The sequence below is a fragment of the Necator americanus genome, chromosome V, assembly GCF_031761385.1.
Source record: "Necator americanus strain Aroian chromosome V, whole genome shotgun sequence".
Classification (NCBI taxonomy): Eukaryota; Metazoa; Nematoda; class Chromadorea; order Rhabditida; family Ancylostomatidae; genus Necator; species Necator americanus.
In genome coordinates, this window is record NC_087375.1 from 8573213 (window position 1) to 8715278 (window position 142066).

The following is a 142066-nucleotide window of genomic DNA, read 5'->3' on the forward strand; positions in this document are numbered from 1 at the left end:
TGGTGTAGTCACATTTTCAAATTCATCCATAGTCAAACTTGTCATAAAAGAGACGTCGTACAAAGATTTGCAAAATTTGCTCGGTTACGAACACTCAAATAATAGTGTGACGGGAAAAGATAGAATTATAGAAGTAATTCCTCGTCGATATACCATTAATCTTACACTTGAATAAGTATTTTTCTGCTTGGTTACACATCATTAGATGGTTAAAAACGAACGCAGAAAAGAAAAGCGGATTTGAAGACGTAAGATACAGAAATTGGATAGCACTAAAAATGTGATCATTAGGTAAAATACAAGGTTATAACCGAAGTACAAACGACCTTGAGTATTGGTGGTCGCGAGGAGAAACGTAAGATTTTCGATTTCATTCAAAAAAGTCAATTATAGACGAAGAGTCGAAACGACGTCAAAAGGAATAGATTTTGTCTCGAAGTTGATCACGAAGTTTTCTTAATGAGGATCGCTAGAATAATGACGTTAGAGATGAGAAGAAATGCTGGAGAGATAAGTGTAGTGCGAGCCGGAGACGGCAATTTCACCGTCGTCTATCAGGTTTGGTGCGGTGGTCGGGCGGAATGTGCGCGCAGCAAACGGAAACTCGCATGGATTTCCACGCACAACGCTGACCCGCCTCCGCACGCCTCCGTACGCCTACGTCTACTGCACAACCCGACGTAGATCGTTCATTACAGAGATCTAATTAGAAAGTGTTGAGCTGTTTTCTTCAGATCTGCTTGTGAAGCGAGCGAACAGTCCAAAGTGACAGTCTTACAGTACGTTCCAGAACTGTCAGATGTCTGCTTGAAAAATGTTGCAGAACCTTTGAAGGCCATTCCTACACACCGATGCTGTTCTACCATAGCATGATTCGACGATTTTTCTGAAACTGACGGAACAAAACCCTGAGGCGTGACAAATGCTTTTGATAGCATTATATAGTCCCGAAGAATGCACCGGTGCTGACTACAGTATCTCGATTTTACCCGGCGGTAAAGAACCGAAAGGAAAACTCTGGAAATTTCAGGATATAAATGTGTGCTCTTTAAAAAATATATAAAAAGGGTTCTGAAATTGCGGATGATGAATGTATGCCTTCGTAACCGAACAAAATAGTGATGCTGACAACAAAGGCGTTCTCCTGCGGTTTCATTGACAAAGATGCCATTTCACTCTCAACAAGGACACATTTCCCAGTTGGTTTGGAACTGCCACAATTTCTTGGATAACAGAACCTCACATAAGTTTTTGGATAGTTTTTAAAATATTGCTATCGTTTAACTTTCTATTCGTATCAGTATCAGGCCCGACGTCTTAAAAACATATGGGATCTCCGTAAATTTGCTAAGTATCGTGAGCTCGTATTAAATATTATGTAAGCGTCTGCAAACGTTAAAATCCTGCCGAGGATGTGGTCACGTGAGGAATCTAGAACTGTTTATCAAGTCTCCTTTTTCACTCTGGATATTTTATTTGTTCGAACAAAAAGTGTGCAGATAATGCAGCCAGCGGCTCATTAAATATGTGGGAGCAAGTAATCAAAATATTTATTTATTTATTTTATCTATTCCTTATGACAAACCTATTTATTTACGTCATTGTCGTCATTTGTTTTTTCATTGTAGGATTGTGGGTGAATTGAATGAGGCCTTAGTACTAGATGTACAAATAAAAGTTCTGCAACGATTACAGTAGCGATAACATAGCAACAAAGAAAAGGTTCCGCTATTTTCTCTATCTAAATCACCGCTCGACAACTTTTTTTTTGCTGCTTTACGGTAGCTAACAAAAAGTTGTTTTCAAAAAAAAAAGTTGCTAGTAATTGCAGAGATCCTGATCTGATATCCTTTAGCTAAAACTCCAGGAACATCGTTCAGACACGATAAAGTGTAAATTTGTTCGACACAGAACTATGGAACAGATCTGCTTTCTCTTCGATAGATTCATTTACGGAAACATCGTCTGAAATGGTGATTTTCATCCTGGATAGTTTCCACTGAAAATAAATTGGGTTGAAATTTTTTGAAAATGTTCTAACTCAGACAAAATGTGTCTCTTTTCTTCCTTTTTTCTCGGTGCGCCCTCGGTGTATATAAAAATAAATAAATAAATAACTCCAAAATATGGCTTCAAATGTAGAAGTGGATAATTTTTCGTGTTTTTTTTTTTTGACAGTTGCAAATTGCAACACAAATAGCGACTTATATACTGTTCTCGGATTGGTTCAAATATCATTTAAGGTAAAACAACAATGTTGTCCGGTAGGAAAAGAAATATGACATCGAACATTTACAAGGAAAGAAGGAATTCACATAAATCAAATAGAAAATATATTCGGAAATGCTGAATCGTCTTCTTTTTTTTCTAAATTGTTGCGCACGATTCTCCATTTGTTCTCAATTTGAACGTTGCTGTCAATTTCATTATTTGTCTGATTTCTTCGACAATTGTTAGGACACTTCGTTCAAGGACAAAATAATTTCAATTTCTGGTTTAACACCTAATGTACATACCAACAAAATAAGCCTTTTCATGGCCTTATCTTAAAGTAGAAGGGAAAATTGTTTAGATTTATTATTTACAAAACGAATGAACAGAAGAATAAGAGCAGAGAAATGATTGGAATGAATAATCGAAAAAGTGAAAAGTGTGGTGATTGATGAAGCTAGCTGGTCGGTTTGGAGAAAATCGTATATCCTTACGTATGGCACGAGTGTTTGAACACGAAAACATAGACGCAGCAGCATCCTTGAAACCCGTTCTGACTTTCGCTAGACAGTCGTGTTGTATGAGAGTAAAAAGATATCAGTGCCATAAATGTTGTTTGAAAATCGATGTCTAATGTCGACGATAGAAGATTCTAGGGGGATCGTTACAAATTTTTCGCCTGCGATCTTCACTTTTGCTTCTCGGATGCAAAATATATGTTCGTCTTGAAAAACTGTATATTAAAAACAAAAATTTCCCTTTAGACATCAAACGACTTGTTTGGATTTTTGAATGGCGTATGTAGAATAAAAATCGCATTTTTTCTGGTGATAAAAAAGAGTAGAGTGAAAAAAGCACATTTTTTACGAATGTATAGAAATAATCGACTACTTCTTTAAAAATAAGGAAAATTCGGTAATTTTAATAATAACAGTAGCAGAAGACATGAACTTCTTCCAGTTTTATATATGTGTCGACTTTAAGGCAGCATACAACGAATCTGAGGTGGTGCGGATTTCAGGTGGAGTATCCGTATACGGGGTCTTGGATTATGCATACGGGAGTTTCGCTCATCTCTCCCTGAATCACTGCAAACAGCCGTCTCCAGAATGCTGTTTTTTTTTACGACGCCTTCTATTGCAACGCTCCACCCCTTGCGCCGCCTCCGCCCTGCGATTCGTCGAAGATCAATTCGCACTGCTCCGATAGGCAGTAAGGGATCCTACGCGTACAAGGGTGGCGCGCTGCAATAGAAGACATCGTACAAAACGGCATTCTGGAAGCGATGCAGGGAGAGATGAGCGGAACCATCCCGGTCTCCATAATCTACGACCCCGTATACGTATACTCCACCTGAAATCCGCACCACCCCAGATCCGTAGTATGCTGCCTTTAAGAATGGAAATATTAAAGCACTTATTATTCATTCATGAATGTCCACGTGTGAAATGTAATCACACTAAAATAAGGCCATTTAGTGGCTAGAAAGCTATTGAGCCATGACAACCCATGTAGAAACAAAATTTACTATTAAAAAAAGAACAATTAATGAACAACTCATTGACCTTGTCATCATATATATGAATAACAGTATGATAATAAAATAAAGTAAACAAATAGTAATAATACATAGAAGAGTAAAAACGACATGAAGCATGGTGCAGTCACGTAAGCTGCTGCGCTCGAAGCGACGCGTTGGAGCGTAGCGATTAGGATCGAGTGAAGGCCCTTGTTACCAGCGTTTATTGCTGCAGTTCGCGATGGTCCCAACTTGATTTCAACCCCCTCCCCCAACCGCTTGCGTAACTGCACCTGGCATCAATTCGTTTTGATCCGAGTACAGTAGGTTATTCTTCGATTTTACCAGTGGAATTTCTGGCATGTGAATCGTCTTTGTTTTGAATATGTCTCACATCTCTGTGCAATATTTGTGATTACACGTATGACTTGCAATTTTCGCCATTTATTTGCTATTTGTTCAGCGATTGACTTCTTCACAAGAAGAGTGACAGTTTCTTAAGAATGCAAAGCTTCTGAAACCGTCGATTGCAAAAGTATAGACATACTTCTAATCGGTAGAAAGAAAATGTGAGTGTTTTTCGTTGTTCTTCTATCGCAAACGTTAGAATTCATTGTGTCTTAAGTAATTATGTTTATTATTTATCAGTTATGGGCTAATTATCCGTTAACCTGCTTTCATTATTTGAAAATTCCCTAGTCATGAAGGTGTAGACAAGTTCTGAGGGCTGGATTTTCTTAGAAAAAAAGGTTGGGAAGTAGAAATATGAGGCACAATAGATTGTCCTCTGGTCCTTTGGTGTCAGTTACGTCTCTTTCTTTGTAAAAATTAGGAGCGGTACGGTACATAGAATGGAAAAACGTAGCCACTTCCTTCGATTTGTGCTACGCTGGTATACCTACCTGTTCGTATCGCACGTTATTTGTTAGTTTTTTTTTATCAAGAAAAAAATTCTGCGGCTTTAAATCTATTCTATCGTTTTTAACCACAAGTTCCGGTCAACTGTCTTCAGCCATCACTTGAGAGAAGAAACTGCTGTTCCTGATTGATTTTCCTTGCATCGAGCCTTTCTTTATTCACATTCCATCACCGCTGCTACGATTAAATGTACAACATCAAAAGAATAGCTTCGAAATCCACATTAAAATAAAAATAAAAATTGAATAATAATTCCAATGCAATAAATACCTGGTGTAAGAATGGAACTTCATATATGGGAGCTCGAAGAATTGTGAATAACTCTAACAGAGAAGACGTTAGTTGTGGTATAAAGCTGTGGTAAATCCATATCCACGAATTCATTCCTGTGACTGAAATTTGCGCAGTGTGATACACCTTTTTCCTTCATTATTTGAAGTATTGAATTGCAAAACGTACTTCCACCATTTCAGAAACATCATCAGCACTCCAACATTGTCTTTGAAATTTTTCTGGATATAAAGTATACAAGTACGGGTGTGGTGCAGTCGGTTAGAGGTACGCTGTAGCCACACGGTCGACGGTTCGAAACCGTCCTAGTGCTCACTATGCCTTTCATCCATCCGGGACCGATGAAACTGTACCAAACCTGTCTGGGAGGATAAAACCACTGATTTGATCATCGGCTGGCCCCCGCAGTTCCAGAACCTCAACGATTTCGAACTACAGTAAAAGGTGTTGGCGCATCCCAAGTGGATTGATACGTCAGTGACTTTATCCTTTGTCCTTTTAAAGTATACAGCCTTTAATCATGAGGCATCGGTGCCGCATTTCCTTACTCCTCCTACCTGCTCCGCCTGCTAAGGCGCTTAGGCGAAGCAGCACTGTTCTATATGTCTGGGAATTACGGTAGGTATCCTTATACAGGCCAAAAGAATGACTTCACACTTAGACTTACAGGATCCTATATTGCGCCAGTTTATAGAAATGGTACAGTTGTTATTGAATGCTCGATGAATGCTTACGTGAGAAGAGCTGCAAGTTACAAATTGCGTAAACTAACCGAAACCTAACCTCACCCTCACCTAACCGAACCTCGAACTTGCTCACGTCAACGTTCTTATAGGGATAAATGATAAAAGCGTCTGATGTCGTTAAATTCTTTAGGGAGACGCCAATCCACACTGATTTGCGAGGTCCAACAAATACGTCAAATCAGCGATCGTCCCAGATGAATTTAATACCAATTTCTCGACCCTGTAGGCATGAAAAACCTGATTTATCCTGTGCGGTTTTGAACCATCCGCTGTGCATTTGGAACGGAGCCTACTACCGTCACGCTATGCTCGCCCAATTTTATGGATGGAGTGAAAAATTGTGTTAGCTCATTTTTAATATAGTTATGGTCGTAATACGGATAACATTCTGAGGCAAATTATCTTTTCTCCAAGTTTGGTTTAACATTTTGAGTAAAAAAATCTTGAGTTCTGACGATGTCTATGGTGCTACAGTAATGGAGAATGATGGTTTTTGAAAAAAAAAACAACAAAAGCAAAAAATATTTTGAGTACAAAACCTACAGTAAGGGTTTTGGTACCTCGATAGTGAATTTTCAAAAACTTTTTGAAAAAAAAACAACAAAAATAAAACACATTTTGGATACAAAACCTACAGTAGAGGTTTTGTTAGCTCGATAGCGAATTTTCAAAAACCATCATTCTCCATTACTGTAGCATCATAGACATCGTCAGAAACAAAGTATCCTGCTGTATAGTAGCGAGCATATACTGTCACGTGTGTGTGTGTGTGTGTGTGTGTGTGTGTGTGTGTGTGTGTGTGTGTGTGTGTGTATGTGTGTGTGTGTGTGTTTTGAAACGAAATTCAATAAAACAGTAAAGCGAATCATCTCGAAGAGATAAAAATTCTTGGAACTTCTGAAGTGAAGTTAGAAAAAAAAAACTGCTCTGTTAGCATCATCTAGAAATCTTGATGTTATTAAAATCTAACTTGAAAGTTCAATTCTCTGGTTGCTAGACAGATCGCGGTGGTTTTTTTTTCAACAATTATTGAAAGCCTTTGAATTCTTATCAGTTCATGTGATACCATTACGTTGGCGCATCCCAAAGGGATTGATCCAGACCAAACACTTTATGCATTGGTCCTACAATGTGCCAGTTTATAGAAATGTGCAATTAAAAAGAATTTCTGAGAATTTGAGGAACGAATGAGATTACATTTTGCTCTTGAATTTCTTCTTTCACTTTATTTTACTTTATTTTCTACCTACCCTACTTCATTAGGTTACCTTTTGAGGATTTTCTCGAAAGCTCTCATAACGTTTCTTTTCCTTGCATTTTTTTCACGAGAATTTTTGATGATACAACATGTCCTAGTCAAGTTTATGCCATTTTTCTTCGATTAAGATGGTGAAATATATTGCATGTTTTAATTTGTTTGCACTGAATTTCATTCATATTCATAGTTACGGTATATGACGTTGTTCATCAATGTTTCGATTCCGCTGCGATGCTCTGAAATATGTGAAATCACAGTAACTTTGTAACCAGTTTAATATTTAGTATGGTTATGCAAAAATGAAAAAAAAAAACTTGGACGAAAAATGAATTACCCGCTCTTCTCTATTGTAATACGTCTTTCCTGTTCTAACCACTTTTTTCTTGTCTCATCGTTCCCAAGTTTTGTCATAGCAACATCACGAAAGTCAGGCAGCACTATAATTTTCATTGCACTGCGATTTGTAGGCAAATCAGGCATGTCGCTCCATTCTTTCCCATCGAATCTTGAATGGGAATTTCCACCTTTCTCGTTTATGATGAGGCGATTCTGCTCATCATAAAGAAATTTTCCGCTCACTTTTCAACTCCAGAAATTGTGGATGATACTGAGTATCCACCAGCGACCACAAGTTTATCATCAAAAAAGCAGGCCGAAAAGTTTGATCTGAAGATATAGAAGTTATGGAAAAGATTATAGGTGAAGTAAAGCCTACAGAGTATCTCAAGAATTACTGCAGTTAAAGGCATCACTCCACGAATCTGGAGTGGTACGGATTTCCGATGGAGTTTCCGATTCGTTTACGGGATCGTAGATTATTGAGAGGAGGGTGATTCCGTTCATTTCTTCCTAATTGCCGTAGAAAACGGCCCGGAAGATACGGCTTCGAGCGTTCCGGCGCACTATTTTCTACAATGAGTTCGATTGGAGCGAGCCAGCCTTGTGCATGAGCCGCATCTTCCCTGCCATTTTTTACTTCACTTTTTTTACTTTTTTTAAATTAGGAAAATGGCCGGAATCACCCCCTCTCCATAATCTACTATGCCGTATACGAATTCTCCACCTGAAACCCGTACCACCTCAGATTTGTGGAGGGATGCCCTTAATTTGTCAGTAATCAATAATTTGAAGAAAAAAAGAATGCAGAACTTCAATAAAACAGAGTGCTCCAAAAATATATTCATTATTGAGCAGCTGAAACGCTTATTTTTTTCGTTATTATGAAATTATAAAGAGTTCAAATAATAGTTGGAACTAAACCAAACCTAGAGAAAAGGTAATTTGTTTTAGAATGTTACTTATTCTGTGACCGTAAGTATATTAAAGATACGCCAATGAAATTCTTCACAGTAAGCACAAGAAGGGGTGGATGTGACGCATAGATTCCAGTGAAAACTTCCTAAAGCTAACCAAGCCCTCCATCCCTCCGGGGCTGATGAATTGGTATCGGACCTGTCTGGGAGGATAAAAGCACTGAATAGATACATCGGCTAACCGCTGCAAATCATTGTCTAGGCTAGAGCAACAGCAAACTTCAAACGATTTAGAATTGAAATGAACGTAGTGACGCATTCCATGCGAATGGACACTTTGTCCACTTTATCCCTATTCATAAGAAACTTTCTAAAAGGCTTCTACGAGGTACACAACAGAAGAAAGGTTGATTTTAACGTATTCTCAAATGAAAGGAATTTTGGTATTGGCGTCCTTTGGGGTAGAAGCAAATCAAGTGTCTGTAACACATTTTCAACTAGGTCATAGGGAATATTAAGCAAAAACAAGTTCTATAATCAACCACCGTATCAAGAAATCTCTGCTGATCTTAATCTACAGAGTTAGAGCAAGAAAGGAGCATCGTTACTAGTTGTTATTAGCTTCACAGCTCTAACATTCCGTGGTCAGGTGAATCACGGTTTTATGTTTATGTTTTATCCAACGTGAGCGTTGTGGTCTGCTTCTCTGCGATTTTTCTTGAGGAATCTGTGAAGTAAAAGGTGGATAGTTTTCTTAAATAATCGTTCGCCTCTAGTCTGCTAAAAATCCGAAAAACATCGCGGCCGTGCGGGCAAGCATGGGTGCCTGAGCCTTTATGTGATTTGTTCTTAAATTTGTGGTAGATACCAAGTTTACAGTCATTCAAAAATTATACATTTCTTAGAACACCCTCCAAAGACCAAACAAAACATTTTAAGAAATATTAAAGTATGAAACTAGAAATATTCATAGTTTGAACTTTTCTGAATTGTAAAAAATAGCGAGAACTAATGGTTGAGGACAACCTCTTCGATTTCATTGGTGGTTCATCTTCTGACCATGACAGGTGTCCTATCTTCCATGTGCATACACTTGTGAGTCGATCATCTCCATTAAATCCGCCCAGGACGATCATCGTGTGAGGGTCATACAACAACATGCAGTGACCTTTAATCAATACACTTTTTCGATTTTTAAACAATCTCTTTAAACACCAAAATCTCTACAAACCTGATCGAGGAGAAGGCAAATTTGCAACTTCAGTCCAACTATTTGTCGCTAACGAATACACCTCAACCGTTTGTAGCACCTTAAGCAATTAAATAATATTATTTGGGTAAAATAGTAGAGATTTTGGGCACTTTTAGAAAAATGATTTTTTTAATTGAAGTCTGAACCAAGAGAACAACGGAACTTGTGCTCAGTTTGCTTTTGTGTGAACAATTCATGTCTCTTCTGCTGTTTTCTAAAGAACTACATTTATTTCCGACTATATCTTTTGTATCTTTATCTAGTACTTTTAAGTTTTATATGTGAGCCATTTCAAAGTCATTATTCAGTTTAAATCCTTTACATTAAGAACATTAAGAACACGTGGAGGCTGAGGAAGTCTGAGGATGCTGTCAACAAGGGCTTTCCGACCCCTTCACGTGAGGAGAATCCGGCTCCTCCTTATCGCACCTATGCGTACGAGTGCAGTCGCCTGCGCAACAGGCTTGAGATCGGTTTGATAAGATTGAACGTACCTCATTACCATTAAATCCGCCGGAGACGTAAAGTTTTCCACCAGCACTTACTGCTGCAGCATCGGAACGCATTTGGTTCATATCTCTAAACTGCACACATTTACACGAAAATCTACCATGAGCTACACATAAAAACCATGTTTTTGACGCGACAGTGGACACTTATTTTTGTGCGGACGACTGCCTACAAGTTTAGTGATAACTGGTAACAAATTATCACAGAAGAACAAACACAATCATCACGCTCATCTCGGTATTGACTATTTAGAAGAGAGAATAAAGAAATCTTACGGTATCCTCTCCCATCTGTTTAACGCAGGATCATAACGTTCAACACATTTGAGACGGTCCTAAAAAGAATTACGCTGATAGTTCTGACATCTACACATCTCCACCATGTACTGCTCGGTATGATTAGAGAGAATTGCTGTGCTATTTTGAGCGAACGTTAAAGACAGAATACAACGAAATTGAGAGTGTTGGAATCTCTCCATGAACAGATATGGCCGGAGTATAGTTTCGGAGGATAAAAGGAGTGTGACGGTCCGTTATAGCCACCGGTCGATGGTTGAAGGCGCCCTAGTGCTCACCAAGCCTTACACATCCATCCGGGGCCGATAAAACTGTACCAGACCGGTCAGGGAAGATAAAACCACTGATATGATCATCGGCTGCCCCCCCAGTTCCAAAACCTCAACGATTTCGAACTACAGTAAAAGGCGTTGGCGCATCCCAAATGAATTGATACGCCAGTGACTTTATCCTTTATCCTTTATAGTCCAGCAGCATGAGTTTGATCACGCTTAATTTCTTTAATTATCCAGAAAAACGAACTTTGGAAACGATCTTGTTTCATCGAATACTCCTACGACGCTCCTCGTAACGCATCTTGCTTTCCAGCAAGAGGGAGAGACAGCGTCAGCAGCCCATCGATTGTCCGCTCGCTCGTAGACGTATCGCTTTCGGCTGCTTTCGCAAACGTTGGACGTCATTAGGTGTCTCGTGATCAGATTCGGGACGACAAGCTCGTCCACACTTTCCTACGCTCACACTTTCGTGATATGCTGCGAGTTTCTCTAGACTTGTAAATGATTGCAAACGTATAGCGTATGACGGCACCTGTGGTTGTTTTGGGATAAGGCACACCTTCCACCGTGCAGACGCGTATGGTAAATTGGTTACGAACACATACACGCACTTATGGGACAAACACTTGATCTATAGTTTCTGTGTGGATTTCCGATAATCGCGAATCCCGACAAATTTTTAGGGGACCACCGTAGAGCCCCTGTTTAGTTCTGACTCGAATCCTGTCAATCACAGCTTCATACTGTTATAGTCGGGTTTAAACGACATGAAGCTCTTGGGCGTAAGCGGCAACGAAGCGGCGCGGTGAAGCGTAACGGTCAGAATCGAAGGGGATCCTTTCTATCACCACCCATTGCTGCAGTTCGCTATGGTCCCACTTAGATCCTAACCGCTACCTCTACCGCACCGCCACAAACGCAGCCGCTTACGTAATTGCATCGAGCTTCATGTCATTTGACCCGTCTATACATTCGCATTCGTCCACGAGCTGTTAGAAACCGCAACTCTTTCCGTGAAGCTGGTAACGCAATACTGGTCCAACTTTTTTTTATAGGCAGTAGAGCCGTAGTCGAAGGTTAACAAACGTTCCAATTATGTAGTTCACTTGTAAAATAACAAACGGACTAGTCAAAAATAGGAGTAAATATTCAAAAGAGTACGACTACATCAATAAATATCTCAATACAATAGTATGACATTCCAACAAATCAATAAACGTCAAATGTTTTTCATACTGTGTGGAATATTTTTAAAAAGTACAAATCTTTGTACAAACATACATGACGTCTTCTGTGGCTCATAGAACGTACGTCAAAACCGCCGCAAACATAAATCATCCCATCCATCACACAGCAACTGTTACTGATGTACGTCCTACAACGATGGGATTATTTGAATGGTTGGAAAGGCTAAAAGATAGCGGAGACCGTGGTGGCCTGCTGTCTCCTTCCCTCATACATTCCTCGAAAGGTCTTCAGTATTTTTAAGAGTTTTTTTTTGTCGATTGGTTAAACTTCAAGGATTTCGTAATACTTGTTCTCTATTTTATTAGAAATCCGTAGAATATACCCTATAATACTTATGTTTGAAAGGAAGACCGCAACGCGTGCGCCGAAATAGGCTCTCCTTTCGACTTTGCCGGCTCCAATTCTGCGTACCTCCAGGCAACCATCATCATCAGCGACTACCGCAGGCCTAATCTCTTTAATTTCGTCTTGAAACTCAAATTTTTTTCCAATTTTCCTAAACCTTCAATTTTCAATTTTTTTCAATTTTCCTAAATCGGTCATTACTGAGAGGAAAAATCCTTTTTTTGCTGGCAGCGCTCTCCCAGAGAATGATTCTGTAATCGCTACTGAGACACCTTGTGCCTCCTTAAGAGCAGTAAAAATTTCCTGAGATCAAATTTCTTCATGTTACAGTGGGACGGTAGATCCCGGAAAACAATCCAGCTTTTAGGATTTAATTCTTTTAAAGTGTACAGATTATCCTAATCACCTCGAACACGTTACCTCGTCTCAAACATCGGCGCCACTTCCGTCCATTCACCTCGCATATTCATCTTCATCACTGTGCTGTAGTGATTTTCGCCGTCAGTGCCACCGATCACGTATAATTCCTGGAAAGAAAAATTAATTAAACTCTTTCCTTACTTCTTTCTCAGTCAAAAACTTTTTTTAGAATGAGTGATAAATCCTGAATCTTTCTGAATTTGAATAATAAAGTGTACTTAGTGTATAAAATGTACTTTCATAATTTAAGAATGTGTCAATGATTTGTTGATCAAATAAAAATAAGCGAAAAATCATTGTTGCTGTGCACATCGCTCTCCAAAGAAAGTCTAGTGTTTTTTTCATTAAATTTTCGAAATTTGTAACAATGGCTACTCCACCCCTAAGGTTCTCGAAGCTCGTATTGCAAATTTTTAGCCGAACCACTTTAAACTTACGTCGTTAAGAACAACAGCTCCATGATAAGCGATAGGATGAATAAGGCTCAAATCGCAAAGTGGTTTCCATTCCCGTCTCATCTGAAACACCTTTTGATTCCGGAAACAGCAGAAAACACAACAATCACAATGACTCGTCGCACTAACCTGGTCGTAAATGTCAATACGAGAATGCGTACGACCACCATACCACCCGCCGAACATTACCAGCTAAGATTAGGAGTTAAGCATTTCTGCTGTGCTAAGGAATCTTAGGGTTTCTTACCTGATCGCGTGGTGGCCGAACTGGTTTTGTAGACAGAAGATGGAGACGACTCTCGGCTGTGAGTTCATTGAGTTTCTACAATTTTCGTTCATAGAATCTTGATAACATTTTTTAATATTTTGTAGAAACTAAACTAGCTTAAAGGCATCACCCCATGAATCTGCGGTGGTACGGATTTCGGATGGAGTACTCGTATGTACGGGACTTCGTAGATTACGGAGAAGGGGTGATTCCGTCCATTTCTTCCTAATTGCCGTAAAAAATGGCCCGGAAGATGCGTGCACAAAGCTGGCGCGCTCCAGTCGGACTCGCTGTAGAAAATAGCGCGCCGGATTGCTCGAAGCCGCATCGTCCAGGCCGTTTTTAGGAAGAAATGGACGGAATCACCCACCTCTCCATAATCTACGATCCCGTATACGAACACTCCACCTGTAATCCGTACCACCTCAAATTCGAGGGGTGATGCCTTTAACTACACTATAAAATAATAATAACAATATTGTAAGATTAAATAGACTCTAAAGGGCATGAAGGGCTTAGATCTGGAGTGGATTTGAATGCACTAGAGGCATGCCCGGTTTTTTTTAATTTCAAAACCGGAAGCAACATCTTCATATCCAATACTTTCTCTAGCAGTGCAAGTTATGTAAACCGCAAGTCCAACTTGAAAGTTTGTCGCATTTTTCTAAAAATGCTACGTCATCCCTACACGGAAACGCTTAGGCTCCATTAAAGTGCACGATCGAATGCACAAGATTTTCAAATGTTGTGTATAAAGTTGTTCACATCGAATAACTCCACTTCCGAATAGACAGTCTCCTGTGTTGGCAAAAGTACCCAAAATTCCTAACCTATTTTATCCTCTCTAGTGATAAGTGGAAGAAATCCTAGTAAGTAGTTACAGTAGTTACATCACTCAGATGTTCCCCTTTTTATAGTATCGTTATTATTTTCTTATTTGATCAATATCCTGAGTGGCTCTTCATTTCAGGTTCTGTAAGGTAATGGGTTCTTTTTTTGTGTGTTTCACGACATTGCTTGAGGGACAATATTTTGTCAGAAGAGTAAAATAAGCATTCTGACCTCAGCAGTTAATCCTGCAAGCCGTACCATAGCAAGTAGCTTCTCAAGATGTGTCTCACGTCCATCACATACATCTGAAATGAAACAAACTGGTGGCAATTTGTCGGGAAAGGCTCCCACTGTTTAGGATCCACAGCGGTTCTGTTCAGGAACGGCGGCGTAGATCACTTTTGAGAAATTTGATCGCGAGTATGAGGTCTATGGGAGTATGCTTGAGAACATCCCGTACACGACATACTCACGTCCTGTGACGAAGTTAGAGCACCTCTGGAAGCCTCGTTTCACGCTCCCACATTTTGCATTTGAAGGAAAAAAGTGGAAGTCTAGTACCATACGGTCAAAAAAAAAGATTCACAACTGGACACTCATCGAAACACGGCTAATGGATGGAAGCAACCTACTAAATACGTTAGAATTGGTTCCTACCATGGAAATGTATTCTGTCCAGGGTGGGGAAAGAGTATTGATTTTTTAAATGTTTTTGTGCGTTTTTTTATGGTGGAGAATTTTTTGTGTATATTTCTCTTTATGGTCCGAGCGTTGTATTATCACTAAATATTTTTGTGTTACAGTTAATAATGGCTGCTGCTAATCCAAAGCGCAGTTCAATATTTTGGACCTTCATCCTGCCGGAGTAAAGCCGAAAGAGAATACCAGAACACTTGCAGTTCCACTTACAGCAGTGTATCGACCGATGGAACTTTTCAAAACTACTTGAAACACAGTTGGTCGGGCTCGTTCTGGCCGTCGAGCTAGGAAACATTGAAAAGATCCGGAAACGGATTCAAAGGAACCCGCAGCGTTCTCTGCGGTGAGAAAGATGGCTAAAGAAATTGAAATTGCTAAACGATCAGTTCAAAATATTGTCCGTGAGAAGCCGAACATTAAGAGCTAAAAAATTTGCAAGTCCCTAAGGTCAATAACTAAAGGAAGCCAATAAAAAACTGGATGCAGTCTACCTGCGGCGCTCAGGGAATGCTTTCCCGCGCCATCTCGGCTACTGTATCAAAAGCATCAGTCCACGAATCTGGGGTAATACGGATTTCAGGTGGAGTATTAGTATTCGTATACGGGATGGGAGACTATGGAGAGGGGGAGTGGGGTGATTCCGTCCATTTCTTCCTAATTGCCGTAAAAAACGGCCCGGAAGATGGGGCGCCGCACAAGGCTGGCGCGCTCCAGTCGAACTCCTTGTAGAAAATAGTGCGCCAGAACGTCCGAAGCCGTATCTTCCGGCCCGTTTTTTGCGGCAATTAGGAAGAAACGTACGGAATCGCTTCCCTCTCCACGATCTACTATCCCGTATACGAATACTCCACCTGAAATCCGTACCACCTCAGATTCGTGGAATGATGTTTTCAAAGCAAGAGGAGACCGAATCGAAAATGAATGGTGGAACATCAAGTGTTACTTAGTTGTTAATCTTGCTCAATATTAATTATTCTAATAATTCAATCCATGGGGTTGTAGTAGAAATTGATTTTACTATCAATACTTTCTCCGCGCCCTGTAGATCTACAAGGAAAGGTGCAAGGATGCTCGGCACTCAGATCGCGAACACTTCACCTGCTGTTCGTTCCGCTACGTCAATGAGTTCTCTCTGAAAGTACATAGATCCCACCTATCCATGCTTCTACAATCTCTAAAACATCATCCTCAGAGCGTATATTTAATCGGTCATCATCCACAAACAGTTGTAGATATTCGAGCGGTAGCCTGGAAACGGTTTACTTGGATGCGGTATCTTGTAGTAACAACTTTATTTTGATTCTACAGATTGTTAAATGCAATTAAATTATTTCAAATTACACAATACAATTAATTATACAGTTGAGATTTTCTCGTGCTTTGGCAGCTTATTCAGTTTTTCTAGAATGGATTTTACCTGTAAAACTGTAGACATATTGACTTTTCGTGTACACCTCTGCTTAGATTATACAGTATGAAACGCAAAGCCTAAATAAATGTTTTCGATGCGTATAATTACAAATTTCTGTTGAAATCGTACCCTTTCGGCCATTGCGTTCTTCAAGTTCTCAAGCTTTAACCATATACTCACACAATTACTTACAGATATGTGATCGAGCATGTGTCGTAAAATCTTCGCCTGAATATTTTTAGTTTATGTCTCCATTGGACCATCTAACAAAACGAGAAAAGAGTGAAACTGTTTGTTTTCTTTTCTGATTTTTTTTAAACGAAACTCGTGTAATATTCTGAAATTTGCCTTGGACTAAAATTAAAGGCATCACCCCACGAATCTGACGTGGTATGGATTTTCATTGAACTATACCTATATCGGGTCGTAGATTATGTATACAAGGATGGTTCCGCTCATCTTTCCCGGCATCACTGTAAACAGACGGCATCGGAATGCGGTTTCCGACGACTTCCTCTACTGCAACGCGCCACCTTGCGCCCGCCCCCACTTGCGATTCGTCGAATGAAATGAATTGCCCATCGGCGCGTTCGAATGGATTTTCGACGAATCCCAGGCAGGGGCGGGGCGCTACGGTGGCGCGTTGCAGTAGAGGACGTCGTCGGGAAACGCATTACGAAGCCGTCTGTTTACAGTGATGCAGGGAGAGATGAGCGGAACCATCCTTGTATACCTAATCTACGACCCGATATAGGTACAGTTCAACAAAAATCCATACCACGTCAAATTCGTGGGGTGATGCCTTCAAGCTTCAAACCCGGATATCCCAAGCTAGCGCATGGTAAGGTGAGAAGAGACGCAGCAATGGTAAACAGGTAGTTGCAGGGCCTCCAAGACAATTGCGGTCCCGCACTGGTGGCGACCGAACTAAGCGTTCCGGGACGGAGGCTTCGCTAGCCATCCACCACGGCGAAGTCACTGTGCCACAGTGACTTGCATTGGATATAGACGGAGTTGATGCCGCTGCTCTCCTCCAAGTCAAGGAGTGAATAGTGCTACCACTGGAACGAAAACTACCTTAAGCAGCCCTTAGGACGAGCTGTGGGGTGCCGCAGGTGGGGGATTAATATTACAGTGAACCACAATTATCCACACAAAATTGGTTATTGCGGAGTAGTGACAGCCAGGATTTTAGTAGGATTTTACTAGTAGTCTTTCCTAGTTTAGTGCGCTATTCACTCGGCAACAGCTTCAAGGATACGGGTGAGGAGGCAGCCGCAAGTGCACTTTCACTTCGCGATTTCTCAAAATCAGGGGCAGAACTCGGGCGCATATCAGAACGGGAGTTTGAAGGCTCTGTGATCGCGGTCTCATGAGGAGGACAGAGAAATCCCGAAACTAAAGGAAACCGCAAAGATTTTCCTTACAGTTCGGTTCGGAGATGCAAAATGTTCGAACGAGATTGGAAAGCAAGCGGGATTGTTGACGAGCAGATATTTCGGTCACAACTGGACGGTCACAACTTTGAAACGTTGACCTGGCTCTGTAAACAGTTATGCCTAACGTTATAAAACAACCGGATTTGTTCATAGAACGTTTAACCACAACTTCTTTGACTTATACAGTGTAGTACACAGTCAAAGGATCCAGTCGACAAACTCTCATATCATCTAGAGGAAAAACAAATTGGAAGGAGCACATTCATTCGCTGTTGCCCGCACTCTCAAAACAAAGGATTAAAAGATATGCAGGCTCTTATTTAACTGTTTGTTTGTTCTGTTGTTGTTTTGTTTACTGCGGTGATCTAACACCACCTGGTTTAGACTGTGCCTCTCCGTCTTCGGTAATTTCAGAGCGGCGTTCCGCAACAGAACTATGAAAATGCTATAAAGAACCGGCGATACGTCCCGGGAAATGTGAGCTTTCCACAGGAAAAAGCGAAAGGGAGCTGAAGAAAATTAAGAGAATAGTTTTAAAGAGAGGACCTGGGAAATCTGTGAAGAAGAAAAGGTCACAAGAAAGTAAATCTAAAGCGGAGATGTAGATCCATTGCTTTCAGGGCAGAATGTGTTGCTGACCTAGCTATCGTAAGAAGGCTTCAGCACTCTGGCGCTTCCTAATCCGAAAAAAGCTACTTTTTGAAAAAGAAGAAAGTATTAATGCGCATAAATGTTGCTGAATAACCCCAGAACACCTCTTGTTCTTATAAAATGATGCAGAAACTGTGTGCGTCGACGATGCGCCAAACTTTCACTTATTCGCTCTTCCCGAAGTGATAATATTCTTGTTGTTAATCTCAAGTAATTTATACTATACTGACACGCTCAAGCAGCGTACCTTCAAACGCGCAAGATCTTCGTCATCCTTTATATCTTCGAGTGCTAGCTCTAGAGCAAGCCATTTGAAATCAGACAGTGGCTTATTTGGATTAACAAGTAGATTAACCTGAAAGGTAATCGAAATAACTACCTTGAAGTATTTATGGACATTCGAAACAAAGCACTAGAACGCACTAATTCTTTCGAATACGGTAGAAGAAGACACATTTTCAAGTCATGATACTTTTTCGATATCGCTTTTCCTTCCAGAAATGGGCAAATACGTTGTAGTTGTGAGTAATACCACGGTATTCTGGAATAAGATTCGTGATTCTGCATCAAAAATCAAATCAAACATAGGTTTACTGTTTGGATTGCACCATTATTTCTAGAGTTATAGTCGGGTCAACACGACATGAAGCACAGTGCATTTGCGTACGCGCTTGAAACGAAGAAGGCTCAAGCAAAGTAGGGAGAGCCACGCCGTCGTGTAAATGCCTAGGTGGCTCGCGGCCGGTGCTAGTGGCATGGTCCACATATATTATCTCACCCAACTAAGTAGAGTCCGCATGGTTTCCCACCTTCAAGAATAGAGAAATTAATAAATATGCAATGTAGCAGTGCTGCAGCATGGGGTGACTGCCGAAAGACAGGCGGCCCGAGGTCAGGGTCAGGATACCCCTGGGTAGCATAGGCGGAATGGGGGAGCGGGTTCGCTGACCACCGGAGAGAACCCCTCTAACCGAGACCGAACCCCGAGTCGCAACAACCAAAGTTGGATTAAAGGCATCATCCCACGAATCTGAGGTGGTACGGATTTCAGGTGGAGTATTAGTATACAGGATAGTAGATTATGGAGAGGGAGTGAATCCGTCCATTTTTTCCTAATTGCCGTAAAAAAAACTGCCCGGAAGATGCGGCGCGTGCACAAGGCTGGCGCGCTCCAATCGAACTCGCTGTAGAAAATAGCGCGCCGGAACGCCCGAAGCCGTATTTTCCGGGCCGTTTTTAACGGTAATTAGGAAGAAATGGAGGGAGTCACCCGTTTCTCCATAATGTACGATCCCGTATACGATTACTCCACCTGAAATCCGTACCACCTCAGATTCGTGGGATGATGCCTTTAAAATCAAGACAACTTCCATTCGTGAAACAGGAGATTTCATAGTATTTTTACCGTGTACGCGTGCTGCATTTTCACTACCGTGTAACTACTTCACAATGGCTATTTAGTTCCCGTACTTACTGAGTGTTGACTACACACTAGATTCTGATCCATTGACTGATTTTGATTTTAGACTCAAAACAAGCCAAATTTCCTGATTGATTTGCTTGAACTGTAGTCAGAATTGGTATTGAGTGTTCTTTATTCACTAACAGCTAACGATTTAGCGTTATCGCAATCGTCAGTGTCCGAAGAACCAAAGACATCAGTGAATTACTCCTCTCAGTCCCTCATTACCCTACAGAAAGCATTCAAACGATTGGAAAACTCAAAGCGCAACACATCAATTTTCGAAGCGATTGGATTCATATTCGTTCGAAACACTGAATATTCAAAAATAGCCAAAAGTCGGTAGAGTTATCTGAAATCCCGACCATTCCAAAAAAAAACGAAAATTTTTCGAATCCGATGTAAAACTTGCTGCGGACTGAGGAGGGAGGACGGCATCAAAGTTAATTTTTAGCTTTCATAGCATTTTTAGCGCCTCTCGCTCTAAATAGAAGCTCGTTCTTTTGACAGCTTTGCTAGGCGCCGCAATCCCCATATCGCTTGATATGTACATCTTGTCAAAGTAAACTGAACTTGGTGACGTGAGTTATTGTGAGGTACACCTTATCTTCAGATGAAAAACTTACATTTCGCCTTCCTTTGTCTCTAGTGTTAGGTCGCAGTAAGGTTCGGCAGACATCTTGCAACATCCGACAGTATTCAAAGGAGCAACGCTATGAATGAACCTTAGTCTATATATTAATCTGCTTGTAAGCAGCGACATAAACAGTAAACAGCACAACTTATCTTTATCCATTATTTTATTGTTATTTCATTCAATTGTGTTCAGTAATGGAGGTTGGGTGTAGCGCAGTACGGTAGAAGGTTCCGTGACTCCGGACGATTATTGGTTTGAAACTGCTCTAGGGCCAGTTAAGCCCCTCATCCCCCTGGATCATTAAAGTGATACCAGAGTTGACAGAAATTGAAGAGTTAAACAATCAACTCAATGGCATCCAGAGTGAAAAATCTATCCGACGAGACAACTCCTCCAGAAAATCTGTTTTTTTTTTGTTTTCTCAAGGTTAGGGTGAAACTTTATCTGCCTGACCTAACGTTTTGGGAATCTCGTCTTCATCGAGAGGATAAAAAAAAACACTTATTTGATACGAGCCTAGCTGGCCTCTACGAGTCATTGTATAGGACGTAAACGCGTTCGCAAACCTCAAACGATTGGGAATTGAAGCTGTAGGGGATTCATTAACTTATCCTGTATGAATTTTATACGGCGCTTACTGCGAGCAGTAAGTGGAAAATCCCGGTAAATTGTGTTTCGTGTTTCTGGTTAGATTATTTCAACTATCGGGTGGAATTCGGGACGTACTTTACAGAGATGGGAACACAAACATGAAACACCCCTCACAAATCCAAGAGTCAAACAATCAACTCAATGGCATCCAGAGCGCAAAATCTATCCGACAAGACAATCTTTTCAGAAAATCTGTTTTTTTTTTTGTTTTCTAAAGGTTATAGTAAAACTTTATCTGACCGGACCTAACGCTTTGGGAATCTCGTCTTTATCGAAGGATTGAAAAGGGCATGAGATTTTTTATAATTGTCATACATGTCTAGCCACAGATCAGGTTTCATCAAAACCTCGTTAGCAAATGAAGAAAACATAAATCCAGTACATGATGCCCTACGTTTGAGGACAAAGAGGACTTTGTTGGACTCATTACACCTATAGGGTTTGAATAGGATCAAAGGCCAAAACTGTCCACACTTTGCGAATTCCGGCGGACACTGAATGACCAAAAGGGTCTTAATCCTGGTAATTGAACAGGTTTACTACATCCACTGTTTCTGTGTACGACATGAGCGTAATAAGAAAAAAAATACAGTGTATAATAACATGGGAAAGAACATTCAACAGGAGGAAGCAAGATTCAAGTGCTTGAGATTTGATGTGGGAAGCGAGAAAGCAGAAACATACCGAGGTAATGATTGGTTTTTAATTTTGTTTAAATGACGGGATATGAGTACTTTCTAGTAACCATATATATAACCCCTCCGCTTCTTCGCGCCTAGCACCCATTGCTGCGGTTTTCGACGGTCCGAACTCGGTTCCAACTGCTGCCTCCACCGCGCCGTTTCAAGCGCATACGCAAATGCACCGCATCTACACTCCTGATTCATGTCGTTTTCACACGGCTATACTCTTAGGACAACCTATAGGAAGCTCTTTTGTGACTTGGTATTTAAGTGCTTGATAAGCACAATTGCATTCTCATGTAACTATCAGCTTTTTAAAAACAGTGTTACCAGCCCACCACCTATTAGTGTATTTCAGATTTCTATGGGAAGCAGTTGGGTGGATTCCGTCCATTTCTTCCTAATTGCCGTAGAAAACGGCCCGGAAGATCGCTCGAACGCTGGCGCACTCCTATCAAACTTCTTTGGAACATAACGCTCGAAGCTGTATCTTCCGGGCCGTTTTTTACGGCTATTAGGAAGAAATGGACGGAATCCCACCCCTCTCCGTAATCTACTATCCCATATACGAACTCTTCATCTGAAATCCGCACCACCTCAGATTCGTGGTATGCTGCCTTTAATGAATGAACGCATATAAAGTGCATTTATAACTTGTACGAGTGTAGAGAGTTCCTGCTACTGGAACGAGTCCGACGAGTTCGAGTTCTCTCGCCAACAGTACTCTTGACATTATAGCGGACCCGGTCCTACTCATCTGTATTTACACGTTCCACTGAAATAATGGAACAGTTACCCACACAAACAGGGACATGTTCGTAAACCGCTAATGATTCTGAATTCAAGTGAGCGCGTTGGTGGGTCCCAAGCGGATTGATTAACGCACGCACAAACACTCATTATTTTCTATTTTTTACTGGCAGTGTACTTAAATGTCCACCTTTGAACGACACAACAACATATGTGAACTGTGAGCAATATATCTTAGAGCCACAAAGCACAAAGACTTCCTCTTTCCATAACAAGGAACCTGACTTGGTACATACCACCTTCTGCTGCCTTTCGACAGACATAAATGAGGAATAGTTCCTTTGCTTAGAAATACGTTTATGCAAGCAATAAATATGAATGAAAAATGCAAATGTATCTCAATTTCAGTCGGAAAGAAGTCTTAAAGTAATTTCTGTAGTCGCCCTGTCGATGGGAGATTAGGGAAGCTTCCAAAACCAAAGAAAGATCCAAAGATGTCTTGACGCAATCTTCCTCCACACACCGCACTTTTCGGCATTTGACTAAGTTCCACTCATAATTTCTTGAGCATTTATGTCGATTTTCAGAGACGCTATTATCATGGATTAATTTTTGTCAAACAAATAGACAAATCAACAAATACTAATATGTTTACGCTTGAGTGATTGGCTAATGTCCATGAATATGGCAGCGAAGAAATGTAGCGTCACTGACACTACGAATTTCTGCGGTAACGATAAAACGAGGATGGAGTGGTTTCGGATTGGAATAGAGTGTGGCCACTTAACTACATTTTTTAGTGTAGGAAACTAGCAAAAGTCAAAGAAATCCGTGTTTTCAAAGAATGACTTCCTGCAGATTACAGGTCAAGAAAGTTAATCCGTACCCCAGCTCCCAAATCTGTTGATAAACGTTCAAAGCCACATGACAAGTCACCTCATTGGGATGCGAATAACACACTACCCTCTAGCTTAACAGCATCCAAGTGCTAGCAATGGAGTTGCATTGTCATTGGTCTTCATCGTTCCAGTGAATGGATGCGAATCGCGGCACTGATCGTGAAATTCGCTGTCTTTTAAGAAGTCTAAAAAATCCATCTCTTTCCTTTTCTCGTTTATAAAAGTTTTGGTGAGCACGATTCCGGAATGGTCATTATGAATATATGAAGTAGGGGAGAACTTTGGTGAAATAGACATATTTTTAATTAAACTAACTAAAGGAACTCCAGTAAAGATTAACTCTATGCTTGATTTGTTAGATAAGAACCTTCTCGGTCGAGATGAACAATCAAACTTGACATGAGGAATTATACATGTGAGAGAATCGTGACTTCTAATATACCTTCTTAAAAATAAAGAGATCAAGCTTTACAGCACATCTACGAAGGATTCAATGAATAGGCCCATCGGTCTTCTCATAGGGCCTATTTTTGCGTAACCAGCCATTTCCCGCCACCGAAATCTTCACTTTTCCTATGACGATGTGGTTTGCGCATAGTCATACTGTGTATTGCCACACATTTGTCATAGCTACCAATGACCACTTGTAAAGCACACAAAAACTCATCAGCATATATTTATCTGAATAAATTTCCTATTATATTTTATACATTTATCACAGTTTTCAGTGATCACGTTCGTTTGTAGTATAACATATACGCCTCGGATGTCTGAAAAATGAAATACATGATAATAGAAGCATAGGTGAAAACTGTTCTAGTAAAGTAATCTTGTTTGTGGCACAACTAAAACTAACGACCACGACTGTAGTCTCCGTTCTCAGAAAAAAAAAAAACACACACACACAAACCACGTACTGAAATGAAAGAAATACGGATGACCCACATTAATTCCATTAGCTGATGAAGAAGACACGCTCTCGTCATCAAATCTTAACCATTCTCCTGTTGTTCCATGGCAGACCAACGCCGTATAATGACCACTATTCAATCGACCGCAGTGATTCTACAGAGAAAAAAAACAGCAGCATTAAACAGAGACCGACCAGCGTTAAACAGTTGTGAGATCTTACCGTTACAGCATATAACCGATAGGGTTCTGGATTTTCTGGTGAATTTTGATGGAGGTACTCAGAAAGGTCAAGCCGACCAGGATCGAAATCAACGGGCATAGTGTTTTTTGCATAGTCACCATTTTCCATTGAAAATCTTTTTAAATGTACGACCTAAAGTTTGTTATGGTAGATGAATGTTCCTAAACGGGATATGGATAAAAATATAATCCCAAACCACGACAGGTGGGAGTGACCAGAGCTTTGTAAGGCGAGATGCACGTTTCGGAGCACGACACCGTGGGCAGTTCCATCGGCAGTCACCGTCCAAAGTCTGCAAATAACTATTTACGTCTGCGAACTTCCCTTTATCGAAATTGTTCGCACTGCGCACGCTGCAATGCTATATCGCAGCGGAATGACGTTGCTATAGCTTCAAAAACGCCCTTTTACATTCTCTCTCTATCAGAGGTTTTAAATGTTTAGATTTTAAATGAAAACATTCTTTTCATTCTCTCTCTTCCTGGCATCTCTCCTAAGATAACGCTCTTCTCTAAACAAATACTTTTTTTCTTTTGTTCCTCGTTTGCATCTCTCCCTACTTACAGTTTTGCGCGCCGTCACACTCGGGTGTTCGTCATCGTTCGTACATTTTCTCAACATTTCTTTCATTCGCTCGCAGAATGCAAACACGCCAAGACAAATTTCCGCGGTTATATACGTATATACTGCAATTAAAGGAAGAATACCATGTCTAATTCAAATGCACACACCGTTTGAGAGAAATGACTGCTGAGGCATTGCTGTAGACTTGTGCGGCTTGCATGAACTGGTAATTCGACCGTAATCAAACTGCATTCTTCAAACGTTGCCGATTGTTCCCCACATGCAGAGCATGACAGCTCAGAAACTGTTTGCAACTGGAACGACACATTTTTCATTTCCTACTAAATAGAAGCGTACCGTGAAGAAGTGCTGCGAATCATTTTCTAATGCATGATAGCGTGTGAAACCCGTTAGACCCGTTCCAAATAGGAAAAAGAGCAGCGAAACTCACTCATGATCATAAGCCCACTTTCTTTTTTTTTTAGTAAGAAAGAATTGAGTTTGGACGCAACATTGTGACAATGTACTTCAACTACAACTTCGGCTTATCGAACTTAAGGTGTTAAGGTACCTACGTACCTACTTTTTCAAGATGATAGCGAATGTTTCTTCCAAAATATCCAGAATATTCAAATCTTACATTAAAAATCTTGTTGATGGGTGAGTAGGAAAATTGACGACTCTTCTTTTCGTAATCCTTCGCGTCATTCAAAATGTGAGAACCACCTTTGTAATTCTGCTCGAATGACACCCTTTTGGTCACCTAAGAAGATACTTTGAGATCGATTGAAAGCTATTTTATTCTCTGCTAATCCTACCTGATTGGTATCTTCGTGAAGAGCGTCGAGAAGAAATAATTGGAATTCGGATGCATCATGTTGATGACCATCTGCAAGGCAGGCGTTCACCTGACTCGCAAATAAACGCTGAAATATTGTTAATGCATTCTGTAGCAGAAGTCGTTCAATAGTAACAAACTGAATTTACTAGAAATCTCTGCGGTTTTATAGCAGTATACTGCCCACTCCAGATCACATCCATCATAGCACTAAACACGGCCGAAATAACACCACCGGTACCCATTTTATTATGCCTTAAAAACATGAGTATATATTGACTTACGGTAGGTCAACATAACTAGAACGAAGAATATTGCGAGGGATAATCCCTCTTCTCTCAGTAAAAATGAAACGAAATGAAAATGAGAAAAACGATTTTCGTAATAAGATCACTGCAAACTCACGGATTAACACGAGACATGAAGTTTTCTTTAGAAAAAATAGACAGCATAAGCGGAGTATGGAACAAAGCCTAAATAATTACGAATAACACCTTTAAAAACCGGAAAAATCATACGTAAATAGCGAGTCCACGCATGCAAACTTCTACAGAAACACTAGATTTCAATTCCAAATGTCTGTAAAGTGCACACCTGTAAAGTCGCATTCATGAAACAGGTGTTACCCATGTTATAAAGACCAGTATAACCAGGACGCTGAAAAGTGAATAAACCAGCTACCTAGAATTACTTAGAATCTTAAAAGGATCTTTGCACGAATAGTTTTAAAAGTGCTCACTGGGTTTCCACGTCGGCTTGAGCTACCCTCAGTAGAATCACACATACTATTGTAGATATCTAACAACTGTTGCTCCTGGTCAATACTGTAAGCGAAACGACACCAATTCATTAGCTAACAATTTTGCACGAAACAGTTCAGAACAAATTTGAACTTTTTCGGCTAACGACTATCTCAAGAACAAACTACAGCTGAAGACAACCTTCGCAACAAGTGGCCACTACCGCAGGATGTCAAGATCGACGACAAAGTATCCCACATTACTGCTTGCGGAGGATTTTCCAAAAGGAAAAAAGATAAAAGATAAAGTGTCTGGCGATAATGAGACCGCGTTTACTTTAATTTAGAATCATTTGAGGTCTACGAACGCGTAACTTGCGAATAAAAACACTGACTCGACAGTAGCCCCCACAAGTCATTGTATAGGCCAGTTACACAGTTTCGTAAAACCTCAAACGATTCTGAATTGAAGTAAATGTGGGGGCGCATCCCCAGCGGGCTGATTAACGCTAGACACTGTATCCTTTATCCTTTAAAGACATCACCCTACAAATTTAAGGTGGTACGGATTTCAGGTGGAGTATTCGTATATGGGATCGTAGATTATGGAGAGAAGGGTGATTCCGACCATTTTTTCCTAAGTGCCGTAAAAAAACATTCCGGAAGATACGGCTTCGAGCGTTCCGGCGCACTATTTTCTACAACGATTTCGATTGGATCGCGCCAGAATCACTCCCTCCATAATGTACTATGCCGTATACGAATACTCCACCTGAAATCCGTATCACCTCAGATTCGTGGGGTGATGCCTTTAACTACCCTGTACAATAACTTGCGATAGCCGATGTATAAAGTCACCGTTTTTATCCTCCCAGACGAGTCTCGTACCAATTCATCGACCCCGGTTGATGAGAGGTTTGATTGGCACTAGGGCGGGATCGAACCTCCGATCGATCATGCTGCACCCATAGCGAAACCTCTTACCGACTATGCTACTCCGATTTTTGAACAATTCTGTTCACATATCTTTTTTCGCATTTTTCCAATATGCCAAGCTACATTTGCAAAATTGCAGATATACCATTGGTATGAAAACGTGTGCAATGAATAATCATTCTGAATAATCAAGAAACGTAAGAACTGTTATTAGGAACGCAAAATTACGACCAATTATTCTTTCGCAGCTCGCTAGAGACCGGGCGGATATTCCGTTTTCAGAAGTATGAGTTCACCTTTATCAACTCACTTTTGAAATGTTGCCGTTGACAATGGCAATGATATTGGTAATATTTAAAAAGGATTACGCACTCTCAAAAACGGTATAATTAACTGTGCAATCAAGCAACTAAAAACGTGGACAAAAACACGAAAATACGAAACGTGTCCTGTTGGTTCTTGGAAATTGTCATCTGAAGAATTGCAGTTACTTTTGGAGTCAACCCTCTGTCTCTGAAGACTGAGATGGATGTGTAGCGGTACTGGAAGAATGTTCAGAACATATGTCCATGCTTGCACCCTGTTGTAGTGACCCTAATCTCGTAGAGTGTTTTGAGGTGACAACTAATTCGTTTGCTTAGAATATTGCAAGGCTGTGGCTTCAGCAGTAACTTGCTTACTATCAACCTATTTGTTCTCTAATGTCGTACCTTATCAGGACGGGCTTAGTACTACGATCAGGAAGCGGAAGACGAGGATGTAGAGGAACAGCATTACTAAAACGTCTCAACAATAATAAACATGGAACCAACCTAAACGACATATTTCTTATAGAATAAAGAAAGTTGGTCAGCCGGGAGAAGTTGAAAAAGCACGCATACATGAACTGATTATCCTAGCGAATAAGTAGTAAAGTGAATCTCGAATGAATGATACCTTATCACTTCTCAATGGATAGTGCGATAATGATATGAGGTCATTTCTCACGTAACGTATTTAACATGTAAATCGAAAAACTCACCTCAACGCTGCAGGTGGAGGCTGAGCGAAGTTCGGTTTGTTGATGGGAGCAGACGTCACCTCATACGGCTGAAACACATTTCTTGTCATAACTGGTGAAAATATCATTGGCATTCAATGAAGAGCTAACGAACGTGATACTGACTAAATCAAGGATATCAAGTGGATAACATATAATAAGAGCTACCTGATGCGGTTTGTTTGATCGATCAACCATTGGCTGGCGTACCCCAGAAGGCGGAACGGGTCCAACTGTCACCGATGGATGGTAGCCTATGGAAAGTCTTGATAATTTCGTACGGTTCTTCATTATTGTGGGGCTACTTCAAGAACACACTAGCAAAGAGTTCTTACCGGATGCAACAGGTGGCCCTGTGGTACGATCAGAAGAAGTCGAACGAGAGGGCCGTGGTGGAATGACTGGTAATTGTGTCCCATGCGCAGAGACATCTACGAGAAGAAGATAAATAGAACTCACGAAGTTAGCTTACCAACAACCCAACACTAAGTGGTCAACACCAAAATCATTGAAATATGTCTGTAGTTATGGCTCACACATCTCAAACCCAAAATCTAAAAGAAGCTGTTTTACCTTTGACCTGTTTTCCTACAGCTACGGCTGGTTGTGCACCTAGTGAGCCAATAACGTTACTAGGAACTGAAGAATCTAAACAAGTTGACGGAAATTGGAATAATAAGGTAGAAATTCCAAAAAGCTAAGTAGATAAATCTTATATGTCTCTGCCAACCCTACCAGGTATATTTGTTAATGATTCCGATGGAGTTATTTCTTTTATGGATGATGTAGAAACGGCAGAGTCGTTAGCAGAGAAAGTCGTTTCCAGACGTTTGGATTCTAAAGAAATGATATTTTCTCGAAAGGGCTGTGAGTGACCAAACTGATCCGTAGAAAAAAGGCGAAAACGTATCAGTCATGACTTCATATGACTTAGTGGGATGAGGAATCGTCGCAAAAAATAGAGACAGGGACAAAGTAGTGTTAGAGTTAAATTCATACCATTCAAAACACCAGCGCTGTCTTCCCTTACATCAGGCTTTACCAAGCGAGTCGGAAACTCAAGAACACCGTTGGCAATAGGTCCACCATTCGGTTGCCGTAGAGGTACACGAGGAGGTTCTTGTGGGCGCGGTCCTTTAGATGATAGATCTGGATAGTCCAGCATCAGGCATGCTGTAAAAAGATGTTGCAGTTTCGAACTATAAGCGTGGACAACAGATACAAAAAAAAGAAGAAACTACTGTACCTTTCTTGTAGTTGCTAACCATATGATCAAGCTGGTCTCTTGGTTCATTTCGTTTCAATGTGCCATCACTTCTAGTATACATCGGATATTGATCACGCCAATTATCGAAACCACCATCCATAAATAGTGGTCTCGATTTTGGATGATGTTCATGGTTGTACTAAAACAAATCAAAAATTCACCTAAGGAAATACTAAGTATCCGAAGATGCTGACAAACCATCTCACCTCATACAAAGCTAATGACAACAGATTTGCTGGTGAACCTCTGAGTGGTTGGCCATTTTTTAGTTCGATGCCTGTATCGCTCATCAGGACCACAAGATCACATGATCCAATACGATGTAGAAGGGGACGCTGCCCGACTTCTAGTTGATTTCGTAAAGACGTGAATATCAATCTGAAAATCAACTTTCACTGAAATGATTTTTTTAATTATTTTAGCACAATGTCAACCGTATTACTATTCAGCCCACAGATCTTTCCACACATTCAAAAAAACGGAGCAAAATACAAAAATCTATTATAAATGGCGAATGTAAATGAAACGAACCCATGGACAATTAGCTCATGTGGCACTGTAACTACTGTTATGACGTGGTCATTTTTGTAGTTAATAACTTCTGATTTATCTTTGCGATAGTCCACAATAACAGCATTTTTCTTCGGTCGTGCCTGTTCTACCATACGAACTAGCTCTTTCGGGCTAATCAACACACTCGATGAAGGGCAGTTAGCTATAATATACGATTAAGCATATTCTAAATAGCAACGAAAACGCTATACTTGCTTTCCTATGAAGAGGTAGTTTATTAGCAAGCGCATACCGTCAGGGACATTCTCGCTGTTCACAGCGCTCGGAACCTTTGCTTCGGCAACGGACGCTTGCGAAATCCTAAGCATTTTTTCTTCGTACTTCTTGTTTAGGATTGCCTTTAAATTATCAGCTTCATCGAGCGACTCTTTGAAACGAAGACCAAAAATGGCTCCATGCTGAAAACAAGGACTTCAGCATAATCAGTTAATCTCAAGGACTTTACAATCAACTAACTTCTTAAGGAAATTATCGTATATATATATATATATATATATATATATATATATATATATATATATATATGATTAAAGTTGAATTTTGTGTTTTCAGGATCTATTCAATAACTAACACAAAAATTAAACTGATGGTAATGAGGGAGGCGCACGAGTGTGACAGATAAACAGTTAAAGTTAAAACTAAAATACCCAAGACCGGCGCCTGAGATAATCATAAATTCGTCAAATCACTCATTTTTTGTTATACTTAAACTTTTACTTTTGTGCTGTAGATTTTTCTAAACTTGTTAACAAAAAGCTGATCAAAAGGGACAACACAACGCTGACACAATTTCTTCGATGTCGAATGCGACATTTGCGTTTTTTTTTTTTTGATTCCCGCTGCACTACAAGAATGAACTAGCTTATTTGAACACGGCGCTTCATTCAGGTGAAATAAAACGCTAACTAACCGTCACTTCAACGCACCAAACGGCTCTTAGAAGCTCATGCAACCAATAAAAAAAACAAATTAAACGAACAGTAAGTTTGGTACACTTCTATGTGTCACATTAATACTATTCACTTAACTAGACGAAATAGCTCTCAGAAATGATTGGCAAAAGGTAAGAAAGTTAAATGTAATAAACACACATTATTTCGAAATACATGCTTTAAAAGAAACGACACAAAATATCTTAAAGAAACATTTAGTAATGTAGAGTAATGAACACTCTTCTTGGAAAAGAAATTGCAAGAAAAAAAGCACAGCCAACCAAATCTCTATGCTCACCTCTGACTTGAACTTCGCAAAGTCTTGTTGCTTGCAAATTAACTTTGATAATTGAGCACAACGATAATACAGCGTATACTGCTTCTCTATATCTCCCCTCGCAATACGCGCTTCCTGGATCATTTTCTCAATTGACGAAAACATTCTGGAAACGTTAACATCAATTCGCAACGTTGACCAAGCATAAATATTGTTTTTGTTGTTTTATTTAAGAAATTTCCAATGCATTGCGAAAGTGATGATAGATGATGGATGTATTGAGTTATAAGTGAATGGTAAACTCACTTTTCGGACGAATACGACTTCAATCTAAGAATCATTTCTCTTGGAAGCTCACTTGCCGCATTGAGACTTTCAAGCGAATCGTGTTTGAGCACAAATGAACTCGTCATCGTTCAGTTATTTACAGCAGATTCAGATACAGTTCACGACGTAGTCATTGGGCTAGTCTAAAGAATAAATAAACAAGTGCATGTATCGAAGGAAGAAAGCACAAAGGCGGAATTTATATCGCGATGAGAACGTGAACCATGCAAATCTATAATAGAGGAATTGAAGAAGGAATAAGAACAAACAGTCATTAATCCTGACAACTTCCACAAGCGATTTTGAAGCGCTGCCAAGAACCACAAACCAAGGGAGCTCGTAATCCGAAAAGCGCTGGACAGCTTTAGGCGTCATTAAATAGAACCCTCGGAGCAAACGCTCCAATCCACGCCTTTCTTCAAAAAAGAGTTCAACTTCATTTTCTTCCCGAAAAGAGTACTTTCTTTTCAAATTTCCACAGGGTTGCGATTCCGCTGATTTCTTCCTCGTTTTCACCTAAGGATGAATTGTATTCTCAAGCTTAGCGAAAATTGGATCTAGGTGCGGGGAAAGAATAGCAGCGATGCGAATTATCGGTTCTTGCGCATCGATTTATCGCTAGAAAAGCTGGTTGTATGACAGCTAGGATTAGTTTCTGCGTACAGTTTGCTTAAGCACTGAAAAAAAGGTGATAAGAAGGTTGAAAGCTACTGTGGATGAAGTTTAGTGTGGGGTTTAGATTTTCAGAGGCACAATATTCATTGTTGGTTTTGCTCAAAGATTCCAATTTTTTATGTCCCTATCATCGACCCCGTTGATAAATAAGGGGCGTGGTATAAAGTACCGTACGCTCTTATGGTTATTTTCGTTGTATAACGATTTGTACCGTCCAAGAGTGCGACAAACAACGCTCTACCCACTCATTACTTCGCTCTCATTATTCTCCGCCTACTGTACAATAAATATATTCCACTGAACCACCATGTCGGTCCATTCAGTCAGGGTGATAAAACCCCTAGGTCTCTAGTCACCCATTTATATAGTTCCAAGACAATCACAAGTGTTCCATGTCCGTAGTGTGAGATCTGCGACTACGTTGAGCATTCTTCACTTCTCTTTTTTGAACTGCCTAGGTGGTTGGAACGTTCATTTGAGGCCACCGTTCGGTTTTTGGATCTCCGCATTTGTTTAAAAGGTTACTTGTTTATTGTGGGAACTGTTACGTGTGACTTAACCAGCAATGACAACGACGGCAACCCAGACAGAGAAAACACGACCCATGGTCGTACTTTTCACAACGTTTCACTTTTTTAACAGCTCTTAAATGAGAGAAGAATAATTTCCAGTGCACTTCCTGTACACCATCAGAAGCTATGGAAATGCATAATTTTATCGCTAGGGAGAACATCAGCTCTGAATGCATAACAAACAACTCTCTTTCACAACTGAAAGCTGCTCTATTATTATTGCTAAACAGCAAGAAAAAACAACAACACAATCAACCAATCACAAACGACAAATGTCCTGTTAAAACCTTCAGTAAACGATACTTTTAGTTAGAATGCTCATATCTTCAGTTTGCCAAAGGAGAACAACAGGGATTCCAACGTTACGTCACTACCGCTTACTTTAACTTTACATCTATCTTCATTTGAAAAAGCATTCTCTTTAAAAGTAGATTGCATAAGAAGCTCAATAAAATTATGAAATTGTGATGACCATGGTCTTGAACGAGTCACGAATAAAAGGAACCAAAAATCGCTGCAGTAATGAAGCTCTGGAAGATGAAGAGGTCATTATGGGTAAACGCAGCAATATGAGAACGAAAACTCAACATTCATACACTAACTTAGATCGAATTGAGTAATATTGCCACAACTGTTTGTAGATAGAACATAGAACAACATATTCAAATAGAACAAATTTTTGTTGAGATGTAATACTTACTCATGTATTCTAAATGTATCGTGTATCACAAAACATTAGACACTGATAACGACTCCTAAACATTTTGTGCTTCATTTAAAGGCTGAATGTCGTTTTCTCGAGGAAGTGTGATTTTTTGCTCATTCGCACGCGCCTCCTTTTCTTTATCGATGCGAGCTCTGTTTTCTTTTTCGGCTTCTATTCGACGATAGACTGGTTTGAAAAGAATGACCAGCACCAGAACGAGAAGAGCTGCCAGCAATGAGAATACCTAAATATTTCACAGTTATTCATCAAGTATAAACTGAACTACAATTATAAATCACATGGATTCCATATGAGTTGTACAGATCTTCACTGACATTTTCTGTCAGAAATAAGGAATCGATTGCTGAGGCGCTACGTATTTATCAAAAAGAAAAAAAAAGCAAAAAACAAAAACAAACCATTACAGCCTGTGTGTTGTCCTTCGGCTGATTAAGTTTATCGGTTACATCGAGCGAGCAGACCTATACAATAATGACAAGAAATATTAATCCCGCATAAATAGGGAGCTAAGCACATGAGAAAAGTAATACATCTCAAGTAAATTTTCATTTAAAAATCAAGATAAGTAGAAATCAGTTAATGTAATTTAGGATCAATACCTGTAAGTCCATGCGCTCAGGTTGAAGCGGTCGACTGAACTGCTTCATAATGAAAACGTACAAGACACTTTGGACCTGAAATAGGGGAGTTTCATCCTTCAATGTTTTTTTCCCGCTTTTTCAGTTCTGATATACAGAATGACAGGTCTGAACTGCGAATTTTAATATTTTTTGTATTCTTTGGGCATACATATAGTAGAGTCAAAACGAAATGAAGCACAGCGCAGTTGCGTAAGGCTGCCTGCAGAGTTCAGAGCCGCGCTGACCTCCAAACCAGGTCTGAACTTTGCGGGCAGCCTAAGCAGCTGCGCTCGAAGCGGCCCCTTTCGTGCGAAGCAGTCATAATCGAGGGAGGACCCTTCCTAGCACCAGATATCGCTGCAGTTCGCGATGGTCCCACCTCGATTCCAACCGCTTGCTCTACCGCGCCCTTTCGAGTACTTCTGCATACGCAACCGTACCGTTCTTCATGTCATTTTGACCCTACTATAACTGGAGTTGTTGATAACTAACGAAATTGTGTAAATTGGGTGAAGTGGGCAAGAGATTTGGCGTAACTATGTAAACACATAAACAAATACAAATGAATGAACGTAGAACAACATATGATTGCATGACATACCGCAGCATCGCGGAGGTGACACATATATAACAACTATATGCGTATACATCAAGTGAATACCTAGTGCAAATTAAAATTTTTAAACCGCTCGGTTGCTGTACTGTAGATCTTACCTGTCCCGATAGCACAATGAGTCCAGTAGAAGTAGTTTCCGAGACAGGGAACGTGCATTCGGCAGATAGCTCTAAGCCAACAGGATAGGTAGCCAAACCAAATATTCCAAAAAGAACACATGTAACGGCGAGGAAAGGGGCGAAATTCGGGTGTAGTGTGAGCTAAGATGCTAAGCTGATTAGATAAACCAACGAAAGCATATCTGACAAGCAATCGAACAGAGGAACCTGCATAAAAATGAGACCAAAGACTACTGCTAGTCCCATAGCCACCTTCATTGTCTCTTCGTACATTTTCGTTCGATCAACAAACATGCCTACAGTACATTGAATTGAATTGAAACGATTTATTAAAGCGGTGATATAGCTAGTTAAATCTATAACAAGGAGAAAAAAACTAACCACTACCGGCCGCACCTACTATACCACCGATAATCATCAACGCAGCGCAGATGCCAACAAAGGAATTAGAATATCCAGAAGGGCATAGCAGTTCCTAAATAAATAATGGACGTAACACAATTGTATTCTTCACGAAATTACTTTCTTACTTGCATAATAGTGTATAAACAATTGAACATGCCAATTCCACCACCCATGACGAAGAACAGAATGAGGTACGGTTTGGACATCATACAAGCTTTCAACCCTGTAATTTTGGCCGGATCAACTTCGTTTAAACTAACGTTTAACCATATTCATACTTAATAATATATTTGAAGGAAGCGGTTTTGTATTGGAAGTAAAAGAAAAGAAAAAGTAAAGTAAGAGAAGTAAAAGAAGGGAAGTTACCAGGAAGGAAATCCATCTGAGGCTTACTCGCACTAAACGTCGGTGGTATCTTCGGCTCACTTCGTTTAACAGCGACCTTAAGTAATTATAATAAATAGCAAATAATAATTAAATAACTAAATGAGAAGAAGAAAAAACTAAAAACAATGTGTGCACGCAACGACTCGAAATAGTTTTCACTACTTTTTTTTCAAAAATTCCAATGAATAGATGAGAAAACAATGAAGAACTGCCTCAAGATCATAGGCGCGATAGGGAGGAGCCAGATCCTCCTCAGGTGAAGGAGCTCCAGCTCATGAGGTGCAGCTTAAATGGTGAGGATCCCTTCGCAATCTCCAAAAGTGAAGGGGGTCCCTTCGCCAACCGTACAAAAGTGAAAGGGATCAGAGCACCGGGTCCGACTATCGCATGTATGCTCGGGATGCAAGAATTCCATACCGTTGCTAGAATCATGGCTGCAGCCGAAGGTACAAAGGTGAAGATGTTCAGATACACGACGTGCTGCGGTGAGTGCACCATCTGAGGGCTAATGACATTGGCGAGCAGAACCCCCAGCGGATTTGACATCACACCAATAGTCGTTGCTAATCCACGCTGATTGTCAGGAAACCATGACCCGGCGACCTGAGTAGTATACATGATTTTGGTGAAATCAAAAAAAAGTTGCAATTTTTCGCTATTTGTGATTTGTAAGACAACAATATGCTTAATTTCCTATCTCTGAACGTGAACTTGTAATTGAGTAATAAGCACCAGTAGCGAGCAGTTAGTTATCGGTGCTTTTACGTACCTTAGTAGGAAGAAACATAATGAACGGATAAGCAACGGCAGCGATTGCCTGTCCTGTAATGCCGATAGGAAAGCGGTACTGCTGCGGTAGAAACGAACTGGATAACCGAATTAGTCCTCCAATACCGTTCGTCCATCCTTCAAATGAGTATGTCTCAAATTGATCGCGTAACTGGACGAAAGATGAGAAACAGAATGAAATAAAGGAAACAGATAGGAAATTGTGAGCAACTGCTAACCAGCTATCAATATGGCACTACGTAAACCAAATCGTCGTCCGGCCCACATAGCGAAAAATCCAACAGGTATAGTGCACATCATGTAAACCATTGAGAACCTGTAATATTCTCTATTTTTAGCATTCTGGCAATCCAGGCACAATTCCCCATTTACCGACACTAAACCAGAACACATGACGACTTTTCTTGATGACACATTGCTCGTGGGGTGAAGGAATTTTTCGTATTTATCGCGAAAATGAGATTCTTTCGCATCGCAACGACGCTGTTGCTCGGTTTGTGGGTTTTGTTTTTATTACGTGTAGAAATTGTCGCTGAAAACCTCATAAAACCCTGTCTGGGATAAGCGCGCAATTTGAGCTTCACATATGTCAGCGTAATCCGGATTCGTAATTAAATAAACTTTCACTAAAAGGAGGCTTGGTTCCATTGCTCAAGCAAAACACATGAAACCAAGGAAGAGTGAGAACGTGGATGAAAAAAATCGAAAGCAACCGGCTTGTTTCCAACTAAAAGGAGTTGATGGAACTTGAAGGAGAGTATTGGATGCTATTTGTATTCATGACGAGCACAAACACTCCTTCCATAAGAAGAAAATGTACGAGATAACTCCCATGCATGTGCTAAGTCCGTTCCTATGCGAATCGTATGAACTTGTGATCAGGATCTCAAACAATCTTCTTCTTCGTCTTTTAACCCGAATTTAACAGAAAATTCTTTGTGTACGTTAGAGGGCAGTAAATGTGGTAGTGAATGGTATGGCTGTAGAACACAAAAATACAAAAGTAGAAGGAAAAAGTATCAAAATTACACAGAAATAAATTGGAAAGTGAAAACAAAGAAACAACGAATAAAAAAGGAAAAACAAACCATGCAGCACTGTTCTCTCCGTAAAAACTATTGACATAGTTTGAAACAGGAGCGAAAGCAATCCATGAGATTGTGTTGGTGTTGTTCAACATAGCAACAACCGTTAAAATCACCCATCTTCGAGCGTACACCCTAAAAATTTTGATACACGATGATTAGTCTGAATGACGTAGGCCATGTGCATACTTCAACTGAATCGGCTCCGGTTCGTCATCCTCTATGTGACCATTTGACTCAACTTTCTAAACGAACGAATGAGTAAGCGCGAAACCCGAAAATAAAAGAATAAAATCAATTTTCTTACACACCTTAAATTCAGTCAGTTGTATGTCAAGTTTTTCCGGGCCTAAGTCATCGCCATGGGCGGTCATTTCACCCTAAACACGAGTGGCACTAAAAAAGATAGATGTATCGATTTGATCACATGAGAAATGAATGACTGTGGAGGGATGAGAAAAACGGCATGATGCCCTGAGTCAGTTATAAATAGACGCTGACAGCACGATGTTACGCTGAATCATGCTCATTAAAAAATTTGGCAGTTCCCCTTCCTATTTTACACCTTCGGCTTGGACTATTCTAAAATGCAGCGTCGTGCTAAATTTTGCTCTCAATTGAGAAAAAACTAAGTTCCCTTAAGCCCAAGAACATTGACATTCAAATCAAAATCAGTCGGACTTGATGTCCATGTCAAATCTAGTATAAAAATCTCATTTAAAAAAAAAACCCAAGCAGTTTCTGGATCATAACAAAAATGAATGGATTTTCAAGGTACAAAACTCAATGAAATATTTTTGACGGTTCTGATTTGAAATGCTATAATTATGACTATGAAGAAAGAAGGATAAAATAGAACAAAAACAAGAGAACAGATGCTATCAAAATAAGGAAACAAAGATATCCCAGGATCTATGAAAAAATAAGGGAAAAATGAGAACGAAACTAAATCCAGTAAACACACAAGTTTAAATCGTTCATAAAAACGTCGAATTTTGGCGAAGAAGCCTCACAGGAAAAAAAGAAGCAAAACAAAAAGTGCTGAAGTCATCCGCGAATCGTCAATATTCTCCCAAAAGAAGGCGGGTCTGAAATAACATTATCGCTCATCGATGCATGCTAACGCGGAAAATGCCAAAGCAGAGCTAAGCTGAGCTAGTTGTTCCTCTTCGTTACGAATACTGATAGAAAATTAAATAATATATATTGAATAGATTAATATTAAACAGAAAATTTGAAGAAGAGGAGTACTTAACAAGGCGTACATGCTAGGGAATCCTATTGGGACAAACAAACTATCTTCCTTTATTTCAACGTATTAGTACTTACTTATTTTGCTACTTCTTCATCACTTCTGCCATTTCGGATTTGGTTACAAAAAGCCACCAACAAACAACTAATTTACTGAAGAGCTATAGAACAAAAAAGAAGAGTTATTACGGTTTTTCACTCATATCCGATCCAAAATAAGAAAAGAGAAGAAACGGAACGCCTTGGAATGAAGTAGTAGGAATGATTTCGAGAGAAAAAGGGAGAAAAACAAGATAAGATTGTCAATAGGGCTCAAAAGTCCTTCCATATGTGATCATATCCTCCATAAAAGCTCAATTGTCGAATATGTTACATAACAGGCATTCTAAAAATAAAACAAAAACTTAGCAACCGCGTACAGGATAAAGTGAGAATAACATCCTAACAACAATTGGAAACTGTGAGTCATCCTTAGATCGACACAGAAAACGAAGAGATCTGAGAAGCGTGCGGATCATTAGTAATAGAGCGCGACAACTCGAGTCATATTCCTATGCATCCCGCCTTCCCATGAATATTTCAAAATGAGCAGCTCACAAGGATTACGGCTGTTTGATGTTGTTGTTTTCTTCTTGTGAAACACGCTCATTTCTCGACGTAAGATTAGCCTCTAAGGAAATACTTGATGACGTCGCTAGGAGAAGAAATCAGAAATCAAGATCACAATAAGAACAGCTACGGCCTATCTGGGAAATTACTGTCACATTCGTCGTTTTTAGGGAGACAATATGTACATCTTACGTCAATCACCGTAAGAAGACTTGGGGTTCGTCCGTCCTTTGTAATTCGGACGTTTCTCATTACATTTTCAAATATCGGGAAAAAAGGAGGTCTTTGGTTGTTAACTGATGAATGAAAGAGTTAGATGACTTTCATCGAACAATGTGCTTGAGCGAACAAGTTCCACTTCAATCCAGAATAGTTTGAGGTTTAATTGCAATTGATTCTAGTTTAATTACATTGCAATTTAATTACAATCTTTTAGTGACATTAAAATGACACACTAATCATACATTAAAATATAACAAAAGTATTGCTATTCATCCTATTTTTAATTGTTTAATTAATGATCAACATTAAATCACATTTCAAAATCACACACAAACATCAGTCGCACAGAAATTACAATTACAAATTCAGTCACAAATTTATAGATATCCTAGGATAAAGAAAGGGAAGAATTTTAAGAACTTTTCTAAGATTTTAGCATCTAGTCTGTGCACCTGATTTCCTTGATTTTTATGTACCACATCCACGTGTATTGATCCTTCTTCGCGCCTTAGTATGCTATAAATAGCTGACTATACATTGCTTCCTTACTTTTATTCGCTCCTCCTTACTGATGAGCCTTGGTAGTGAATTCTTCTTTCTAACCTATTCACTCTGAAGCCTCTATTCCTCATTCTGTTGGAGGGTTGAGGCGAAACGGAGATTCATAAAACCCCTACTCTGCTACTGTTACCTCATCTATTCCGGAATTCTATAATGACGAACTTTCATTATGATTCAATATCTGACCTGTATAATCAGTTGCGGGGCCAGCACATGCATTAGGACAGTGTCTCTAACCATCCAGACAACTGTGATACTAATTTATCGACCTTGCGTGGATGAAAGGCTTAGTTTGCTTAGGACGGCTTGAAGTCATCGATCGCAGCAGGACCTCTTTTCACCCTACTTATACCAGGAATTCGTGGTAACCATTCTAGTAGAAGCATCCTTTTTTGTCCAGCCTTTGATGAATATTAGTTTAACTTTTCAGAATTTAGAGTGTTTGTATTGTCAAGGCGCGTAAGATTTTGTGCGAAGCATTCCTCAAGTGATAGTTTTTAATTGACTTTCTTGATCTGTAGCCAATATTGGTATTGATCTTCCTTTATTAAACAACAGCTAACGTTTCGGCGTTATCGCCTTCGTCAGAGTTTGGAAAAAATCAAAGTCATCAGAGCCATTGATTTATCCTCTCAAGCGCCTCATTACCCGACAGAAAGCATTAAGCGACTAGTCGATTCCTATGTAAGTGGTTTTTTTCAACGTCACAAAATCCATAACAATGTATGAGAAACAATATTCATGGAAGTTATATAGAAGTAGGTAAACTAAAACAGCAACACATGATAGATTATCTACTGCTGAAGTGCTTGTCTCTAATAGATATTAGTTGCTTAGAGACAACGTCACTTGCTCCTAATGGTAAGTGGGGAGCATTTAAATCAACAAACAATTGTTGTCGACTCACATTTTTCAACTTTTTCCCCCTGACTTCTCAGAGTGATTGAACTCTATAGAAGTTAAGCGTTTATTCTAGTTATTGAAACGGAATGAAAAAATCCTCTATGACAAGACGATCTAGTCGATTCCTATGTAGGTGGTTTTTTCCAACATCACAAAATCCATAACAATGTATGAAAAACAACATTCATGGATACTATATAAAAGTCCTGCAACTACAGACGAAACAAAGGGTACAGTAAATTTATATGTGGATCCTTCAAAATAACATAAGCATTTAATAGCTACCGTTTTAAATTAAGGGCAGAATATTTTGCGCTTATTATCGAAGTGAATTTGTGCGCTCCAACTCGAACATCTTCACTGCAGTCTACAGCGGCTGCGTTGATGTGTCCTTTTTGAATTTCTTTTTTCAAGTGGACGACGGTTTCTTTTTGATCTTCTTCTTCCCGGATGGATGTATTCGTTTGGTATCCATCACCGGTACAACTCCACCGTGAATCTTCCAATATTTAAGTGATTCGAATTTCGAATGGGTAGAGTCTCTAGTAAGAATTCCACTCAAACTTGCTTCTATTTTTGGAACTAAATGACTAAATCAGCTGGGTCCGTAAAACCTAGGTCTCTCGGCTCTATGACGTGTGAGCTTAAGTTAAAGGGTAATCAATCCGCTTGGGATGCGCCCTCGCGTTCACTTTAATTCAGAATAGTTTGAGGTTCACGGACGTGTAACTGGCCTATACAATGACTTGCGGTGGATAGCCGATGTGTCAAGTCAGTGTTTTTAGACAACCCAGACAACCGTGGTACCAATTTATCGAATCTTGAGGGATGAAAGGCCTGGTGAGCAGTAGGGCGGATTCGAACCTCCGATCGATCGTGCAGGCAGCTAGACCTGTAACCGACTGCGCTAGACCTGCTCAAGCATAGGTTACTAGGAGAAAAAGCAAGATGGAGGTTCCAGAAATAAGAGCGGGGTCGAGAGCTGAAAACCCTCTCCCAAGTACATTTTTGTCACGCGTCATGTGTTCCTCTAATTTTTTCCTTTATCTTAACCTGAGGAATTGACTTTCGATGAATGTTACGAAACGTCTTGTACGGTCTGATTAGAAATCGGGGTGCTGCATCCCATTGGCATGTTCCGTCTCCTAAGGATAGATTAGGACTTCCGATATAATTCTCAGACACCGTCGTGGAGCTTGAGTGCGCGAATTATAGTAGGTATTAGCGATTGGTTGCCCCCCATGCTGTCGTCGAGGTGTTTGTGATTGTGCAGCAGGTCTGAAAGCCAGTCATGTGCATGCTGCAAAGCTCTGCTTCCAGTCATTTACGGGCAATTAGAGAGTGGGCCACATTACACTGTTCACGTGATTTTGCATCATAAATCAAAACTTTTAGAGTGGAATGTGCTCGTTAAACGCGTCCATATTGTCTGAAAGAAGCAAACGGTAACATGTGCGCCAATTATTGTAGTGGATGTTCGTTAAACCCTGCTTTAAAGAGAACCAACTATCAATATCACTAAGGATACAAATAAATGAAGTAGGATACTGGTACTGGTGTAGTAATTTTCCGTGAGGCGAATATGGTGTTAAGGAGCATAGAAAATTTGAGCAGGTGAGCGGTATCGTTGGAATTGCAAGAATCCCTGAATGATCTCATGTTTTGGAGACAAATTTCCTCTTTTAAATGCAATTTTTCCAGGCATATATCGTAGTCGCATGTTATGTTGGAAGCCTACGGACTGATAGGATAGATATGAGGGGAAATGTTCGAGTAAAATGTAGTTGGGTGGCACTCAATGGGACGCTTATTTCTGGAAGTAAATAACTAAATCAGTCGGGGGCCTAGAACGCAAGCAATAGTCTTAGAGGATCTATGACATTTAAGCTGAAGTGATTAAGATAAAAAAAAGCAAGATAGAACGTCCAGAAATGAATCACACTGAGTGCCCCCAACTACACTTTCCCCCGATGTGCTTGTGTTTGTGCTGATTCTACTGCAAACAGTAGAGTTGAAAAGGAAATCGTACCAAACCATCTGATGCGCTGATATCTGTGCTATACAAATAGCTGTTTAGTTGTAGTCTGCAGCCGTAGCCTTTACAGTCTCATTTTTTTTTTGAATGTTTTTATTTAGAGTTATTCATTCAAGCACTATCGTATGAGTTTGTCGCGAAGAGGCTTTTTGATAATTTATACTTATCTTACTACTTACTTATTAATGACACTTCATTCCTTCCCAGCTCTGCGTCTACTCACAATATCACAATTTATACTTTTAACTAGGTTTTTTTCACTTGAAAAAAAAACGCTTCTCTGCTGCTTTTTTTCGACGTTACGCTTATATAGAAGAATATGTATATCGATGTATCACTCTCCAAAAAAAAAAGATCTTACATGCAAAAATAAATCCAAAGTGGGACATATGCAGTCATGGTGAGCATATAAAGATTTCCAGAAGAAAAGAGTCCCCGTTCTTGGTTCTTATGTCGCCGTCGGTAATCGTGAGTGTGTTCCTGATGGTAAAAAAAGTGAGACATCCTTTGTCAAAAAAAAAAAATCACTGTCCGCCCACAATCGTTATCCACGAGTCGTTGTCAGTGGTTGTGGTAATTAATAAGAGAATTTTAATAGTTTGACATATATCCTTGATAGTGCAGGGACGTATTCGTGTGGGTTTGCAACAAATGTGATGTGTGCTTCGTAAAGCTCACCTTCGTGAGAGAAGACCCATCACTTTTGACACATTGGAATATATTTGACTTAATTCTTTCAGGATTAGCGTTATTCTTCTTGCAATGTATAGTCGCTTACCAACCGGTTACATCACGAAGTCCACAATAATAATTGTCAGTGGAGGAGTGTTAGGGTATGGCGCCTTGGAAGTATTGTGGGGATCGGAAACGTTCTACAGAAAGGCGGTACCTCTTGCCCCGCGCATTTCAAGTTGTGCTGAGATAATTATTAATAAAGTGACGTTGTTGTAGGTGATGCCTGTCATTCACAAGTACGTTGATGGGGAAACGGCGCATAATCTGGCTATTAAAGCAGCCTCGTGGGGTCTCCTTCCTCGATTCGGACCAAATCGGAAAGAATATCCTGAATTGGAATGTGAGGTTCGCTTTCGTTACCAGAGTGAATGTGGCACGTCAGTGTTGTTATGCACTTGCACAGTTAAATGCACAAAACTTTCGATTTTTTGGTCTCGGTGGTGTGTGGGTGACATTTCCAATGCCAGGTGTTCAACCCTAAACGGATCATACATTTTGTTTGATATAAATTTAAATTAAATGTGGATATGTAAAAGAATGTGTGCCTTGAATTTTAAAGATTGTTTTATTTGTGAGAACATCAGAAAACGTTAAAAAGCCACGACAATCTAATGAGCTGCGTTTCAAATCCTTCCAGTGGTTCCCGTTACTGTCTCAAATTGTGGGAGATTTTGCCTTGGTTCTAGAAAAACGCAATCAGTCTCCTTTTTTGCTGCTTTCTTCCTCCTCATTATGGAAAAACAATGAAAATATCTGTGTATGTAAATTTTATGTTGCAATAAACGATGCGCAGTTTTCAATAAATTAGCTGATAATTATAATCATTTTATTTTGTTTTATTTTTTAAAATTATTAGTTATTACTAATTATTATAATAATATTTGATTGGCGATAAAAAGTTATATTTATAGTTCCTTGGGAAGCATCTGAGCAATCCCATCGGGTTAGCAGCTGGGTTCGACAAAAATGGTGAAGCTATTCGTCCTTTGGCGGAACAGTCAGGATTCGGCCTTATCGAAGTAGGATCCATAACTCCCATACCACAGCCAGGAAATCCGAAACCTCGAGTGTTTCGTCTCCTCGAAGATGAGGTGAAGTGCTCTGCTTGTATTAGGTTGAGGAATAAGTTCTTTCCGTTTTTTCTTTATTGAAAAATCCTGATATTTTACAACAATTATAACAAGCAACTAATCACCTATGTATTCTCCGTCATTGTTTACGACCTGCTCCCACCTCTCGACCAACTTGTTAATACCGTTTTGCCAAAAACCGCCGGGCCTGGACTCGAAGAAGTTGTTGAGCCAATTTTCGAGGTCCTCGTTGTTGTCGAAGGTCACACCTCGCATTTGGTTCGACAGCGAGCGGAAAGGTGATAATCTGTTGGCGCAAGGTCCGGAGAGTACGGTGGGTGCTGAAGGACTTCCCAATCGAGCTCTTGGAGGGCGGCTTTGACGATGTTTGCTGTGGAGGCCGTGCGTTGTCGGGTGTGGTACCCAAGCTCCGAGTTTTTCGGCAAATCCCATCGAGTGAAGATGGTTCAAAATTGTCTTTTGGTCGCAGTACATCTTCTCGGCCAATTCCCGACTTGATCGACGGCCGTCTTCCTTCAAAAGCGCTTTGAGACTATCCTCGTCGAAGTCAGAAGGTCGACCAGAGCGGAGAGAGTCGTCCAGGTCGAAATTGCCATTTTGAATTTGGCAAACGAATTTCGAGCAGTCCTCGCAGTTATAGCATCCTCTCCATACACGGCGCAAATATCCCGAGCAGCTTCGGTGGCTTTTGACCTCGGCGAAAGGCGAAGTAAAGGAGGTGTCGAAAATGTTGTTTTTACCGCCTGGAATGTCCATTTCAGAGGCCTGAAATTAAGGCAACATTTAGTTATCGAAAAAATGGTTACAACAGGTTTGTAGAGCAGAAAAACCTCTTTAAAATGGTATATTACGATTGGCCTTACGACAAAAGAATCGCTGTAAACAAACGATCGATTAAAATGGAAAGAACTTATTCCTCAACCTAATAAAATCTTCTGTTTAGTGAAATTCTTGCGTTAAGGTCTTCAGGGAGTTATAAACCGTTACGGTTTCAACAGTGATGGTGCCACAAAAGTTTTAAAACGTGTCAAAGCTGCAAGAGCTCATTGGAGGGATAAATCTGCTGTATTTGGTATTAACCTTGGGAAGAACAAGACAACCGGTGATGCCAAGTTAGTCTTATGTTTACTATTACTGTAGCATGACTTCTTCATTGTAATGAGTAGTTAGTTCCATTAGAGTTGTTTATAAGAACGCGAATATCAAATTGCTTTCAGAGTTGATTACGAGATTGGTATCAATTATTTTGCTCCATATTGCGATTACCTTGTTATCAACGTTTCATCGCCCAACACTCCTGGTCTTCGCTCCATGCAAAAGAAATCTGACCTAGAAAATGTGAGTGTCACTTGTAAGAACTCTACCAGAAGTTGAATTATGTTTCTCGTTTTCTGTTAGTTGCTTTTGCACACAAAATATGTCATTGATGCCAAGAAATTGGATACCCGGCCGAAGGTTTTGCTCAAAATTGCACCCGATCTCATAGATTCTGAAAGGAAGGACATTGCGCAGGTGACTTCCGTCTATTGTATTATATTTGGACTGCGTTTTCATTGTGTTTTACACTGTTTCAGGTAGTTATTGATCCCAAGTACGGAGTTGATGGTTTAATCGTCTCGAACACCACAATATCACGTCCAGAAGGTTTGGCAAGTGAACACAAAACAGAGGCAGGGGGATTAAGTGGTGCTCCATTGCGGCAGTTGAGCACAGAATGTGTGAGGGAAATGTATAGGTAATGTTAGATGCTTGAACCGTTTTAATTCCGTTCAAAAGTGCATGTATTTGCAGGTTCACTAAGGGACAAATACCAATAATCGGATGCGGTGGAATTGCCAGTGGAGAAGATGCTTATGAGAAAATACGTGCGGGTGCATCAGTGGTTCAGCTGTATTCTGCTTTTGTCTTTCAAGGATTTCCTGTCATCGGAAAGGTAGTTTCTCAGACCAGTTCTTTCAGAAAAGCGAACCGTTCACGATGCACAAAGTTTTGAGGTGGATTCTTCCAGAGTTTTGTTAAATTCGTTAATATTGCACTATTTAAAAACCAGATTAGGGTTGCCGTAAAGTCTTTATTTTAAGAAATCCACATTTTCTTCATTATTTTGTTAGTTAGAAAGCAGAGGAAATATATCTGGGAAGCATTCGAGATGCTGAAATGAAGAACACTCTCATCTCAACTCTCGTTTCTCATATTCATTGGATAGCTACAGCCACTGTTTAGCATGTATTTCTAGCCGGTATAGTAAGCTTAAATCCTTCGTTATTCTGTTTCAAACGGATTGGAAAAGTTTTTTTTTGGTTGAGGCTGCGGGTTGGTGCCAGAGTAGCGCTGCTGTATGTACTCATGAGCTCTCGACCTCTGTAATATTCTCCCAACAGGACTTTTCAAAAAAGTAATGGAATACTTCTCAATGCCATCTTTTAGGTTAAAAGAGAGCTAGCCGAACTATTGAGAAGGGACGGCTTTGCAAACGTCACAGAGGCGATTGGTGCAGATCACCGGGTACACGCATAATAATAATGAATAATTTTGTCTCATATATTATAGCATGCCATTGTATTAGGATTTGAATAAATTTTATCTTCATAATCATTCCTTCGTTTGCTCCACACTAGTTCTTTGCTACAATGATATATTTTCGACGTCGGCGGTTCTGCATATTCTGATCATTCTTTTAGGTGGCGGAGGGGATTTATAGCACAAAAATATATAACGTGATTTTTTTTCTCAATGAGAGCTTAGAGTCCTCACTGGTTGCATAGAAATGTATCAGTGAATGCCATGAAGGTTTTGAAGCAGTGACTGTGACTGATTCTAGATTCATATTAGAATTCATTTGGTCACGTACTTACTTGGTACTTATTTTTTGGATGCGCTCCGTGCGTACTCATATTCATCCACAGCTACACATTGTTGATAGACGGGCCATGTTGAAGATTTTATCAAACTCAGTTGTGGGTGATATGAAAGTTTAGTCGAGATACCATCTAGTAATCTATTTAGTCAGAAGTGCACGTGAAGGTAAACCTCCTGTAACTCAAATGTGTATGTAGTTTTGTTCTTCCACACATATTCTTCATTTTACTAGCGGATAAAACTACTTTTGGCAGCTGTGTTGCTGTTGTATTTATTGAGAAAATTACGTTTTAAAAAACGGAAAGTTCAGAAGGATTATTACCTTTCTTTGGGAGGATTACAGGATGATTGTTACCTCTCCTTGCATTTACTCACTGAACCTTGTTTCTCTTCTCATTTTCTAGTTATTCGTCCGTTATTACTTCGTTGCTTCTGAAAGTGTTCTCTGCCCGCATCATTTGAACTGTTACAAGATTTGGGACGTTTCTAGATTAAGTGTATTCTATGTGATGATTACCGTTCCACATTGGAGAATTGCTCGGCAAGAGATTGGTGAGCAATTCTTATTCTTCACCACGTTGTTTATGTCTCTTTTGTAAAGACTTTTAAATTCAAGTTTCGAAGCGGTTCGCGTTTTTGGGATCCTATCCTCCGTGTCCATGGTATCGTCCATTAAAAACTGAGGTTGGTCCATTCCTAAAGGGAGGATTGAATGTTTAAGATATTTTTTGCAGGATTGTTTCTGTCTCAAGTAATATTCATTGTCTGTATTTAGTTTACTGCTTTGATAAACGTGACTCCAGAAGAGCAGGAGCATTTTATGAATGATGAAATGCGAATGTTTTTAGCAGTGAGTCTTCATCTCTTCTGTTTCGATTATCACCTATCAATAATGCGAAAAGTTGCCGAAGAAGTTTCAATGAATGAATGAATGAGTTTATAGGGATACGAAACAGAAAACGTTCGCTTTGGTTATAGCACTGATTCTGATGCTCCGGTTTCGCTCAAAGTTAATCCTTCGCTTGACCCTTTTATGAGGTTCGTTAATGTTGATTTTTTGGGGGAAGTTTATCGTTTATTTCCACTTTTTCCCGAAGGAATTTTTATGTCTGAGTTGCGCTTATTTTTTTTATCAATTGTTTCTGCAGCGGTTTTCAAATGCTAGAACTCACACACATAATATCGCACAGAATTTCTTCCTGTATGTCAAACAAAAAAAGTCCTTATTTTTAATCGGAAACAGCTTTTTGGTGACTTAGGAAGACATAATTTTCACGAGGTGCGAAAACGTAAGATTTCACCGTCTGTCCCACTCTAATACTCATGCGCTATCGATTTTCTAGAGTAAGCTATTCTTTTTCAGGTCTGCTGTTGAAAGGTTTAAGAACGTGCTCATCGACATCTGGCATATACGAACGTACGGCTATGGTAGTCTTTTCCACTCTTTTTCACTTTTTTGTTCTTCCTTGATTTGTTTTTCATATTTCTTTTTCGCTTTTGTCACAAATGTTACTCCAAACAAGTGAGAGATGGAAGCATCAAAAATGTCTGATAGTTTCAATTTGGTTTTTCTTAAGAAGAAAAATGAATTCACATCGACCACCTTGAAACTCACAGATAATTCCAATTTCTTATGTTTTATTCTCCCTTCCTGATCTTCAGATCTGAAACACGATCGCTCTTTTTCACTGACCGCACGTGCAGTTGCTTACGAAGTCGTCAAACGCCTGAACGAACTTCTACTACCTCTAATTGAAACTGACGAGTATGACGTAAGTCTTGCGCTTGACCGCAAATTAAGCAGCAATGTCCAATTCTCCATTAATCAAATATCCTGTATCACCTTTCTTTATCTTTACAATTTTATCTTCTTAATTCTAAGCTTTTACTAAAATTGTCGTTTAATTTCGTACTGCAGATTAAATACAACGTCACAGTACTCTCTTTCTTTCAACCGTTTTCTTACAGTGATTCCATTTTAAAGCCGAACTTGTTGCAGCTCGCTGACTATGGCTTAAATACCCTCAGTCGAAGTGTTTCTGCTGTGAAATCTTCTATTAAAGTATATGCAGATATTATAAAAGCTATAAAAAAGGTTAGTTGAGGTTCTTATCGGTTCTTCTTTTTAACAGTTCTTGTTATATCGCCTTTGCAGGAAATGCTTATCGGCGGACAAGTTCTGACTATGTTATATCGTGCGCGCGAAGAAGCTATTATAGTGAAAGATATCAAAGATCTTTCTGAAATTTTTGAGGTTTCCATACTTTTTGCTTCGTTATAGCTCAATTAAGTTAAAATTGAAATCGTTTTTCTTGTTCCTTTTCTAAAAATTAATATTGTTTACCCTAAAGTGTTGATTACATTTAAGCTTGTGCTCTGAATAGCCTTCCTTCCTCCCTACTCCAGAACTATGTGCTTGCTACTCCTCATTTGAAAGAGATACTCTTCAGTTTTCTCTATGTGATTGTTTGAAACGAAATTGAAATATGGGACTTTTCATTCTGAACTTCTCTTGCATTTGCTTTTGATTTACTTTTTCTATTGTATTAATGTTTTAGGTTGCTTGGAAAATGTTTTCGTGTCGAGTAGGAACGTGGGTAGAGCAAGGCTTAGTGGATGACTGTGAATTTGAGGTTTTTTTTTTTACTAAACTTCTTGAGACACTTTCCATTTTAACAGGTGGTTAACATCGAAGCTTAGGTTTCGTTTCCAGTTCATTATCTGGCCCACGTCGGCTCTTTCATCATCGGCGATATCGAAGATCATGTCATCGTCGAAGCTGAAGTGGGTCTCTAATCACAATGATCTACTGATGGTCAATGCAATCAATATCGTCAGATTATCACCGTCTTTGTTTCAGACTTGATTCGAAAGACTATATTCTGATAGAAGATTTGTGTCCTTCGTTTATGCAGCGGCTCCTTCCATCTATTGCAAAATGTGGCAACTATATTTATATGATGGAGAAGACACGAACAAGAGGTAAACAGAATCATGAACATTCCATCATGTTTTTCCTCGTGTATTTCTTTCATTCTGAATCATCGTTTTCTTCTTAACGCGTCGACGACAAAAAGTTTGAACTATTTTGATAGAACACTTCGAATTTGTCCGAAGTGATGTGCTTCACCTTTTCGGTGTTGCTTCACCTGCTAAAATTTCTAGAGCGCGACAAATAGTTAAATAGTTTCTAGTGATTTTCTGTTTCTTTTTCAAGTAATATTATTATTAGTAATTCGATAATGAATATTAGAAGGACAAATTGTGGGTTTGCCTCCTTTGAGGTTTTTTATCTGGTTTTATACCTGAGAAAGTGGTCTTTTTACCACACATTTTTGCCTTGCTTTAACATCATCTATTTCTTTTTTTGTTTTGTTTAATATTAGCGTACCCAACTCTTTTTACTCCTTTTAACTGGTGTTCTATCAGCGTACGTAGATGTAGATATGATTTTCCGTCGTAGACTCCGTTTAAACTACTTATAATATCCTTTCTCTAGTGATATTTTGAGGGTTTCAGATCCCTTATCCGTGGATTGGGCGAAGCTCGATATCATTGGCTTGCAAAGAAAGGTACCTTTTTTCTTTTTCTTTTTGTTGAAAAAGTCTTTAATCATTTTAACAGGTGAAAGAGATAGAAAAAGTGAAGTCAGCATTGGTACTGAAGCAGTTGCGCACTTCAATTTCCTTCGACAATGCAATACGGTAACTACGTACTACGTGTTCGCTCATAGTCCGGTTATTTAGTAATGGATTAGAGATACACAACATTTGTGTAATTTAAAAATTACAGGGACACCATGACATTACTACTTAAAGGTAGAGATCTTGATGTTCTGATAAGAGCAAAAGAACCAATCATTTATAGACCTGTTGAGGAAGTTTCCAAGTACGTTATTTCCTACTTTTTAGTATCTTCTAAAGCATTTTGTTCATAGACAAGGCTCGCTTTGAGGTTATACCTCATATGATGTTAAGGATGTTTTAGATGGTTTTTTTTTTCTTTTTTTTTAACAATGTCGATGAAAAGCTATAAAATTGCAGTAGGTAGAAAAGAGTGCGTTATATGTAAGTAAGCGTGAGACGGAATTGGTGGTAGTGGGATCTATAAGAAAGAGGTCATAAGTGTGAGAATTTTATAGCCTTTTTATAGCGTTGTGATTCAATTTTCTCCCGTACCACATGGGTTAAGATACTCAACCACATAATTCTTTTGTATTGGGCTGGCCAATTATTATATTTTTTATGCACTTGTACTCTTTACAGTTTCGTAGCTCCTTATTTACACATTGATGATCATGCGCTAATGTAATCACAATGAGTGTCTGTCACAGCGTTCTAATTTTCTGGGAGAATAATTAAGATTAGAATAGAATCCCGAAGAAGTAATAGTCTGATGGGGATAGGTCTAGATAGTAAGGTGGATAGAGGACCGTTTTCCAACCCAGACCCTCAAGTTGGTGGCGAGTGGCTTAGGTGTCGTGCAGCCGCGCGTTGTTGTGGCGGAGATGAACAGAGACACGGCTGCTTTTCTTGGATTGCGCTGGCCAACTCGTGCAACTGCCGATTTTAGCCCCTGCCGACTTCAGCGCCGACTGTCTGATTGTCGGGCTGCAGCTCCCACAGCTTTCCCCGCGGGTTCCAGAAGCAGCAGAGGAGAACCTTCTGTTGATGTTGATTACGCTGTGGGTAGCGTAGCGGCTGTACGCCTCGGGGAGCCTGTAGACACGCCAACTATCATAGTCATAGAGAACCCAGCTCTCTTCTCCCGTGACGATAACCTGCAGAATTTCCGGCTGGTGCGAGCGAAGCAGGAGTGACTGACAAATGCTCACCCAGCATGAACGGTTGGTCTCGGTTAGCGTTGTGGAGACCCATCTTTACAGAACTTTCCGGTGGACTAGAGCGTCAGGTAAACATCGGTCTAATTTTTATGCTTAGCATCGACGAGTTGTGCAACCACGGCACTCCGCGTCGTGGCGCGCGGAAATCGCTCCCAGAGACTGCACAAATCGATGTTCACCTGACGCGGATGTCAAGCGTTGGCACTAGAGAATACGGTCGCTTGACGTGCTGTGTAGCGTTGCTTCTACTCGTAGAAGAAGATAACTCGGAGACAATGTTGACCCATTTGCATTATTACGGCTGCACAACAGATAAGCGGGGGTCTTATATTCCCATAGCTACGAAGTTTCTAGAACTGATTAGCTTCTACTTGAACATCACAGAAAACAGCAACACTAGCACTCAAAAATGTAAAAAGAAGGTACCCAACATTATACCGACATCTCTCTCATCGCTTTAGTTCCCGCCTCGAGTGGAAAGACTGACTTTATTGCGCTAATCTGTTCTTTCCGTGCGTGTTCTCAAAGGGAACGTGTTCACAAATGCCAAAAATAGAAAAATTACTTCAGTAAGAAGACCTTACAAAAAACCACTTCTTCATAGTAACTCACTTTACTGTGGAGCATCTCTTTACCTGCTACTTTCTGTGCGAGGCGACTTCTTGCCACTCACTCTGATAAGTGTTATACATAATCATTAAATGACCAAACATGAGCCTTCAAATATTCCTGTCAATAATCCGCTCTTGAATTAAAAACTCATCGATTACTTATCGAATTGCGTCGAAAATATCCTCTAACTTTCGCTTTTTTTAGACAACAATTGCGACGACTTTCTGATTTATTTATAAAGGGTCTTGCGGTGAAATTCCCGTTTGTCTCAAACTTCAAGTGAGTTTCATTAGTCACTGGTTTTTTCTCCCTATTTCAGAAACATTATCGTCCTCTCAAGTGTGAAGCTTGGTGAAGAAGAACGGACGCCTCTATGTTTTTTTTTTAATTTTTTGGCATTTTTTAGGCTGTCATCCTCTTCTACCAATGTCTTTGAAGAATTGCGTACTTCTGGTCTTATAGTCGACGCTCCCAAAGAGCCACTCCCGACGAAAGAACAGGTTTGCCATCAATTTTCTATTCTGCTGTCTGGTAAAAGTAAGTGATGTAATAATTTTGCAGCCTATAATTCTCGATTTGTTGACACTTACCTATACTCCTCCATCGAAGATGGAAAAGTTGATTCCTCCATACGTAGTGAGCCTGTACACCCTCGTGTTTCGAGTGTACCTACAATTACATGCGGCTATCAACTGCTTATCTGACGCGTAAGTTCGTTTTTAAATAGTCTACATTGAGAAAATACCTTTATTAGTGATGGAATACATACGAGGGCAACGTTTCTTTCTTTTCAGAATGTTCGAGCTGGGTTTAACCAGAGATCCTGCAAATTATCGCCGTTGTGCAATTCTTACATCTTTGCATCGCAACGTTCTTGATCTAACTGTGAGCATTGCTGATGCGGTTACCCGTGCTATTATGGATTTTGAGATTCAGATGGCTAAGGTTTTTCTCTTTCCTCTTGTTTTTATTGCTTCCGCTGCAGTTCATTCTTTTCAAATGTTGTACAAATGCATTTTTCAGGCTGATAGTGTTGATGCTGTACTACAACTTCAGAGGGTTGTCCTGGATCAGATATTCAAGGTAGCCACACTTTTAATGTTTTATTTCAAATTTTACTAATGTGACTCTATTTCAAGGTTAATGAAACGCAAACAAGGTCATAGCAAGATATAAACGAGATCGCCACCTAAAGATAAACACTCCCACTGTTCTGCGATAAATAGTCACCCACTTCACATACACTCGCTTATCAGCTTAAAGGCATCACCCCATGAATCTTGCGTGGCATGGATTTTCGTTGGAGTATTCTTATGAAGTAGAACAAAACGTAAATTCCGGTGACTTGCGCTTTGCTTCGTTAGAATTCTGGAGAGATAACATGTAGATTCAAGGAGACACATCATAAGTGCTAGAGAATCTACGAAAAGGGACGACCTCCTTACAGTTATCTGCAAAAAGAAGTTTTTTTGAAGTTTGTTGGACTTGCTACCTGTGGACTTTCACGGCAGTTTTCTTGTAGCTTTTAGCAAAAAAAAACATAGCTGTAGTATTCTGGAAACATATTTTATAAATACCTTTTTTCAAAGAAAAATGTTGTGAAAAGAAATGAGTTAGGTGCTTCATTTTGTACATTTCCCAGCATTTTCCAGGAAAGCCGAATGGATCAGTGGAAAAGGGTGGCCTATCTGCAACGTTTGGTGGACCTCATTTCTACAGCAGGGTTGAACGGGCTTTTAGTAAGTCACTACCAATAATGAGCGCGCTTTGCCTTTCTCTTTTACATCTCACATCTATTCAGCACTCATTTTCCCTCAATGAAGAATACTATGCGATACTGGAGGAAGTAGAATCGATGCTGCTCACTGAATAGGCTATCATTATCTCAGCAACACTCGCATTTTCATGTTGAATGTTTATCTTTGTTATTATTTCGCATGTTTCTTGATCATAGCGGGTATACTACGGTTTATTTTATTTAACCTCTGAATAAATAATAATAAATCGGAGACTTCTGCAAATTTTTGCAATATGTTATTTGACAGGGCGTCACGCTATATTTCCAGGGTTCCATATTGTGCTAGGTGTTCGCTTAATTCCTTACTATACTTCTATGCCTTTCTTTCTATACTAACACTTCGTTATAACTTCTTTCCAAACTAGGCTAGTTTCTTGCCAAAGAAAAAACTCTGTCGTTCCTTGTGCGCCGTACTAGGTATGAGTTAAAAGAGAGAGGGCCAGAGCGTTACACAGGACAGGAGAGATAATGCAAACATATGAGAAAATAACGTATTTATCTACCATGCATTTACCACATATATAAGTTTTAACTTCTCTATGAGAAAGTGATGTTCTATCTCTTAGGCGGCGTATCACAAAATTGATCTAGTACGGAAACCTCAGGGAAAACGTAGAGTTTGGGTTGTAGATTACAGCCCCTCTCATCATCCCCTAGTCATCGTAAAGAAACGGCGTCGGTCCTCTCAGCAGCATATTCGTTGGTTTCACTTGAATAGACTAGTGAGCAGACTTCATTGATCTTTGACCGCTCGCACGTGAACACGGCGCGTACACAAAGGTGGCGTGATTCCGTAGGAGAGAGCGTCGTCTTCAACGCCGTTTTTTTTTACGGCGATTACCGCGCTCGTTTCCGTGATCTAGAGCCCTACTCTACCTTTTCCCTGAGATTTCTGTGCCTCGCAAACTTCATGATACACTTCCTTTAAGTTTGAGACAAACCATAAAGAAAAGTTATGGGGGACTATAGTCCTTTTTTCGCCGTTCGACCAAAACAGATTTGCATACCGTTGTTAATGATTTGGAACCAAAAGTGAATAGCTAGTTAATAATATCTTTTCAAATAAATGTTGCTCGCCTTTGTTTTTGCGTTGAGTGGCGCAATTATGCTCTTTCATCAACTTAATGATGTCATAACTTATACGTTGAGATCTTCTCATATAAGAAGAAGCAATATCTGTTTTGATCGATATCAACAGAGGATAAAGTCAGGAAGTGACAAGAAGCTAGTCAAAAGCATAGGATTTTGCTACGGCAATAACTGTGAAGTATCCTAATCATGCATAATCGGACAAAAAAAAATAGAGAAGAAAGCAGAGCTATATAAAAGAAAACAACAGGAAAATAATAGCTGTGAAGAGGTTGTCGCTCCATCGATTGTTAGCCCGCTGACAGGTGGGTGCAGAGACGAAGTACCAGTGCTTTGCGCTGAGAATAGAGCGAGTCAGGGTGAAAAATATGTGTCACCGGCGACTGCGTATAACAGGAATTAAGTTCGCAGGGAACTGTTTTGTGTTTGGAGATCGGTTGATTCCTTTCCAGGTGCGAAAGTCCTCATTTAGTCATCATTCTTTACCTGTACTAGTTACGAGTTAATGACAGTGAATTGGAGTCTGTAAGAGATATCCATAAAATAATGGCTGGGTCTACCTTCCTCAAAAGTCCTTAAGAACATCCCTAGAAATTTCTGAGTAGTAGGTTCAAACAGTCTTTAGTCACTGTCATAATATGTAAGCAGGCATTTATGGCTTATTAGGTCCACGAGGTGTTTTGTGCCAAAGAGCTCGGTTAAATAGATGGGGAGAACAGCAAGGGTTCTCTGCAATAGTTTCCATAGGGATAAGAATTCGAATCAATTGCGATGTGTGGCTTTACAGGCGAGATTGATGAACGACAACATTTTTTTCTCGGCCGTTTCTCTTATGTTTATGATCCATTTTCCTGGATCTTTAATATTACACTCCCTAGATCTCATCACCTTCATATTCTTCACCGAGATATTATTCATAACATTGTACTGAATATTTCATTTCGTCCTAGTTCTTCTGGATACACTGTAATTTGTTGCCAGACGTCTGCACTTAACTTCCACCTTATGAATAATGGATATTCGAAACTACATATATATTCCCGCATGTCTCTATAGCATGACCGGTTCCATGTTCCTGCCTGTAGTACAATCCATGGTTTATCAAAAGGTTCGTTTGTGTGTGGTTGTCTTGGGTAAAGTGTCGTTTAGGGAGCGGGCACTCAGTGGCGCCCTTACTTCCCGAGGCTCTGACGCACTTTTTTCTCTCAGTAACTTAAGTTTACATGTCATAGATCCTCTAAAAGTAATGCTTAGGCCTTAGGACCCCGATTGATTCCATTATTTACTTCGAGAAATAAGGGCGCCACTGAGTGCACCTCCCCCCCAATGACACTTTACCCGTTGTATTTCGTTTTCATTTCCTTTAATACAAAATCTTTGAGGTATGCATGCTACTTTCGAATGAAACTGGGATCTATGACTGTGTTAATGCAGTTTCTGCAGCGTCAAAAAATCAACGGATCCAAACAGAAGCAAACAGGATTGTTCTTACTGCGTAAGTGATCTATTTTGAGAAAAAAGCAAACAGTCTAGCACTGATGTCAAACTTTAAAGTCGAGATTGTTTATTCATCGGATCTTAGCTATAGTCAAAACAAAACATCATGAAGCACGATGTATGTAGTTGCACGAGCGGTCGTGCTGGAGCAACGCCGCTTGTGACCGCTAGCAGACGGCCTGCGAGCGGTTCGCTTCGCAATTTGCCAAGTTTTGCCAAGCGACGTCAACGGGATTAATATTGTTAGCAATCTTTTGGTTTTTACATTCCATTTGTTTTTCTTTCCGACTTTTTTTTTCGCGTTTTACGTTCCTTTTTTTCGCATTTTTGTTGTTTTTGTTGTATTTGGTTCTTTTAAATAGATCTGTATTGTATCCGTATTGTTCTTAAGTTACTGCATTGTGTTTTTTCACGTATTTATAGTCGGATCAAAACGACATGAATCACGAGTGTAGTTGCGGTGCAGTTGCGCGTGCGTTTGAAACGGCGCGGCAGAGGCGGCAGTTGGAATCGACGTGGGACCGTCGCAAACTGCAGCGATGGGTGGTGCCAGCAAGGATTTCACTGCGCCCTTAAAGGCATCACCCCACGAATCTGAGGTGTTGCAGATTTCAGGTGGAGTATTCGTATACGGGATGGGAGACTACGGAGAGGGGGGTGATTCCGTCCATTTCTTCCTAATTGCCGTAAAAAAACGACCCAGAAGATACGGCTTCAGGCGTTTTGGCGCACTATTTTCTACAAGGGGTTCGGTTGGAGCGCGCCAGCCTTGTGCGTCGCCGCATCTTATTTCCATCTTCCGGGCCGCTTTTACGGCAATTAGGAAAAAATGGACGGAATCACCCTCCTCTCTGTAGTCTCCCATCCCGTATACGAATACTCCACCTGAAATCTGCACTACCTCAGATTCGTGGGGTGATGCCTTTAACCACTACGCTCCACCGCCTAGAGAGAAGCCGCTTACGCAATTGCGTACGTGTCTCATGTCGTTTTCCCGCGACTATATTTTCATGTTAGAGTTCTTTTTTTTTTTGTTTGTAAGGGAAGGAGCATAAACGAAGAAACAAAACAAAAAGAACATTATCATAGAAATAAATACAATTCTGAACCAATTTTCGAAAGCAAAACATGAACAAAAGCAATGAAATAAATTAAGTACGATACAGAAACAATATATTTAGATTGCGATAGTAAAAGCAAATACAGCGAACAAACCAAAAATGCAAAAAAAAAAGAAAAATAAACTATGAAAAAATCAAAAAGAGAAGCAAAAAGAATGAAAACAATTAAACAAAAACAATATCGATACGGGTAATGTTATTTGGCAATGTTTGGCAAATTGCCAAGCACATCGCTCGCAGGCCGTCTGCGAGCACTCGAAAACCACGTTGCCGACGCGACCGCTTGTGCAACTACACCGTGCTTCATGTTATTTGGAGCCGACTATACACTAGATGTATCATTCGTCAGAGCCTGTGGTCTTTTTTTTATCACAAAAAATTGTGATTTGTTCTAGAGCCAAACTGTGGAACAAAAATAACTCAATCTTTCTGTAGTTTTCATTCGCACAACCGGGCCTATTAAGTAGAAACCAGCTTGTTTTTAACGAAATGAGATTGATATGAAGTGATTTTCTTCTTAAAGATTTTCTTCTTTCTTCTAAAAAAAGGTAGAAATCTGGTCTCTTTGGAAACTTCCAAGCAGCTTCTGTACTCTTTTAATTTTTTTTGGCTAATTGTTTGTTACAGCTAATTTTCTCTTCTTCTATCTGCACTAAATTATTGTTTACGTCTGCAGTTCCATCTGCATATGTACGACTGGTGTCCTGACTTCGCGTTTTATTGGCAGCATAAGCGACAAAAAGTCTCGAAAAATATCTATGTTGATACCGTATGTTGGTCTTCTTATTGCGGACGTGTCACTATTATTACAAGCGCTATTCTTTAACGTGGGTTCATCACCCGTTTTCCATCATGAAATGCATGGAGAAGGATCTTGTCGTTTTCAGTCCTCGCCATACCTTTTTCCTTTGTCAGAACTCATTTTTGGATGCTTTGGAGGATATATGGGGATTATATCAACTTCTTTTGCTTATCTCACTTCTATACCAGGCGTCACAATGAAAGAACGAAGCAAATCGATTGCTCGACTTGAAGGAGCCCTAGGTGTTGGAGGTTAGTGTAAGATATGTCGAATACATTCAACCAAAAGAAAGCGATGCAGATTCTATTATATTAGCGCAGAGCTAAGGTATGAGCGAGTGTGTGCCAACCACGAAAAAGAGGGCTGCATCCGAGGAGTCGCGTGCAGCCGGCTGAAAACATTCGACATAATTTATGTTCGTTTTGTTGAGATCGATGTTAATGGTTAGTTACAGTTGCAAGTAAAGTCACATGCACCGTTAGCTTTGCATCCGGCCTTTTTTGTGTACTTGAGGGTTCAACGACGAGGAGGAATAATAGAGTCGGACTAATGAGCGTTCTTAAAGGCATCACCCCACGAATCTGGCGTGGTATGGATTTTCGTTGGATATACCTATATTGGGTCGTAGATTATGAATACAGGAGCGGTTCCGGACGGATGTAAACGGACGGCTTCGGAATGCGGTTCCTTACGACGTCCTCCATTGCAACGCGCCACCCTTGCGCCCCGCCCCACCTGGGATTTGTCGAATGAAATGAATTGCCCATCGGTGCGTTCGAATGGATTTTCGACGAACCGCATGCGGGGCTGGGGCGCAAAGGTGACGTCGTAGAAACAGCGTTCCGAAGCCGTCTGTTTACAAGGATACAGAAAGAAATAAGCGGAACCACCCCTATATTCATAATCTACGACCCGGTATGTGTATAATCCAACGAAAATCCATACCACGCCAGATTCGTTTAGTAATGCCTTTCAACTTTAGACAATGGTAGGGTTGAAAGAGCGCAAGCCTAACGTCAGACCGTTTGCGTTTAAGTTGCAAGAGAAACGAAATCATCAATCTCCAGAAGTCGGTCGGGAGAGTTCCGCACCCGTTGTGCATACAGTATTTCGCGCTTGTCGGCTTGCGAAAAAACGATATGCGTTTGACCCACGCTAAGTCATGCTTATTGCGCTGGTGCAATTTCATTCGCCTTGTAGTTCCACTCTCAAAACTTATTTGAAGGTTAGGAAAATGAATTCAGTCGAACCCTAATGCTTGTACCAACAACAGCTGCTCGTTGTTGTTGCACTGATGCAAAAAAAAAACCAAGACAGCTCTCCGCAATGCATTCCGTCCTGGATGTATAAATAATTGTGGATCACACTCCTGTAACTTAATTTTGTCCATTTACATCATTTTCGCTCATGCTTTATGAATAGAAAACATTCCGCTTCAAGCCTAGACGAAATATTCTTTAAAAAATCAGCCTGTTTGTCTCTTGGTTTCTTTTTCTTTGCAGAACTCGGAAAAAGCACGTGTAAATGGTAGGCGCACAGTAATTAACTAAATATTTCGTTGTTTACAGCTTGTATAAAGCTGTGTGCAAGTAATTTTTCCAGTCGCAACTCACAGTACCATCGATTACACTTGTAAACCATTTCGAGAAATATTTTCTTTGGAATAATTTTCACATTCGTACAACTGTTTAATGCTCAACTTCAGGAATCTTGGGATTTTTGATTTCTTCTCAACTGCGGACGATTACTTATGTCAATACTTATTTGTTCTTCATTTTTGTTCATGTATTTTGTTTTTGCTATATTGCACAAATGAAGAATCATGACGTTAGAACAAATCGGAAATCATCAGCCGACTTCAAGGTGGAATGTTTTCTTTTCTCTTTCTTTTTTTCCTTCCTTTTCTTAACATTCCCTCAATAGAATCATTATATTCAGCTGTTTCCTTCACTGCTTCTTTCTCGTGTAAAACTTTGCGAATTTCGTTTGCTGTTGTGCTATATCGCCTTTGGAGCGTCATATTTCGCTCTGATTGGTAAGTTGCTTTCTTTTGTCGACTTCTTCTTTTTTTGTTACGTAATAATGCAAGAATAGCATATTATGTGGTTTTTGTACCACAACAAAGAAAATTTGGTGGTGGAAACTAGGAGCTGGAGGAAAAGTGTAGGTCGAGTAAAGTAAGGTAGATTGCAAAAGGTGAAAGTCCTCCAAAGGTACTCCGCAACGGTTAACGTACCCTTGGACCACATTCCACGAATGAAAATGAATGGTATCCTTTCTTTTCAGGATCTTCACATATTCTGTTCTTTTACCTAAAGCAGCGATTTTACTGGGATGCAGAGTTCTACGGGTATTTGCGTGCACTTACGCAATTTTCTTCCACAGTAATGGTAATAACATTTTCATAATTAATACGTAGAGAGTAGATTCGAAACAAAATTGGAGATCGCCTGAAAAGAGTACAGAAAACATAACACTGTCATACGATACACTACAGGCACTTTTTGTATATCCGTTGTGCAAATCTTATGCTGTTCGTGACGGGACGTTGGTGCTTGTTGGTTTGGCTGCACGCAGCCTTGGGAGAGCATGGTTGGCAGTGGCGTGGAATGGAGCAAGCGTTTTTGGAGGCACGTTCACATCAGCACATCTTATTTCCATTTGAGCTTTATTTGATAGCGGTGAAACTTCACGATCAATATTTCAGTCATTCCATTCGAAATGTTTGCTCGATTTCCGGCAACTGGCCTTCGTTCGCTCATTTCGAACAATGTGCCTCCGGAAGAACGAGGTGGGTGGATAGTATCATCGCTCAAGATAGGTTTTCAATTCGCTAGGAAGGGTTTGTAGAGGATCCTCATTTTCTTTTATTCGAATTAAATCCGAACATATTGGTGTTTTTGTTTCTTCTCGAATTGAGGAGATTTCCAATATTCTGAGGATTTCTGTTTGGACGACATACCTAACTAATTACTAAAACGCGAATTCTTTGAACAATAGTTGTAGGCCATGGTATAATTCGAACCATCGTTCATAAAAATGCTCAGCTTACCGTCACATGCTGAACTTCTTACATGAGCAGTGGCATTATTAGGTTGTTTGGAAAGCTTTGCGCCAAGAAAAAAAGTTTTTTTTTTTTTAAATAGCTTTGTTCAGAACATTTGAGATTCAACAGTGTATTCAATCATCTATACACATCGCATGATATTCGTAAGCTTCGCAAATCTGTTGGGCAAATCATTGATGCCCTTTGTCCTCAAGGAGGTTGCGACGCAAAGAAGTTGCTGACCGCTGTTTTGAAGTCGTCGTATTTGTTGAACTTCATCCCATGCAGCTGATGCTTCAGCTGTTGAAGAAATGGTAGTCTGTCAGGGTCCAGGGAGTATGGCGTGTAGAAAACCTGGTGCCAGCTGAGTTTCACAACTTTTCTGCAAGTGTCCGAAAGGACATACATACATTGCTATACAGCAAAGCAGAAGTTGAGCTTTTCGGTCGCTTTCTTTTCGAATTGGACCCGTCAATTTCTGAAGCTGATCGACATATACGGCTGCTATGATAGTCCTGCCTGAAGGGAGTAAATCTTTATCGTTATTCGTCATTTTTGGGGGAAGACGGTCGTCCACATCGTTCGTTGTCTTCGAAGCATGTCCCTCCTCATGCGAAGCGACTAAACTGACAGTTGACAGTCCAATATTGCCCACGCTTAGGGTGTTGTTGATTTTTGCGCGGGCTGTGGTCGCATTGGGTGGGAAAGTAAACCCAGGAAACCCAGTTTATTTTTGCGATATGTTGTTTCCATCTGTCGGAAAAGTTACTACACATGTGAAATTAGAAGATATCCTATGCAGAAAATGCAACAAATAATATAAAAGAACTAGGGAACAATATTCCGATATCGGGATTGTGAGCACAGATACTGGGTGAAAGCGCTGAAAACGTTTCTAAAATGTATACTACATCTGCAAGGGATGTGTGTCACACAGGAGTGGCGTTGTAAAAGTTCGAGTGCTTCGCTGCATAAGTGTTTATTGAACATGATGCGGTCTCAATGAGGATCAGAGGAAGATCTGCGGAACGTCAATTGATAACTGGCAAATAATAACAACGGAGCAACTGATAAGTTGCATGGAATACAGGAACGTGAATGGATTTTTGCATTTGCGAACTTGATGGAGATCTTTAAGCAAATTTACTCCGACCGTTTGTAGAGTGCGAAAAAATCTCATAAATTCTCGTCATCTGCAGGTTTTCCTTATTTTCTCCGGAATAATATCATGAATCATGATCATTTTTTTCCTTTCAAATTAATGTTCTTCCCTACTTTATAGGATCTGCTTTTGCAATAGTCGCAATTCTTGAAGGAGGATGCAAATTGGTTGCGGCTGTCTTCTTCCATCTTTTGTTCCCCTGGTCGATTTCATTCATGCCACAGTTGTCTTTCGTGGTGATGGCAGCACTTATTGTGCCTCCCACCATCCTTTTCTGGTGAGCTATCAATGGATTTGATTAAAAAAGAGTTTTTGACAGCTCAAATGATCTCTTATCTTAAAACAAACGGATCTAGGTGCTACAAGAATGAGCTGGAACAGAATGAGGATGCTGTCAACGAAGAGGAAACGTTGAATAAGTCACCATCTAATGAAGAAATTAATTCTCCGTGAATTGTAGGATACTACTGATGTAGAAATTATCGTAGGGTTTCATAAGTGCCACTGAAATGCGCCTCTGGAATTTGTTTCCATGTTGTCTGTTTTTTTAAAAAGATGTTTCTGAGGTTAATTAACATTCAACTAATAATCATATCCTCATAGTGTAGATTATGTGCGTTGTTTGTTTCTTTTTGTTTCGTTCGCTAACCTAGAAATATTTCATATCGTATGTCACTTTGCATTTCCGCCGTTCCTCTTATCAGAGCTTTAAGTGTTCAGATTTCTGTGATTGAGTGGAATATTTGCAGTAGCGTAGAAACCTGGGCCATAGTTTGCACATCAATTGAAAATCATAATCTTTTCATATATGTTTTAGAGGCCTTTGCATGATTTTGTTGCTGTTTTTTTTTTCTTTAACCCGCATAATACGTACATAATATAGTATTTAATTTGCGTAATACTTGCTAGAATAGTTAACATTCTGACTAATCGGTGAAAAGTTTTGAATTTGTTTTAGTATTTATTTATCCATTGTTAGGATTGATTTCGTCCTTTCAGGTATTCCATTCTGTTATGTTACTATTCTGTTATTCCATGGAATTACTGATTTAGAGTTTACGTAAATAGTTAATGGATGATGTCCTCGTTCTCAGGTGATGAGTTTGATCCCGTATTGAAAATCTCTGGACAGTTGAAAAGTTCGACTTTCAATGAACCTCGGCATAGTTGAATGTAGTATCGAGTTTGATAACCTGTACACGAGGTTGTTAAATAAATTTATTGGCTAACGTTTCGGCTATATCGCCTTTATTTAACAACGAGCATTCAGTGCAGACGCTAAATTGGTGATTGAAAGTAGGCGTGGAGTTTATCAGTTTAGTTGTGGAGAAGTTGGTCGTTTAAATTGTAGATTGAATCCTCCCTTTTCAGGCTCTGAAGAAGGCGAGCAACGTTAGCCAATAAATTTATTTAACAACCTCTACAGCTTATCAAACTCGATACTACAATCTCTAGAAAGTTTGAGGGTAAGGTGGTAGTTGGAGTGGGCCACTCAATCGCGCTTATTTCCGGAAGTAAATAACTAAGTCTTAAAACTTAAGCATTCGTCATAGAAGATCTATGAATTGTATAGTGAAGCTACTAATAGAAAAAAGAATATAGGGCCTCCAGAAATAAAAGCGCGGTTTCCTCCTTCCAACTACATTTTCCTCCAAGTTGAAATGGATATGAACGTGTACGTAAAAACTTCCAAGTTCGTTCTGTTCTGTTGTATGCCTTTCGTTCAAGCACTCACTCCAGATGATCGACCGTACGCTGCATTTTACAAGTACACAAACAAATTATACAAAATTTGGGAGTGATATAATTTAATATCCTTTATGTTAGCCCTCAAGATTTCGTTCTTTACGCCTACGTAGACACCTCAAACTATAGTAAAAGTGCAAATTGCAACCCTCTTCATTCTTGTGCTGGTGCAGAAGATTTATGTTCGTTACAAGAAGACTGTGTGGATGTGATCTAACACAGTTTAGCCTTGAATGCATTTCCTTCCTAGTTGACCACTTGGGAACCAACATGCCTTCAAAGAAAAAAATCACCATCGTGTTGCATCAGCAACAGTTTATTTAAGGCTGTTAGTTTCCAAATCTTTCCGGTTACCGGAGAAATTTCAGTAGCCAGCAAAGGAAAGCAAAAACTATTCCACGATAGAACATGTTCGCGTCAGGAACGGTTCTCCAACGATCGGGGCACGCCACTTAGTGAAGGATCTCCACGCTATTTTCACACCTTCCGTTGGATAAAGAAGTAATGTTGAGCTGGAACATGCTAATTATAAGAGCCGGAGTAACTGCTGAATACACAGATACAATTTTTTCGTTGTCTTTGTTCCAGACCAGAACTCCCGATCCAGCGGTAAGAAATCATTCTCTAAGGACAGAGACTAGAATTATTCGAGGGCGAAGATCAAAGCCCAAAAACAAAGCATGATGCCCCAGTGGTTGCTTAGTGGAGACCACATATTATAAAGTAATTCTCTTCATTTATTTTATTCATTTTCTTTTTTTTCATTATTCATTTAGTCGACAAAAAACAACAACATAGATCTCACTGTCCATTCTAATTAATTACGCCATCCGTCAATCACAAACTAATGAACAAATAACTTTATTTGTATATTTTATGGTTATTTTTCTAAACACATATATGTACAGTACAATTGAGGTGAAGACAATTTCGAATGATAAAGGAGAAGAAAGAAATATTACATTCTAATTTTCAAAAGATGTGGACTAAAGGTAGAAAGAGAGGACGAGGCAGGGAGGATGAAAAGCATGTGAGATCGAAATCAAGCAAATCACTCAACATATCATTCAAACATTTCCCTTAGTTGAAATAAAATCATGTTGTCTTCTGGAGGATTTTTCTTTGCTACAGACTCTACACGTTCTCGCAGAATAGTCAGTAGATCTGCGACATTTTGACTGGTACGGTAGACCGCTGAAATAGGCAGTATAGCTCGTTCGAAAACTTTGGGTCCCTTTTTCTTTGCCGTTCCCTCAAATCGAGGTATCTACGATGGGTGTTGCGGGGAATGCTCTCGTGCCCCACAGATTTGAACCCACGCCGATGGGGCTGCACTTAAACGCAAAGGGATTAAAGACTGTTGCGATTGCGTTAAAAGGGAAAGAGCGTACACCGTTTATGTGTATCCGCTTACGGCGTGTTGCGCCATAGCTGAGATAAGGTCGTAATAACATTGACAACGCTATGATACCTCATCTGCAAATATTTCGGCACTCACTTGAAGTACTGTTTCCTACTCGACGAACTCCCTGAGATGTCAGGTCACAAAGAAGTGCTAACTGGGCACAGCTGCCCAGTCGCAACAGGCACGTGTCACCATCCAGATCGTCTGAGTAAAGCAGATCACTGCACGAGAGACCTCCAACTCTTGCCATGAACTTTCTGGAATCTTTCCCAAGTACTAAGCACTCAAACCATTCAAAAAATCTCATCAGAAAAAAGTTAGAGTGTAGGTAATTACAAATTGCCAAACCACAGTTGTATTAAATGAGCAAAGGAAAAGCGTTCCTAAAACTTACGTAATCAGCAATTTGTTCTTAAAGATAACTCTATGAAGAATGACTGAGATGGGTGATTTTATTTCGTAGTCGTGAAGTCGTGGATCAGGAACTTCATGGTGCTAAAATGATCTTAGATCAAACAATAATAAGAATAATAGGAGTAATAGGACTACGGAATAAGTGTCAATATGCAGTCTAAAATCCTACAACCCCGTCATCGCAACGCGTGTGCCAGAATGCATACAATTCCTCTGCTCAACATCCACTAAACCCCTCTCTCCTTCTCTCTCCCTTTCTGATGCCTAATTGAACGCAGAATGCATTCGTCTGATTAAATAGTTCCAGCCCCAAATGTGCCTAAATACCCCAGACATTTTCTTTTCCGACTCCCGTCTGTCGTAAAATTTTGGAAGTGCTTCAGAATCGAATGAAAAGGTAACTCACATTTTCGTTCAGCTGTGTAAGATAATTAAGGAGCAGTACAGCGCAAATATTTATAGATTTCTCCAACAAAACTTCTGTGTAATCTGGGTGGTCCAGAAATGCTCGCCATAATGATAAGTATGCGTCTCCGGCTTCTATAAAACTTCTACTTCATACAATTATATAAAGTGAAAAAGCACTTCATATATTTGTGGTACGAAGTAGAAAAAAAAGCAAAGCACAAATATATGAAGTGAAAAATGGAGGAACCTTTCTCGTCTAAAGCATCGTCGTTGTTTGTACAATTTATAACCCACTTGGGGACGAAATCCAGCACAGGTAAAAGATGTGAAAATACTCCACACTAAAAACGCGTGATATGTCGCCACCACCTGGTTTGTCGAAAATGTGAGCATTTATGCAACCAACCTCGCTACCAAGTAGTTGTCTAGCTGCTCCTAGCACAGCGGGCAATAGTGCCCCAGGAGTACTGCTGCTACAGAATGCCAGAACCACCCTAGATATTAGAAAAGCATGTTATAGTTCATCAGTGAAAAATTTTGAAAAAAATACCTGCTAGAGATATCGGAGTAATCAAGTCCACCGTCAGCAGGGTCTACTTCCATTTCAGTTTCTGAATAAGCAGGAGTAGATGGCGGTAGCGAAGTGAAGTCCCACGCTGCTGTTGTCACTCGAATACTGCGTAGAACCACCTGCAGTTTTAATTTTAGATCACGAAACATGATGAGTAAGGTCTACATACTTCACTAAGTCGAATCAGAAACGGAACAACATCATCTGAATTTAACATTGCCAAATTTGACAAGACGTCGGCTTCAAACCATTTCAATTCATCACACATGTCGGTCATAAACCTTGTTGAATGATCCTTGTCGTCTTCACCTCGATCCTAGAATCGGTGCGTAGCCGAGATTCAGAGTTAGTAAGATTAAGTCCAGTAACAAAGCTCTAACGAAGACCTTGCAGTTAATAAGAACAGCAGCCAAGGTTTGTTTCATCTCGAAAGCCTCTACAATAAGATCATCTGCAATGCCGACATCAATCACCTCGTGGCCCAACCTGAGATCGATGACATGTCGAATCATACTGAGCTTCTGCAATAAATTCCCATTGAAGTCAACGGCAACACCCGAAAACATAAGTAGATCATGAAAGGCGCTCTCATGGACTAAGTAAGCTCTTCACCACCTCCTTACCTTGTAAAATTGCTCCAACTGGTAAAGATAACTACAAGTCATTAACTGATTTGTGGAATAGCTCCGTAACAAATATCTCAAATATCGTAGAGCTTTTCGCAAACGATCTATTGGAGGAAGCTGAAAAGAAAAGATCAGCTATTTCTTTTTTGAAGTAAAACAAGTTAAATAAGATGTGGACTACCTCGGGACACTTTTTCTTCTTAGAAGGTGGCGAGCGTTCTGAGGCACTAATTTCTGTTTGAAGTATAGATAATCCTACAACGCAAATGAATATGACTTTTCTCAAGAGACATAATCATGAGGCGCTCACCCGAGTTAATAATATCGAAAAGATATTCGATTCTCCATTGTGCTGTAGCTTCCAGATATGGCTCCATAACACAATCATCGACAACTTTTTCATTTAGCAAGGAAAGTACAGACTGGGTGATGCCATCCATAGATGATGGAGGTAGCATGCTCCCAATAACCATGGTAGTGCCAATAAGTGAAGTGCTCTGTGAAGACAAAGGATCAAAAATTAGAGATGAAACGACTGGAGAAATTTAACTGATGCATTGAACTTACTCTAAAACACTGGAACATCTTCTTGAACACTTTTGTCTCCAAATTTTCTAGTTTTTGCCTCTCCACTGCGTATCTTGCCTCCATGAGCGCCTTGAAGCAGGGAGTTAGTGATGGAACAACTAAGGACGGTTGTATCCTTATGACTCACCTTACGCATGCTCATCCAAGTCACTACAACACATTCCAAAAATATTTTATTGCGCTTCCACACAGGATTGTTTTCATCTAAAAATACAAACTGGTTCAAAAATTACTTCGATAAGTACGCTATTAAAGACCATTGACGCTGCTGAATATTTAGCCTTAAAGCCAAAACGGAGTTTTACGTAGATCTAAGTTATAACCGCGTGAAATTTGGCGATCCTCTGATATACAAATGCGTGTCTAGACCAGAATACTAAAATTATCGAGAAAAAAATCCAAAATCAGGATCTAGTAGAAAAATTAAATAGAATGATCTCAGGTACGAGTACTGTTAAGGCAACAAAACACACATTTTACTCGAGTACCTTCACAGTCGTCCATTCAGGTGATTGCACAAACATCGGTGCGGAAATTTATGAGCGTTAAAATAACAACAGTTATGTTCGAAGAACCAACCTGGCATGCTAAATTCCTGGCTAGGACCACTAAGCGTACCAACCGTATCATCTAGCAGCATGGATCCATTAATAGAAGCGTCAGCTGACATCCCTTTTGTTAAACTGCGATATACGAAAATGGTCATAAACTGTATGTGTTCCACTGAAAAGAATTACTTCGATTACTGCAAATATTGTATTAGTTTGCTCAAGTAAGGAAAAAAATTCACCTGCTTCAGCAACCGTAACTAGATTAAGCGGAAATAATAATCTATGGAAGGTCAGAGCACAAATTCGACCGTGTTTAATGAGAAATGCTATCCGTCGCATTCTTTCGTTCTGGTCGACACGTTCACGATCAGGGAAAAACGACTGGAAGAGAAAGAATTCAACAGCGTAGGAATATTTTCTAAGCAAAAGTAGTACAAAAGGGAGATGTCAATAACAATAAAGTCAACACACTATTAGCACTATAATAATAATGATACCAATTGTTGCAATAATAATACTAGCAATAATTTTTTATTACCTTGAATATAAGAGGAACTATCTCGCGTCGAACACTTTCTGAGACTTCAACTTGTAAGCGTGCAAGAACCTCCTCCATAGGCACCACGTCGAAGAACTTGAAAAAAAGGATTCGGTGAGTTCTTACTTCAGCAATGAGTCTCAAAATGATTTGCCAGTTCTACTTTGTAAAGATGGAACGTCACAATATTCAAGTCTTAGACAGAAATAAACTTAATTTTCGTAAACATGGGAGACACCCACCCGGATATATCGATGACCTTTGAGCATCTTCAACATTTCAAAAGCAGAAACTCGAACTCTTTCGTTTTTATCGTTGATTCCATTGATGGCGATGCATTTTAAAGCATGTTCTGCAGCGTTTAGACAGGCTGGGACAGTAATGATATAGCGCATTCCCTGAAAACAGAGGATCAGTTGTTGCTTAACACTGTTATTTTTGTTAGCATAACACAGAGCAAAAAAGACAAAGTTTTCATTTTTAGAGCGAACAGTAAAGGAACTGTTGTTATCATATGTATTAATGTTAGCAAGTTAGTGGTCTCGCTGTGAAACTTCTCTCTTTCATAAATGAAAAAAGTGCTCCCGGACCAGGAAATGATTTCTTTTTTTTTACACACCAAAAAACCTCAAAATGTAATTATAGAGCGCCCTTACCTCGTAAACGGCTAACCGTACACCAACCACAGTGTCACGAGATAAGACATCAACAATCTATAAGAAAATAAAAATTTAGGTTTCCACTGATAGAAGGTTGGAGTGTTGACATCAACTTACAAACGTCATGTATTGTTTAATGAAATCACGGGGCACAAAGTTCCAAAGCATGCTCAGTATCTTCAATACCTGCAAAGAATAGAGAAATTAAAAAAGAGCACTAAAAGAAATACTGTGCAATTAACGAACCTTCTTCGCAGCCATCATGCGGATTGGTACGCATTCATCTTTCAACATGCTCATCATCATGGCGTGCTGTTTGTGTAGACATTCATCTCTTTTCTGGAAGGAAAAAAAACTTATAGTATTTTGAAGGAAGCTGAATTATAACCACACTCCCTACAAAATCATCGTCGTCCATCAAGGGATAGAAACCGAGTAAAACTGTAGAGGCCGAGTAACGGACCTGATCGTTACAAGACTGAAAAGCAACATATTTCCTTGATAAATACATATAGGGATATGTATTAAAGAATGAGTCCTAATATAGATATTCAGCTAGTTAGTAACATACTTCAAGACCGATCCACAGCACGGACTCGAAACAACGGACTAGCATACCGTCAATTTTCGCTTTGTCTGCATTTTCTCCGGAAAATGCTGACAGAACCTGAATGAAAGTTGTCCTAACGATGAGTACTAATATAATAGAAGTCTAATATCAATCTACGAAAACTCACATGCATAAATTTTGTAGAGAGATTTATTGGCAGAAGTACAGCATCATGAACTGTCCCAGTGATCATCTCTATTTCAATCTGTTTCTTCAAATCTTCGTTTTCGTCCCTAACGGCCATGCGCCAAGCCGAGTAGATCACTTGGCCGAGATGGTTACATGTTGAACTAGATTTCCGGCTTTTAATTTGTTGAAAACAAGGAAAAAAAAAGGCTAGCAGACATAAATAGAACTGAGCTTACTTCGTTGCACCACTAACAATCATCTTTTTCATGAGCAGAAACGCTTGCCGAATTCCGATTTTCTCCAGAGCGTACGCGCAAAATCTGACTCCTGAACATGGAATAATTGTAAAAAGGATTAGTACATGAAAAAAAATAAAACATGTGTATATAAAGTCGCAGTTAACGAGAAACTGAAGTGATTGAAATTAGAGACGATAGCTTGAAAAAAAAAACGCAGTAAACGAATATAAGAGGGAAAAGTTAACGACATCACCTTCAGTACAAGCAGTAAACGACGGTTCCCAAAGAGCGTGACGAAGATCGTTAACACTACATTGTAGCACAACTTCTTCATGATCTGACCACAACCGCTTAATAAGCGTTTTCTGAAACTCATACAATTCTTTCTGTTCAAAGAACAGTAATTAATTTGAAGGAGCGTTTCTTTCAAATATACGATTACATGTAAGGGAAGCGAGCTGCAAAGTTCAAAGTATTTATATATACCCACCTGGCCTTTCTCGTTTTTACAAGCTTTCTCTAGTAGCGCAGGATAGTCGCCCAGAAAATATTCAATCTTGTCGTTAACTACATTCTTCTCTGTTGCATCTACGTCAAGTTCTGGCACTTCTTTCTTTGGTCCGTTGCGGCGGACCGATCTCTTTTTGGGAATCTAAAGGAACAAAAAAAAACTAGAAGGATCGGACTTAAACTCAGAAAAATAGCGGTTAACCTCCTCGTCCAGAATTTTTGGAGGTACATTTTCATCCATGTCCATATCCTCCATCAAGAGTACAGCTGGAGATGCGCTCCCATCCTGTTTCCTTCTACGACCCATTTCACCCACCAACCAAAATAAGTACAAATATTTGTTAAGTACGACATGTAAATATGAGATCAAACAATGTGAAAAGTAAAAGAAAGCAAACCATGAAAAAATAAAAGAGTTACAATTTAAGACTGCAAATAGTAATCGAGAAGACCAACAGAACAAGAACTGTAACAGACAACTACGTAAAATGCGGTAGAAGTAAATAAATAAAAAACAGTGAGCACGTAAAATAAAACAAATGATGCTTACTTGTTCTATTAATTTATTTAATTACGAGGATTTAAAAATAGCAGATTCGCGGCTGTGCGACTCACATTGGGGCGCGGAAAAGTGTCCCGCATGCCGTCGATCTCGATATCCGTAGTTGAGTTTTATTCGTTTGACTATCTACACACTGTTTCTTCTTTAATTTCCTTATGTTGAACTATTGTTGCATGCTATCAGGTAAATGGTTTAGGAATGCTCAGATAAGAATACGGAGTAGGTGGGAAGCTTCCATACTCATCACCTAATTATGAAAGAGAACGTTTTCGTCTTGAAAGAAGGCGTGTCTCTCATTCTTGTTTAATTCGCGAAAGTCGAGGTGCTGGTGGTCAGGGGTGACACGTAAAAGTTGTTGAAAATGAAGATAAAAGACAAAGATTGAAAGAATCGTGGTTAAAAATGTGCTATTTCGTTGAATTGAATGAAACTAGAAATCGAGACAGTTACAGGTCAGAGGTAAATCTTAGGTTTTCTTTTCTAGACGTGCAATAATCGTATATGTTGTGTTCTGATGTGTCATAAGCTTCTAAAATATAGTCAAGTCAAAACGACCTGAAGTTCGGTGCAGTTGCGTAGGCGCCTGCGTTCGAAGCGGTGCGGTGGAGCGTAGCGACTAGAAAGCGATTAGAATTAAGGGAGGACCCTTACTAATACAATTCTTCACTGCAGATTGCGTTGGTCCCAGTTCGATTCTAATCGCTTTTTCCATCGCGCCGCTTCGAGCGCAATCGCTTACGCAACTGCCCTCTGCTTCATGTCGTTTTGACCGTACTAGAACCGCACAGAACTTCATGTGATTTTGACTCAACTATATAGCACTGAGTAACAGTATTTGTAAATGTAGCGCATTTATCGGCTATTATTCATAATTGTAGCGCATTTGTCGGCTATTGTTATTTAATCTGGATACGATATGGAGGTTTAGGAAAGGCGGAACAGTTTGTGAGAGTATAGCATTGCCAACAAACACATGAATGAATGAGGCAGTATCTTGGAGTTAGCTTTTTTACGCCCTTACCAAGAAATAGACGGAATCCCTCTTTTCGTCATAATCTACTATGTCGTTTACATCCGGTGATTTTTGCAGTTCTGGGTAAAACTGTAATTAGCCCTACCGGAAGTTTCTGTATACGTTTTCCGGCGCTTTTGCAGTTCGGGGTACTGTAATTAATGGGAAGGAATCATGGAGAATTGGAAGTTCGAATTCATTTCGTCGTGAAAATTGTCTTCTAACAACTGAATTTTGGGGTTTGGGACATTCAACTGAATTGTGATTTGTTGGCTTCGGTCCGAATGAGGTCGTCAGGAACAGCATATATTTACAGTCAGTTTGAAGGTAATTGAGTGAAGGTGTAGTACTGGTACCACTCGACTGACTCCGAATCAAACGCCGGGTAGTATTTTTCGCTAGTCATTAAACTTAAGACTCTGTAAAGTTGCGATTTCAAGTTGGTGTCTTCCCATCCAATCAGTTTTCTGGTTCGATCTTCAAATTCTATTTTTCACAGTCATTCGCACCGTAATTATTGGTCACGTATTCGTCACGTGTGGAATTTTGTTTTTCTAACAATGCTCCTTCATCTTTTAAGCTACACCTCACTAAATCTTTATTTCGAATCATCAATAAATCGATCTAATGCTTTAACTCGTCCTGATTTAATATGACTGTAATCTCCTCAGTTGTTCGACCTTTTGTTTCGGGCAAGTATCTAAATATGAATAATAAAATGTTGTTCGTAATGTTATGCTGTTAGCAGCGATGAATTGAAAATACCTGTGGAAATAAATAGCCGATATGGTGAGCGGAAGGATGAACACGAGGAACGACGGGGCTCCAATCGACGCGTTTAGCGGATAGTAGATGATCGGTGAGAGGAAACACGATAGGTATCTGTCCATAGGTTTTTGTTAATAGGTTAACATCATATGTTACTTTCTAATCCAGTGCATCTTCTAAATGCTGATTTTTTAAAATTAGAAATGGATCTTACATTCTCTTAAATCATTCAATAACTACATTCGGGTCAAAACGACATGAAGCACGGTGCAAGCGACTGCGCTCGCGCGATGTGGTGGAGCGCAGCGGTTGGAATCGAGGTGGGACCATTGCGAACTGCAGCGATGAAAGGTGCTAGTATGGGTCCCCACTCGATCCTAACCGCTACCGCACCGCTTCGAGCGCAACCGCTTACGCAACTGCTTCACGTCTTTTTGACTCTACTATACGTCAACTTCCTAATTGTTGAGATTGATTCATGTACAGATGTTTGATTCGATCTCTACGTCGATACTGTGGTGACCTTATTGATTAGATTGCTTGTGGCACTTACTGTGCTGAGACGCTCATCGACTGCATTTTGGCTCGACAAGGAGCCGGTGATAGTTCGGCACCCAGGAACCACGCTGTTGGTCCAATGCCGGCACTGAAAACACAGTACAAATCAATTTTTTAGTTGGAAGGGAAGAAGGATATTTCCATAGATTTCTTTTCTCAGATATGCTGTCAAAAAATCTTCTGTTCTTTGATTTGCCAAGGCGAAAAAGCGGCACGTGTTCCTCACCACGTACAGTAGCCTTGAAAATTCCAAAATTCCTGTTTCTTCGTTAGCCGCATTGCGACCATCACGGGAAACGTGTGTGGTCATGTGATGGTCGTAATGCGGCTAACGAACGTGAGGCAAGAAACATGGCGACGGATTAGACCACGTTACAGCCGTACGAGTGATGAAATCGTCGCTGTGGATGATATTCCGTGTAAATCATAGTAGAATCAAAACGACATGAAGTACAGTGCAGTTGGGTAAGTGGCGCGGTGGGGAAAGCGGTTGGAATCGAGGTGGGACCATCGCAAACTGCAGCGAAGAATAACGCTAGCAGGAGTCCTACCTCGATCCCAACCGCTTCGCTCCACCGCGGCGCTTCGAGCGCAGCATCTTACGCAGGTGCACCGTACTTCGTTTGGCTTGACTCTATTATAAGGTACCCTTCAGTTCCGTGTGGTTGGGGGCAAGAACGGGCATAATCTCAATAGAATGCCTGCCTTTAGTCGATATCTACGAAGTGTAGTTATTGGAGATTGTTGTAGTAGAACTCGGTACTTTTGGGTGAAGCTACAATACCTTCTAGGTTAATCTTTGTTTCTTCTTCAAGTAGTGTCACCTATGCTTTTCTAATGGTGCACCACTAATTGAGAATATCTCTTAGTTAAGGGAACACACCTGAATAGAAAGAGAAATATGATGAAAAGCGCTAGGAATCCCCATCCAATCCACGTTTGTTTCGTGATATTGAACCAGTAGACTAGCAGCATCATAGATGTGTTCACTGCAGCTAGAAGCACCAAGGAACCGAGCACTAGAAGGCGGCGGCCAAGCTGAAATGGACAACAGCTGCTTCCAAACTTCATCGCGTTCCGATTTCGTCATAGCGAGGATTTTTGACGCAGAAACCATAAGCTGTAGTAGGATCAAAACGACATGAAGCACGGTGCAATTGCGTACGCGGTTGTCTCGAGGAGGTGCGGTGAAGCGTAGCGGTTAGGACCGTACTGAACCCTTGCTGGCACCATCCATCGTCACAGTCTGCGATGGTCCCACCTTGGTTCCAACTGCTGCCTCCACCGCGCCGTTTCGAGCGCGTACGCAAATGCACCGTGCTTTATGTCGTTTTGGCCCGACCATAAGTATGAGCCAGTCAGGCGGCTGATCGATACGTATTTTATGCACATTGTCGTTGTTGAGTACAAGTTATCACGTCCGTAATATTTGTTTCTGTTATATCTTTTTCTTGTTATCTCTTTAGGAAAAACGTTTTGAGTATAGTGTATCTTACCCGATCCACTGCAAAAGTTCCCACAATGGCTCCTACAGTACCGGAAAGGCCAGAAAGACAGTTGGCTAGTGATGCAGTGTATTCAGTGAATCCAATTGACTGCAGTAGGAAAGTTCCAAAAAATGAAACCGCCAAAATACCGCTGAAAATGTGAAGGTATTTCTTCTCCTGTAGGCCTACCTATGCAGCCAACCTTCAACTTTAAATAGCTACGCTTTTTTTTGTGTTATGCCTTTACTTTTGGACAGAGTACTGGATTTTTCCTTGGTTCTTCTTTTAAATAAGTGGAAGTTGGGATGAGGTTTTATGTGACTATTCACATCTTGAAAGGCTAATGTCTCCATATCCAACCGCCACTGGCACTGTTTATCCCACTTTTTATAGGTATTGATTGTTCGTGGGGGATTAGTGAAAGTCGCCCCGTCCAAAATCCATAGTAATGAAGAGTAAAATTGCAAACGACGAATAAACATATCAGCTGGACTAGGTACTCCTATTATTATTTTTTAAATCTCATGCACCGTATGTAGGTTTGTTAAAATAGGAGAACAAACCTGAAGGATACAACAACATTCAGCGTTAATGAGAGCATCAGTGCACGCCGTGCTGCCCTGAAATGATTCATAAAATTTCTAAACAGACAAGTTTCCAGCTATTTTCGATGTAGGTGCTCCTTACGTCTGCATACTAAAGGAAATACTCCAAAGACTCTCGTTTCCCGATTATTTTTGAAATATCGCAGTCATGTAATGTGTACTGTTTTGGAATGACAATATATAGAAATCATGACTTCTGAACCAAATTTGTGTTTTTGGGAGAATTAGGACTTCTGATGACAAAAAATCAACTTCTACAGGAGATTTACAAGCAACATATCAAATAAGTGTGAGATATGTGGGAATCTGATGATCGGTCAATTCTCTAAATTCCAGTCTAATCAGATCTGTCTGGTGTTCTCATAGTCTTATTAGAATTTCTTCTCTGTTCTCTGAGAATTCCCATAACAGAGTAAGAATGATTGGTTTTTTTCTTTAAAATAACATTACCTGTCCCAAATGACGTCACCTCTCACGCTGTAACTCTTCACCTCATTCGCGACTCGTTCCATCTCATAAGGTGCGGCATCGAATCCGCAATAAGCGGTTAAAGCCTTATACGTGTTCGTATCGTCTCCTTTACGTAAAAGAAACACAGGACTGTCGCGGAACCAACCAATGTTCATAATAATAAGGATCTAAAAGCATGTAGGATAACTCATTAATGACTTTTGTCAAAGTAATCAATAAATAATGTTGACAGCTGCGGGTTGCTTTGATCATTTGAAAATAACTTCAAGGAAGGCACTTACAATACATGGTACTGCTTCTAAATAAAAAGCATACGGCCATGAAGTCTTAGTACCAAGTATGGTCGGTAGGCCTAGTGCACTAGCGAATATGAATCCAATATTCGTTGATAGTCCTCCAAAAGAGCTTATAACACCACGATAGGCTACTGAAACATATATTTCCTTTGTTAGAAAGTAATTTGCGAAGAGAATCTGAGGATATATCAAGTCTCTCGTCTAGCATCTATTTATGCGCCTTAAAAATCGTCTATAGTCGGCGCTGGATGACTTCAGCTGGGGCACTCGGCGAGACTACCATACTCTCCGTTCTTTCTCTGCTAGACCCGTTTCCTCTTCCCTTCGTCTTATCTTCAATTGAAAGTGCACTGCACTTAAAGGCACCACCCCACGAATCTGAGGTGGTACGGATTTCAGGTGGAGTATTCGTGTACGGGATCGTAGATTATGGAGAGGAGGGTGATTCCGTCCATTTCTTCCTAATTGCCGTAAAAAACGGCCCGGAAGATACGGCTTCATTCGTTTTGGCGCACCATTTTGTACAAGAGGTTCAATTGGAGCGCGTCAGTCTTATGCGGCGCCGCATCTTCCGGGCCGTTTTTTACGGCACTTAGCAAGAAATGGACAGAATCACCTCCCTCTCCGTAGTCTCCCGTCCCGTATACGAATACTCCACCTGAAATCTGCACCACCTCAGATTCGTGGGGTGATGCCTTTAATTCTATTTCTGCCACTTCGGTTTTTGTTTCCCCCCTCTTTTCTAGTCACACCAACGCATTCCCCTTCATTCTATTTGAAAGGCAGTCGTGATTCCCTACAGAGTGTGACCACACCTTCAAAAAGTTCTCCTGTCTCGCTGCGGCATTTATTTTTTGTATGAATATCTTGATCCAAGAGAGAGAGAAAAAAGAAAGAAATCACCTGGACTAATTTCTGCTAAGAACACTCCTTGTGCTGTTGTGCCCATACCCACTCCGATACCGGAGAACAACCGAGAAAAGACGAACAGCTCTGGTGATTCCAGTAAATGTGAAAGACCAGACAAAGGAGTGGCGATGACTAGCACCTTAACTACGTTCTTCCTTAGTGGCGTATCTTTATGATGATGAAGATAAATATAAGAAAAATACAATAAATTCGGAAGGAATATTATGCAGAATGCACCGGAAAAAGAAGACTCCTGTCTTCTGTAATTTTCAAATGCAAAACAATAGAGAACGAGCTTACCAAAGCCGAACAGAGAATTCCATATTTTGGACCGCGTAGTTCAAGAATTTTCGACATTATGTAAGCTCCAAATGCTGCGCCGACGAAGAGAGAACCAGCGACTGTCGACCAAACTAACGACAAGTCTGACTGGGTCAATGATACTAGGTACCTCCTTAAAATTCATCATCTTATTGAACTGTAAAATTTGTTTTTCACGAAGATAGAATTGAGTTAATCTTAAGGACGAAGAAATTGAGCGCTAGAAAATTTTCTTGTTCATGATCACTGAGAGTGCGTAGCAAATAGACAAGAGAACCTCAACGCACCTTTGAAAATTTTCCAGCAAGAAACTCTGCAGTACTTCCGCCAGTGGATTTATTATAGAAATTTGGAATCCAAAGTGAAATCCACCACCAAGTACGGCCAAAATAGCTGTGAGCACCACACGGCCCGTGAGTCTAGGGCGAAGACCTGAGTACAAAGCTTTGAATCTATATTTAAATGTGTCGTGCTGATTTTTTTCGAGTGGATTCATGTATCTATCGCACATCAGGGCTTATTTTCCTTTTCGACTGTTTTTAGGAATACAACAAATAAAAAAATTGATAACCACTGTTTCTGTGAACGACAACACAAAAAAAGTATTGTTCTAGTGTTCTGGTATTTGTGTACGTGCTCCAAAATAGACGGAGGCCATATAATACCCAACATTCTTTTCATTTTATTTTGGTAAAATTTTGTGTGACGAAATTTACTATGTGTTCCACTTTACATTTCTCTACAATACTGCTACCAACTTCTGTCCCAAAAATTAGCGCAAATTCTATGAACACCTCTTCCTTCCACGAAGATGTATCCGCTGGATATGCCAATGGCAGGATTGTGGAGTGAAAGTAATTAACGAAGGTTGCGGAAAGTTTGCCTATTTTAAGGCTACACATTTGTCTAAAACCAAATTCTTGAATTATATTTGAAATCAGCAGCTCATTAGCTTTCAAACGGTATTTTTAGAATTTTATTTGGCCCACTCCCGAAAATTTCGATGGTTGGCGACGGATTTTGGGACAGAAGTTAATAGCAGTGGTGTATTCTTCTACAATCCGAAATTCCTTTTCATTTCTTTATTCTTCTAAAGTGCAAAATTTATTATTTTTTTTCTATTCTTTTACCCTTTTTTTAAATTCTGAACTTTTCGGTGTTAGAGTTGAGAACATCTACAATGGCAACTCATCACCTTTTTCATCCTTGATAAAGTTGCATGAGCTGTCAGCGACATGAACTTTCATTTGTTACCTGAAAAATGTGACTATATTAAGTTAAAAAAGAATCTACTGCTAAATAAATGAAAACGATATGATTCAAATAGAATTTAGTGCAAAGAGATTGTGTAGCAGCAGAGAAGGCGTACAAGTTAATTACAGCAGGCGCACTGCGGCCAGTCAGGGAAACATAAGTGCCAGTGCTTGCGGCTTAAGAACACACAACCAACCGAATAAACGTAAGAAGCGAAATTATGAATAAATAAAAGAAGGCGGAGACGTCGAATCGTTGGTAGAAACGAATTTGGGAGTAACATCAAGGATTTTGGCTCTCTACTCAAAGATATACTACACAACTTGGAATCAGTTCTGTTAGGGAACAATCTGATCGTACATTGTGGAACGTGCACAGTAGTGACAGTACTAACGAGTACAGAAACCCCGTTAACGCTCCATAAAATCTCATCGAATTTGGATAATCACAAGACGAAAAAAAGAGAAAAACTACGTCCCACCACATTCAAACAGAGATAGCACAGCAAGTGCAACCAATTCTTCGTGCTCGAGCACAGCGTGGGGGAAAAATAAAGAGAACCGTAGGTATGAAGGGGAAATTTGGAAGTTTTAAATAGCATTTACAGCAGCGCAGATTTTATGAACGCAAACAACAAAGGTTCATCAAAGAATAATGTTTTTGGACTCATAAAGAGTCGTCGCGTTAGCGTGACTGGCTAAAGGACAATATTCATAAAAACAAAAGGGAACAGAACTTAGAGTGAACAACAACGCGATAATCGGGAAGTTTTAGATGTGCAGTCACGCATGAGAAAAAACCAGGTGTATGCTCCATTTTCTGCAAATAGAGTGCTGCACTGCAGAAAATAGAGCGTGCTCCTGGATTTTATAAATTTTATAAAGCCGAGTTTAGCGCTGGAGGTAAGAGGTTTTGCTAAGACTGGACGATCGATCGATAGTTTTGAACCGTCCGTACCCCTTCCAATGAAACCCTTCATCTCTCCCCGGTCAATATTCCTTTCTTCATTATTTTTCAGGATCGTTGTAGTAAAATGGTAGATGGTTCCATTGCTAACGCACGCTCCAAAATTCGAAACTGGCTTAAGTCAATCGGTCCTTTCACCTTTCCGAAAGAGATAAATTGGTACAAGACTTCTCCGAGAAGATAAAAACACCTACTTGATAGGTTGGCTGGCCCCTGCAAGTCACTGCGCAAACTGGATACACATTCATATACCTCAAACGATTCTGAATCGAAGTTGAAGTCGTAGGCGCATCTCACCAGGATAGGCCAATACCGTGCACTTTTTTCTTGATCTACTCTACTAATTACATATACATTATTCTATTTATTAATCTGTTTAATATTATTTAATTATTTAATTTGTTTATTTCAATCTTATTAATTTTTTTTGTGAAATGCATTTGAAAAACGGTGTTACCAGTGCGAGAGGCTGGTAAAACCGATAGCTCGCGCTGGTTATTAAATAAAGTATATTTATCTTATATATTTCTTAATTAATTAATAATTAATTTATTCTTAAATAAAGTTTATTTATCTTATATGGTTTATTTATTTGTAAGTATATTTATCATTTGTACCAGCGTAGAGAGCTGTTTCAACAGCTCCGTTCTTTGCTGCTGAACATATTTTTATTTTATTTCATTCCAGAAGGATACTTCCTGAGTCTTTCCTATTAATGGAACGAAGCCGACATCGAGTTCTTTCGTGAACGGTACTCTTGACCGTGTAGTGAGTCCGGCTCTTACTCATCTGTCCGTGCATGTGCCACTCAAATATTGGAGCAGTTACCGATCCAAACAGGAACGTGGCCTATTGCTAGAAGGTTGTCCTGGAATTTCCCGATACAATTCCTCGAAAAAGTTTGCCTAGTCGGTCTCTTCAATGAAAAAACACATCGCTCAGTCAATAACATCCATTTCTGTTCAATTCGTGGATTTGCATGCGGTCAGAGGGGGAGATCAAAAGAATTTACCACATTTAACCTGTGCTGCTGAGGTAGTGTAATGAAATATGCGCTTTATCCGCAAGGGTTCACGGCCAGTATGCCGTAATCCCCGAGTGCTATGTCACCATCCGGTCAGGACCAAGGAAATTCTTATAACTTTCATTTAGAAGCAGCGAATCACGAAATTGATGGTGTTGGAGTTTCTCCACGAATAGATTTTACGAAAAAATAGGAATGGGGGTGTAGATAATGAGTTTGGCAAATTTTGCATGATCAGAAATTTTCACTTCAATTTCAGAAAAGAGTCGTGAAATAAATTTGTGTGATCTCTTTCCCCAACGATGCCATTTATTACGCTATAGAACGCGGGCAACTCCATTGTTGTGAATCGTCCGTAACTCAACTAAGCAGCAGAAGCGGTCCCATCCACACACTCCTAGTGCTACAGTCTTCTCTTGGATTGAGGATTTCTAGGTTTTCTGGATTAGGTGGAATGGAACGTGATTACACTTATACTCGTGAGCTACGTCTTTACTCCGAATTTGTAGAGAGATCCCTGCAAATCAAATAGCACCGATGCCTGAAACTCTGAGTATTTGAATTTTAGTATTTTTAAATAAATATTTACTGCTAACATTTAAGATCAATTTTCAATTAATATGAATTTATTACTAAATACTGAATTATTTGAATATTCATCAGTTTGTTGGATAGTTTGTGAGCGAATTTATGTAAAATAAAAGAACCAACTTACAACACTGCAACACAGCGGAGCAAACTAAAATGAAATATAACGAGAAACTGTGAACCCTTCCTTATATTACATCAATATTTTGAAAATAAAAAGAAAAGTGTTGTAGGAACGTTAGAAAGAAAGTTATTTGATGAAATTATTGGCTCATAGATCATGCTCTGCAAAGAAATTGTTAGGAAGTTAATGTGATTTTGTTGAATCGATGAAGAACTTGTATTCGAGAACAGTCCAGCTTTTTTGGATGGTCAACTCTTCTTCGTAATTTCAATACCTATTGAAGAACGAAATTGCTTAAGGACCAGTTTTGCAGAATTGCAAAAGCAGTTCTGAACTTAAGTGATTTTTTTTTCTTGCAATCAAATTTTGCATTTGCAAAACTGGTTGCAAATGGTTTACAAGTATCATAAATTCATCAGTGCACACTATTCCGCACATTCTAAACTTCATATCCTGAATAAAACCCAGAGAATCCCTGTAATCTTTCGAGACAAGCTCGAAGCTCGATTCTTTTGTTGGTTAATTTTCTTTTTTATGTTTCAAATAACTTTGGATAATAGTAAAATTAATAACTTTGTGGCTTATTGTATGCTTTGGCAAAAAGTGCTTTAACTTTACTTACTTTAGGTATTTCAAATACTCTTGAAACTATATGTTTTTGTCTCCATGTGCGACTTTCGATAAACCTCGGCATGTTGATGTTTCAATAATTAAATTTTTCAGTAATAGGATGAAAATGCTTAACTATAAGAATAAAAGAAGATTCAGCATATAGCAGGAAGCGTTAATACATAAGAAGCGATTTCATGGTTAATTGCGACGAATTCTGCTAGGAGAAGAACCGCTGAAGAGTTCTCACGAAAATTCCACGCTAACCACAGCCAACATGTTTTCAACGCACTGCAACAACTAAAAGTATGACCGGATTGCAACCGCTTAAATACTACAGTACTCGTAGAAATACAGTAATATCGATGTTACACATGGAATATAGTTACCATGGAGGAATATCGCTTTGGCTTAATGCTGTGAATTCACAAATTTTTCAATGATTAATTGGACCGGCAAATCGTGTCGTGAGAAAATATCTACATTCCAAAATACTTCCAATACATATTACTATTATTGCATATACTATTATTATTGCATTATTATTGCAGTACATATGAGTTGAATATTTTATTTACTCAAAATAGGTGGTTTTATTGGACTTTAGATGCTAAATAATTAGAATTAAATTAATGGAAGACACTGAATTGGTATTGCGTGGATATTTTTTTGGAACTATCATAAAGGAGAGCAGAAATTTTGTCAAGAGAACTATGCAACAGCCGCAAGAGACGATTCCAGAACTTAAAGACATACAATTCCAAGGAAAAGAAGGAGTGAATAGGGAAAATCTAACGAGAAAACGTGAAATAGTGACCAGTTAACATTTATGAGCTACAGAGGTGATATCATTTGTTGTCGCCAACGCCTTATTAATATTTAATAATTAAGAAGCTCAACACTTCCTGGAAATGAAATAAATATGGAGAGGTGATGTTAAAAGGAAGGAATTTTTCTCGTACTTCTATATATTTAGTAAGGTCTGGAAACGTTATGAATCCATCACGAGCGCAGCTGAAATGATGTGATGATCCTTTGTTATCGTCGCTGTGTAGTCGCCGATCACTAGAGAAACAATAAAGTAAGCCAGAAAACCAGTAACTAGTTATCTCGATGCTTTTAAAATAACTCTGAGCGCTCACAAGATCCTACTATTTTAGACTAGAATTTTTAGACTTTTTAGACTTTTTTTTAGACTAGAACTAGACTTAGAATTGTAACTGCTGGAATGGACTGCGCAAATGGGTTGGCGAAAGTTTTATGCAAGGATATTTTTCGGCGATGGATAGCAGAAAAACGTGCATAGATCACATCTCTGTAACTTGTAGAGAGTTTTCTTTCTTGCAAAAGTAGGGCTTGTTGATTTGCTCTATCCCAATTATTCATTTATTTGTTCTATTTGTTTACTTTGGTTTCGTTTTATTTTATTTAATAATATTTTACTTTCCTTTACTTAGTGTTTCAACTTATATCTCAATTATTCATTTATTGAGTTAAAAAGTAATAATGATATATTAAATTAAAAGCATACAAATATATGACGCATTCGTGTATTAAGAATAATGAAATATTACATTAAAAAATAAAGACTTGCTGATTTTATATGTTTTATATGCTTAGGGACTTCTTAGTTTCGACTTGAAATAAATGCATGATTTTTGGAAGTTTTGATACGCATGCTCGCTGCAGATTGTGAATGAAATAATTGCAAAAATAATTTTATTCTCTATAAATTTGCAAATAGATGCTTTTCCTGTTTTCTTAGTGATATTCCTTGCTTTGTTACTTTTAGAGGTTGTTGGAGTAAAGTAGTAAGTGGTTTCGATGTTATTGTACGGTCCAAGGTTCGAAACTCGCTAGGTCAACCAGACTTATCATCCTTTCGAAGTCCGATAAATTGGTACCAGACTTGGATAGCTTCTGCAAGTCATTGGTAACGTTTTCATGAACCTCAAACGATTCTGAATTGAAGTCGAAAACGTTGGAACGGATTGAGTAGCTTCAGGATTTCATCCTTATCACTTTTCGTATCGAAAAAGCAAGTAGAGAGAATCAAATTGAATGAATTTGATTTAAAAAAAAACCGTAAAATAACTAGTAGATGCAGATGAAAAGAGACCCTAGTAAACGACAAGTAAACAACACAACGAAAACATCTCAGAAAGTTCCAGGAAATTTTTATCATCGGGAATTCATTTATGTTATTTTACTGCCGGGATCTTCCCGAAGTTTGAATTTACAACAGCAAAGTTTGTGGAAAAACTTAGTTTTTTTTCCCACTGGCTCTGATGTTGTTCGGAACTGTTTGACTATGGAATGATCTTTGAAAGTTCCCGTTCCGGAAGTAAAGGTTGAACAAAGAACAAAAGAAAACACGACCGTAATAGAACTCGTCATGATCGCAAAGTAAGTTACATGAATTTGATGGAGACCACGAGTCTCAGTGCCGTTACCGCAAGCAGAACACGTTCTCACCACAACAAACGTTACGGTAGACGTTCACGTAAATACCACATGGTGTGAACAACATCCAGACGTGGTGAATAGACAGACTCTGGAGTGACTCTGTGGCCAGTTTCAAACTGGCATGTGCTTAAATTGAAGGAACAAGAAGCGTCCTTCTAACGTGCGCCGCTTCTGTTAGCAGAGTAGCCGGGCGGACAGAAATTCGAGCGGTCCACGCGGTCCACGCGGTCCACTCATTTGGACAGCGGACGGATGTTGAGCGCCCTTGAATGTTTTTTTTTTTTCTCAATGGGAAATGAGTTTCGAAAAAACTCGTCACTTGACTAGAACGCGCATTTGAAGTTGAAGTCGATGAGATAACTGGTTCATCGATTAAGTCGTTGACGATGGAACGGAAGTGAAAGTGAGAATGTCGCAGATATGTTCATCACAACGCTACTACTACGGCGAAGTGGATAAATATGTGAAGTATCCACACGCAGAAGCACTTTTGAAGAGATTTTCTATTGAAATATCATTATTTTCTATTAAAATATATTCTATAAACGTTATATTATTTTTAATAAGAATTATAATCAGCTAGTGGTACGCAGCAAGCGATTTATAGCCCATGTACAGGTTTTTTAGTTGGATATATGTCGTCTGGCTGTTCAACGATTAGAGTAGGCAGTTTGGGTGTTCCGTACTACTTATGTTCATTTGGATGACCGCAACGCGTCTGCCGCAACACTTTCGCTTCCTGTGATAACCCACTGCATGGTTACATTTGAAGATGCACTACAACCGCATCGAACAAGCAATCACTAACAGCGTTTATACGTTGTCACTCGTCAAAAGGATGACATCCACGGGAACTTTTTCGGGAATGATTTTTGGGAATGAATGTTGGAATATGTTGTCACCGTATGCCAGAATTTCATAACAACTGCATTCAGAATTAGACGACATCAGAGTTAGACGACGTAAAGGATAGAGAGGAGAAAGTGCCTGGCGTAATCAATCCGCTTGGGATACGCCATCGCGTGCCCTTCAATCCAGAATTTTTTGAGGTTTACGAACGCATGTTGGATTATATGACTAGCCCATGTATCAAGTTAATCTTTCTTTCCTCCCAGTTCAAGGCATCACCCTACGAATTTAGGGTGGTGCGGGTTCCAGGTGGGGTCGTAGATTGCGGGGAAGATGGCGATTGCGTCCATTTCTTCTTAATTGCCGTAAAAAACGACCCGGAAGATGCGGCTTCGAGTGTCCCTGGCGCGCTATTTTCCACAACGAGTTCGATTGGAGTGTGCCAGCCTTGTGCACGCGCCGCATTTTCCGAGGCGTTTTTTCTCGGTAATTAGGAAGAAATGGACGGAATCACCCTCTTCCCCATAATCTACGACCCATATAGGCATAAACCACCTGAAGCCGCACAAAGATTTGGGTGGCATTAGGACGGTTTCAAATTGTAGCGATCATGCAGTCACAGGGGAACCTCGGCAAGAATCCCGAAAGTGGAGAGCTTGAGACGAACTGGGATTCGGCTCCACCTGAAAAAAATCAACGATCCTGAGGCGAAGAAGTCCGAAGATGGAGGAAAGAGAATAAATGGACGATGCCGATGATAAAAAAATCAAAAGATTGGGACAGACCAGAGGATATCCCTGATTCTGAGACGGAGAAACGTGACAATTGGGCCGATGAAATGTACGGGAATGGGAATCTCCACTTAGGCTTCTTGGTCAATATGAATTCGAGTTCGTTTTTTTCCGGAAAGCCCTTTGACCTACCAGTTAGAATTCGATTCATAGAATGAGCGCCAGATCGAGAACGTAGATTACCCCTAGGCGTTTATATTAAAACACATCATTGCTAATTTGACAACGCTCGAAGGTTGCGTTCCTTCTCGACACAACGGCGTTAACTTCGTTGGACAATCGATTTTCGGTTGTAAGGTGCAAGATTTTTGTGCAGTTCCTATAAATAGGACCTTAGGAGTTATTTCTACCTTAGAAGCCATGAATACTAGAAATGAGAGGGTAGAGAAGATTTCTGCTAAGAAATAACTTCCCGTGAATGTTGGAATCCTTAATTGGGTAAAAACGACATAAAACACTACGCAGTTGCGTAAGCGGCTGCGCATGAAGCGGCGCGGCAGAGATGGGGATTGAAATCGAACTGGGACCATCGTACTGCGACGATGAGCGCTACTAGCATGGGTCCCTCCTTTTTACCTCTTTTTGTTAACCCTCTGGGAGAGGCAAATGCTGAGGAAGGTAAAGAGGCCATACTATTTGGTCGCGAAGTGCTGAAACGCGGCTAAGAGGGCACATATTTTCACATTGAAGCGGTAATCTTGCCATCTACTGTTGAGTCGAAAAAAAAGCTGATCTATCGACGAGTTACGGTCGTTTTCAATCGATAACAAGGCGCTGCGGAGTTGGCGCGTCCGTGTAACTGCACCATACATCTCAAGATTTCAACTCGACACCGTGTGTGCTGTAGTCTCGTATTTGTGCAGTGATGCTATTAATTTCCTGCTGTTGTGATTCTAACACAAACATTCTCACAACAAACGAGTTTCGATGGTGCTTTAAAGAAAGAAAACTATGGAAAAAAGCGATAAAAAAACAAAAATGGAAGCTCGGCATTCCTGTCACTGTGTTACAGATGAAAATCACTGCAAAACTCATGAAACTGCATGGTAGCGGGAAGAAACCCACGTGTCGTTACTGTATTTTTTGGTCTGCAGTGTTTTGGTAAATTACAATTACAGGCAGGGCCTATGTAGTGCATCTCTATCCCAAATTCTAGTTGAAACACAATAGATTGGGAATACGTAGGTGATCAAGCTGGGACCTAACCAGCAGCCAATCAGCGCGCTGTGCATGACGTGGGCCACGCGCACTATAATTCTGCATTTGTCGTGAAGCGACTTCATCCCAATACAAGGGTTAGAAAAGAGCCCTATTCTATGAATTTAGTTTGCCTCATTGAAAAAATTAGTATATAACATAAATGATAATATAATATAAATAATGGAATAAAATAAAAATAAAAATAATAAGTAAATAACAAAATAATAGTAATATAAATATAATATAAACATAAAACTGATATTTACGCACCGAAACAATCAGTGGAAAAATTTTCCCATGTGGAATTTCTAACTGATCCGATAGACAGATAAGACCCTAGGTTGACTTCTGCCACAACCACGAATATATGCCGTGAACCTCTGTCAAGAAAGCATCCAAAACTAAAAAGACCTACGACTAGTACGGTAGGAGCGCTGCTTCAGTATCCACGGGCTCAATTTTCAGTACCGTTAGATCTGTCATCATTGTAATTTTTGTATTCCCTCAAGAAATACCGTATACAATCCGCAGTAAAAAACGCGAGCAACGCAGAAATTTTCCTACAGTAAAGGTTTGACTGAATTCTTGCTGCCGAAAAATACGTCTAGTAGTGGCATGTGCAAAAAAAAATCAATATATTCTCGAATATTTTAAAATTATAAAGTTGAAGATTTCAGAAACTCCAGAAGTTTTGGAGTTATATGATACAACGAAAAGTCCTTCCGTTGATAGATATGCACTGTTTTTTTTTTCTAGAGGCAGAGTATTCTTTTTTTGTCTTTTTCTGTTTAGGAGACAAGGACTTCGTTATCAAAATACACCTACCGACACCTATCGCTGAAAAAATGAATAATTTCCCATTTCATTTCATTTTTTTGTGCTTCATTCAAGAACTACATCAGCAAGGGAGCGAACATCAGAAACTATTCTCAGGATGCGAACTGACATCGTGTTTGTCTCGCAAATGAATCCCTGGAAGAAGAAGAAGAAGTGGAGAACGAGTCTGGTGGAACCGTTAGGTGACCTTCATTTCATTTCTTCCGCACATTTATTGCTGTAGAAGAAAATTGCAGATAAACAATGTATGAAAGAGAATCTTGAAGAGAATGTACATTCCATTCCTGCAGCAATAGTTGCCCTTTCACGGAACCCTTACAACTCCTGCTTTCTTTTTCACCGAACTGACACTTTTCTATGCATAGAACTAGCGATATGCAATTAATCGGAACGTGTAATTAATCGAATAAGAGAATGAATTAAATTATGAAAGTTTTACCTCGCATAGTTACAAACATGTGCACATAGTCCACCCCAAATCTATTCAACCAAGCGAACGCGTTGCGTCGCTCCGCTTGGATCAGGATGGATGACAGTGTGTGTCAAACAAAGAAATAGGGTCCGCTGCGGTAGACGTTCGGTGTCTGATGTGATGACAAAAATTCTGATGTCGACTAAACCACCCAGGATTAGAAAAGAGTGTGTAGGTAGCGGAACCTCTAAGCGCTACACTACACGAGCCCTAGGATCAGATATATCTACTTCATATTATTATATCTATTATATCTCAGTGGGCGGGTGTAGTGTAGTGGTTAAAGGTTACGCTCCCTGCACGACCGATCGGAGGTTCGAATTTTCCCTAGTGCTCACCAAGCCTTTCATCCTTCCGGGGTCAATAATTGGTACCAGGCTTGTCTAGGAGAATAAAGAGACTGACTTGACACATCGGCTAGCCCAGTCATTGCATAGGTCAGTTACACGCTCGTAAACCTCAAACGATTCTGAATTGAAGTGAGGGCGCATCCCAAGCGGATTGATTAACGACAGAGACTTTGTTGTTTATCCTTATTATATCTCAGGAATGTAGCACTGCTTCAGGAAGGTTTTTTTTGCTTCTAGACCGATTTTCGGAATAATTTGCGCAAGATTCAGCAACAGCAAAGTTGAGGGATCCGGAGTTAAGCATGACCATCTTATGAAGAAATCTTTCCTAAAGATTGCGAATAAAAAGCAAATTGAAAATACTATTAGGATTTTTGTCGCGAAACCATTCTCCACATTTCTTTGCCGGAAACAATGAGGAAAAGTTCCCGGTTGTGTAACAGTGTTGACGGAAAAGCGTCAGAAGAGTGTGGAGGAGTACTGTAAAGGAGGCAAAGATCATTGAGTCATTGAGAAAATTTAAGGATTAGATGCAGTCCATGGAAAAAAAATTTGTCGTTAAAGAATTCATCCATGGTTACCGAGGTTAACGCGGTTAACCGAGGCTAATCAGAAAATGCCACGTTAATAAACTTCGCCTATAGCAGCAAATGTACCGAAAAACGGTAGACGAACGCATGTCTATCGCAAATCACCCGCAAATGCGTTCACCTTCGATTCGATCGGACAATTACAAAATGTTGCAATGCGTACGTCAACGTCGTTGAAAGCGAACTCAGCTCATCTCACATCGGAGAACGGAACATTACTAACGTAGCACAATTTTAACCCTTTAACGACGTCGCGGCTCAACGGTGAGCCGCACACCTTTTACCGGTTATTTTTCATGATTCCCTAAACTTTTTTAGAAGTTTTTTGTACTTAATTAAATTATACTTCAAATATGTAAAGAAGCGCGCTGTCGTTAATGAGTTAAAGACATAAAATTCCTCTAAGGTCCTAAAGTCTTTAAGGGATTAAATTTTACCTTCAACACTTCCCCTCGAGTTAGATTAAGCATATATCGTTTGTTGTGTACAAGGTGATGGGACCCTCATTATTATCACATTTGATATCGTCATTGAAAATAAAAGTAAATGTAGTGAAAATGAGGAATAAATAGTAGTAATAAAAGTACATAGTATTAAAGTTCATCAACAAAGATGGTTTCGTTCTTTTCTATTAAAACAAATACCCTCGTATTGTTTAGAAAAATAAAAAATTAAGTTAAATTTTTTTTTTGAAAAAAGTAGAAAAAATAAGGAAATTTAGAAAAAAAATGAGATTTAGAATTGTCCCTACTCTGGGGATTTCTAAAGGAATGGAGGAAATCCTAAATTCTAAATTGACCGATTGTTTCTTTAAGACGGTTATTCAGTGTTTTATAGAATATAAAGTGCAAAGACGAAATATCTGGTATAGTGGCATTTTGAGCGGTTTTTTTTCTCTAATAAATGATTTTATCCAAGCTGACAGCGATGTCCGGTGGTTAAAGGGGAAGCATAATAGAAATACTTTTTCGAGGAGTTATTAAATACTAAATGTTGTTAAATAAGTTCACCTGTATCTATAACTGACACGATCCATGGTGACTGTTGTTCTTACTTGGCTGCCGTTTTGTTAAGTTTGGCGGATGTGGCGCAGTCAGTAATAGGTTCCGCTATGTCTGCACGATCGATCGGAGGTTCAAGTCCGTCCTAGTGCTCACCAAGGCTTTCATCCCTCCGAGGTCAATAAGTAGGTATCAGACTTATCTGGGAGGATAAAAACACTGACTTGACACATCGGCTAGCCACCGCAAGTCATTGTATGGGCCAGGTACACGTTCGGGAACCTCAAACGATTCTGAATTGAAGTGAACGTGGGGGCGCATCCCAAGCGGATTGATTAAAGCCAGAGACTTTATCCTTTTTATCCTTTATTCAAGTTTTCCTTTTTTGACATCGTGGTGATGGTGGAGACGAATCATTGATTTGCAAGCAAAAAAAAAAAACGCGTTGTCCCACTTGACGGATATGTAGAAGCTCGCTCGATCGTCAAGGTGTTAATCTTCCCCGCAGAAACTTTGAATCCGGATAATAGCCAACATTTGAAGTCTATTCACCTACAGTATGACTGCTTGGTGGTGATTTGGATTACCTTGTTCTGGAATGCTCTGTAAGAGTAATATGTCGCCGACTGGAACGAAGGTCAGTGATGAGATTTGTTTGGGAGTGTCGTGGATCAAAGAACTGTTGAATTAAAGGAGGATTTTTTTTCAGAATGAAAAATGTAATGGGATGAACAGTAGAGCAAAAGAAAATGTTTAGAATTTCCTCTTAACAGTACACTAATTTGATGTAAAGATAAGTTGACAGTTAGTTGGAAATGAACACAACGGGTACGAAACGGGTTAAATGATGAGGCGGGTTTGTTTGGTTCATGACGGTGAGACTAGATGGCTAGTCGATAAGATAGGGTTTTCGATGAAGAAAGTGAGAGGAGGCGGTCGTAGCAAAAAAAAAGAAAAGAAAAGAAAACTCGTGATGACTAACAAAAGTTGCTTGTAATCATTTGAAAAAAAGGACAATCTCTCTGGAAATAATGACCTTCACAATAGGACAAAGAATCCAAGGTCAAACTATTGTTTGACGATGACTCCGGCAAAAAAAGAAACGCAGCTAAAGGTTTAGAAATAGCTGAACACCTACTTCACCGAGCAATTTCTGCATTATATGGAAAAAGATGACAGTAATTTTTATTGTAATAAAAATCGGCCCTTCGGCAGTCGTTAAATCATTCCCGGACGGTGATATTTATATTTTTCCCGAGGAAATTGTACAAATATTTTCGGAAATTATTATAATAATTCATTAAATATTATTTAATTGTAGAAAAAATAAAAGGCTGAGAGGAATTTGAAGCAAAAAAAAGTGGCATGACTAAGTCATTTTTTTCGTTTCATTCTGATTTGTAGCCTTTTAATTCCAAATTCCATTAATTTTCTTACAACTACGTTAAGTAATCTACTTCTTCCAGAATACAACTCTGTGGAACTCGGAGAAAAAAAAATCGGGAAAAAAACCTGACCATTTCTCCTTAGACTACAAGGGTTCCTTGGTGGTGTTCGGTGAAATTGTTGGGATTATCTCGGAAGTAGGAAGTCGCTCAGATTTTTCCCACTCTCCATTCATTCCAGTATTCTTGAATGCTGTTTTCAACGAGAAACGTGATTAGGTGGTAGTTGATTATTTTGTGTGCTTTGTTCTTTTGTTTATTTGTTTACCTGTTTACCTTAGAATAAGTGAGCTTACTTAACATGTAAGAAGACCTGTGTTTTACTTCTTTCTCTCTAATCTTTATTTCCCTTTCTCTCCAATTTGTTCTTTTCTTTCTTTCTCTACTTTCTCTTTCCTTTACTAGATCATATGTGTTGAGAGCTGAGCAAATATTCGAATATTCGAAGACTCCACTGCTCAAAAACATGTATAAAGAGAGGTCCATTCTAGTTGTTTTCGGTTTTATTCAATCGATGAACCTTCGAATTGATTAAATTGATTTCAATGACCTTTTGATTGATTTAATTGATCGTTTTTGTCGAAAATGGGTAAACTGCAACGGAACGGTGTAGATTAGTATCTGGCTTATTGGAAAAATCCTGGCTTTGCCCTCCTAGGGTGGAATTCTTAATTTCAGCCCTACCTCACGTTTTTTTTTACCAGAAATCCTTGTGAATTATCGTACTAGTCCCCAGTGAAAACACTTGTTGCCCTTCTGTTACCCTGCTAACTGCTTTTTTGTTTTCTTTTTTGAATCCACACTCCTCTCTTCCAACAGTTGTTGGAAGAAACAGAACTCCACAAGGCTAAAAAGCTACAAATCCCTCCTAGTGCTTATAAAGTTAACTCATCAGTGTTTATAAGTTCACAATACTTCAATCCAGTAATAAACAATGACACGCCAAACGAGAGATCCCAAGCAATGCTCACTCTGTATTAAAGGGCAGCAGCGGAGCGGTGCGAGCGATCTTGAACGGAATATTCGTCACCGTCACATTTTTTGAATTTCTTTCGGCTCGTAGCTTTCGTTTTCGAATAATTTACTATTCTGTTCCTTTGCTATGTTTGTTTAGTTGTCAGGGGAAGTTTTTGTCGCAGGTGTTTGATGCTTATCATTTTGATTAAGTCAACTCCAGTGTAGAAATCCCTCCTAGGTTGCGGTAGTTTAGTTCTTTTGTTGATGTGCTTGTCTACCTCCGAGGTAAACTTTTGGTTAGGGGATTAAGGACGTTTGCTTAGTTGGCAGCGCTTTGGATCGAACCACGAGAAAAACCTAGGGGTAAAGTGTCGTTGGGGGGCAATCAGAGACGTCCTTATTGCTGGAAGTAAATCACTAAATCAGTCGGGACCCTAAGACTTAAGCATTAGTTTTAGAGAATCTATAACATGTAAGCTAAAGTTACTGTAACTGCAGTTACTAAGAGAAAAAAGTAAGATAGAGTTTCCAGAAATAAAGGCGCAACTAAGTGCCCCTCCGACTTCATTTTCCCTGTGGCTCGATCTGAAGCGCTGCCAAATGTGCAATCGAAACGTCGCCAAGTACATTTTCTTCCATCTTTCACTTTTGAAGACTCGAAAACAAAACTTTCAAGCACAATTCGAGGTACAATGGTTATGTACTCGTATTCGGCGAGTTTATCCATGTTAATAATGAAAATGAATCAAAATTAGTGGTTCAAACGTTCTCGTGTCTTGAAACATCGACATACTTCTTTATGTTTTCCACAAGTGCACCATCTAAAAACCTCGTAGGCACACGCACAGAAAACAATCAAAATTGCCATAATTAAGTCTGTAACATTGTTAAGGTCATCACAGAATTGTCATTCTAGACAGAGTTTCCGAAATGTCAATCTTCTTGTTGCCAGTTTGCTCTTCTGCTTCAGATGATTCTAAAGAATAGATTCTAATCTTTATCGTCTTGAGGGGAAGAAATGGGAAGTTTTGCAAATAGAAAGAACAGTTCGTCAGTAGTTCTACAACAAATATTTATGCATGAAACTAGATCTATTCACTTGCAATGAATAGGATTTTTAACCAACTAGTTAACTACTACTATTTAGTTACTTCTTGTTGTTTATCTACTGTGCGAAACCGTTAGCCGTTTTTAGAACTAATCGGATGCCTTTGTCGCTGTGATCACTCATTGTTTTTCACATTTTATATGTATCATATTCATCTTTCTAGTTTTTGCTTCTTTTGGGAGGATCGCCGATGAGGTTATTTTACTGTATATTGTTTTATTTTATTAGTTTACTTAGGGGTTTGAAATGGCAGAAAGCACACCAACACCTGCATCCTCATCTGGCGAGGCTCGACCAGCGCTAGCAGAAATGACGAGCAAGGATTACTACTTCGATTCGTATGCACACTTTGGAATACATGAGGTGATTCTAACTCACGTTCCCATTTAAAGCATCCATTCAAATAATTTGAATATGTTTATTCATATGTATTGACTTATTCGTACTGCTTGAATTTACATTTAAGGAAATGTTGAAAGACGAAGTCAGAACTGTCACGTATCGAAATTCAATTTATCACAACAAACACTTGTTCAAAGATAAAATTGTGATGGATGTTGGTTCGGGGACTGGAATCCTTTCAATGTTCGCGGCCCGTGCTGGAGCAAAAAAAGTATACGCCGTAAGTTATGCATCTAGCGCACGTTTTCTTGGTATCCTGAAGGATTGAACGACCCTCAAACACAACTTCTCCCAAGGGCGATGTTTTGATTTTTTCCAGAGTGCTTTGAAATTCCGATTCTTTCAATAGCTGCTCTATTCTAGATGGAGTTCTCGAACATGGCCCTACAGTCTCGCCAAATTATCAAAGACAACAATCTTGACGATATCATCACGGTGATTCAAGCTAAAGTAGAAGATGTAACAGAACTTCCCGATGGATGTGAGAAGGTTCGTCGTTACTCTTTTTCCTCGTTGGCCATTTCTTCTCTTTATTGATTATGTTGTGTTTAGGTTGACGTCATAGTGTCTGAGTGGATGGGCTACTGCCTATTCTACGAATCCATGCTTAACACAGTCATTTTTGCGAGAGACAAGTGGCTGAAAGAAGGCGGTCTTATTTTCCCAGACAAGGCAAAGTTGTTTTTATGTGCTATCGAGGATCGACAATACAAGGAAGATAAAATTCACTGGTAATTGGTTCTATTTATTGCATTGATACGTTTCGTTATCTAAGTATTTGTAGGTGGGACAACGTTTATGGATTCAACATGTCTGCAATAAGAAAAGTTGCAATTACCGAACCTTTGGTGGACGTTGTGGATAACGCTCAAGTAGTTACGAATAATTACTGCTTGAAGGAAGTGAGTATCGTTATCACACGAGAGTGTTCGTTCAATCCATCTTATATTTGCAGATTGATCTCTATACAGTGAAGGTTGAGGATCTCACTTGGACGTCAGACTTCCAGCTACGTTGCGCGAGGAATGATTACGTCCAGGTTCGCTTCAAAGAAACTCATTCCCTTTCCATTTACCTGCTTTCTCATTTCTCCTCGTTATTGTGCTTTTTGTTCAGGCTCTAGTAACATTTTTCACAGTCGAATTCTCCAAGTGTCATAAGAGAACGGGATTCTCGACTGGTCCTGATGTACAGTATACCCATTGGAAGCAAACAGTTTTCTATCTTATGGTCAGTGTCTTATTCTGTTTTTCTCCAACTACTATAGATAATTCTCATATCTGTAGGATGCCCTCACTGTGAAAAAAGGTGAAGAAATAACGGGATACTTTTCTGTTACTCCCAACGCTAAGAACGAACGTGACCTCGATTTCAAAATAAAGGTATGATGTTATTTTTTTTTTAGTTACGATCAGCGTTACTTAGTTCTAGCAATCGTGAGTATGCTATAAAAGACACTTATACTTAAGAAATGAGCGAACCACTGTAGTTAAGATTATCTGACTCTTGGTGCAATTGAGCAAACAGTTTCTCTCTGAGTGGCGCTGTGATTTCCGCTTAATTCCACAGCTAGGATGAAGTTGACGAGGATCCCAACGCTACTGTAACTGTCAACGCAATTGCGCCAAAAGTCTTCCCCGTTATGACGGAGCTGTGATGATCATAAAGCAGAAGAGACACTACATATATTCAAAAGTATGTTTCGAAATTAATAGCAGATGATCTGGCCGGATGTTGCAAAGTAAAACAGTGTTACTGTTTGTTATGGCAGGCGAACAGAATTGTCTGTCGTGCTTATAAATTTATTGCTATGAGAACAAATCTGAAGAAAACAAATAAACAAACAAAGCCTGATAATTAAGCTGCACGCTGTAAAGAAACACAGCGTTTTTTTAAATATTTGATGGTTTAGGTCCCTATTAACGAGAGCACGTATAAGTAGGAGTACTGAAATTGGATATGGCATTCAAATGATAGCGCGTATCATTTGAGTGGAAGATCCAATTCAAACACTTGTTGGTGATTTAGTGCGCATTTGATGTAGTTGAATACTGCTCTGAAAACCAGCTTTTCCTTTCTGATCCTGGTTTTCCTTCTTTCAAACATATTTTATCTTTTTTCACCATACAAAAGTCCAACACTTTTAATGATTAAGGGTAACATTCGCTTTAATTTCTGAATGTCGTGACACTAAGATTTTTTAAGCTTTTTAAGATATTTTTTGTGATCTTACTTTTCCAGGTGGATTTCCACGGTGACGTTTGCGATTTGACTGAGGAGAACATTTATACGATGCATTAGCTTCAACTGCACAGTGCTGTTGGTTCATAAACATCTCTATAGCTGACTTATGTTAGCTATCTGTTGAAGATCATAAAGTTTCTCTCTGAGCTTGAGATTTCTTGCATTTTATGATCATGTTGTTACTACCGATCTTCATAGCCGCTATACCGTTATTTTGTTACTCACCTTCTCTCACGTCCTTCTACTTGATTTCATGCACTGTTTACCTTTGAAATCGAGTAAGATTTGATGCGGGTTTGCTGCCCCCCGTTGTTATCTGTGCGTGTGTGCGCCCTGCTCTTTTCATCCTGGTAATTTTCCACTTGCCGTCTTATTCTGTTCCATTATTTTACAGATAAATCTTAGGAATGGCAATTTATGTATCCGTATAAGTTTGAAGTGTCAGTAGCGGTTGTAGCCGTGGAATACATGTTTCGATTTTTGTCGATATTTGTACTTGAACTCAAGAAATTTGTGGAATCAGCAGTGACATTGATGCATCGTAGACATCGGAATTGAACGCCTTTTTGAAAACCATGATTATTAATAAAGGTTGTACCCCACACGGAGTGTCCGTGAACTAAGAATTAAAGAAGAGACGTTAAGACGTAGTCGTATAATTTGGTGTTGGCAGCAGATTGCATAGCATACGCGGAGGGTGAAATGAACCATCTCGAGTTCTCGGAGGAATTCACATGCTTTTAAGTTCTCAGCTTCTTTTAAAGTTTCTTAATCTCATGGTTTGTGGCGTGGTGGTGCGCTGCTCGTGGCTGACACTTACACTGCGCTCTGAGCTTTGAAAGGTTATCAAAAAGCTCATACGACTACTAGCTTCCAAGCATTTGGGGCGGAAACAGCAAAGCAGTGCTTTTTCCCGGGCTTCATGTACGTTAGGATGAAGAAAAATTCTGTGATTGTGCCTTTCTATTGCGTTCTCTAAAAATCGCATGTAAAGTCAAAAACCGCGGCTTAGGTCTTTTTAGATGGATATTATTAACTCATTCATTTCTAATCGGATGATCTTTTCTGATCGCAGTTTTACAGATGTATCCATCCGGTTCGGGTGCATTCACTGGTGGTCCAGGTGCTGTTCGCAAAGGAGCAGAGATATCCTTAGAGGCGGTGAATGAATGGAAGATTCAAGAAATTGGCTACGATGGTGTAGAAAAATACATTAAGTGGGAAATTTTTTCCGTGTTAAATCCTTGTATTCTAATATGTTATAATAGGTTTACTGTGCCTCCTTTAGACCCCCATCGTTCTCTGACAATGTCGGAAAACTGGCACGTCAAGTGGATTGGCAAAAATTAATAGGTTCTGATGCTGTTTACGACAATCCTACTGCAGTAAAGAGTGAGGTGGAAGATGAGGAAGAGGTAGCTTTTTAACGTTCTTCATTCACCAGTCTTCTTTCTGCCCTTTTTTTTCTATATCGCTGAGAAATTACGAGAACAGTTTTTTGATCTACGTGTCAGAAAATTGTTGCTCGTGAAGTGTAACGTCTTGAGAAATAAAAAGTAGTTAATGTTTTTTTTTTTGTTTTCGAACTACGATCAAGACGGAGTGTAAGAATTGAAAAGTATTACATACAGACTGTAGAGACGAAACCAGTGGAGATTGAGGAACGCGTCGTACCAGAGGCCGGACCGTGGCATAACGTTGCAAAATATTTACAGTGAGTTTTTGATATTTTAAAGCATTCGTTTTCTTGAGCATTTGAGTTCTTTCTCACAGTGAATCCCTGCAACAATTCAATGTTCTTCTCGACAATCTTGCTATTATGCGTGCGACTGACTACATGAAGCCGTTAACTATACTGGATCCTATCCATGCAGAATCTGCTCCAATGCAAGCTGAGAATGCTGCCGCCAGTAAGGCTACCCAATGGGTGTGGAAACGAAAAGTGAGGCATATTGCCTATTAAAAAGAGAAAAATAAAGAAACGCATAAATAGATGCGTGGGTTTTGTTCAAGAGATTACAGAAAATTAGCAAATGAATTTCAGTGACAAGCTTAATGTTTCCCAATTGTTCGTGATTCAGGCGTTGTTGGAAGCAATGAGTGTACTAGAATTAGCACAACGTCTACGAAACGTCGAAGTCGAGGATGAAGCTCATCAGCAGAAAAGCCAATTTTTCATGTAATCATTTTCTGGAGGAAATCTGAGTAGTATTGTTTCGTGTGGGTCATGTGAACCTTCTTTGTAGGGAGTTGACGAAAATGCGGGAGTACTGGAGGGTGAGGAAAACAGGAGATCATATCTATGGAGATCTGGGATATCGAATATGTGAGTCTCGAAGATTTTATTGTTGAAATGCAGTCACAGGCTATTTTTCGCACTGATTATTCTGCCGCTACAGTTTAATCCTTTTGAACTTAAGATTTTTGTATTGGTCGTAGTCCTATTCGTGGTTGGCCTTTTCATGAGAGCTTAGGTCGTGGAATTTCCTTCTGTTCATCTTCTGTATATCTGTTTAAGTGTTATTTTCTACCAAAAAGGTGTTCGTGTATTTTTAGGGGAAAGGATCATCGTATACTAGAGTCGTGTTTTTTTTTCAATTTTCTAGGAGCTGTTCTTGTTTTAGCTAACGCTATTTAGATCATTTTTCGCGTTAAACGGTTCTGACCTTCTGACCATTCTTCGTTCTTTTACGAGCTCAAAAATAGTTTTCCAATTTAATCTTTTCAGTTGGTTCGAAGTATAACCCAAGGGAGCTATTCGACATTACTAGAAGATCGCTCACACCAGGGACCTCGTTTGATGCAAACACCTCTGTTTTGCAGGTCTGAAAGCCGCTCTTGTTTCATATTGACTGTTATTTTTGAATACATGGGACATAACGTAGGATTTCAGTTGTAGGCAGTTTGGTTAGGTCTAGTAGTTTCAGGTGTCCGTACCTCGTGATCTCACTCGTCGTTCAACATTAGCTGTTTCTATAGTGAAAGGTTAGTTAGTATAGTTGTCTTTGTAAATGTTCCTTTTTCTTCTCCTAATGACTGCTAATTTTTTTTTGTTTTAGATGACTACACCAATCGTGATTTGTTTGCTAGTCTCGATGATCATCAATTTGAATATATGAAAGTGGATAGTAGTAAAATTGAATCGATTCATTGGGCAAGTGCACTAAAATGGGCACAAGAAACATTGATATGCAAGGACATTTTTAACACGGTGCGTTGTTACTTCCACCATTTCAGACCACTTTTCAAGAGTGAATAGAAATTTCCAGGTGCATAGTTTCTAACGTCATTTTCTCATCAATAGTAAAACTTTTAGTTGTGCTCTGACGCTGTGCAAATGAGGAATCGTTTATCGACGGTTCGAGATGGAGTGTTGCTTGTCAGTTTGTACAATGATTACCTTTTACGTGTCGAACTGAAATATCACCCGTTTAGAGTAAGTTTTTCTGTTCGTGAGTGGTTTGATATTAAGAAAGTGAGAATCTTGTTTTAGGAGGGTGATCTTATCGAGGAAGGATGTCCATATCTCAATCGATCGCTCAGGGAAATGATGGTATCTCAGGAATGTACTCGATGGATCCGTCCACAAGCATTCGTTTCACTACCGCTGACAAACCTTAGCGAGGCTCTTGATGCTCGTGGTCCGAAAGCCTTTACCGCTCACGAGGTCTGTGCCGATATTTTGATAATGATGTTTTTTTTTTAACTAATCAGTTTGGTTTTGTTGGAGTCCGCTACGTTTCTTTCTTTCGTTTGCAGTGAAAAAATAACTAGTTGAAATACTGGACATCTTCCATTTTCCATTTCCAGATTGAAACTAGAGCTCACAAGCCTCAATTTCTTCTGGAGAAATTAATTGTTGTTGCATCGCACTATTCACTAGTGAAAATGGCACGCGAAACACTGGAAGAGTTCATGAGTGCTACGCGAGATCCCCAGGTTAGTTCAACTTTCGCCTTTTCTTTTGCTTCCCTGTGTGATTATTCGCGAATTGACACAGGTGCACTGGCGGTGGTTGCGTTGTTCTCCAATCAGTTCTCAATTTATGGTAATTTTGACGAATCGGAATTTCGACTATGTTGTAGGAAAGTACGTGTTGAACGTATTTAACAATTTGCAGCTTAGAATATTATTCTTTTTGTTGTAGGGTAACTTATTACATTCGGGTAACTGCGGATTCTGTATGTTTGATTTCAAAAGACGGTCATAGCATGGATTGCTATCGCGATCCTCATCAGCTAATGTATGCACTTAAATACATGGTAAGGTCCAATTTCTCCAATTAATTTTTCGAAAAAAAAGAAGTGATGCAAAGTTAAAGTTTTCTTAACGCTGTCTCAGACTGATTTTGTTTCTTTTAGGCGTGCACCTTTTCTGTGACGTCAATTTCGACACTAGGGAAAGTTATGTGGTTTTATCAACTTCTTCATGCGAATATGAATGCAACGGATGAACATGGAAGGCCAGCACCAACTCTATACATGCTCAATCCAGATGCTACTATGTAAGCATAAATTGAGTCACTTTTCAGCAACGCTTCTTTTGTTTTTGTTTTTGTTCGTTTTATCGATAGAGAACTTTACAGGGAAGTATTTGTGCGCTTCGGTATCGATCAGAATCCATTGATACAAGTGAGAAAGTTCCAAGGAGCAACTAAGGTATGAGTACTTTTTATGAGTTGTAAAGATTTTGTGGACTTTCGCTTTATTCTAGTCAATTGAATTATTTTTTTTTGTCCACGACCATCTCTTGAACTTATAAAGGGACTTAAATTGTTTGAACCATCTTAATATGTGATTTTATTTTGCAAGAATTTCTCTGGTACTGTTTATGTTGCAGAGCGAAGATTACTTTGCAGTGCTTGGAATGTACTAGTGTAGAGTAGGCTGCACATCACAACGGTTATACCATTTAAAACCCAACTTTTTGTTTGCTAAATTTTTAACTTTGAATAGTTCGGACCTTGAATAATTCGACTAAGTGGAAGGTGTCGGGAGTTGTCTGTGCAGCTGTAAAGTATGCATTGTCCTCTTAAGTGGTTCTATTATACGTCCAGTTTCTCAGAACAAAAAAAAAAAAAAGAGTATTGAATAGCGAAATAAAGGTTGATTGAGTCTTGAATTGGAGAGAAGAACTTAATAAGTCTAAAAAAAGGAATTGTGCAGTGTGCGTTTATGCGTAACTGTCACGCTGTCCAGAGGAACTTTAATGAAGTGGCTTTCATATGTACCGGATGCCTTTTTATAGTGTATCTTTCAGTACGACGACCAAGTGCACGTGCCATTTACAACGCTAAATTACGACAGATTAAGAGGAAGTACCTTGTGCCGAAAGATGGATAATCTTTTTGCTGCGTTTAGAGACATCGACGAATAAGTAGCGCTTGTTACCTCATGTATGATCTGTACAGTGTGTTTTACTGCTATTGTTTCATCGATCGCTATATACGATCGATTTGATGTAACAAATATTCTCTTTGATCTTATTCTAACGTTGTTATAATTGTATACATTAACACTTAATCAGATTTTTTTAAAAGAAGATTCTTGTCGGGTGTCATGAAAGGAGGAGTAGCGTTCCTTTTTTGTATGTATATCAGTAATAAACTACATTTTATTGTTTCTCTCCTTAAACCGTAAGGAAAGTTCCGTGGTGGATAGGTGCTAAAGTCATCTCCGAAAAACTTATAAATGGAAGAAGAAAGTCTGGAAATGACGGAAAGTATTCAGGAACGTAAATTTTTTTTTGGTTCACTGCCTCTTGAAAGCAGCGACTAAGGATTTTGCTTGGATCGCTCTAAATTAACCTCCTTTTCGCTGAATTTAATAATGGTGAGTGTAGATCTGCGTATTTGAAAAGGGAGTTCCATTGGGTAGTGCTGTGATCAACGAACTTTTAGTTCTTCGTCTACACAGATCGACAATCTGTATATTTATCGACAATGTATCTATACACATAATTTTGAGATACATTTAAAAATTTATTCCTGTATAAGTCGCCCTGCGAATCCGACGAAAGGGCTCACCACGCTGCCTTAACTGATGAACAACGGACAGTCTAACGGAGAAAGTTTGTGGCATTGACGCGGCAGGTTTCTTCGCAAAATCATTTTGTGAAAAAATTTGTAATTCTGTCTAATATCGCGTTTACCAGTAGTTACAACTTGACTCGTAGTCGTCGTATGAGGTAGTCTGTTGCGCCACCAGATTTAGCCAATAGGGTAAGTACCGGCCCCGAGTGTTGTTAATTTAGTTTGCAAACCGTTTGAATGCTTTGTGTATGGTGATGAGGCGCTTGGAGAGTAAGTCACTGATTGCTTTGATTCCTCCAAGCTCTGACGAAGGCGATCACACCGAAATGTTAGCTTTTAATAAAGAAATATCAATAACAACATTAACGAAGTCGAAGCTTCACCATCGTTGAATTTTGGCATTGTAGAGCTGAATCGTACACTACTTTTTTTTCTTAGCAGAACGAAGATTTAATATATATTTTTGGTTGATTTGCTTGAGCTGTAGCCAAGATTGGTATTGATCTTCTTTGTGAACTAACGGCTAACGTTTCGGCGTTATTGCCTTCGTCAGAGCCTGGAAAAATCAAAGCCATCTGTGACTTATCCTCTCAAGCGCCTCATCCCCCTACAGAAAGTATTCAAACGATGGGGAAACTCAAAGGACAACATATCGGCCAGCGCTCACCTCATTCGCTGAAATTTGATAGCGTACAGACCACCACGTACCACAAATTTGAATCACAAGTTTTTTTTTTAAAGAGGCAAGTAGATTAGAACCTGAGTAGATATTGATAAGGGGCTAGTTAGTTTGTGGTTTTAATGCGTTCATCCCTTCTATTCATTTTTGGGCTTTTGGCGATTATCCAAATGTCTCCAGTGTTTTGCGCGCTATGATCTCGGACTCGAAGGATGCTATAGTAACTTCTACTTCGATTTCGGAGTTTTGATGACATGTTCTACGGTGTGCTCCGAGTGGGGTGGAGAGCGTAGATTTCGTGACTTCATCTTGATGTTCCTTGACCGGAATACACACAGGCCGTCTCCTGACACCACGCGTTCACTCGTGACACCATGCAATTACGCTCTTTTCCGTACGGGCATACCACGCAGCTGAGAATTGTGCGGAGTTCTGTCATACTCACCTGCTGACACTTGAGGTCTCGATTATGTACCGGCTGACACTTGAGGTTCACTGGTAGTACTCCTACAACCCTTACGTCATCCTGTAGACCCACTTTGCGTAGACAGCTACGTACCGCTCTGGTCATATCATCACATATGTAAGGTAGACAGAACGGAATCTCTTCTCGGCCATATACGATGTTGGGCCTTCGAGAGAAGTCGTGTCTGTCGAGTGATCCAATTCTAGTCACGTACCCATTGGAAATAGCCACTTTGTGGATCAGGTTTACAGACGATGTTTTTTCCTGGCTGCTCGATGCAACTCTTGTCGCCGTTCTGTACATGCTACTTATAATGGTGTTTTTCGTTTCGCTGGGATGCGCTGAAAGGTAGTGGGTTAAGATGTTTTTGCTAGGACAAGGACAGTTCGAAAATGGGCACTATTAAGAACCTGTTATTGTTGTTACTGATCTTTATTCTAGCTAACGTTTCGGCATCTTTGCCTTTTCCAATGCCTGGAAAATCAAAGACACGTGTAATCTACCATCTCAAACGCCTCGTCACCCCACAAGATATGATTTAGCAACGTCAGAGAAGTAGACCACAATAATGCTCACCTTGATAGCCACAAAGTCGCGATGTTAGCGGACTACCGGGTTGTTTGAGTTGTTGAATAGTAACTAATAACGATGCTCCTTGCATCTGACCCTGTAACTCAAAACCCGCAAAGGTGTTGTTACGGTACCAACTCGTTGGTCACGGCGATGCATCTTTCATCGCGATTCATAATTGGACTTTTGGCTGTTATGTAAAACGCTTCTAATGTTTTTCGCGCAAGAACATCGGGTTTGCGTGGCAACATCGTGACAGCCATCTTAAAGAGATGTGGACCCACGAATCTGAGGTGGTACAGATTTCAGGTGGAGTATTCGTACACGGGATAGTAGATTATGGGGAGGGGGTGATTCCATTTCTTCCTAATTGCTGTAAAAAAAGGCCCGTAAGATACGGCGATCTGGCGCACTATTTTCTGCAAGTAGTTCGACTGGAGCGCGCCAGCCTTGTGCGGCGCCGCATCTTCCGGGCCGTTTTTTACGGCAATTAGGAAGAAATAGACGGAATCACTCTCCTCTCCATAATCTACTATCCCTTATAGAAATACTCCACCTGAAATCTGCGCACCTAAAGGGTTTAATGGTTTGTATTTTACTGTCTATCCTATCTGGGTATTATTTAACCCACAGGAGGAGCATAAAGTACCCATGTCGTATGTAGACGTAAAGTTAAAACTATCAACCCCTATAGGTGCTCATCGCAGACAGTGTCATGAAAACACTCATTTCAAGATAATAGTTACGATCATGGCAAGAAAACCCGACGTTCTGGCACGAAAAACATTAGGAGCGTTCTATATGACACCCAAAAGTCCAATTATGAATCGTAAAGAAGAATACATCGCTGTTGCATCGGAATAAATTGAACTGTGTCTTCGTTCTGGGGTTCCAGGTACTGGAGAAGGCGATGACGCCGAAACGTTAGCCAGAAAAAGATCAGTAACAATCTAGTTCTGCTAAAAAAATCAGGGAGATAAATTAAAAGAGTATCTATAGTTTCACTTTATTTAATTATTTATTTATTTATTCCGGTAAATGGCTTACCAAAAATGATGTTGCAAGGACGAAGCACAAAGGTAAGTAAATGATGGAATAAATAAATGCATAATGTGAAGAGAGGAAGAGAGAAAAGAATGCAGCGAGCAGGGATCAGTTTCAATTTAAACATCACGTTTCAGCTATAAAACACTCGTATCGCATTTCATTTTTGCCTCTAATGGATTTCAGAAGGAGAACTAGAGAAATTAGGTCTTTTCATAAGAGAAAATGATTTGAGGGACAAAACGATTTGGTTAATGAGTTGGACTCTTTTTTGCTCGCTACCTTCACTCGCTCCGCAATCGAAGCGCTATCACATAGCAATATTTAGCCTGTATTTGAACGTTTACTTTGAAGCTGTTTCTAAGAAGATAAAAGTTGTCCTGTGAAGTCCTTGTGATCCTAAAATTGAATGAATCGGGCTATTCTGCTTGTTCTGGAAATTGACTAAATCTAAATTCCCTCCTCACTTTTCTCTCTTTACTCTGCTTTCTTTGATGTTAAAACGTGTACTGCCAAGTGGTTAACCTTGTTTAATCAACAGTAATTGTCTGGATGACCCGAGAGAACTTTACAACAATAAGTTTAAAAAATATGATTTTTCTTTTTTTTAGCTCACGAGAGCACCATGGACCACCAACCAGCTTCTTCATTGTCGTAGTGTTTATATATTGTTCGTATTTTGAATATTCTATGTAATTTACGAGTGTTTATTGGAGTGAGATTGACAAATATTGCGAATATACAGATAAAAGTGTTTGTCAATCGTTGACAATTATTTTCCTCCGCATCCGCAAGGTGATGGTGGTGGAGCGCATCCACATGGCGCAGGTGGAGGAGGTGGTGGTGGTGCTGGTGGGGCACATCCGCATGGTGATGGTGGTGGAGCACATCCACATCCGCTTCCGCCGCCACCACCACCAGTTGGTAGAGATGGAAGAGAGAGCGATGGAAGGGATAGTCCACTGAAAAAAGTACAAAAATTACCGTAACGCTTGTTGAACCGAACTAATTTCACAACAGCTCTCACTTACCTTCCTCCACCGCCACCACCGCATCCACAACCTCCACCACTACTTCCGAAGAAAATAGCTGAAGTGTTGGAAACAAATAGAAGTGTGCAAACGGCAAACAAAGTGAATCGGGACATATCTGAAATTGAGGGACGTTGTAAGTTCTGCAGAATATTATTAGCAACTGGACATTTAGGAAATTATCCTAAAACTGATAGAAAGGACAGAAATCTGCTGAAATCTTGAGGGGAAGTATTTTCAGAACACTTGAAATGTGCTTCCGATATGTGTGAGGATTTACGCAACGGCCGATCCCTTTATACGCATAGCGCCTACGTGTTTCAGTTCATAGCGAGTCCACGAACGAGTTGTAAACAAGCGTCCAAAGAATAGAATCCGATCGGCATACGTATGATTTATCTCTTGTTCTATACCTGATTTCACTAAGGTAGACCTTCTTTTACTTCCTAGTAGCATCAAATTACGTATAGTATCATGCTGTCGATTGATTTTTTGAGAAGAACTAAGTCATTTCCCTCAGAAAGCAAATACAAAAGGAAGAATTCGAGAGGAAAATCTTTGAGAAAAACTGCGTGGGAAATCTATTGAACCGAGTTTTATCGGATTTCTGCAGAATATTCGGCGGAATTCGACGAATTTAATTGTAAATTTAAGACGGAGGAATTTCTACCCATATTTTCCTGGAAATAAATATATGTTTAGGTGCACGCGATAAAAAGAAATAGAGGAGAACCTAACTTCAAAGAAAAGCACTCTTTTATTGACTACGAATTTATAATTTAATTTCTAAAATTTAGTTAATAATAAATATTAATAAGTAATAAATATAATTTATAATTTCTAAAATGTTTCATGCGGTTCTTTTCGGATTAGGGATTCGTTGAAAATTTTGATAGCAGTTACCAATTTCTTGAATATAGGCTAATTTTTTGCCATGTTACTTCAAATATTACACTTCACAAAGGCAATTGAAGTCTGGCTGCATGATTTCTGTTCAACATAAATCAACCATAACCATTTCTGTAGTGGACTGTACTATCCAGTCTCATGCCAGCAATAGGGACCCTAAAGGGTCTTCTATGGAGCCATCCGTTGTCGTAGCTGTATTTGAGTCCAGACCAGTCAGCGACTATGAACTACCTCCTAATCATCTTGTTATGTCGAGACCTAGAAGAAACCTCGGATCAGTAGCGGATCCAGCGCATTACAGTGTCTAAGGTGAAAGTGCATGGTAAAGGTAACAAGATGATTAGAGAGAACAAGGGGAGACTTCGGGTAGAGCTGGATTTGAACCTCGCCGTTCCCCAGGTCAGTTAGTGACTTTGTATCAGTTGTCAAAAATCAGCTATATGTCAGACTTACTTTCCTCGTACTCGTCCACGCCTGGTCCCGCATTATCAAAGATATTGGTATGACAAGTACGGATCTGCTGCGTCGGCGCGGACGGAAGTTACGACCAGGGTCAACGTTGGGGTTTTTCCTACAGGTGTTGTAAGAGGGAGACAAGACAAGGAGTAAACGCGGGTACGCAATGGGTCATATTCGACGCTTCCCCTTGAAGTAAATAAAATCTTGTAACATTTGAATGATTGGGGAAGATTCTAACATCCTGTACAACGAAATTAGTTTAGTTAGGATGAGGGCGTACAATCCACAAAATGATAAAAAGTTCTTATTCTTCACAGTTCTGGTAACGGAACTAATGACTCCCCTGGAGCAGTTTTGATGATGGACGAGTTGGGATTTTTTTGCTGCTTCAAGCTAGGCCCCATGACGTCGGATTCGCTTTGGGGGGGGGGGGGGCCCAAACCGTACAAAATTGTACACCGTATTTATAGTCAGACGTCAATATGAGAACAAGCCATAGATTAGCGAAATAAAAATTGTGTATTAAAGATGACTTAAAGGCAGCATAACACGAATCTGACGTGATGAGGGAATCCACGGGAAAAGCTAAAGATGGTGTTGTAACTTTCGGGATCCGGTGTTGTTCCGCTCACCTCTCTCAAATCGTAGTAAAAAAAAGTGTGAAAGACTCCGTTTTATCCTACGATTTCAGTTGCAATGCGCCACCTTTGCGCACGCGCCCCACATGCGACCGGTCGAAGATTGAAGAGGCGTATTCAAGTAAAACCAGCGAATAGGCTACTGAGGGGATCAGGACTTGTACATAGAGGAGCGTTCTCACGTACCTCGTAGGAAATTAAGCGGTTCCCACGCGGTTTTTTTTTACGACGATTAGGGAGGGATGGTTGAGTTACCGGCTATCCAGGAATCTACAATTCCATCTCTAGGCTTTTCCGTGGGTTCCCTCACCACGTCAGATTCGTGGTATGCTGACTAATAGAAAATACAAAGGCATTGAAAATAAATAGTTCAAAATGCTACCCATGGATTTTGATCTTTAAAAAATTAACTTATTACCGCAAATATCAAATGTAAAAGTTACAAACCTTTATATAATTGTTTTACATAAGAGAAATGGAGATAACCAGATGTGAATTGGTTTTGAGGATTAAGAGACCGTGAAAAGGAAACTTCATTTCTTTCATTGCTTGCGGCACGCCTCCATTACAGCAAATTCGATACACTGGAGATCTGTCTATTTATTAGGCCATTTACTGTTTGTTGTCTATTTACTTTTTGTATTTATTGTTATTTATTACTTATTTATTTGTTTATTCGTCTATTTATTATTAATAATATAGTAAGATATGTAATCTCTATTTTGCTTAGAAGTGTAAGCCTGGTATAAGTGGGTGTAGCTCCACTTCTCTCAAGACGAGAACCCGCTGCTCAGGGATTTCTTCGATTCCTCATAAGAAGATTGTGACGGATTTTTTAATCACACTGCCGTAGTCGCGTAGCGAGGAAGGTGCGAAAATTCGGATTTTTCAGCGCGTCAAAATATGTGTCACTTTGAAAAGAGTCGGATAACTCAGATCATACCTTACAAATATTTATAATCTAAAATATTTTATACAGATAGATTTTTCCTCGTTATGGGTTATTCTTTTTTCACTTTTCAAGTTTCTTTTCGTTTTCTTAAAAGTTAGTTGGGAACCGCACTTACTTTTCTTTCTACAACACCGCTACTAACTTCTATCCCAGAATCTGACGTCGCCGACGGAATAGTCCGTCGCAAACCGTCAGAATTTTTGGGAGTAGGCAAAATTAAAATTTGAAAATGGGTATTCAAATGCAAACGAGCTGCTGATTTTAAATATACTTCAAGAATTTAGTTTTGACAAATGGTTGGCCTGAAAACAAGTAAAAGATTCCGTAGCCATCGTTAATTACTTTCACATCCTTGTAGGTGTCTCTTGCGACAATTTAGAAATGTTCATTTCAACCTAGTAAAATGTGCCCCAGTCCGGAAATCATTCTCACTCACGATCGATGTTCATCGCTAAAATCGCCTACAAATCGTAAATGTTATTAATTTGTCTTTACTTATTTATTTTTATTTCATTCATTGTTTATTATATTATCATCTTATTGTAGTTTATTCATCGATTTTCTAGCTAATTCTTTTGAAATTTTACATAATTTTAATATACGTAATAATAATTTTAATATAAAAATATATATAATTTTTAATACGTAATTTTTTAGTTCCCACATGAGCGACTATACTAAACGGAATGAGAAGAGCGGGGGGAGTGATGGTTTCTGGGAGCATAGCATTCCTATCATTAATTGATTATAGTTTAACTTCAATAGATTCAATCAATGTAAAATTGGAGACATTCCTTAAAGGTATCACCCCACCTAAGGTGGTGCAGATTTCAGATGGAGTATTCGCATACGGGGTGTGAGACTATGGAGAGGGGGGTGATTCCGTCCATTTCTTCCTTACAGCCGTAAAAAACGGTCCGGAAGATGCGGCGCCACACAAGGCTGGCGCGCTCCAGTCGAACTCCTTGTAGAAAATATTGCGCCAAAACGCCCGAAGCCGTGCCGTCCGGGCCGTTTTTTACGGGAATTAGGAAGAAATGGACGGAATCACCCCTCTCTCCATAGTCTCTCATCCCGTATACGAATACTCCACCTGAAATCCGTACCACCTCAGATTCGTGGAGTGATGCCTTTAAGCAGGAGTAAATGGTTTGATTTCGGAAAGATTTCGTTTTCATGTCATGAATTTTTTTAGCATTTCCTTGCGTATAAAAGCTCGATGACTTCATGTTTATTAACGCGTTGGCGACAACGTGGTCCACATTTGGAGTACAGTTGTTTTTTTTTGTTTTCTGCTGCTTTTTTTTAAATTTGACTTAACTATATTTCTACTTTTTTGCCACTATTTCTACTCGAATAAATAAATAACACCCAAGTGAAGATGGATACTGCGTAGTCGCGGAAAGTCTTTTATTTTTTTTTTGAATTTCAACTATAATAACAATAACATGTGCATTGCAGTCGCCGACGAGAAAATAACTAAATAAAAATAAAAATAAATAATAAATAATAAAGATAACTAATGAAGTAAATAACCTAACCCTGGCTGCGACTGTCGTGGAGTAATTCAAGCAGTGAACGCTCTTTCAAACATAAGAATGCTACAACCAAGTTATATCTGATTAAGTAAAGTCTGAATTCAGTTATGATTAATCAAAAACTGCATTCTATACGTAAGGAAAAGGTGAAAAATTTCATCGTATCTTTTCAGATTAGAGATGGTCGCCACCAAGTACTTTGTGACAAGTTCTTATGAATTTGGGTCCAGTTCTGCCAACCTAATAATACCTGGAAAATATGAGCAGCAAGTGTCTTCGACGACCTCCTAGTTTTTATCCGAGCCTTAACTCTTGATAGGTTCAGTACTTAATGTGCTCCTCTTATCAGTTAGACAATATGATTTACTGTACGCTCGTTATCAATCCATTTTTTTGTAGTTTTAAAGGCATCAGCCCACGAATCTGGAGTGGTACGGATTTCTGATGGAGTATCCGTATACGAGATCGTAGATTATAAGAGAGGATGGTGATTCCATTCATTTCTTCCTAATTGCCGTAAAAAACGGTCTGGAAGATACGGCTTCGGGCGTTCTGGCGCACTATTTTCCACAAGGAGTTCGACTGGAGCGCGCCACCCTTATGCACGCGCCGCATCTTCCGGACCGTTTTTACGTCAATTAAGAAGAAATGGACGGAATCACACCCCTCTCCATAATCTATTATCCAGTATACGAATACTCCACCTGAAATCCGTACCACCTCAGATTCGTGGGCTGATGCCTTTAAGCAATCTTCATTTGTTCTTTTCTTTTTCTTATTTCTTCTCTTTTTTCATGCAACCATTTTGTCCTTTGTCTTATACATGCTACAGTACTCTGTTTAACCTTGGTTTTTTCATACCTTCTTTTTTTCACTATCGAAGGCTTCAGAAGAACTACTGAGTGTCAAGTTTAGCTTGGGGATTGTAAAAAGTGAAAGAACTTATGGTGTCACTTCGGCTGCTTGCACTCTTCACGTCAACTTTTTTCTTAAAGACATCACCCCACGAATCTGAGGTAACACGCATTTCAGGTGGAGTATTCTTACACGTGATGATAGATTACGGAGAGGGAGGTGATTCCGTCCATTTCTTCCTAATTACCGTAAAAAACGGCCCGGAAGATGCGGCGCCGCACAAGGCTGGCGCGCTCCAGTCGAACTCCTTGTAGAAAATAGTGCGCCAAAACGCATGAAGCCGTATCTTCCGGGCCGTTTTTTACGGCAATTAGGAAGAAATGGGCAGAATCACCATTCTCTGCGTAGTCTCCCATCCCGTATACGAATACTCCACCTGAAATCTGCACCACCTCAGATTCGTGGAGTGATGCCTTTAAGATATGTATTCCCTTACATATTTTCATCATATTTTTCACATGCAAGGTTAGACTGCTGGGCGAATCTTTGCATGGGCAAAGTTTCGCCGAGAATATCTTGAACTCTGCTTTGAGTTAGTTTTCTACACTTTGACTGCATCTGGAATTTATCTCTGTTGTTTTGATAGCCTCGGGGTTACGTTTCTCCAATGTGTTACGGCCATAATTGTTTAATTTCCTCAAATTCCCTTTAAAAAATGATAAAACTTAAGGTTCACATTGGTGAAGACGATCGGTATGATTCAAAATAAAGACATGTGGGACCTGGGATTTACTCGGTATTGTTTTGTTGGCCATATCGCTTCGGCTGTGTATTTCGAAGCCAGAGGCGTGTCCTTGTAGCCCTCTGACAAGTTGATACAGATTGACTGTTATGAATTTCTTATTGAAATCGTTGACGTTCTCTTGTTGGTCGTCTATATCAGAATGAAACACTTTTATTTGTTATTGAGCATGAAATTAGTTTCCAGAGATGTACAGGCAAAGTGTATGAAATACGAGTAATCCATTTACTTTCCACCGCATCCACATGGCGATGGTGGTGGAGCACATCCACATCCACCTCCGCCGCCTCCAGTTGGCAAAGATGGAAGCGAGAGGGAAGGAAGAGAGAGACCACTGAAAACAGGAACGCAGTAGTATTGGCCGAAATGAACTGATTTCACCATAACTCGAGTAGCACTTACCCGCCGCCACCTCCTCCACAACCGCATGGAGGTGGTGGTGGTGGAGCACATCCACAACCGCCACCACCACCTCCACCACTTCCGAAGAAAATGGCTGAAGTGTTGCACACAAGCAGAGCAGCAAACACAGTGAATAGAATGTGTTGAGAAGACATTTCTGAAGAAAATCATAAGATTATTCAGAAACGTGAAATTAAATAGGATTAGGAAGAAGATGATTGAATGACTGGGCACAGATAGCTCGAAAACAAGTAACTCTATATATTTTTTTATTAAGGGAATGCTAATAATGCTTTTCTATTGTGAAAAAGCTAAAGGAATAATGTGATGATACCTGTGAGAGCGGATTTTTATACGCGTAGCTTACAGCAGCGATCCAGTACGTAGCGAGTTCGCCGCGTAGGCGTACGGCGCCAATTCGGTTCTAGGTATTCGGCGAATATTAGTTCTATGAACGCTTTCACGAGATTATTAAGATAACCGGCATTTCTTTGGCAAGAAACAAGTTTTTTTTTTATTTTTGAAGGAAAGGAGAGAATCGGAAAGAGTCCAATATGAAAGGTTATAGGCGAAGCAGACAAATATGAAATATTGTTATTTTTTAAACCGAAGAAATTGGAAAAATTAGCTATAAATAAGATAATTGCTGTGTAATTGTAATGATTTCCGGCCCATTTTCTTAGTCTTTTTTTTGAAAGATTTTCTTTCTCAAATATCAACAACACAAGCAACAGCAGCTCAAAAGGGACCCTCAAAAAATTCTTGTCCACTGATCGAACTTTACATCTTCACCTATGTCTTGAGCTGCTCACGAAGCGAGAAATTTTCTATGCATGAATATTTTGAGAATGAAAATTCTGAATTCGCTGAATAATTAGTAGAATTCGTGCCAAATTTATTTTTTTGAAGTTCTGAAATTTGTGACGAACGTTATCCGATGCGAATCAAAGAGAAAAAGAATATAAGATGAGATAAATGCAAATGTGAAGAAAATTCGTGGAAAAAGTGCACTTTCGCTTTCACCTCTGAAAATTAGAGGAAAAACAAGTATATGAAAGCTGACGGACGTGACATATTATTTAACGCGTCCATCAGCTTTTTTTTGTACTCGTTTATGATATATGTAATTTTTTTCAAAAGGAAAAAATTCAAAAGCTAAGGGAAAGAGTGGGGTGAATTTTATATTACTCGTACATTTTCATTTTTCTTCCATAATGCAAGTCGATTTAAATTTTGCTTGGATGAGAGCTTCATATAAAATTATTAAATAATACTGTAGCCAATAATAATATTAATATAAAAACGAAAAATAACAAAAAAGGTCTGATCGATCGTCGAGAGGGGGTGTCATGCCTAAATCGATTAAAATCCTTCACCGATATTTATATTTTCCAATTTTTCTTGGCTGGACTCTACTGATTCCGTTCAGAATGTAGTGATTCTTTAAACCAGACTTTACTGATGAGGATTTCAAGAACTCTAACAATTTCATCACCATTTAGTTAATTAACAAAGGACTTTAGTTAATAACTTAAGTTTTTTTCTCAAAACTACGATCGATCTTCATTTACTGTCCCCTTCGATTCTCTCCGCCCATATTGAGCTGAGAAAATTTCTCCAATTTCCCATAGAATCTTTTATTCGTAGATTGATTGTATTGATAATGTCCTGCTATCGAGTTACTTTTTTTTTCTCAGGATTTTCTGGACACTTAAAAAAAATCTACGGAGTGAGTTACATCTACATCTTTCATGCACATCAAAGATCATTAGACTAAAAAACTTCAGAGAAAGCAGCAAAACTTTGTCACATACATACATGCATACACATACACGTTCATAGTTCCTGTCCTTCCCATACAAATTCGTACCACTATAAATTTTCTTGGAAAAATTTGTTTTTTTTTTGCACTTATGGATATTGATTTGTGTGTCCTCGACTGATTTGCGTTCTGTGTTATTCATCCGCCATGCGCATATTTGAGAAGAATCCATGCCGATTGGAGGAATAACATGCAAAGCGCTTTTTTTCCTTAAGTACATCAAATCCTCTAGATGCACTTTTTCTTGTTTTTTCTTTGTTTTCGTTCTCTCAGTACTTACAGTAAACTCACATTTTGGTGGTTCTATTGAGAATTTTAACAATGGGGAACAATTTTTTACTCATAGAAATCTTTTGTAAAAGAAATATTAAGAGTATTCACATTGGATTCGTCCCAAGTGAATGAATCTGCAGAGAAATCGATAAAATCGTATATATCGTACTTCTGGAGCCATCGGATACTCTGAATCTAGGTCTAAACAGAGAGTTGAAGAGTTAAAATATAATATAACCTTCGGTCTTCTTCGTATCATTCCAAAAGGAAATAGCTCTCAGTTTTGGGTCCCGTGCAAAAGATTCTCGCAATTTCTTGTCATATATTCAATGTTGCGGATGAGAGGAACTTGAAAATTAATAAACAAATATAAATGCTCAATAAATAAACGCAATAAATAGCATTATACATAAAAAGAAAAACTGGAAAGAAAACATTCGTAAACAGTTTCGAACTCTTCGAGCTGTGTTCCAATGTGTTTCCGATAGATTTACGGTAGGCGGCAGCACGATAAGGAGCTTTACTGGATTTTGCCCTCTGGCTGGGAGCTAGCCATTAGCTACTGTAGTACTGTACGCTTTTTGCGAGCGGTTGAAAATTACGTCGTCTTGTACGTAACTGCGCACGCAATATTGCACCATGAATCAAAATTTATCAACTGTTAGTAACTGCCATCCATGGTGAGAAATGCTGCTGGTATAGGGCGGGTATAGCGCGGTGGATAAGAGGTACTGCTGTGACTCCACGATCGATCGATGGTTCGAAACCGCTATTGTGTTAACCAAGCCTTTCATCTCTCCGGGGTCGACAAGTTATTTACTTGACATATTTTTTATATTTACTTGACTGGGAGGATAAAAACACTGACCTGATAGATCGGCTAGCCACCGCAAGTCCTTGTAGAGGCCAGTTATGCGTTCGTAAACCTTGTAAATGATTCTGAGTTGAAGTAAACGCATTGGCGCATCCGAAACGGATTGATTGACGCCAGACACTTTATCCTTTTTATCCTTTATTCAAGTTTTCCTTTTTTGACATCGTGGTGATGGTAGAGACGAATCATTTGCTTATCTTATCCTTTATCCTCCATGCTTTCTTTATCCATGCTGGTAAATTGATGTGGTTCGTTTTTTCCAACCGTGTTCTGTCGAAACTCTTTTCCATGTATTGTCTTGTTTTTAGATTTTGAAAAAACAGTTAGACTGGAAAATCACTTGCTTGCCTTCATTTCTCAAACCTTTTTTTCCTTTATGCGGTAGAAAAGAGAAAAGAAATGTGGTCATGTGGACGACAACTGTTGGAATACGTGAATTTTCATCTCTTGCTAAAGGAGAAATTATTCGCATGAGAGGATTACACAAAGGCTTAGTGCTAGATATTTTTTTAAATTTATTTGCCGAGATAATGAGACTAATTTCCATAGTCATTCTAGCATTTTTCGGATTTACTTTTTTGATTATTTTATGTTTATTTGTTAACAGTTTACTTTAAAGGCATCACTCCACGGATCTGAGGTGGTACGGATTTCAGGTGAAGTACTCGTATACGGGATCGTAGATTAAGGAGAGAGGAGTGATTTCGTCCATTTCTTCCTAATTGCCGTAAAAAACGGCCCGGAAGATACGGCTTTGAGCGTTCCGGCGCACTATTTTCTACAAGGAGTTCGACTGGAGCGCGCCAGCCTTGTGCGGGGCTGCATAGGAAGAAATGGACGGAATCACCTTCCTCTCCATAATCTACTATCCCTTATAAGCGTACTCCACCTGAAATCTGCACCCACCTTAGATTCGTGCGGTGATGCCTTTAAGAATAGAGGGTAAAGTGTCTGGCGTTAATCAATCCGCTTGGGATGCGCCTCCAAGTTCACTTCAATTCAGAATCGTTTGAGGCTAACGGACGTGTAACTGCCCTATACAATGACTTGCGGGGCCAGCCGATGATCAAGTCAGTGTTTTTATCCTCGCAGACAAGTCTGGTAGCAATTTAGGGCGGTTTCGAACCCTTGACCGTGTGGCTACAACGGACCTCTAATCGACTGCGCCACACCTGACCTGTCCAGGTCACTGATTTGGGTTCTATATTTTCTTTTGCAAGGATATATCTCTCCTTTTTGCATCACCAGATGAAGGATCTGAATGGGTTCAGTTCTAAAGGGAACTCAAGGCATTTTAGAACAACGTTGACGTACGAATAGGAAAAAAAAACGCTAAGCATGTAACGATTTCCGTTTCCTGAGTGCTTGCTTTCTGCTAGCTGCTTTTTCTTGATACCCATTTATCGACTCCGGAGGGATGAAAGATTTGGTGAGGACTGGGGCGGATTCGAACCTCTGATTGATCGCGGAGGCAGCGGGACCTCTTACCGACTGTGCTACAACCGGACTACAATTTGAATTTCTTGAATTTGTTTTATCTCCATTAAAATTTAGGACCAAACTTTGTGGAGATGGCGGAGAATAGTCGTGTGCTGGACGGCCGGTGGGGCCAGAGGCTACGTCGCGGTAGCCTGGATAAACACGGGTGCTCTTTGCACTTATTCTCATGTGAAACTCCTATTAATGACTATAAGGGAGGTAATCGGTTGAACGGACTCGGATGTAAAGAGAATCAGAGCTAAACTTTAGAGGAGTGGAACTCTTTACGTACTGGGTTTTCCTGTCGGGAAATGTCCAGTGAGTTCGCAACCACTGAGGAAGAAATGATCGTTCAATGAGAAATCTTACAATCACATCGGGAAAAAGCGTGTGGCACACGATCAGACTATTATACCGATGAAAAATAGCATTCCTATGGATTAGAATAATATCATGTAATATTAGATTTATTCCTCAGCGCTATTTATGTTTTTATTTTCTTTTTTTGGCATGTTTTTTTCCCATTTCTTAGAACATTAGCATATTTTTTTTCATGTCATACTATCATATTATTATATATATTTATTTATTTACTATTATACTTACTTTTACTATTATACTATTATATATTTATTATTATTTATTACTTATAGTTTTATACTCGTTTATTTCCGTTAAGGTCCCAACATTTATATTTGCTCGAACAGCACGGGTGTTCCTTTCATTTTATTAAGAAAGCGGAGAGAGATGTAAAAAACACGAGTAGCTGTGGAAGCGATTGCGGACGCGTCACGGTCTCCCGGGCAAACATAATTCCCGTCAATTACACATTTTGCCACATCGGTGTGATTGTCACCTTATCCAGGCCACGCGATTCAACATGTACACAAAAACAAAAAAAAAACGCCCTGAGAAATATACATTCAATGTGTGTAATATAATCAGCAAATATAAAAAAAGAAACAAACAACAAACATACATTAGAAAAATGAAAATCACACCTTAAACGACATGATTTCCTGGTACAACTTGATTATTTTGATTAAAATCATAAATTATACACATTTGAGCGCTACATGTGTCTTCCTCTGCTTCTGTTCGTAATTTTTATCGTTTTATTGTTAGCTCTTAAATATTTATAAAATAATGGTGTTTCAATTAAAATTATGGTCTCGTTTCAAGTAGCTTTTGGAGATTTTGTTGTTGTTGTTGTTGAAGTGCACGTTGTTCCATAATGCATGGACTGATGCATGCGCAAAGGTCACCTCAAACGAAAGGGAGCTCCGAAGAAGTGGAAAAAAAGTCTCGTGGACTTTTCTTCTTTTGAAAATTCGTCATACTGTAGACATTGTTGTCTTCGGGAGGGATTTTATCAGGTATATTCTTGACTGGGAACATTTCTAATCTTTTCTTTTTCTTTTTCCAGTCTTTTTTATCTTTCATCTTTTTATCAGTTTGTATGTTTATCTTTTTCCCAGTCGTTTATAGTCATTTCTAGTCTTTCTGGAACTAGCGATCACTGATTTCCAGTCGTTCCAGTCACGACCGACGCCAATCACATTAGCTAGGGGTTTGAGTTCATCGGGATCGGATGCACACGGATTTGATAAGCCCCCTGATTAGAAAGGTGAACAGCAGATCGACCCTCACATATATCTCCGTGTATGTATGTGTGCTGCTTCTAGCCTAGAAAAGCCTTCGTGTATCGACTGAAGCCTGAGGGTGCGGTGCCAGAGCGCGCGCGCCTTCGGATCGATCTCAGGCGCCGCCGGCGCGTCATCGCTTCGGCGGCGGCGCTCCTTCGTCGCTGCTCACTCGTCGCTTTCTCATTAGGTTCCGTCTTGATCCACGACGTTACCATATAAATTCTCTGGTAATATTATTTCTCACTTCAAGCACATTGTCGCGTTTTCGCTTCAGCAAGCAACGCTATTTGCACTTTGCACTTTTTCACCGTTGAATCGCTCCGCCTTTTTAAAGTTTTTTTCTCTATATTTTAATTTGCAGATAAATTACACAAAAATAGGGGTTTTTCTATTTAAATCGTCTCATTAACACTAGCTCCGTAACGTTTTTCATCTAGTAGAAATATAGGAATTTGATTGACGTACGTGGCCTGTTACAGTACTTTTTGCATCCATCACCATAACTTCCTTATCGCATAAATCCTGAGAATTCCCAGAGAAATAGGCGCCGCATTCGATAATTCCGTAAATCTTCCTGTTCACGGGCAGATAATCGTCGTCAAGCCTGTCTCATCGTTTTGTTTGCACATTTTCGTTATTTGAAATTCTCTTCCGGGCGAGAAAAAAAAAACGTATTCGTTTCACGGGAAAAAAGCACACGTTTAGCTAGTTTCTCGCTTGAAAACGATGGACTTTTCTCAGCGTTTTCAGCGTTGTCTTCGTTCCGAATTTTTTTGGGATGGATGAAAATTTGATGGATCATCTTCATCTTCAACTTTCAATAAACCTCGGCATGATGATGATTCAACCTTATTTACTTCACCTCATCATTTATTATTTATTTATTTGTCTTACCTTATTTAAAAATCACACGCGTACGTGCTCAGCTGAAGTGAACAAACACTGATCCATGACCACTGAAAAGGATTGAAATTAAAATTAAAAAATAAAATTGAATATTTCCCTGCAATTTTTGTCATTCGCGGAACGCTTTTTTTGTCTCAGATATGGTCTACAAACCCTTATCTTAGTACACATCCCTAGATCTAGGTTAAGAACCTTCAGAAATCCAACGCAATCCTAAATAAACATTATAAAACTGCTAGCACTTGAATTAGAGCAACGAAAGACCATTTAAACACCTAAGCGACGAAATCAACTGGCAAAAAGAAAGAAAATGGCGATTTTGAATGTAGTTTCTTAAAGAAAGACTCAGTGGATTTGTAGGAAAGAGCTACATAATTTCCTCTTGCGACCCCATTATTGTTCCTTAGAGAAAATACTGCCATTAGAGGGCCATTGAGGACTTCATTCATGTTCGAGCGTCATTTACTTGACTCTGACGTTAAGTGCTACGTTCTATTAAATTTCCAGACGCATCGATCGCGTTGTACATGTCCGGCAACATTTTGTTTCATTGAAGGAGAACATAAAATGCGCCGGGACGTACATTACATTCGCAATTATCCGCTGACATCATGCTCTCCGCGATCCTTCCACTCCTGCTCGCATCCGAGACACATCGTTGCATGCGGCGGTAATAGTTGACGGGGATGTTAAACAGAGTAAACAGTTGAAACGAGGAGGACACGTCGGCCCAGCATACTGTAGTCGGGGCCCGATGCGATACGGTAGCTGCGCTGCACGGAAGTGCATCAATTGGTTGGTCGTAAGTGAGTTGTAGGGCTGTCGCATAAGCAAAAAAAGGATTATGGGACCCATTCACATCCGTTGATGTCAAATGAAGTTTGTCAGGGACGGTTATGACATTGTTTATGCTTAACATCCTTGCTTATAAGATGCTGTAGTAAAAAAAAAACAGGAAAAAAAGCGGAACTTTTTTCCTAATAAAAGGATTGTTAGTTGAATGAGGGGATTAGATGTTGAAAAGAGTTGGAGTTTTTTCTCTCCGCCATCAAATTTTGTTATGCACCAAAGCTTACGACCAGAAGCATTTGAATATTCGATTAAGCGTATGAGCAACATAGTTATCCGGGACAAAAAAGAAAAAAAGACTCGAGCACACGCGCATACATCCATGGCAGCAGTCAAAACAACTACTGCTACCATTTTGCGTTTTGCAGCTTCCAGAAGAGGAAGAAGAGGTGAGTCGAACGGTACCGCACAATGGTATAAATTTACTATTAACCATGCTGCACCGTTTTTTTTTTCAAAAGAAATTTTGAGAGTACAAAACATGGCTGTTCATTTCCTTTACAATGATTTTTGCTCTATTTCGCTTCTATTTTATCAGCTTTCTCAGCTGAGTGTAATTTTCTGGTAGTGGAGATGGAAAAATAAGAAAAGCTTGGGCATTGGACATACGGTGGAAAAGTTATGGGATGAGAAGAAAGGGGAAGAATGAGTTATTGGTTTTACGAGGGACCCTGTGCGAATCCTGAATTCTTCACGTTTTACAGTCTACTTTTTGGCATATATTTTCATATAAAGGAACGTTCTGGAATTCTTGTAGGAAGTGACCAAGGGAAGCTTTTTTTGTTGATTTGTAGGAAAAAACCTGGTTGTTCACTTCCTCTGCGATAATTTTTATTTTATTTTTCTACTAGCGGTCGGAAAATGTTCCAGAGTTCCTGCAGAAGGTGTCCAGAAGAAAAGAGATGAATCACCTCAATGATCTCCGAATGATTTCCACAAAAGCTGTGGAATAAATTTCTGTACTTTGTCAGACGTTGAGATGTACTTCGAAGTGCAAAACCTCCAAAGATGGGGCTTGAGGTGCTAATGACATAAATTCAGTGTTCCGCATTGCGCTCTTCTAAATTTCAAGAAGAAGAAAAAAGAAAGAAAAAGAAAAAGAGGAGAAAAACTTGGTTACTCACTTCCTCTGCAGGCATTTTTCCGCTGCCTATCTGCTCGCGGTTAAAAATGGTTCAAAAACTTCTGCAGAAAATGTTCAAGGGAGGTTTTCTGATTTACAAGTGAAAAACCTGATTATTTCTTCTGCGGTAATTCTTATTTGATTTATGCACTAGAGGTAGGAAAATATCATGGATTTGCTACCAAAATCCCAAAAAAGGGAACCTGAATAATCGTCGAATACTTTCCACAAATTTCGTAGAATCAAGGAGTCGTCAGTAGTGTGTATTCACCGCCATAACATTCTCTTCCAATGTTTTTCCTCCACCGATTTCCCAGGACTACTCAACTAATATCCGAAAAGCAAGGATTTTTTTGTGCAGTGGAATGTCACCTGATGACATCGGCACGACATCATAAACTCGAAGATACAACGTGCACTTTTCGTTGACTTTCTTTTCTTCTCAATGCTCAGCCGTTTTCTCGGATCTCGCCCTCTTTCCGCTGCATATCCGATCTCTAATTTCATTCTTATTTTTCTATTCTCGATTGGAATTTTTCGCTTAGCAGAGAAATTCGGTAAACGAATCTTACCGTTCTTAGTGTGCACACGATAATCCTGAACTGCTAATCTGCTTCTCGGATAACATAGGAGCAATTTTCTCCCGATGATATCACTACATAGCGGAAACGATTCCCACAATTTGCGCTTTGTGCTTATGGTTCAAAAACGGTCGGTCGTTAACGGGGAGTTATGGATTTCAATAGGTTCTGGATGCAGTTTATTATGGATCCAAGTACGACTATTCAGCACCGCCGGGTCCTTACAGAAATCGTGTAGGTCCTCTCTTATTTGAGTGTACTCTGTGAAGTTGAGCTGTGAGCCAGACCCAGCTAGCTAAACATTAAAGTAAAGTTAAAAGTAAAAGTTAGTAAAGTATTAAGTAAATGTTTTAATATATAATATATAATAATATAAAGTAATTTAATATAATATACATATGTAATCCACAAAATAATGTTCACATAAAACAGAGGAGACCTTTTTCTCTATGGTAAATTCTGCGAAGAACCCAAAGCTTAGTTTTTCATCTAGTTCACATATTACAGTGTTGTTATAGCGTTCTCCTGGACAGAACTGAGAATATTTTTGGGGTACTGTAACTGCACTGGGGATATTGTTCGTAGAATCGTCTTATATTTCCCCCAAAAATTAACAAATTTTTCGATATAACTCATATGCATTTGTGCAAACTGACTGAGCATTTTTTTTAAATGCAGAAGGCGATTATTTCTGATCGGATTGACGATTTTCAATTGAAACGTCAACGATTATGGAGGAAATCGGGACTGAGGATTTTCACTGAAGGCGATTTTCAGATTTTTCTGGAAGAAAAACACGGAGAACCTAGAAAACGCGTAAGAATTTTTACTTTACGTTGGAAGGGTTGAGGTTTCTAGAGGTACGAGCAAATAAATATATGGTCATGTGTCTTGTACCTCTATATCATATCTCCCCATGCGCCTGGTCTCAGTTTTCAAACTTCGTTAGCTCATCTGAGAATGACAGCGCGACTCGCGAACGGCTACGCCGCGGAATCGCGCGGATCTATGTCTTTTCTGCAGCAGAAGCCAGGCAAAAGTCCAGTGATTAATTAATTGGGACAAGTTTTATAATAATAACAATTTTTACATTTTTTGACCAGACCAATAAGCGCATGACAACGAGAAGATCACATGCAACACTGCGTTTGTGCATCGATCGCGGCCTGCGCTCGCCTTCGTCACCGGATCCGCACGTCTCGTCGGATTCGACTCCTCTGCCGAGAATACCTTCGATGAAGGAGGGATCTCAGCGAAAAAAGCAGCCGTTCCTCGATCATCGCTCATTGCGTTTTTTCTTCTTTCTATTCATGAAAGGATAATCAGGATGATACTTCAATACAATTATTTTTTTTGGGTCCAGAAAAAACCTTAAATATACTAATAGAATTATGTGTACTAATTATGTACTCTCCATATTATGAGTGTTACCCTTCGGAGAAGGGAAGGAGTGGCAATCATTAGCAGCTGTCGCCATTATTGAGCCAACTACAGTATCCCGCCATAGTGGATACTGAATTCTTCACAATTCTCAGCGAATGATCCTTAAATTGTTTTCCCTTGTCTGATTTATTTATTTATTTATTTATTTATTTGAAAACATCCATAGATGGACCGTGGCACACAATGTCTTTTTAGAGCTGACTCACTTTAATTTTATGGATGGTAATTTTTAGAGAGTTTGATCTCTCATCCAGGCAGAGTGTTCTTTCCTCGACTTGGATTTCATTACATCTGCTTTATAGTCGTTCAAATGAGATGATAGTGACATCTAAAACACTACCAGCAAATCAAACGAATCCGTAATGTTGACGGATTCGGAATCGTCCAGCTACGTCCATATAGAACGAGGATGTTGCAGTAGAGCGAGTTTGCTTAGAAACTAGAAATCTACTGCTGCATGTTTTTACCAGGTCCCTTTCGAACGCGAGCACTCAGGAAACGGAAATCGTTACATGCTTAGCGTTTTTTTCCTTGGATTCATACGTCAATGTTGCCTTGAAATCCCTTCTAGAACTGAACCCATTCAGATCCTTTATCTGGTATTGCAAAAAGGAGAGAATATATCCTTGCAAAAGAAAACATAGAATCTAAATGAGTGACCGGGAAAGGAGAATTGAAAGTATTCTCTCTGTTTCGTTTTTTTTTCGCATTATTTCGTACACGACACCTTCCCGAGATGTTCGAAGATTTCCATTAAATTAAATCCGATTAGTTTTTTTTTTTTCTGCAACGCTAATCTGCTATGAGAAGATACTAAAAAACATTCATCCGTTCGAGGTGCTGCCTACTAATTAGGACTTTTGCTCTGTTCACAAATTCTGCAATTACGTACTCCAATTCTGCGCATGTTGTGTTGTTTTCTTCTATGTACGTGTTCATCTCTCGTTTACACTTACAAAGTCAGTTAATTGCATGCTTGTCAGGAAATTTGGACGAATAAACTCGTCCGGAACTCGTGTTTTCCTCTCCACGAGAGCGGTTTAACGTTAGTCGTTGCCTGGATACTGTGTCATAAACTAAGCTCACAAGAGTCATAAACTAAACTCACAAGAATCTTAATCGCTTCCTCTTTTCTTTTTCTTTTATTATTTATTGTTATTTATTTTTTTAGTCTACTTTTTTTTATTAACTACGAAGCAACTCAACAAACAACAGGAATATGCATGGAAACAAAAAAAAAGATAATTGCGAAGATGAATAGTTGTCCAAATCATCATCAATCAATCATCATCAACCAATCATCACCAGAAAATCATCGATCCTGATTTACTTCTAATTACTTGTTTGTACCAAGAATTATTAGTATAATAATATTATAAAATATACTATGTATGATTCTATTATAATTTATTTTGATTTGATATTGATATTTGATTCATTATATGATTATTATTACATGATATAATTATATAATACTGTTATTTATAAAGGTTACGCCTTATTTACATATGTTATTAATTCTGAATTCTGATATTACTTACAATTTATACTATTTTATTTTTTAACTTTTTTTCAATTTTTTAATTTTTTATATTGTTTGACAGTTTTTTTATTGTTTCTTTCAATAACAGAATCTTCGTCAAAACAATAACAAAAACATTTCCTCTTTTATTGATCTGTCCCTAAGAATTCCTCCTTTATTGATCTATCCCTGTAAATTCCTCTTTTATTGATTTATCCCTGTGAACACGTGATCTCAACTAGTAAAGTGATAGTCGAGCTGTGAAAGCTTGGCGCAGGTCCATGGCCGCAATATTCTATAAGGAGCCGGGGATTCGCTGCGTATGTACGTCACCGTCACCGTCGCCTCGGGGAATAGCCATCGACACGAGCTCCGGCTATCAATTTGATTATGTGGAGGCGAATAGAAGAAAACCAAGCAATTGTTGCTTTTCTTCCCGGAAAACAACAATTATTCTCCGTGTAGTCATGTTTATGACAAGGATTTAGAGGTTCCCATGACGAGGATTTAGAGGTTCCCAGGTTTATGACAAGGATTTAGAGGATTTAGAGATTTAGAGGTTACTGTACAATATATTATATTTGTACTTCGAAATTTTGAATATGAGATGGGTTTTTTTTTTCTGGATTTTCATTTGAAATATGCTTCCTGATGAGACAGATTGCATTAATGAACTTCATTTTCTTTAACAATTTCAAAAAAAAATTCATTGTGTTGAATGAGAATGTACCGTGGAATTTGTGAAAGTGAAGTTTTGAGTTTTCGGTTTTTTTTTTGGTACGAGTTACATAGTATCCAGAGCGAAAATTAATCAACTAGGGAAAAGACAGGAATGGTGGAGGGAGTAACGGAGCGAGGTTCGAGGTGATGGAGCTAATTTCCGTTCCTGAATGTCACCAGAAAAAAGGAAAACCATCTCCAGAACTTGTTCGCTTAAAAGGGAATCTCCTTAAGCTACTTAGAGGATGATGAAAAGGTTTTTTTAAAGAAGAAGAATTGTAACAGTGTATTGCCAGTGTTTGAGGTGAAATGAGGATTTAGTTACAAAGTATTTAACTTATAGTCAAATTTTGTTTTCGTGCTGAGATTTCGTATTTATTTCTAAGGAACTGAGACTCTATTTTATGGTAGCTCTTTTTTTTTATCCAGACTATAAGATAACAACGCATCCAGAATAACGAATCGAAAAGCTCTCGTTGCTCTTCTGTTCTTTTTTTCTTCCGAAATAAGGGAACATAAGCTAGTTTTTGCTTAGGAAAATTTCTATTGAAATTAATTTCACATTAACAAAAGTATGAAGAAATTCATGTTTACATTAAACAACTACGTGAAAATCCTAACTTCGTGTCTTCATCACGCCTGGAAAAAGATATTCGTACGAATTTAATTCGGTTAATGAAAACAGGCGTCAATGACATCATTGAGATCAATTGACTCTATAATTCCTAGAATTCGTGATGATTACGCCTGAAAAGGGCATCATTTTTCATTCAACAAAAATTATAGGAACAAAATAGAATCTATAATGAAGATTCTGAATAAATTCCCCTGCAGCCGCATATAAGTTCAAGTATAAGTAGAATCTATCATTAACATATGCTATTTTATGTAGAAGGATTTCCAGACATTAAAGGCATCACTCCACGAATCTGAGGTGGTACGGATTTCAGGTGGAGTATTCTTATACGGGATGGGAGACTATGGAGAGGGGGGTGATTCCGTCCATTTCTTCCTAATTGCCGTGAAAAATGGCCCGGAAGATACGGCTTCGGGCGTTCTGGCGCACTATTTTCTACAAGGAGTTCGACTGGAGCGCGCCAGCCTTGTGCGGCACCGCGTCTTTCGGGCCGTTTTTTACGGCAATTAGGAAGAAATGGACGGAATCACCCCCCTCTTCATAGTCTCCCATTCCGTACACGAATACTCCACCTGAGATCTGCACCACCTCAGATTCGTGGGGTGATGCCTTTAACGATCCGTTCTCATCAGTCGCGATCGTGGTGGGATCACCGTCACCCTTTTTCTACGCATTCTTAGGATGAGTCTACTGAGAAATTCTTTTCACTTCCAACATTTTCCGTTTTCTCGCTTTATTTTCCCATGAATTCATCGAGAACTCGCTCTTTCTCGTCGAGCTGCTTGATTTTGCCTTGCAAATAATGGTAATGTAAATAAATAAGTAAGTAATAAGTACCCACTATATTCCTCTGCAATCGAGCATTCCACCTACTGAACAAAATTATTAGCCCCTATTCATACGTACTTTCAGACGTCGTTGAGCACAGGAAGGAAAACAACTGAAATCTAGGAGCGCCACAAACTTATCCTTCAACTATATTTAAAAAAGAGCATATTTGTTCCTTTGCGACGTAATTTTCCAAGCGATTTGTGAGTGCACAGACAACTGGGGGCGGATTGTGCAAGAACACTACATCTCTGGCGACACAGTAACCAAAACAAGGGGCTGGCCACACGCATAATTCCGTTAAAGGTCACGTGAAGCACAATTCACATCGATACGCTGCATGTTGCAATTTTTTTATTGTTTCAAAATCGATTGCATTTTTCCTAGGACTACACTTAAGAATGCATGAGATGCTTGTTTGGTGAAACATTGTCGAACTAATGTCATTTCTGGGACCGTGCAAGTTTTTTCTAATTTTCGTTCGGCAGCTAATCCTCTAGTTTTGCTGGAGAATAAAGAATAAATCCGTTTTTTTTTTTAGTAATCCCTACTTTATTTATGCTGATTCTAATAAAGACAAAAAGTTTTTTTTCTTTGGAGTTTTTTTTTCGCTTCTGAAAACAGGGCACTATTTTATCTGTACGGGCCTATGCCGCTTTATCGACCATTCGATCGCGACGTGTCTACTGCTGCATTGCTAGTCGCTACTGTCGTAAATGTACGCTTCTTCTGGATGTGTTGGCGGCGTAAGAGCACCGCAAGTCGAACATGCGTCGCTCCCGAGTGGATCTTTTAAGTAGTCAGTACTTATGTCCATACAGGTGATCGCAACGCATCCACAGCAATTCGTAGCTCATTTTTTCCACCTGAAACACTTTCTGCTCCCTTTCATGCTCCAGTTTATTCGTGACCAACTAAACAAACATACGCACTCTTTCTACACGTCTATTGAATTGGATTTATAGTAGAGTCAAAACGACCTGGAACTCGGTGCAGTTGCGTATTCGGCTGCGTTCGAAGCGATGCGGAGGAGCATAGCGGTTAGGGTCAAGTGAGGATTCTTATTACCACTGTTCATTGCGGTGCAGTTCGCGATGGTCCCATCTCGATCCTAAGTACTATCTCCATCGCAATGTGATTTCAACCGTGGACCTACAGTTGGTTGCAGTGCAATTACTCCCTGATCTGTAAAGGAAAGTAAAATACCTGATTGATTTTTCGGTCTTGAAAGCACCAAGAAGAATTTTTGATAGGATGGTAAAATCTTAGAGTAATATTACTAAGGGTCGGGTGTGGCGCAGTCGGCTAGAGGTCCGTTGTAGCCACACGGTCGATGGTTCGAAGTCGCCCTAGTGCAAAGCAAGGCTTTCATCTCTCCGAGGTCGATAAGTTGGTACCAGACCTGTCTGGGAGGATAAAAACACTGACTTGACTCATCGGCTGGCCTTCGCAAGTCATTGTATAGGCCAACACTCTTTCCAAAAGCTCAAAGATTATGAATTGCAAAAAAATGCGTTGGCGCATCTCAACTGGATTGATACGCCAGTGACTTTATCCTTTGTCCTTTAATATTACTCGAGGGATGATATAATGACTCAGTTGACTTAAACGGAGGGTGGATGTTACGGCTTAACGAGGCATCTCCGCCGCAGTGAGTCGTCCTCTTACATGTTCGAGCCCATCCTGTCATCGCCAAGAATCTACTCATCCATCGCTATTCCATAATCTGAGGAATTTTACGTTTCAACTGAACTGCCTGTCAACGCCAAGCGTCCTGCTCAGATCTTTTTTACCACCCTCGTTTAGAACTTTTTTCGTGACCACGAGGGATGCTTCCAGTTTGAGTCTGGAAGCATCCAATGAAAAAAGGGAAGAAATTCCTTATTTAAATCAATAAGGTAGGAAAACTAATCAAGTACCAATGTTTTGCACTATAACTATACATATTAACCAGTTTATCCGGAAAGAATCATTCATGCTTGAGGCTTGAAAAACGAACATTCATAAACCCATCCATGTCGTAATGCGCCATTCACCCCTCCCTCCCTCCCCTCTCCACATTTTCCAACGCTTGCACACAGGTTCCGTTTACATATTCTTTACAAAAAATCATCGAAACTCATTTGTAGTCAGTTTGCACTCCGTTTCTACTGATTTCTTCCTCTTAAACGTTTTTTTTTTCGTCTAATTTACATTTAATCCTGAAAAACGATTGCAATGCTAAGCTCTCGAATATCAACTATGTGTTTCTAGGTCTTAAGACATGCATTTGTTATTTTTTCCCTATTTCCAACATTTTAAGGAGCTTAGCATCATTAAATTCTTGGATATATTTCTTTCTGTTCTGTGTTTTGTTCTGGAAAACGCCGCTTTGATGAATATTAAATGTTTAATTTCGTGTATGTCTTTCAATGTGACCGCTCATTTCTCTCCAAAATTTGACATGCGCCTGTAATTATGCTTGACGAGAGGAGCATGAGGCGCTTTCGGAGGTGGCAAGACATGAAGAATGTATGTTAGAGGATGTACAGGGAAGGGGGGCCGCGGGCTACTTCCTTGGCAATATCCTTTGTGTTATTTTAGATGGTCGAAAATGTTTTGTTTTTCTAATTTCTATTTTTTCTGTGTTTTTTTTTCTTGCGACGTTCAGAATCTTTCTTTATAAGCATAAGTTGAAAAAGCGGCTATAGATGTAGAAGTACTAGTAAACAAATCAAAATACTTAATTTGGTTGTTCTTACTGTCCTAAGTGCATCCATTAGTCTACATTTCGGTTTCTTTTTTCTACCTTTTTTGTCCTATTTTTATTTGAAAATTCTCATTAATGCAATGATTCGCATGAATAAATTGTATGAAACTTATAATTTAGAATTGTAAGACTTTTTCTCTTCAGGTATGATAATACTCAGCAGGGATGTGGCCTGTCTGAGTATCATATTCCTCGCCTCGTTTTGCGAGGCACTAGAAGTGTACACGAATCACTTCCATGTGCACACTAAGGAGGCTGGGCTAGAAAATGCACACAAAATCGCAAAGAGGCATGGTTTCATCAATAGAGGATCGGTGAGTATTGGAACTAATCAATTTTGCGATCACTTCTTTTGCTTTGCACACTCTTCTGGGTCTGGAACTTTGGAGAGATAAGAATTCAAAATGATTGCATTTGGTATTAAAAAGGATAAAAAAAAAATTTCTTAAAGTCCCCTCACCGGTCTTTTTTCCAGAGAGCGATAGGTCATGAACTCGTTTGGTTCCCAATATATGTACATAGTTCTCAGGAGCGATGGCGTACCGTGTGCGCCTCTTCGAAATTTGGTGATTACCGACCGTATCCTATGATATAGATGCTTTTGGTCGATGATCACCTAGTTGCTAGTGACGCGCACAAGCTATGTAATTGCATCTGTAAATTCTACTGGGCGCCTTTGTGTTTTATTCCATTTTCTTGTTCCTCTTGTTTTCTCGTCTTATTTCCCTCGTTCTCGCTTTTTTGAAAGAAGAGGGTAATGACATGCAGGACGAAGTGCTTGAATATGCAAATGCGAATATTGAAGAACATATGAAAATAAGATTTGCTCGACTAAATGTGCAAATATCTGCTAATGTCTGCAAATGCAGAAAACACCTACGTCCCGTGCAAAGTGTGCGTTTGCACACAACGCAGTCGATGAAGGATGTTGGGGAAATGTTAGGGGAAATAAGCGCGTTAGGAGAAATTCATCGAGTGCAAGTGGTTGTTACATTGGGAGGAATGATTTGAGTATCTGTGGAAGGGTTGTAGAACCGCTTGCTGCATTTGCATAATCGTGATTAAAGGCATCACCCCACGAATCTGAGGTGGTGCAGATTTCAGGTGGAGTATTCTTATAAGGGATAGTAGATTATAAAAAACGGCCCGAAAGACGCGGTGCCGCACAAGGCTGGCGCGCTCCAGTCGAATTCCCTGTAGAAAATAGTGCGCCAAAACACCTGAAGCCATATCTTCCGGGCCGTTTTTTACGGCAATTAGGAAGAAATGGACGGAATCACTCGCCTCTCGATAATCTACTATCCATTATAAGAATACTCCACCTGAAATCTGCATCATCTCAGATTCGTGGGGTGATGCCTTTAAGCCGCAGTAGGATCCTAGCATGGGAACGGAGTGAATCATGATGGTAGCAACTGGGGGAAATGTAGTTGGGAAAGGCACTCAAACGCGCTCTTATTTCCGGACGCCCTATCTTACTCTTTTTCCATAGTAACTTTAGTTTACATTTCATAGATCCTCTAAGACTAATGCTTAGGTCTTAAGGCCCCGATTGGTTTCGTTTACTTCCAGAACTAAGAGCCCCACTGAGTGTTCCTCTCTCCCCGCCCCCAACTAGATTTGACCCGGGATCTGTTCATATGGTAGGGTCAAAACGACATGAATCACGGTGAGGTTGCGTAAGCGGCTGCGCTCGAAGCGGTGCGGTGGAGCGTAGCGATTAGAATCTAGGAAGGACCTTTGCTGACACAATTCCTCGCTATAGTTCGCGACGGTCCCATCTCGATTCCAACCGCTATCTCCACCGCGCCGCTCCGAGCGCAGTCGCTTACGTAACTGCACCGTACTTCATGTCGTTTTGACAACACTATATGAAAATAGCTCTGCTGTGCTAACTTTCATAAACATTTGTAGATAATTGGACATGTCCCATGTTATCTATTGGCTATCGCTTATTGCCGGAATCATCTCAATCACCTCATTTTTTTTCCAGGTTCTCGGCTCGGACCACGAGTTTCACTTCGTGCAACCGGCTCTTTCACACGCGAGGACTAAAAGATCGATTGGACATCACGCGAAACTACACAACGATGACGACGTGAGTGAGAACGCTGTAAACATTGAAGATGAATTGCATAGTGACGTTGTTTGTGCAAAAGACTAAGGACTGATTTTATACTTAAAGGAACAAACTTTTTTTTTGAAGCAATATATTCATCACAAATATGTTATATTGCATTGAGTCAGCTGTAAAGATGCAGTAAGGAATGAAGTTGGATCCCAAGTTCACTAAAAAAAGCTACTGCTCCTAACTCAAACCAAACGATCAAAAACCTTGAACTTCTTTGTATTAGGTTAGCTAAGAAAGCTGATGTATATCGCTAATAGTTGCTAGTTCGATTTAAAGAAAAAACCTCTTTTATATCACTGTCACATGCTGTTCTTTACTTTTGAATTTCTGTTCTTAGTGCCTTCGAAGGCATATCCTGTAGAATTTGAATTTCAGAGTTTTGTTTCATACGCATTAACGTTGCTTAATTCTTTCTTTTTCTTTAGGTAATACATGTAGAACAACTTACCGGGTACAAACGTGCAAAGCGGGGTTATAGGTGAGAATATTTTCTTTTCCTTCTTCTTTTTCTTCTTGTTCGCACTCTGTTTATTCTTTCCATTTTTTCACTAAAAAAATTATTGAAAAAACTTGCAGACCACTGGCTGAACGCCTTCAGAGCCAATTCGACTTTTCTCCCGTCCAGTCTCCCACTGACCCTTTGTATAATTACCAATGGTATCTGGTGAGTAGCTCATTTTCTTATACGCGGGATTTTTGCAAGCATTCCTTTCTGCGGAGTTCTGTGATTTGGATATCTGAAGAACAGCTCTTTTAAAATCTTTTTTCTTTTAAGAAGAACGTTGGCCAAGCTGGTGGAAAGGCTCGTCTTGATCTCAATGTCGAAAAGGTAGCGAATTGAATAAGTTTTTTTTTTAAATTTAATTAGTTTGTGATGTAGAAATTAGCTGTGGTTGTGTTGCATGCGGACATTCTCGAATACTGCTCTTTTAGGCGTGGGCATTGGGTTTCACCGGAAAGAATATCACGACAGCAATTATGGACGACGGTGTAGACTACATGCATCCAGATATCAAGAATAATTTCGTTGGTTTCTTATTACTTTGTCTATGTTTAGTCGTATTTCGTGCGTATCACCTAATCGCCAAAACGCTGCAATTTAATCTTAACTATTCGTTTGGAAATCGGTATCACCTTTCGTTCGGGGCTCAACTGCGTGTGGTCTTTTTTTTTTGAATGAGTGAATAGGAGTTGAAGAGGTTTTGGAATTCTTTTTTAAACTCACCACTTGCGGAGCTCTTCGGTCTCATTTTTTGTGCTTTTCGTTGCGCGTTCCTTTTTCGATTTAATGAAGAGCATTCCGCGGTACACTTACAAAAACGTCACCATGTTTTTCACAGGACTACTGCTGATTTCAGAAATTTTCATTTGTTGTATGAGTTCTGAGATCGGCAGTAGTGCACGTATACACACATCCAAATCTTCCGTAATTGCAATCGTTTTGTGTAATTTCGTACTCCATTTCCTTATTCTCCAGTTTCTCACAGTGAGTTTTGTGCATTTGCTTTTCAAGCAAATTTCGTAGCGTTCTAAGATAGAAGCGCAAAAATAAATGAGGGGAAAGCATATCACTGAGCTTTTGTTGCAGAAAAGTAAACGCTGAGAGCGAAGTACTGAAAATGTGTGGTCTTTGCCCTAACATTATTCGTTCCGATTACATGACGTCATTTGATGCATGGGAACAAATTGCATTCAGAGTTTTACCTCTTTCGATTTCATATATGTCAACATTTATAGCGCTTTTGAGACGTCTTTTGAATTGTTACCCTCCCGACTTTGGCGTATGTTGTTTCCGCTCATTTCTACTTATTTTCTTCATGCTATCTAACGCACGATGTTAGCGAATTTCGCTTTTCTTGCTTCCAGAGTTGGTTAGATTTGTTCGTTCCACTTCATTTTCCAGAGGTCAACTTTTTACATTTATATACTTGATTTTTAAAAGCAGTGTTTCTCGAAAGTGACATAGTACGGATCCCCAGTCCCCATGGAACCCGTGCAGTTCAGGTTGTAGATTAAGGAACCCAGCGTGGCTCTTCCCAACTTCCTCTGATCGTCGTTGAAAAACGGCGTGGGAACGGCGATTGCTCTTACGAGGTACGGTAGAGCTCGTCTCATTGTTCACGCTCGGTTCCGTTTGGCAGCCTATTCATTGGCTTTATTTAAGTAACCTGGTGAGGAGATATCATTTATCTCCAACCGCTCGCTCGTAGATCCCAGCGTGTGCACGGGAATGATGCGTTCCAAAATGCCTTTTTTTTATACTGCGATTAGGGAAATCTGAGCGGACCCACGCTGGATTCCGCAATCTACAATCCGAACACAACGGGATCTCTGGTTTTTCCGCATTACATCACTTTCGTGATACGCTGCTTTTAAGCCAGCAGTCTGGCAGTTTCTTGTATATAAGTTGTAGCAATTCCAAAATAGGAAGAGACGATTATAAACAGAACAAAGAAAATCGTTCTAAAGGTCATGACACTTCTTTTCTGACATTTTCTGAAATGGCTTTTTTTAAAGAACGCTGAAGCAAGTTACGACTTCTCTTCCAACGACCCTTTCCCCTATCCAAGATACACGGACGACTGGTTCAATTCACACGGAACCAGGTGATCGATATCTGATCCTAGCGTACATTTTTATTTACAGGCTAGTATATAAAATTATAAATTAAGGTGCGCTGGAGAAATTGCAGCTGCTCGTGATAATGGAGTTTGCGGCGTTGGAGTCGCCTACGACAGTAAAGTAGCTGGTATTAGAATGCTCGATCAACCGTACATGACTGACCTTATTGAGGTTAGAAAATAATACAAGCGCTTGACCCCTTTTTATGTTTGAACTACCTTTAGGCTAATTCAATGGGTCACGAACCTAATAAGATCCACATTTATTCGGCCAGCTGGGGTCCAACAGATGATGGAAAGACAGTGGATGGACCACGAAATGCCACAATGAGGGCAATCGTCAAAGGAGTCAACGAAGTAATTTTTCAAATTCATTTTTGTAAGATTCTGCAAGGAATTCTTCCCTTTTTCAATCAGTGTACATTTGAATGTTCGTTTTTAGTCACGTAACGATCTAATATTGCTAACTAATCCTTAAATTCTATCAAATTGACCGTTCTATTTCTCTCCAATTGGTCTTTTTTTCGATTTATAACCTTTGTCTAGTATTGCATTCCATTGTCCTACTCCAGATTATTCATATCGTTTATCCAGCTGTCTGGTAATCAATTCAGTTTTGGGTATTTCGAACTCTTTGTGATATTGAAATAGTATGGTGGTTTCTTCCTGCGTGATTGAAGTGTGACATTTGCAGGAAAGTGGAGAACATTCCTGTTCTTCTACAAATATGAGTTTTATTCATTTCTATACTAACGCTGAATTGAAGGGTCGAAACGGTCTCGGTTCAATCTTCGTATGGGCATCTGGAGACGGCGGCGAAGACGACGACTGCAATTGTGATGGCTATGCTGCGTCAATGTGGACTATCTCTATCAACAGCGCTATTAATAACGGCGAAAATGCTCACTACGACGAGTTCGTAATAAATTGTTGATTGAAATCATGCAACTTATATGATTATTTTCTTTTGTGGAAGAACACTGCAAACACGAGTGAGTTTAGATCATGCTCTTCCACACTTGCATCTACTTTCTCAAATGGCGGACGCAATCCCGAAACTGGAGTGGCCACCACCGACCTGTATGGAAGGTAAATCAACTGATTCTATATTCTTCCTGTATTATAGCAGAATCAGTTGTATTTTGTACATACCTCAAGAAAGTTGTACTTGTGTTCAGATGTACTCGATCGCACTCAGGAACCTCAGCGGCTGCTCCAGAAGCTGCTGGAGTTTTTGCTCTGGCGCTTGAAGCGAACCCAAAGCTGACATGGTTCATTGCTTTTAAGTAGGAAGGATTAAAGAAACATTTTTATCTGTTTGTATTAAGGCGCGATCTGCAACACCTGACAGTACTTACTTCGACGCGTAACTCGTTATTCGATGGACGATGTCGTGATCTACCAGATTTGGGATTAGCGGTTGGCGATAGTTTTTTCGGCCTTCATAGCATACCTTACCTTTTCATTAGTAAATACCTTTTAGGATGAAAGTAATCAGAAGAAATCTAAGGATAACTGTTCACATTTCGAATGGCAGATGAATGGTGTCGGCCTCGAGTACAACCATCTGTTTGGATTTGGTGTTCTGGATGCCGCTGAGATGGTTATTTCTTGATTTTTTTTTCAATACAAAAATTGTACTTTTATTAAGGTCAGAATGTACAATTTACGCTTTCAATCTACTTCTTTCTTGACATATTTTTCTACAGGTAATGCTTGCAATGGTTTGGAAAACAGCACCGCCACGCTATCACTGCACTGGAGGAACTATCGACAAACATTAGTTAGTTGTTTTCTTATATTTACCCTTGACTTACTGTCCATTGACGTCATGTCTAGTCTTGATGGAGAAGATAGGAAGCCGCAGGCGTAGACACATGCTTTATGCTATCGACGAAGTGACAGGCAATAATGCTAAAAAAACCACCAGAATGATAAAAACCGTTGACATATTAGGGTCAGCATACTTTGACGTTTCGAACTATTCCTTATTTCGTAGGCATGTAGTCATTTTCTAGGGGTAGTCGTGACAGAATCCAAACGGCAAACATTTCTTAACGTTGAGACTTAAACGGGTTGAAGTTCTCACGCAATTACTCAAGTCCTTCCCAGCTGATGATTGCTCCATGCCTTCGCATCCATATAGTCCGCACGCGAGCAAAACAATACATTAATGTTATTTCATACTGTACACTTGCTAGAAATTACGGAAAAAACTTTGAATTTTTCACCTGGAAACTCAATCATTTTAATAGAAAACTATGTGTTGCAGTGAGATTCCTGAAGACGGTAACCTTATTCTCGAATTGGATACGGATGCTTGTCTTGGCACAGCGACGGAAGTTAGATATTTGGAACATGTACAAGCAGTTGTCTCCTTCAACTCGTCGCGAAGAGGTGACACCACTCTGTATTTGGTGTCACCCATGGGAACACGGTAGGTCTCGTTAATCGCAATTTCATTCTTAAAAATGGCATATCTATGAAGGGACTCACTCGATTACTAGGAGACCTTCTTTGAACAATACTTATGTTATGTAGAAACGAATTCTTTCGATGTATTAATCATCAGCAATAACTATGGCGATGAGTTTACGAGCAACCATATCACGATTTTGACGTGGTGCGGAACCAATGAAAGAAGCGAAAGTGTAGTGTTCGGATAGTAGATTGGTTAACCTAGTGTAGTTCCGCTCATCTCTTCCTAATCGTCATAAAAACGAGGTGGGAACCATTTTGGTTCTACAAGGTATGTTAAAACGCGCTCCTCTGTACACGTTCACGTCCTCTCAGCAGCCTATTCATTTGTCTCCCTTGAGTAGGGTGGTGAAACCACCTCCTTCAACTTCATCTGCTCGCACCTGGATGCGGCGCATACACAAGGGTGGCGCGTTGCAACAGAAGCGTAGCGAAAAGCAACGTTTTTGCGACAATTAAATAGTGATGAGCGGAACCATGCTTCTGGAGTCTAGAACCCGAACTCTACCCTTTCGTTGTGGGTTCCACATCACGTCAAAACCGAGATGCGCTGACTTTAATATTTTGTGTGAGAGGTGGTCATACTTACAACTTATGAAAGAGATTTTTCTTCGTAGAAATAATAGCTACATTCCATTATTTCTGTGGTTCAGTTGATGTTGAATTTTTTCGTAAATCCGCGAAGAGATGTTGAGTATCATCTCTGCTTATCTCATTTTCTCATCTTTTAAATTTATGGCGAATGTTCTGAAATTGTTAGTAGAGAAGCTAGCTGACACATGCAAGTTGGACGCTTGAGGTTTGCACTAACGAGTAGTCTATCTTGTTCACCAAAGTTTTCGTGCATTCGTCACACGTTCGTGTATACATCCCAGTCACATGTAAGCATAAAAATTCAAGAGGACACTTCTCATTTATAAATCGAATCCGCTGTGATTGGCTTAGACCAGTCGAAGTAATTAACCGGTATCGTACTACAGTACGTGTTTTCATGCACCTGATGGTTTGTTAGATTTCTGCTGCTGTCAAAGTTTCGATGACACCAGCATAGATCTTTGCATAGAGTCGGTGTCCAATATCTTCTACTGAATGACCCCAATGGGGGCTGTAACATGATGCATCCCCTTTTTATGCTCTAAGCACACAATTTCTCGCTTTTCTTTGCTTCGCCCAAGTCGAAGGCGATCAACCAGATGAAGACCAATTCGCCCTGAATGTAGCATTATCTCAAGATCCGGTAGGCTCATGTCAGAATAGAATTTTGACACATTCACTACAGTAAAGGAAAAATAGGAGTGTTTTTGGGAAATGATTTTCTTCATTGTACAGTGAAAGTACCTTTCATTATTTTTAGTACAATGATCCTGTCACGTCGTCCAAAAGATGACGATGCTAAGGATGGCTTCACCAACTGGCCTTTCATGACCACCCATACATGGGGTGAAAATCCTATCGGAAAATGGAAACTCATCGCAAGATTCCAGGTCAGGTATT

The 142066-nt window shown here is 39.6% G+C and overlaps 14 protein-coding genes across 20 annotated transcripts in view; 5 read left to right on the plus strand and 9 right to left on the minus strand.

Moving 5' to 3' along the window:
- Window positions 1–7130: 7130 nt before the first annotated feature.
- On the minus strand, window positions 7131–20437 carry RB195_013304 (uncharacterized protein; the record flags this gene model as incomplete). Its single annotated transcript, XM_013445607.2, has 19 exons — window positions 7131–7179; window positions 7278–7448; window positions 7523–7609; window positions 9223–9364; window positions 9428–9506; window positions 9943–10027; window positions 10234–10292; window positions 11811–11904; window positions 12543–12649; window positions 12980–13060; window positions 13127–13189; window positions 13245–13319; window positions 14328–14401; window positions 15949–16043; window positions 16213–16283; window positions 16336–16434; window positions 18544–18651; window positions 18720–18837; window positions 20385–20437. 19 exons carry the CDS (start codon window positions 20435–20437, stop codon window positions 7131–7133), a joined length of 1710 nt encoding a protein of 569 aa, XP_013301061.2.
- A 3672-nt stretch (window positions 20438–24109) lies between these two features.
- RB195_013305 (uncharacterized protein) lies at window positions 24110–32109 on the minus strand (the record flags this gene model as incomplete). Of its 2 annotated transcripts, none has more annotated exons than XM_064203059.1 (24): window positions 24110–24148; window positions 24324–24443; window positions 24511–24663; window positions 24728–24823; window positions 25263–25409; window positions 25736–25858; window positions 25914–26021; window positions 26083–26188; window positions 26339–26406; window positions 26528–26590; window positions 26673–26757; window positions 28319–28384; window positions 28630–28697; window positions 28816–28901; window positions 28983–29078; window positions 29221–29295; window positions 29383–29484; window positions 29647–29820; window positions 29894–30053; window positions 30121–30292; window positions 30446–30629; window positions 30720–30885; window positions 31718–31862; window positions 32003–32109. In XM_064203059.1, the coding sequence occupies 24 exons, from the start codon at window positions 32107–32109 to the stop codon at window positions 24110–24112; spliced, it is 2709 nt and encodes a 902-aa protein (XP_064058939.1). The 2 variants fall into 2 exon arrangements, with proteins under 2 accessions (XP_064058939.1, XP_064058940.1); XM_064203058.1 differs by having other exon boundaries at window positions 28319–28420.
- A 1479-nt stretch (window positions 32110–33588) lies between these two features.
- On the minus strand, window positions 33589–33974 carry RB195_013306 (uncharacterized protein; the record flags this gene model as incomplete). The annotated part of the gene is made up of 2 exons (XM_064203060.1): window positions 33589–33800; window positions 33971–33974. The coding sequence occupies 2 exons, from the start codon at window positions 33972–33974 to the stop codon at window positions 33589–33591; spliced, it is 216 nt and encodes a 71-aa protein (XP_064058941.1).
- Window positions 33975–34025: 51 nt separating this feature from the next.
- RB195_013307 (uncharacterized protein) lies at window positions 34026–40732 on the minus strand (the record flags this gene model as incomplete). 2 transcript variants are annotated; one of them, XM_064203062.1, is made up of 16 exons in its annotated part: window positions 34026–34220; window positions 34396–34458; window positions 34597–34671; window positions 35332–35493; window positions 35560–35648; window positions 35734–35827; window positions 35883–35980; window positions 36124–36199; window positions 36562–36747; window positions 36914–37050; window positions 37152–37249; window positions 38022–38153; window positions 38208–38263; window positions 38330–38398; window positions 39032–39059; window positions 40704–40732. In XM_064203062.1, 16 exons carry the CDS (start codon window positions 40730–40732, stop codon window positions 34026–34028), a joined length of 1587 nt encoding a protein of 528 aa, XP_064058942.1. The 2 variants fall into 2 exon arrangements, with proteins under 2 accessions (XP_064058942.1, XP_064058943.1); XM_064203061.1 differs by lacking the exons at window positions 39032–39059; window positions 40704–40732 and having other exon boundaries at window positions 38330–38392.
- A 2414-nt stretch (window positions 40733–43146) lies between these two features.
- RB195_013308 (uncharacterized protein) lies at window positions 43147–55612 on the plus strand (the record flags this gene model as incomplete). Of its 3 annotated transcripts, XM_064203065.1 has the most annotated exons (31): window positions 43147–43178; window positions 44340–44484; window positions 44551–44679; window positions 45246–45425; window positions 46395–46537; window positions 46643–46763; window positions 46824–46937; window positions 47000–47160; window positions 47217–47358; window positions 47853–47930; window positions 48689–48836; window positions 48901–48968; window positions 49060–49134; window positions 49228–49322; window positions 49648–49712; window positions 49947–50056; window positions 50284–50379; window positions 50440–50538; window positions 50843–50917; window positions 50998–51068; window positions 51145–51266; window positions 51804–51856; window positions 51909–51988; window positions 52077–52172; window positions 53944–54018; window positions 54146–54239; window positions 54301–54446; window positions 54534–54684; window positions 54763–54822; window positions 55392–55478; window positions 55541–55612. In XM_064203065.1, 31 exons carry the CDS (start codon window positions 43147–43149, stop codon window positions 55610–55612), a joined length of 3183 nt encoding a protein of 1060 aa, XP_064058944.1. The 3 variants fall into 3 exon arrangements, with proteins under 3 accessions (XP_064058944.1, XP_064058945.1, XP_064058946.1); XM_064203064.1 differs by lacking the exons at window positions 43147–43178; window positions 44340–44484; window positions 44551–44679; ... (5 more) ...; window positions 47217–47358; window positions 47853–47930 and having other exon boundaries at window positions 48794–48836; XM_064203063.1 differs by lacking the exons at window positions 48689–48836; window positions 48901–48968; window positions 49060–49134; ... (16 more) ...; window positions 55392–55478; window positions 55541–55612 and having other exon boundaries at window positions 47853–47942.
- Window positions 55613–57638: 2026 nt separating this feature from the next.
- RB195_013309 (uncharacterized protein) lies at window positions 57639–64707 on the plus strand (the record flags this gene model as incomplete). 2 transcript variants are annotated; one of them, XM_064203066.1, is made up of 11 exons in its annotated part: window positions 57639–57734; window positions 58009–58121; window positions 59921–60071; window positions 60132–60297; window positions 61752–61909; window positions 61985–62081; window positions 62333–62436; window positions 62544–62676; window positions 62754–62837; window positions 64375–64531; window positions 64611–64707. In XM_064203066.1, the coding sequence occupies 11 exons, from the start codon at window positions 57639–57641 to the stop codon at window positions 64705–64707; spliced, it is 1356 nt and encodes a 451-aa protein (XP_064058947.1). The 2 variants fall into 2 exon arrangements, with proteins under 2 accessions (XP_064058947.1, XP_064058948.1); XM_064203067.1 differs by having other exon boundaries at window positions 57684–57734.
- A 2356-nt stretch (window positions 64708–67063) lies between these two features.
- On the minus strand, window positions 67064–73555 carry RB195_013310 (uncharacterized protein; the record flags this gene model as incomplete). The annotated part of the gene is made up of 28 exons (XM_064203068.1): window positions 67064–67194; window positions 67499–67662; window positions 67800–67900; window positions 68226–68359; window positions 68475–68568; window positions 68634–68721; window positions 68778–68917; window positions 68968–69114; window positions 69185–69319; window positions 69422–69541; window positions 69606–69679; window positions 69735–69921; window positions 69992–70081; window positions 70140–70216; window positions 70592–70735; window positions 70803–70944; window positions 71102–71197; window positions 71344–71499; window positions 71758–71814; window positions 71878–71946; window positions 72007–72099; window positions 72161–72238; window positions 72332–72427; window positions 72498–72660; window positions 72736–72826; window positions 72992–73103; window positions 73229–73390; window positions 73451–73555. The coding sequence occupies 28 exons, from the start codon at window positions 73553–73555 to the stop codon at window positions 67064–67066; spliced, it is 3246 nt and encodes a 1081-aa protein (XP_064058949.1).
- Window positions 73556–75446: 1891 nt separating this feature from the next.
- On the minus strand, window positions 75447–81484 carry RB195_013311 (uncharacterized protein; the record flags this gene model as incomplete). The annotated part of the gene is made up of 12 exons (XM_013441247.2): window positions 75447–75522; window positions 75588–75704; window positions 76144–76236; window positions 77032–77186; window positions 77645–77786; window positions 78199–78255; window positions 78691–78878; window positions 78993–79138; window positions 79911–80055; window positions 80217–80370; window positions 80525–80669; window positions 81433–81484. The coding sequence occupies 12 exons, from the start codon at window positions 81482–81484 to the stop codon at window positions 75447–75449; spliced, it is 1470 nt and encodes a 489-aa protein (XP_013296701.2).
- A 15630-nt stretch (window positions 81485–97114) lies between these two features.
- Window positions 97115–99571, plus strand: RB195_013312 (uncharacterized protein; the record flags this gene model as incomplete). Its single annotated transcript, XM_013441246.2, has 9 exons — window positions 97115–97231; window positions 97335–97490; window positions 97634–97759; window positions 97823–98001; window positions 98055–98172; window positions 98226–98309; window positions 98387–98500; window positions 98557–98652; window positions 99512–99571. 9 exons carry the CDS (start codon window positions 97115–97117, stop codon window positions 99569–99571), a joined length of 1050 nt encoding a protein of 349 aa, XP_013296700.2.
- Window positions 99572–100597: 1026 nt separating this feature from the next.
- Window positions 100598–104890, plus strand: RB195_013313 (uncharacterized protein; the record flags this gene model as incomplete). Its single annotated transcript, XM_013441245.2, has 17 exons — window positions 100598–100731; window positions 100803–100929; window positions 101146–101228; window positions 101288–101456; window positions 101596–101693; window positions 101761–101840; window positions 102243–102337; window positions 102442–102499; window positions 102574–102725; window positions 102831–102950; window positions 103008–103181; window positions 103325–103453; window positions 103515–103603; window positions 103662–103776; window positions 103876–104018; window positions 104100–104172; window positions 104774–104890. 17 exons carry the CDS (start codon window positions 100598–100600, stop codon window positions 104888–104890), a joined length of 1956 nt encoding a protein of 651 aa, XP_013296699.2.
- Window positions 104891–106528: 1638 nt separating this feature from the next.
- On the minus strand, window positions 106529–107351 carry RB195_013314 (uncharacterized protein; the record flags this gene model as incomplete). The annotated part of the gene is made up of 3 exons (XM_064203069.1): window positions 106529–106985; window positions 107101–107164; window positions 107267–107351. 3 exons carry the CDS (start codon window positions 107349–107351, stop codon window positions 106529–106531), a joined length of 606 nt encoding a protein of 201 aa, XP_064058950.1.
- A 1725-nt stretch (window positions 107352–109076) lies between these two features.
- Window positions 109077–109451, minus strand: RB195_013315 (uncharacterized protein; the record flags this gene model as incomplete). The annotated part of the gene is made up of 2 exons (XM_064203070.1): window positions 109077–109266; window positions 109336–109451. 2 exons carry the CDS (start codon window positions 109449–109451, stop codon window positions 109077–109079), a joined length of 306 nt encoding a protein of 101 aa, XP_064058951.1.
- Window positions 109452–115713: 6262 nt separating this feature from the next.
- On the minus strand, window positions 115714–116045 carry RB195_013316 (uncharacterized protein; the record flags this gene model as incomplete). The annotated part of the gene is made up of 2 exons (XM_013441244.2): window positions 115714–115822; window positions 115891–116045. 2 exons carry the CDS (start codon window positions 116043–116045, stop codon window positions 115714–115716), a joined length of 264 nt encoding a protein of 87 aa, XP_013296698.1.
- Window positions 116046–133488: 17443 nt separating this feature from the next.
- The window catches only part of RB195_013317 (uncharacterized protein), a gene marked incomplete at both ends in the record, with an annotated part of 42146 nt that continues 33568 nt past the window's right edge, over window positions 133489–142066 (plus strand). For both annotated transcript variants that reach the window (XM_064203072.1, XM_064203071.1), the window contains 17 exons: window positions 133489–133656; window positions 135336–135440; window positions 135899–135951; window positions 136050–136137; window positions 136249–136302; window positions 136407–136499; window positions 137991–138079; window positions 138146–138266; window positions 138320–138451; window positions 138861–139009; window positions 139097–139183; window positions 139273–139365; window positions 139423–139513; window positions 139578–139697; window positions 139804–139877; window positions 140367–140531; window positions 141927–142056. In XM_064203072.1, coding sequence (XP_064058952.1) covers window positions 133489–133656; window positions 135336–135440; window positions 135899–135951; window positions 136050–136137; window positions 136249–136302; window positions 136407–136499; window positions 137991–138079; window positions 138146–138266; window positions 138320–138451; window positions 138861–139009; window positions 139097–139183; window positions 139273–139365; window positions 139423–139513; window positions 139578–139697; window positions 139804–139877; window positions 140367–140531; window positions 141927–142056 — 1812 coding nt within the window. The remainder of the gene's footprint in view (window positions 133657–135335; window positions 135441–135898; window positions 135952–136049; window positions 136138–136248; window positions 136303–136406; window positions 136500–137990; window positions 138080–138145; window positions 138267–138319; window positions 138452–138860; window positions 139010–139096; window positions 139184–139272; window positions 139366–139422; window positions 139514–139577; window positions 139698–139803; window positions 139878–140366; window positions 140532–141926; window positions 142057–142066) is intronic.